Source organism: Camponotus floridanus, unplaced genomic scaffold, assembly GCF_003227725.1.
Source record: "Camponotus floridanus strain SB8 unplaced genomic scaffold, Cflo_v7.5 scaffold39, whole genome shotgun sequence".
In the NCBI taxonomy this organism is placed as follows: Eukaryota; Metazoa; Arthropoda; class Insecta; order Hymenoptera; family Formicidae; genus Camponotus; species Camponotus floridanus.
Genome location: NW_020229536.1, coordinates 1309908 through 1448285, shown reverse-complemented (window position 1 = coordinate 1448285; position 138378 = coordinate 1309908). Strand labels below are relative to the sequence as shown.

The 138378-nt window shown below is 27.6% G+C and overlaps 9 protein-coding genes and 2 long non-coding RNA genes across 32 annotated transcripts; 4 read left to right on the top strand and 7 right to left on the bottom strand.

Moving 5' to 3' along the window:
* Positions 1-17131: 17131 nt before the first annotated feature.
* Positions 17132-27145, bottom strand: LOC105254954 (DDB1- and CUL4-associated factor 6). Its single transcript, XM_011263951.3, has 16 exons — positions 26750-27145; positions 26326-26480; positions 23894-24011; positions 23624-23802; positions 23373-23508; positions 23126-23286; positions 22812-22983; positions 22008-22256; positions 21599-21941; positions 21346-21455; positions 21180-21266; positions 21047-21104; positions 20745-20882; positions 19609-19861; positions 19394-19499; positions 17132-17336 (listed from the first exon to the last, which is right to left on the bottom strand). The coding sequence occupies exons 1-16, from the start codon at positions 26838-26840 to the stop codon at positions 17290-17292; spliced, it is 2403 nt and encodes an 800-aa protein (XP_011262253.1). The 5' UTR covers positions 26841-27145; the 3' UTR covers positions 17132-17289.
* A 900-nt stretch (positions 27146-28045) lies between these two features.
* On the top strand, positions 28046-39011 carry LOC105254966 (kinetochore-associated protein 1). Its single transcript, XM_025411313.1, has 31 exons — positions 28046-28251; positions 29239-29477; positions 29603-29707; positions 29815-29938; positions 30006-30160; positions 30266-30459; positions 30567-31021; positions 31095-31286; positions 31366-31790; positions 31858-32026; positions 32134-32229; positions 32319-32510; positions 32589-32719; positions 32829-32940; positions 33032-33272; positions 33352-33490; positions 33606-33754; positions 33818-34059; positions 34145-34443; positions 34534-34688; positions 34781-34984; positions 35130-35245; positions 35324-35433; positions 35500-35618; positions 36122-36486; positions 36914-37275; positions 37359-37550; positions 37637-37868; positions 37945-38247; positions 38341-38424; positions 38850-39011. Exons 1-31 carry the CDS (start codon positions 28114-28116, stop codon positions 38886-38888), a joined length of 6078 nt encoding a protein of 2025 aa, XP_025267098.1. The 5' UTR covers positions 28046-28113; the 3' UTR covers positions 38889-39011.
* A 2559-nt stretch (positions 39012-41570) lies between these two features.
* Positions 41571-57830, bottom strand: LOC105254955 (tolloid-like protein 1). 3 transcript variants are annotated; one of them, XR_889481.3, is made up of 18 exons: positions 57401-57827; positions 54684-54744; positions 54267-54365; positions 53405-53497; positions 53092-53269; positions 52720-52746; positions 52352-52563; positions 52035-52242; positions 51445-51653; positions 51145-51370; positions 50877-51062; positions 49812-50057; positions 49516-49736; positions 49191-49373; positions 47988-48117; positions 47728-47915; positions 44682-44826; positions 42038-42205 (listed from the first exon to the last, which is right to left on the bottom strand). XR_889481.3 is itself a non-coding variant. In XM_011263955.3 (17 exons), the coding sequence occupies exons 3-17, from the start codon at positions 54355-54357 to the stop codon at positions 41871-41873; spliced, it is 2733 nt and encodes a 910-aa protein (XP_011262257.2). In that variant the 5' UTR covers positions 54358-54365; positions 54684-54744; positions 57401-57830; the 3' UTR covers positions 41571-41870. The 3 variants fall into 3 exon arrangements, 2 of the variants coding, with proteins under 2 accessions (XP_011262257.2, XP_011262258.2); XM_011263955.3 differs by lacking the exon at positions 44682-44826 and having other exon boundaries at positions 41571-42205; positions 57401-57830; XM_011263956.3 differs by lacking the exons at positions 44682-44826; positions 53405-53497 and having other exon boundaries at positions 41571-42205; positions 57401-57830.
* A 2718-nt stretch (positions 57831-60548) lies between these two features.
* Positions 60549-92408, bottom strand: LOC105254958 (heterogeneous nuclear ribonucleoprotein R). 18 transcript variants are annotated; one of them, XM_020028655.2, is made up of 13 exons: positions 91882-92408; positions 87474-87850; positions 87257-87364; positions 86822-86998; positions 82657-82792; positions 78685-78890; positions 78402-78551; positions 78147-78292; positions 77858-77988; positions 73302-73316; positions 71651-71799; positions 66748-66913; positions 60549-64628 (listed from the first exon to the last, which is right to left on the bottom strand). In XM_020028655.2, the coding sequence occupies exons 2-13, from the start codon at positions 87846-87848 to the stop codon at positions 64381-64383; spliced, it is 2007 nt and encodes a 668-aa protein (XP_019884214.1). In that variant the 5' UTR covers positions 87849-87850; positions 91882-92408; the 3' UTR covers positions 60549-64380. The 18 variants fall into 18 exon arrangements, 14 of the variants coding, with proteins under 14 accessions (XP_019884214.1, XP_011262261.1, XP_019884216.1 ...); XM_011263959.3 differs by lacking the exon at positions 91882-92408 and adding an exon at positions 89262-89431; XM_020028657.2 differs by lacking the exon at positions 91882-92408 and adding an exon at positions 89262-89431 and having other exon boundaries at positions 60549-64625.
* LOC112638857 lies at positions 89496-90522 on the top strand. Its single transcript, XR_003123191.1, has 3 exons — positions 89496-89708; positions 89812-89858; positions 90293-90522. It is a non-coding gene; the product is annotated as an uncharacterized LOC112638857 (long non-coding RNA).
* A 239-nt stretch (positions 92409-92647) lies between the features above and the next one.
* On the top strand, positions 92648-96727 carry LOC105254957. Its single transcript, XR_889482.3, has 5 exons — positions 92648-92834; positions 93735-94116; positions 95919-96184; positions 96261-96425; positions 96504-96727. It is a non-coding gene; the product is annotated as an uncharacterized LOC105254957 (long non-coding RNA).
* A 1179-nt stretch (positions 96728-97906) lies between these two features.
* LOC105254956 lies at positions 97907-103132 on the top strand. 2 transcript variants are annotated; one of them, XM_011263957.3, is made up of 13 exons: positions 97907-98068; positions 98150-98988; positions 99117-99238; positions 99320-99464; positions 99715-99844; positions 99964-100129; positions 100202-100382; positions 100466-100824; positions 100970-101126; positions 101341-101472; positions 101666-101783; positions 102288-102442; positions 102587-102692. In XM_011263957.3, exons 2-13 carry the CDS (start codon positions 98330-98332, stop codon positions 102690-102692), a joined length of 2430 nt encoding a protein of 809 aa, XP_011262259.1. In that variant the 5' UTR covers positions 97907-98068; positions 98150-98329. The 2 variants fall into 2 exon arrangements, with proteins under 2 accessions (XP_011262259.1, XP_025267075.1); XM_025411290.1 differs by lacking the exon at positions 97907-98068 and having other exon boundaries at positions 98330-98988; positions 102587-103132.
* A 1826-nt stretch (positions 103133-104958) lies between these two features.
* LOC105254960 (mitochondrial pyruvate carrier 1) lies at positions 104959-107853 on the bottom strand. The gene is made up of 3 exons (XM_011263971.3): positions 107513-107853; positions 107324-107424; positions 104959-105153 (listed from the first exon to the last, which is right to left on the bottom strand). The coding sequence occupies exons 1-3, from the start codon at positions 107566-107568 to the stop codon at positions 104999-105001; spliced, it is 312 nt and encodes a 103-aa protein (XP_011262273.1). The 5' UTR covers positions 107569-107853; the 3' UTR covers positions 104959-104998.
* Positions 107854-123609: 15756 nt separating this feature from the next.
* LOC105254961 (serine/threonine-protein kinase Warts) lies at positions 123610-130917 on the bottom strand. Its single transcript, XM_011263972.3, has 5 exons — positions 129468-130917; positions 128355-128696; positions 125822-128096; positions 124620-124897; positions 123610-124192 (listed from the first exon to the last, which is right to left on the bottom strand). Exons 2-5 carry the CDS (start codon positions 128631-128633, stop codon positions 123761-123763), a joined length of 3264 nt encoding a protein of 1087 aa, XP_011262274.1. The 5' UTR covers positions 128634-128696; positions 129468-130917; the 3' UTR covers positions 123610-123760.
* A 963-nt stretch (positions 130918-131880) lies between these two features.
* On the bottom strand, positions 131881-132972 carry LOC105254962 (protein cornichon). Its single transcript, XM_011263973.3, has 4 exons — positions 132792-132972; positions 132589-132657; positions 132242-132498; positions 131881-132096 (listed from the first exon to the last, which is right to left on the bottom strand). Exons 1-4 carry the CDS (start codon positions 132870-132872, stop codon positions 132072-132074), a joined length of 432 nt encoding a protein of 143 aa, XP_011262275.1. The 5' UTR covers positions 132873-132972; the 3' UTR covers positions 131881-132071.
* Positions 132973-133545: 573 nt separating this feature from the next.
* LOC105254964 (magnesium transporter NIPA2) lies at positions 133546-135224 on the bottom strand. Of its 2 annotated transcripts, XM_011263976.3 has the most exons (5): positions 135150-135224; positions 134962-135045; positions 134638-134760; positions 134401-134543; positions 133546-134328 (listed from the first exon to the last, which is right to left on the bottom strand). In XM_011263976.3, exons 2-5 carry the CDS (start codon positions 135026-135028, stop codon positions 133594-133596), a joined length of 1068 nt encoding a protein of 355 aa, XP_011262278.1. In that variant the 5' UTR covers positions 135029-135045; positions 135150-135224; the 3' UTR covers positions 133546-133593. The 2 variants fall into 2 exon arrangements, with proteins under 2 accessions (XP_011262278.1, XP_011262277.1); XM_011263975.2 differs by lacking the exon at positions 135150-135224 and having other exon boundaries at positions 134962-135139.
* Positions 135225-138378: the final 3154 nt, after the last annotated feature.

The window sequence follows — 138378 nt, the reverse complement described above, 5'->3', positions numbered from 1 at the left end:
AATATAATCAAGAATAAAAAAATATAATATTTTAAAGTGTCGTATTTCAGAAATTTAAAAAATCCGCAACATGTTTCGAAGTTTTTATCGAAGCTATAATATATGTGAAAGTAATTGATAAAATGTACTTTTTATTAATTACCTATTTCGCGGTTTGGATCGTTATTGCGTCGTGTATCATTGATATAATAAAGGGATAAAGATAGCGCGATTATTTCATATTTTACCAGTCAAATCTGTTCAAACAGATTTTATCTACTACAAATTTAATTTAATTAACTTTGATTATGTTGACAAACAGAACTATAACAAAATCTGCTGTAATAATCGGCTTTGCAGCTCGTTTTTGCTATCAATTTGTCATCAAATTATATAGATTTCTGTTTTTGGCGCCAATCTATAAAGTTTTGTGAGCAGACTCTTAAAATTAAATCGATATATCAAAGTTTTATTGCAAATACAATTGATACCAATTTGTTAGCAACTTCCGAGCAAATTTTATTACCAATCTGCTGACACATATTGCGCACATTTTGCTTATTTGGTGTCTAATATTATCCAATTGAAGCTATGTTTATGTTTATATGAATGTCACATAAATGTAATGCAAAAGAGACAAAGCAAAATATCTCTTTGTCACGCGATTAGAAAATTTCCTTCTAAACACTCAACTATACCTTACGTCAATAATGTCCGCATTCTGCATATTCTGCCACAAACAAGTTATAGTATTTATGTGAAATTTTTTTATATTTTTCTTACATTTTTAAATTAATAATAAATTAATAATATATTGCATACATACTGATTTTACATTTTAGTACTATCCCGCGATATTGCGAAAAAACTATTTATTAAATTATTTATCTATTTATATATTTCTTTATAAATTTTAATATATTATATTATATATTTAATTTTAATATATATTTTTAAACATAGAATTTGTGCTAAAATACCGGATTTTGGTTCTTAAAAATTTATAATATATAATAAACTTATGATTATTTATGTATATCTAATCAATTCATACTTTTTTAATTTTTATTGAAAAATATCACACTTCAAAGAATTGATATAGTTAACTACAAATATCATAATTAAAATATTATTCTATCTATATTTGGCCATAATATGCAAAAAAGGAATCTGTTTCATCAGTATTCCGCAAAAGATCTCAATTGTCGGCCCTTAAGCATCTAAAACACTTTATTCAGACAACACAAAAAACTAAAAGATGACGAAAAGATCTTTTTTCTAAGTCATCTTTTCATCATAAGAAAAATCGTTTGTTATTGCCTACTTATATATATAAAATATATATATAATATATATATAAAATAGAAGTTAATTTCCATTTTAAAAAATTGTTAGTTTTATAAGTTAAATTATTTAAATTTAATTAGTTAATTCTATTAAACCAAATATTTTTATTTATATATAGGATGTAATTACAACACATAAATATGATTTAATATAAGTGTTATATTTACGAATCAGAAATTACTTTACCGAGCTAATATTTATGCAATATTATTTGTGATACTCAATTTTGTTATACTTATATAACTGTTATATTATTAGACTTATATTATTATTAATGTACCTCTATTTATTAGATTCTTCAGGCCACAATACATATAATTAAAACGACTAAAAGATATTTACAATTAGTCATCTTTTAGTCATCAACTATAAGATGACTTTCAATGGAACGTATATTATCTATTAGTCATTATTTTTCGTTAAAGATATGTTCTTAAAAACATCTATAGTATAGAACTATATTGTCTTTTAGTCATCTTTTAGATGACTTGATGCTGACTGCGTATCTACATCTGCACATGCATAAACATATTACATACTACACACACACATACACAGAGTGTTTCACAATCTCCGTGATATTTGAATAACATATTTGGAAATAAGATAAAATTAAAAATCATATAACAGAAATCTTAATACAGAAATATCGGGATCACAATTATTTTTGATTTATAAACAACGAAAATTTACAAATGAATTCGCATGTTCAAGCCTATCACTATATTTACATATGTACCGATCTATCATACGTCATTGATTTGTACAAATCAGGTAATATTGATTTTTATATAGCTGATTTTATTTTGTCGTTTCTCGTAGATACTAAGTGTATGCGTGCATAATAGCAGTTAGCTAATATTAACACGTTATAACTTTTATATGCAAAATATTTAATTTTTTTTATTAAATAACAATTCAAAAATAATTTGCTTATTATATTTAAATAAAATTATATTAAATCTAATATTTTTATACATTTACAAAACAAAGTGTATTTTTATTTTCAGTTGTTTTCGTAACCAGAAAAATAATTATAATTAAATTAATTCATTATTGTTATGTTTTCTAATTTATATTCAAGTAGAATAAAAATTACGAGGTCTTAATCTATATAAAAGAAGTAAAGTTAAATGGAAGAGCTTTGTTTGCTTACAATCCCATTTACGAACAACTTCTTCTGCTTATACTATTTTATCGACATTTCCGATTGCCTGACAAGCATTATTAAGCGCATGCAAATATACATGCACGTATGCACGTATGAACGCACGCACATACGTACACACACATTTCGTAATTTAAAATAAAAGCATATATTTACATAGAACATTATTGCATACATGCATATTGTTCACATGACATTATTGTATATATACAGATTGCATACATAATATTATTGTATATTGTATGATATTGGATAAATTCCATTTAACTATTTTTGTCTCAAAGCACAAGATTCTCCGCCTAGACCAATCAAGGCGAAGAACCTTGCGCTTCGAAATGAAAATAGCATCAATCAGAGTGCATCTATTATTGCACACATGCATATTACATAACCATACTACATTCATAAAATAAAAATATTGTACTACACTTTGCACATGGAACACTATTGAGTATACATTTCATACACATGATTTCATTGCATGCTTAAATAAAATTAAGGAATAAATTTTGTTGATACATCACAAATAATTTTGATCTTGTTTGTTCAAGATCATAATTCTAAGTAATCTCTAAATCTCTTTAATTGATGCTTATTATTTATTTATATATAAAAATTTTATTGATATAAAAACAATAGTGCCAAGAGATACGTTAATTCATATGTGATTATATAATTGTAGAGCTTGTTTTACTTTGGAGGAGAGGAACTTCATACATTAAAAGCACCAAATAATTAGAGAGTGCAGAATGTAATAAAAAAGTCATATGTGCAACGTATACGTGTACAATAATGTCTTGTATACAAAGTATTAATATGATTTCTTATTTTATGCAATGACTGGTCATATATGTGCAATATATAGGTATGTGTAATAATATTATGCAATGTATAGGGAAAAAAAGGTAAGATGACGAAGTGGATAACATAACAAATTATTCTAAAACTTTTCTAAAATAAATTTTACGAATTGATACCCAATTCATAGAGACTTTCTAATAATAAATAATTTATAATTTGATTTCAATCTGTCAACGGAAATAGATAATATTATTTAAAAAAAATATGTTTTGAATGTACTTGTAATTTTTTGGTGTTTGTTAGGAATTATATAATTATAGTAAATACCTGCATGTGTTGTTTTATGTTTATTGTACAGTTGCTAACATCAAAATAGAATTACTGGACGCAGGAACATGAATACTTGTACAATAATCAGGTAAATTATTAGAAATTAAATAGAACTCACGAATTCAACAAAATAAGCATAATACTGTCGCATTTTGTCCCTAATTTTTCAAAATTATCTACTTCAACAATTATTGAAAACATGACAGTAATCTTAGTTAGACAGTTGACTATCTGTATACTTCATTATTTTTATAAAATCACATAATTGAAAACGCATATAATAACATATTAATATTTATCACATCATAATGTTTAATGAGATGGATAAATAAAATATAATCACTATAAGATAACATGATTTGTATACATACACAGATTATAAATAATATTCTTTAATTCATTGTTAATGTGATTGCTCATGTTTAATTAATGTGTGATATTAATCATCTGTATAAATAAATCCTATTATATGCAATTTACTGATCTTTTTTTCATTTTTGAAATGAAGTATAGTTGAATTATATTGTTAAATATATAAGAAAATATATGTCTTAGATATTAAATATATATTTTAGGTATTAAATTAATACATATAATATATTGTATTGATACGTATGATATAATAGGGCTCAGAATATATAAAATAAAGTTAACAATAAATATACTGTTCAATGCAATGTTTGATTCTGCATGCTATTTGATTTGATTATATTTAGTTTTAAATGTCCCTAAATAATTAATAATTATTTTTATTTTGTTTTTAATTTTACTTTATATTAGATTATATATTTAGAAATGATTGTTTTTATTTTAATGTTTTAATAATTCTATTTTTATTTTTATTTTATTTATCTATTTATAATATAATATTAAAATTACATAAAAAATTTATTACAATAAATTTGATCCATAAAAAAATACATTTAGAATCTAATGTAACTTTTTGTCATTTGTCCATTACTAAAAGTCATCTTACTTGTATACGGAAATAAGATAACAAAATTAATGCTTTTAAAGAACCTCAACTTTAAAAAATTCTAATTCATTTATGAATTTTTCAATTTTGACAGATGATTAGCAAGACTTTGTCAAATCTAAAAAAATAATGATAATAATAAATCATTATTCTTATAGAAGAAATTAGGAAAAATCGACGAAGGTGGTCATATTCCTCCGCGTTTCCTCTATATGCGTCATATGCAAAGTATGAATGTAATTTTTATATTTTATGTGTGCAATAATGTCATGTGACCAATAAAGTCATATGTACAATGTGTATATGTACATGTAATAATATCATGTACGCCAACTTATATTTATAATTGTTATTATTACATATGTGTAATAATGCTTGTAAATAATTAGGATTATTGATAAAATAATATAAACAAACAAAATTGCTACCAATCGGGAGCTGTAAGCAAAAGAAATTTTTTCTCACATTAAATTTATAATTTTGCCTAATTGTTTATATTTTTGCAATGATATAGTTTTATTTTTATTTCAATAATTGTTAAGAATTAAATAAATTAAAATAAATTAAAAAACTAACTTTTTTTATAAAAATTTGGAACTGCTCCACAATTACGTTCTTATAAATAATTATTAAGTTTAATATTAATTTGAAGAAAATCATGTTATGTAAATTCCATTGTAAAAAACATTTATGTGAAGAAATTAATTTATTATTATTATTTTTAACCAATTTTTTACATTTTAAAAGAAATAAAATTGTATAATGTCAATAAAAAACATAAGATACGATTTAAATAAAAATTAAAGAGATGAGATTAAAATGTTACAAAAAGTATAAGCAATTTAATTTTATCTCCTTGGTTTCTTAAAAGCCACTTAATCTTTTTCATGTCATATAAATTGGAGAAATAACAATGATAAATTTCTACAGATATTTCTTCCATTAAAATTAAATTTTTAAAAATAAATTTTGTTTCTCAAATGTGTGAAAATATTATGGTATAATATTATAATTAATTGATATTGATAAATTAAATTAATTTGTACATCATAGATCACTTTTCTTTTGTCATATATTGCAAAAAGTTTCCTTCTTTATACACTTTGAATTACACAACGCTCTTTTTTCGTTCTTGAGATATGCAACTTTAAAATATTATATAAAAATAAAATGTCCAAAAAAGAGAATTTAATAATCCCCCCATTTAATAATTCCTTAATATATATTTTAAAGATTATAATTTTCAACAGATTTTGAATATTAACCATTTATCTATAAATTATTCATAAATTAAGTTATTCACTCAGAAATTTAAATATACAAATATATATAATTCATTTATTTTAAACTTTCTTTTGAGTAAGACTTTTGGGTAATTTTCTCCTAGAAAAGTTCCAAGTAATGTTTCATAATTTATCCTAAGATAAAATGCATATGCAATAGAAAGAAAGAAACTCTTTCCTGCCAAAAAAATTATCTAAAATCTTCAAAAATCCTATATTTCTGACTTTAAATTAAAGTTTAAGTTAAATTAGAATTTCTTCGAGGACAACATACAAAGGGAGGACTTATAACTCTTCACTGTCCACATATATTTATAAATATATATATATATATATATATATATATATATATAAACATATTATAATTATCTAATTATATTAATTATATAATAAATCTAAATACAATCACAAACAAATGTAAACAAAAAATATAAATATAAGTAAAATATAACGAAAAGATGATAATTACAAGTAAATATAAAATTGATAGTTTAATAACTCATCTCTCAAGAACTAAAAAAGAGTGCTCATTCAAAGCGTGCATTATTTAGAAGTGTATCTTTTGTAATATGTCAAAACAAAAGTGTTCTACGAAGCATTCCACGTGTAAATTAATATTAACATTAATCATTCTATATCATCAGCATAATTTTTCGTTTATAACTCAAAAACTATTGTGGCTTTGACATTTTCATATTAAGAAGTTTTCATACAATTATATTTTATATCTAGAGTATATATATTATTAAAATATTATACAGATATTATAAGACATGCTGTATATACGTACATACATATTTTACATACATACATACATACATACATACATACATACATATATATATCTAGTTCTGTTATGTGTAAACATGCGCACACACACACACACACACACACACACACACACACACACACACACACACACACATATGTATGTGTATGATTATTGTATAAGAAATATTTATTGATTTATTTCATTTGTTATCATAATTATTATTATAAGAATTATTATTAAAATTAACAAATTATTACTGTTTATCATAAAAGTACTACTATTACCGCTATTGTCACTACTTTACCATTATATTACTACTACTATTACTACTACTATTACTATTACTACTATTAATACTACTACTGCTATTACTACTACTACTGCTATTACTACTACTACTACTATTACTTCTACTACTACTACTACTACTACTAGTACTACTACTACTACTATTACTACTGTTACTACTGTTACTATCACTACTATTACTATTACTACTACTATTCCTACTCCTATTCCTATTACTACTATTACTCCTACTATTACTACTACTGCTGCTGATACTGCTATTACTGCTGCTATTACTACTACTATTACTATTAATACTAATTCTACTATCAATAATTACTAATATTACTAATGCTATTATTATTATTTCCGCTGCTATTGCTACTAACATTATCATCACTATCATTATCATCAATATTACCATCTCTATTGCTATTGCTATGAGTACTGTTGTTGTTGTTGTTGTTATTATTACTATTTTATTATATTGCTGCAATTGTTACAGGAAGGAAATAGAAGTGAAATATATATTCTTGTTTATCAAGATCGATTAATTGTAAACTTCGACTATATCAGATACGATAGCATCTTTCTTTTCATGATGTCAATCAACATTAGACAACTCATTAGAATGCATTCAAAATATACGCACACGCATAAAAACGCACACGTACACATACATACATATATAAACACATACATATATACATGCAAATACACACACACACACACACACACACACGCATCTCACAACTCACGACCGAAATTTGAATAATATATTTTTGAACAAAAATTAAGACGAATCCTTATATGAAAATATGGAAATATGAAAATGTCGAGTCTATAATACTGTTCAAATGGAAAGTACAATAACATTATATTTATTACGAATGATATGGAATGCCGAAATCAATTTAATTTAACGGGCTCGTCTTTATGTAAAATTAGGAGGGCATTTTGTTATAATAAGTTTAAAATAAATGTTATACAAATATATTATAATATGTATAGTAAAAATATGTCATAACAGAAATGAAGCTGTTAATAGATTTACTAGAGGGATCGGCAAGAGTGCTTTCATTGCAATGCACCTGGACGCGCAAACTTTAAATTACTTGATTCATCTACTGCAAGTGTTTTCCATCTGAAAAATATTATTGTCTCGACATTTTTGTATTAGAATTTTTGTCTCAGTTTTTGCTTAGGTATATGTTATTAAAATTTCAATCAGAGTTTGTTTTCAATCATGAGTTGTGAAACATCCTGTATATACGTGTGTGTGTGTGTGTGTGTGTGTGTGTGTGTCCCCGTGTGTAAAAGATATAATAAAGATTATTATACTCGTATAAATTTTCTATAAATACGAGTTGGAATATTAACAAAGTAGATAAATCTCATATAGAATTAATTCATTTCCATCAATTATATTACATAACGGTATTCTTCAATAAAAAATGAATTTAAAAATCCTGAATTATTTCTTTTTGCAATACTTGATGAAGATAAAATTGTTAAATAAAATAAATGAATTTTATTTGACTATTTGATAATTATTTGGGGAAATTCTGCGATCAAATTTATTTTTAGTGTCAAAAAATCTATCAAACTCACGTACTCTATTTTTTATAACTAACAAAACCTAAAATTTTGCAGGCCTGTATTATTCGACAGTTTCGATTGACTATGTTACGATTATCTATGTTGGAATAATTAATGTTTTACATAGATTTGTAATTTTTTGCGTGAAGTGATCGATTCTCTGCCGTCTGATATTTATCATGTATAAAACAAAATTAATAATTATATGTATAATTTTATATTTCTAACACGTGAGCAATCGTAACGTGGGCAAACGCTATCATTCATGCATGACTACACACTATATAACGTATGATTCACGACATACCTGCTGAAAGATGATATGTATGTGTATGTGTAATTGTTATTGGATTTTAGTTAATAATTCCTTTTTGGTTGAGCAGAAAAAATGGTACTGGAAATTTTTCGACTTAATTTTATCAAAAAAGAATGTTACATGTTATGTTATTGATGAGTGCAAATTGCGGAATTCTCTATATATATCTTTATTTGTAGATATCTTTCCACATAGACTGAATATTAGGAGAAACACTCGTACATACATGAAGCATTATCATCATCATCATCGTCATCGTCGTCATCACCTCATCGTTATTATCTCATTATCGTCATCACCATCATCGTCATCACCATCATCATCATCATCATCGTTATTATTATTATCATTATTATTCTTAACGTTATTATTATTATCGTTATTATCAATACCGCGTCGATATTATTATTATTATTATTATTATTATTATTATATTATTATATTATATTATATTATATTATTATTATTGTTGTTGTTGTTATTGTTATTATTATATTTCATAATGAATTTTTTCTAAAGAACTTTTTCAAAAAAGGACGTGTTTTACGATGATTGGATTTTTGAAAAATTGCTTTCTCCTCGTGCTATATGATTTACAAAAATTTAAATAAAATCTAAATTATTCATCAATAAAATCTAAATTATTATATTATATTCTAATACAAAGTGCAAAATTGTGTCAGAAAAATTTAAGTAGATTTATTTATCGAAAAATTTAGTTATTTTGATAGATTTATTTATCGAAAAATTTAATTAAGAAAGTTCGTTTTTTTTGTATAATATTATATTTCTAATTTCATTCTTTTATGTTAATAGCGCTTGTTGGTTTTTTAAAGAATTCAATTAATACCATATTTTTCCGATACATTATGTCACAGAACACTGTGCAGTAACATAATTAATATTTAGAAAATCCTTACTAAATCTATACCTTGCTTTACTGATGTAGATCTTTCTACATTTAATATGTTCTTCTTATCTTTATCAAATCATGAAAATTCCGGAAGATTAATGATATCGGCTGAGTCTACGAAATCGTTGATTACTATTGAGAGGGGGGAGCATGTTACATAATAAAAAGTATTATTATATCAGTATGCATAATCTTCACAAATTTTTTTACATTCCAAAGCGATTAAATAATTTTTTCATTTTGGCTCCTATAAACTTCTTTTCCGGGTTTTTCTCGAATATAACGATCTTTCACAGTCGATCACATCCTAAACGCGTGCGATCGTATTTAAAAAGTTCAAACCAAGCGAACAAGCACAAAAGATTATAAATAACCAACACCAACGGACTAGCGAAAGAATGTTAATTAATATTTTAATTAACATTCTTTTAAATTTATTTCTCTATAAAAATCTTTTTTTATAAAATAATTTTTTGTAAAATTGTTAATTAAATAACTAATTTCATTAGTGACATTCGCTGATATTTATTCGTGATTGTTCGCACTTATTCGTCTGTATCCAGCTTAACACGCATCATGTAATGAGAAAATGCGACGAAAATTGCGAGCTATAATGTGTTCGACTATGTATCTCATTGTTGTGCTTTTTTGTCTAACTTGTATAAGCGTGATGAAATTATTATACTTGTACTTTATCCGCGAGTAGCATATCTACGATATTAATGATTATACAAATCCTTCATGATTGCATTAGCATTACATACTGTAGATTTAGTTATCACGTATCTATAGAAGCGATACACTTCCGAAAAAAGTAAAAAGGAATATACATTGCTACTCTTTCCCATTGATACACGTTTGTAAGTAAATGTATTAAGCATTAAAGCTTATTAATTAAGATATTCAACACAATTACATACAATATTCCTATTTTAATTAGAAATTGTCCCCATTGTTTCTACTAAATTTTATATTATAGACAAACGTATCTATCTTTGTACGGAAAATAAAATCGTGTTCCGAGATCTGTAGTTAATGATAAAAGCAAAGCAGATAAAAAATTTTGCTGCGTTGCCATCATCATTATTGTGTTTCGTTTTTGTGAACATTTTGACTTTTAGGTCTTGTGTAGATAATATTTGTTAAGTGTAATTTGAAAAAGAAAATATGTAACACTCGATAATATTCAAGAAATTAAATTCATTTTCTTCATAAATGGAATCTAGACATAATTTCTTCCTAAGAATTATTATATTAATATATAAATACTCGAGAGATATGTAATGATAACGAAAATATAAGATAATAACCTGCATTTTTTAGGCATTGTATCTCTTATATATCTGACTTATTTACTTTAAATTCACTTTAAAGATTTGCGATTTCTCATCATTTTAAAAGTTGTCTTTATGTTACACCCGATTTATTTATGATAATGCACGTATACATTTATGCACGTATATATTAATGCATGATTTTGCAGTATTTTGAAATAGATTAGTTTGCTTTCCAAAAAATAGTAACAAAATGATGATGAAGGAATGATCTAATCGATGATCAAATTAATCTTTTCATATAGCTTCAATAGAATAAAATTATTTACTTGAGAACAAATTGTATTTTTAACGAACTTTATTTAAAAAAAAAATATTTGGTAATTCTTAGCATCTCTTTTTACACATATGAAAATTACCTTATTATTATATCTCAAATTTTTTAATTATACTACAATTAATCTTTGTATTTTGTTATTTTGTCTTATAAAAATATTTTTAAATCAAAGAATTTGGACCTCTCTTTCTCTTTTGCAAATTTCTGTAATTTTATTTGATTTAAATATTATAAAAATTAATTGTTATAAAAATGTAAATATTATAAAATATTTTACTAGTTACTATTTTTTACTTATTTAAATATTTTTTAATTATAAAAAGATAGCAGACACATCAGAAAACTAAATATATATCTCGAAACAATTTTGCAATAATCACATACCAATCTATTGTGTATATCTTCGGTCTTGTAAAAACAAAACGTTAAAAACTTTTAATTACATCGATATATAAACAATTTTCTCATAACGGTATATACATAATGTTTTCATTATATTAATATTATGTACTTATTGTGTTATTAGGCATCAATATTATTCAATCAGTCAGATTTATTGTTTTTTTTTAGATGTCCTTTTTATTAAAAAATCCTAATTTTAAAAAATACACACACACACACACACACACATACAGATGCATACATACTACAAATCTGATTGATGTGATAATATCGATATCCAGTAATATAGTAATAATAATAATATACTCATTTTTTACACATGTTATTATACTATGGAATGTCGATATAAATATATCTGTCAATTTTTATATTAATCAATTTTAATAAATGTTAATTATTATACAAGATGTCAGAAGATATTACACAATCTCAAAAGATATTACAAACCATCATATAATATTTTAATAATATATTCTGAAAATAAAATAGAATAAAAAGTCAAATACAAAAATATTAAGATTACAATTTTTGAATTATAAGTGATTAAAGATTGTGATTAAAAATAATAATGTGTGGCACTCGTAATGTTCAGACTTTTAACAACACTTAAAAATGCATCATCTGTTATTGATTTTCATAAATCAGTTAATATCGATTTTTATTGCACAACTGATTTTATTTTCTTATTATTTATATAAGAGTATTATGTATACGCAGTATAATGACAACTAATATTGACAAATTTTATTTTCTTTTTGCGGCTTAAAAAAAGAAAAGTAGTTTCTTATAGTATTTTTGCGCGCTGAATTCGAATCCACAAACAAAAATGTCGTATCACGTCAGGTTCAGAGCAAAGTAAAATTAAAGTCCTTCGAAAATGCATTTCTAACCACTTTTGAAGATTGAGACATTATTCGAAAAATGTTTTATGCAAAAGTTTCATGGTTACCTCTATTTAATCATATTAATAAAATTTTCATTTATTTTTAAAAAAATAATATTTTTCACAGATTTTTCAAACAATTTCTTATTAATGTAGTTAAATGGAGGTTTTAATTATGATACCAAATATTTTATAGAACTTTCATATAAAATATTTTTTGATAATGTCTTGAATAATTTTCGAGATATAGCGAGAAAAAAGTCGCTTCACTTCAAAAATTGTTTTCACCCTTTAGAATTGTTTTCGACAATTGAAAATTTCTAAATTTATCCTTCTTACATGTGTATAAAGTATCATCAAAATCATTATTATAATACTTACTTATATTACAATACTTATGGCCAATTGAAAAGGAGAACTTTGATTGGTCAATCATGCTAGTTATTCTAGGCATCGATATGTGTGATGTGTCCGATCGAACATGTGCGCAATCGGAACGCTCCCGCATGCAATTCGATATATCGCTCTTTCCGATTATGCTGCAATCCATCTGTCAGACAGAACCGCAACAAAATAAATGCGGTCTCACACAACAAATGGATCGAAAAATTTTGAAGAAAATTTATTTTATCAATCTAGATGTACATTTTCAAATTTGAAATCGGAAAAGGAAAATAATATCTTTTTTTTTAAATAAATTTTAAAAAGAATATGTTAAGAAAATCTTGAGATCAATGTATGTTATTTATGGGAACTTATTTATGGAAAAATTCCTTTTGGATGCAATAATAATAACATTACACACAAAAAGTAATAAAAAAGAAAATACGAAAACAAAGAATAAACGATATAAAGACAGAAAAGAATAAAAAGAAAATAAACAAACGTAAAAATACATAAAAATCATTAATTTACAATTTAAATAAACCTAACTAAAATAGTGAATTAACGCATTCTTAAAGAAACTAACTGGTTGAATAAAAAATCAATTTAAGCATTTATTTGCTAGCAAACATCGATTAACAAATTTAAATTTACTATATGCAATTCGATGAGATCCCTCATGAAAAAGCAAATTTCTTCTGAAATGCCTTCCAGGTATACTCGAATTGAATAAATAAGATATCAGAACAGTCAACGTAGCTATTTATAACTTTATATAAAAATATGAGAGCAAAGAGAAAAGTTTCCTATTATACAGAGATAATAGATTCAATTCATTTATTATAAGAGTACATAATCATGACAAGTAAAGCTCACAGACCTATCTAGAAAAAAAAACAGATCTTATGCAAGAAACAATATTGAACTTATTCTATCAAAATGTTGTGACTCTGAGAGAGATCAAACAACAAAAACAAACTCTAAATAAAGAATCAATGCACAATATAATAATTGAATTATCACAAAGTATTCACATTTATGAGATATTTACATATTCGAAAAATAAAGCCTAATTACTAAGGAAGCTTAGTAATTTATTTGAATCTTCTTTCAATTCACTGACTTTTCACAAGGATTGCTTGTGCTTAGCTATAAGCAAAACAAAAAATTATTAATCTCCCTCTCTTCTTTCCTCTCTCTTCCCTTCCTCTGCTCCCTTTCTTTATCTTCCTCTCTGCCATCCTCTTTCCTTCCCTGCCTCTCTTTCTCTCTCTCTCTCTCATCTTGGTATACATCTAGAGTATAATAATAAACATTATTAGATATTATTGGATCTACGAATAAATAAATAAAAGATTGATCACAATTTTGTCCTAATGTTCATAGAGGAATAAAAATAAAAAAATATATACACATAAGCACATACAGCTGCCCATAGTCGAACTGTATACACGTTTTGCGCACCATGTCGATCAAAGATCTTCGATTATTGTTTATTTCTTCATCTACCTGTTTCGAACTATGGAGAAATTGAAATTATAATTACTATAATACTATTATTAGTAATTAATATTATTATTATTAAATTTATTTAAATTTTTAAATTAGTAATAAAAATTTCAATTTTTTCTCATAATTTGAATTTTTTTCCATTTTCTTGATTTAAATAATGTTGTTGAATAAATCATTAAAATATCTACCAGATTTGAATTCATCAAGATTTCGCTTTATTTTAGAATATTATATATATAGTATATTTATATTTATATATTTATATATTATTATCCTTGAACTATTCAATTTTCATGCATTAATTTTCCTCTATATATTTGAGATTTCCTTGGAGATCTTTAATTGTAGGAAAAAAATTTATGACGAGATCGCTTCCCAAATTATTTAGGATAAGATATGAGATATATCCCTGATCTCAACCGAATTCTTGATATATTATATATTAATTGTCAACCCTCTTCCGCTTAACGATTGATCCAGCGTGATTAATAATTACAATTTATTAAAACAAAATTGCGTATTCTATGGACGTTTATGCGTATTATAGTCGATTATGAACGACGATTTATATTCAAAGAGAAATTCTTATATATGCGTTTAATAGAATTTAAATTAAGAGATAATATTTATGTGCTGAAAATTTTTAGGCTAGAGAAGATCAAAGACGATCGATAATAAAATTTCATCGAACCTTGATAGATCATAATTAATCGCCTCAAGTGTCACTATAATTCAGATATGACTTGTAAATGCGCGATCCTTTTGTACATTTTTACGACAATCGCTATAATCCATACATATCTATAATTCTTATAATGATTATTTGTAATGTTATGTAAAATTATTTTTTTAATATTATTTTATTATTATGCTACATATCGTTTGTTATATTTCTAATTAAGTAATTTTATCATATATGTGTATGTTTCATATTAAATAAGATTCTGATGTTGAATGTAAATTTTTTTATTTTATTTTTTATATTTTTTTCTCCAGTTTACTCTTTTCGTTATTATAATTAGAGATATTAATTTGAAATCAAGAATTATAGTATGTATGATGTCTCATCATCACAATGAATTTGTTGATTTAACTACAATGCAAAGAAAATAATTTATTGCATTTTAGATATTCGGCAATTTAAATTTTTTTATAATTTAATTGCGTATTGTATGTATTTTATGTATATATATATGCCACTATTTATTAGAATTTATTGCGAAAAACTCTAACAAATTATTAGCATAAGGACAAAAAGGATCGACGCCGATGGGATTTAATAATAATTATTTATGCGTTTCGTTTACATTTTTATTATATAAACAAACTCTTCTTGATAATATATAATTGTAAAGATATGTCGTTAACTCTTACGTGTAAGAAGTTGCTCGTCTAATAACTGCTTTCTCAATATGACTATATTAAAATTACACAAGCGAGAGATAATATTACACAAGATATGCGGCGTAACGATTATCAATCGTGAATCTCTAATATTCTCGATATTTCTCATAAACCTGCCTCAAACCTCAAATGAATACATTTACTATTATTATTATTGCTTTAACTTAAAGACCTGTCTTAAAGGCACATGTTACACAGCGATAGAGATTTTTTAATGTCTTATTAATGTTATAATCGCATTGTCCTTTTCTATGGGATCAAATTGTATTATCGAGTTCTATTATTCTTATTATTCTTTGAATTTTATCAATGTAAATTGTAAATGATTCACAATGGACGTGAAAAGTTGACCATGCGATTTACAGAATATTTGTGCCTGCAGTGAACAGAAAAAAATGAAACGTCCCTCTTGAGCATTAAGCTACAATCCAATACTATGTATTCCTTTTCTTGAGCATGAAATATAATTCTGTAAAATTTTACGAAATATTTTATTTCCAATATATAGTGAATATTCATAAAATTGTAATAATTAAAATAAATGATAAAGTCTACATACGAGATATTATATAAAAACTTAATAGTTTCTAATTGCACGATTCCATTTTTTTCCTTCCATCGAGGATATCATCAATATGTAGCTAATTTTTTATTATTTTTCATAAATTATTATTTTTCTTATATCATAATAATATATAATAAAATAGATATAAGTAGAGACAAAACACCCTTTTTTGCAAATCTTCGATTAACATATTAGTTTTGCACTATTCCTTATTTTATTATTAACAATTATTGCATAAAACACATGATAATACGAATCGGCTAATAAGTATCATAGCATTAACATGTATCGCATCATAAATAATATTAAATATTAAAGTACAGAGAAATTCTGTACCAAAATTTTTTTTTCAACACTAACAAAACAATACAAACTCATTAGAAATTCTATGTAAAATTGCACATAAGATAGCAAAAAAAATAATACTATTTGGTATTTAAAGCTAGTAGCAGAGTAGCAAGTATACTAGCAAAAAAATACATCTTAGTTTGATACGTTATTATAAGTTTTATACAAATATATGACGATGTTTTCAACACGATATCAGATATTTTATCGATATATTAATATTAAAATTTAACATTCAAATTATATTTTATATCATGAGATCTATTCAAGCCAATCAAGACAAAACATTTAATAATTGATTCGATCGATAAGGAATTATCGTAATCACAATTTTGCAATTGTGTGTGATATATAAGTTTTATTTATATTTATAATTTAATAATTTGGGGTAATATTATCAAGAGAGTTCTAATTATTTCGTACTTCGCTGCTCCGTCTCCTGTTGCGACTTCGACCTACAAAATAGTTAACATCGTGCAATTTTATTATACGAATAAACAAATAGTAAGCCACTAAATATATTTAAATACATTTCTTTAAATATATTTAATATTTATGTATCTATCTAATTTGTTCGACATAAACAAACAAAAATGTATGATTTTAAATATTAGAGTTTTAAAATAAGAAATATATATATATATATATATATATATATATATATATATAAATCATTTCTATATTATTTATTTGTTTTATCCTCAGTTTTGATTTTGTAGTTTAAAATAAAATTTTGAAAATTAAAGCCAATTATATAAAATATACAGATATAATTATATATATAAAATAATATGTGTATAGTTGCAGGCGTATGCACGTATTCGTGATTGCGTACATATGCGTACATTTCGTATGCTATATAAATATGAGTAAATTAAACAATGTTATCTGTACAAATAATTACTAACATAATAAATTTAATAAATAACAGAGAAATTTTTATACTTTTCTTAAAATTAAATAGATGTTACTTTTTTTATACTTTTCTTAACAGTTAAAATTAAATGAATTTTTAATATGTACATCTCTCTGTGTGTGGAAAAATATATTATTTCATGAAAAATTATCATTTAAGATTATTATATATTATCTATAAGGTATATAATTAATAAGATTTAACAAAATATATATAATTATATTTTTGTAGATATAATTTTAGTGAAAAATCAAATATTTACCAAAATTTTACTTCTTTTACAATGCAGTTTTACAATGCATAGAGCGTGGTTTTAAAAGAATTATTGTTTAATATATATGATAGTATATACGCACGCGCATACGTATATTTAGTTTCATTAAAAAGTTACAATATTTTTATTACATCTTAGATTTGATTTTGATAATATACTAAATGTTATATTTTTATTATAGGAGCAACTAATATTTTGATGATAAATATTTACATTTACTTATCCCACAATGATTTTAACATATGTTGTCAAGATCATATCCTCGAATAACATGCCAAATTCATTGTTTATTAAAAAATTTAAATGAAATGTATTATTTCCAATATAAATCTAAATATTAATTTTTTATCTTTTATCAAAATCATCTTAATATTATGAAGGTTTTAGTTGACGCTCGTTGTTCATAATATAAAGTTATTAAGGAAAATATAATAAGTAGTATGTAATTTTCTAACCCAATAACTTGAACCGTGATATATATTTTAAGATTATTTAAAATTAATTCTATCCTATTTCTGGTTTTAAATTGAAATATACTAATAAAATAATTGAATAAAATAAGCAAAATCAACCTATAATTTTAAACAAGACATTTAAAAACATAGAAACATTTAATATAGTTAAATATTTAACTTAACAGTTAAATATTTGTTGTTACACTGAAATAAGAAAATAAACAGGATTATATAAATTTACCATTATTCGACTTCTAAGAAATGAACGTAGTCTTCAAATTTCATCAATGTCTTTTGTGTGTGGTATATCTAACAATAAAAAATAATCTAAAAAAAATCAAATAATCTAATAAAAAATAAAAAATAAACATCTGAACATTTCACTCGATTCACCTCGTAAATAATAAATTGAAATTTTAGATGGCTTGAGAGAGAAAAATATCTTTCATCTTATACCATATTTTTCAGACTTATACCATGTATTATCATATGTTACTAAACATTACTATTCGTTTATCAAGTGAAATTTTAAATAATTAAAAATTGTTTTAAAAAAGAACATAATTTGAAAGAAAAATTAAAACATAAATTTATTCTTGTATATTATATTGTTCTATGTAGTATGATTAAGGCATTTCCTGTACGCAAGTAGATCAAAATCAAGTCATTGCATAAATTGGATAAATATAATATTCAATGCATTCAAAACTGTGATAAAATCTTTCACTACCAGTACAAACCATTTTAATACTTGCACGGCAATAAAAAAGTTTTCAATGTAGTTATCTTACTTATGTATTCATGTAATAGCAAATTATCGCACACACAAAGAGATCTTCGGAATATTCTATTATAAATTTTCACTACCTCTGCGTATTTGGTTAAGGCATGCCAACATTCTAATCATAAAAACTGCAGGTACAGTTATTGTGTCTTTGGTCTCTTCCAACATAACTGCATTTCTCTTTTTCAACTGAAAATAAAATAAAACGTAAAATATTAAGTCTATTTCTTTCTTTTTACAAGAGAGTATTATTTGGAAGAAAGTAATATTCTTTTATTTAAAATGTATTATTACTTACATCTTCTGCAAATTTCTCGTCAAAATTCGACTCATCATTGATTGGCGCCCATAGTTTCACATCGTAATCAATACCAGAAGTGGCTAACATTGGGAGAAATGGATGCGGCTGAAGGCAATTTACCACATGTTGATCCGCTTCCAATAGCATACATAATTTCGCGGTTTCCTTCTCCCACACGAATACGTGACCGCAGTCGCTACCCGACATGACGAAATCGTTGCCCCAAAAGTTTGCTTCCTTAATCATAGTCCTAAAGAAACTAGAGTCAAAAGTGGAGGAAAGGCGAACGATCAGAGATAATTTGGCGGCATTAATATTGTACAGTCCGCCCAGTCCGCTCGGAGGCTTTTTCGGAACTACATGAGTCAATAATTTGGCGTCCGATCCGTCAGATATTATACATTGATATATTTCGATTAAATAAAGTCCAAGTTATCGTTATTTAAGACGCTTACCAAATAGATTTGGCGTGTATACTGTATAGATTAATAAAATATAATTTGAATCATAAAAACATTTCTTCATATTTTGTTTTTTTTCAGCTTCTTGATTTAATTATTTTAATATCTTGTTAATCTAATAATTATAACTAATAGTCTTCAACCTTAGAACTCCTATTTCTTTTGCTGCAGCTATATTAAATTATGATATTAGACACGAGAAACCATATAAATACTTTCTTTGTAAAATATATCCAAATAAATTAATCCATAGAAACTTGTAACAACATTGCTATAACTATTTTTACTTAAAATAATTTATTTAACAATCTAAATTCTTTATTAGGTTTCAGAATATTTATTAAACAGATTATTTGAAATTAAAGACGGATAAATATTGTTGCAATGTTGCTGTAATTTTGTCATGCTGTATAAAAATTATTTTACATGCCACTACTCGCACATTTAATATAACATAAATTAATAAAATTTAAAAAAAGCAAATATGAAAACTTCATTTTTTTTAAATTTATATGATTTCTCGGCTTTGACAATCTATAATGTCGATCAAAAGCCTTATAAAAATTCTGTACAAACCATCCACACGAATTTAGAAACATATATCTCATATATCGTTCTTCTTATAGATATAATTTGATGAATATTAGAAAAAAAATTAAAAATATATCATACCTCGCGTTCCTATGACCCATGTACTTTTGTTTCACACAAAGTTCTGTTAGATACAGATCATCGAACGCTTCGTGTCCTTGCGATGAACGAACATTAGCAATAGCTTCGTCCATCTCAGCCTCAATTGGATTTAATAACCTGTAAATTATTAAAGTTAAAGAAATGTCAATCCCAAGAACAATAAAAATGAATAGGTATCTCTATCAAAAATAAATCTTTCCAATTGCCTATTATAAATTGTTAGCAAAAAGGTTACAAATTTAGTATAGGAATAATTTTTATCATAACATTTTACAACAAACCTTTCATCTGATTGCACATCTTCATCATCACTATCAATACATGTAGTTTCTTCAAATTCTGTAAAAATATATAGAATATTATGTATTAAAATCTATAAAACAAAATTAATGAAACAAAATAAATGATATGTACTTTCTCTAATATCGTTATAGTGATGATAGTTGCAATTATTGCTCGGGCCTGCATCGACAGTTCCAGTATTATTACTTCTGGAAGGTCCTGAAAACAAACTGTGTGGTAAAGTCAGTGCATAAATAAAATATTAACTTGAAATAAAAATGATCTTTGAAATACTCACCTGGATGACAGCCATCACGAGTCATTTCATCGCCAACATCGAGCGATATTGTAGCATTGGTTGAACTTTTATCAGAATATATTAAACTCACAGCAGGTTCACTACCATGTCTATATATTAAATCATATGTATTAATTCGGTATGTTTATTTTCACATATTTAAGATTCTCATCAATTATAAAATGTATCTCTATATTTAAAAAAAAGGGGTTAAAATTCTTAACGAGGAAAAATTTAATTTTTATTTAATTACTTTTCAAGGAAATCATCTCTCATTGTTGTTAATCTATCCTGAAGATTCTCCATCATATTTTCCTGTTTGCTAGATATATTAGCACATGAACCTTCATCCTTATTTCTGTTTTGATTATATATATTATTATGTTCTGTTCTATTATGACTACTAATAGATTCTGTGGAAGCAATTTGCGATTGCCTGGTTTGACTAGATTCAGTTTCTATAGGAATATCGTTATTTACATTCGTCGATGTATTTAACAATAGTGACTGGTTATATTCTTGTGGTTCTTCTCTTGCCTGAGAATTATCAGTATTATTCGTATTTACATTTCTATTAACATCTACGCTTGTATTCCCTAAAAATGACATACTAATAGAATCAAGCATCGAAATAAAACATGTAAATAATCTAATTTTGTTACCAGTCGTTTCTAGATGACCACTCTGCTCAGTACTTGATTCAACTGATTCGTTGCTTCTCTCCGCGTTTGATTCAGGATTATTCTCAATATTTCGAAAATTTTCTCGTTGCTCAATAACATCTTCCAAACTGTCCTCGCCACCACCACTCAAAGCGGCACGAGTAGCCGGATCATTCAGCATTCTACTAAGCACATCCGTCATCCTTTGCATCAAGGACGTGTGCAAAATCGGCCTTGCCTGAGCGACTTCTAGTAAATAATATACACAAGCAATATTAAAATTTCTCAAATAAAATATCTACGTATATTAATGTCATATAAGTGTAACAAAACTAAATATTACAAATAACATTGTAAATATTATCGGTAAGCTATAATTTCCCACTTATAAATGTAATATAAATTCTTAAATGGTACAGAAAAATTGCAGAAACATAGATATAACATAGATATTTCAATATAACAATGGAATATTCTATATGTGAAATATTGCTGCAAAATTGCAATAACATTAAACTGCTCTCAGTAATATTATAATATTATAATGTGACATTATAGTATAATCTTATAATGTAGCTTATAATGTGACTAATAGTTATATAACTGTTACTTAATATTTGCTAGGTAAAAAATGCAAAAAATTTGCCACCGTTATAGGAAAATTTGTGTGTATTATATTACATTTTATTTACTTAATATTTGGATATTAATTTTTATTTATTATGAATCAAAATATCGATTGCCATAGTAACGACAAATATTTTTGCATTAATTTTTTTTATTAATCTTAATATATAAATTTACCTGTACCACTGCGACGTCCTCCTTCTCTTTCTGGACGTGCATCAGGACCAGTATCAGACCAATCGCCGCGTAGCCTTAAACGACGAACTGGTTGGGATGACTTTAAAGGATGTTTCTTGCCTTTTCCTTTTCCTATTGTCGCATCCTTTCGCAATTGCAGACTACCTTGATCCTTAATAATTTTAAAAATAAATAATATATTAATGTATGTCAGAAAGAACTAATGTATATTTAAATGAAATGGAAACAACATTGTAAAATAAATGTAATAAATAAAATAAATAAATGTTATCCCACAACTGTTGACACGTTACTTTGATACTGAATAAGTAGAGATGGTCGCTGCTATAGCTGACAAGAACATCCTGTCCGTCCGGACTATAACTGAGCGATGTAATTCTGTAAGAACTACCTTCAAATTCTGGGACAGTGAAGCTGCATAGTGGTCTCATTAATTTGTCCGCATCTTTCCAATCTGAAAAATATACATATATATGTACTCTGTATTATTGTTATATAACACTGTTATATGTCATTCATTATATATTTCGCAAAAATTACCGGTAGCTAATGTACTAAGAGTTCTTCTGTCAAATATTCTTACAGTGCTATCAGAACAACCAATTGCTATATGATTAGGTGTTACAGGATTCACTGACAAAGCAGTAACGGCTCTTTGACATGAGATTAATACATCCTAAAATAAGAATAATTTTAAAAATGTTCTTTTTCAATGCGTCATAATATATTCTAAATGTATGATAGAAAATTTTAAATAATATTATGAAAAAATTGTAGAGAATAGTGCTTACCTCTCTACATCTTACAGTGCTACATTTATCTTTCACTCTAAGATCAAACCATCTAACTGTTCCATCCTCTCCACAGCTTAGAAAACTATGTGGTTCATCAGATATTGTCGCTATCTCATAAGTAGTACCAGTATGACAAGTAAATTGATTGTGAAACGTCTCTTTTGTTCTCGTTAAATCTGCAAAAAAAACGTTGACAATTAATAAAAAAAATTAATATAACATTTGTTCTCATTATTTAATTTATAATTATACTCTATTAATTTTTACCTGTGTACAAAATAATGCCATCTCCACTACACGAAACAATACAATGATCTCCACTATTAGGCAAAAATTTGGCACTAAAAATATTGGCTCTGTGACTAGTTTTGTAAGCCGTTAATACCTTAAAAAAATTAATAAATATTGTATTTTATAATTTATATAATAAATTTATTATATGATTTATTATATAATAAATTATATTATAAATGTAATTAATACATTATTAAAATATTACAAAATGCGTATTATATTCAGTAGTGCAATATTTATTTTTTTATACAGAGTGTCCGATAATTAAATTGAGGAAATGTCTTGTACTAATTTTGCGATAATTAATGAAAAACTAATTTCGCAATAATTAATGAGAAATTAATTAGAAAAGATCGATCACACAATTCGCGCAAATATTAGCATGTGGCGAGGAAAGACAGCCGATTGTTACATGGCTATTAAACGCATAACAAAGTGTTGAAAGGAACTCTAACAAATAACAATTACATGCGAGTTGTGTGTAATTCTCTCATCTTAGCAGCCACAGCGTGACAGGCTCGGATTGTCTCTTTTCGCCATGCGCTATTATTTGCACGAATTGGTCGATCTTTTTTAATTAACTTCCTAGTAAGCAAAATGTCAGCAAAATGTCAGCAGATTGGCAACAGATTCGATCAGAATCGCACACCAGAACCATAGCCATCTGCATCCGCATTAAGCTTGTGTTCTGACGACAGAGTTTGTAAAACATAATCTGACAACAAACTGTTAGCAGAAACCGAGCAGGCTCTGCGTAAAGCAATTTAATGTCAGATTGTCAGCAGAAACCAAGCAGAATCTGCGCATGCAATCTGAAGACAAATTGACATCGGAAATCGAACAAGATTTGCGTTTACTTATATATTAATGTTATATAAATGTTATATAAATGCAAATAAAATAAATTATTACTAAATAAGCTCTCTAAAAGTGAATCAGTATATTATCAATGTAATCAGTGCTGTAATTATAACTGCTTGTAATCAGTAAGTATTTATTCCCTGATTCACTTTTAGAGAGAAAGTATTATCGGCGAATTATCGATTAATTATAATTTTCTTCTAATATGATATATAATGTAATATATGTTATATCGTTATATCTCATATAATACGAAGGATTAGTTCAATTTAAATTAATAATAAAGTAAATGATAGAAGTAATTAAATTTAACTTATAAAACTTGAAATATAATTTATTTAGAATTAAATTCTTGCTTTATGCCTCAAATAGGCAGTAAATGAATAATTGTCCATTTATCAGATTGATTCTAATCAGTTTAATATTCTGAATCTCATCTACTTATATCAGAAATTAAAGTGATAAAAATTAAAAATAGTTACTATATTTTTTATCTTTCATTGATAATCCCTACTTTATAAATAGACACAAAATTATCACATATATATTGTATTAATATGTTGCTGCAATGTTACATTGTAATATTTCTGCAGATGGATAATTTAATATCTTTTATTTTTATTATTATAGTTTAATATCTTATTTTATAATATAAAATTAAGAAATTGATTCAAGTCTGATATTTCGAAAAGTTACTTAATAAAATATACTTTATTATAGTGTTTTGGAAAGCTCTCGAAGTAAGGTACAAAAATATGCAATGAAAAATAGGGATTTTCATTTAAAAAAATAAAGATGATTTTGACCTGATGTTGACAATGCCATTTATGGGCAAATTAATACTGTCATTAAATGCATCTTTTCAAGCCTTACAACTTTTGTCTAAAACACTTTTTTCTAAAATGCATTCTTTCTGAAATATTTGATCATTTCCAGACTTTTAGAGCATCTTAGATATGATAATCTTAGATATAATAATATATCACGTGTATATAAAATAACAAGAACATATTTTTAAAGCAAGAATTAGAAAAATATATTTTAGGAAATAATAATTTTATAATTTTGTAATTTTATAATTAGCAATTTTATAATTAACAATTTTATAATTAAGTAACTCATAATTAATTTATAATTTTACTACTTCATATATAAATATATTTGTCAGAAATCAAAGATAAAAAGTTACTTTGAATATTATCAAGTATTACATTTCGGGACACATGATTTTCAAGGGCAAAATTAAAAATAATCTTGGCAACATCTCTGACAGTATTCATAAGTAACAAGTTAAGAGAAGTAATAAATTTACTTTACTAATATATATATGAATTACTAATTGCACAGTATTCTAAAATTAAATATGTGCATCATATGTAATATTTGCTTTTTTCAAGACAATTGATATACATTAATAAGGTCATTTTAAATATGAATAAATGTGCAAAATATTTTTTTAATTAGCAAATCTTGTCAACTGTATACTATAATATTTATATACCTTATATTTATATTTATAATATAATATTATATAATATTTATACCTCATATTTATGTGCATTAGTTAAAACAAGATGTTGATCATCACTTCCAGACAGTATCAATTCTCCAGTACTATTCCAGCAAATAGAATTCACACAACCATTGTGGACTTTCAGTCTCTTCAACAATGACATACGCTGTATCATCTGTAAACTAGCTGTAAAACTATAAATTAGCAATATTTTTTCAAACATAATAACTCTAATGATGCATAATTTAATATGTGCTACAGATACAAAATTTGATTAACATGACAAAATACATAGATATATAATTACTTGTTATTTGCCTCATCTATTATAATTGCAAATAAATAATTAATAGTTTAATTTATTATGTTTACAATATAAAAAGACATGTGTAATTTTTTCATAAAAATTATCGCACACTTGTACCGTTTGTATATATTAAATAAAAGATAATTACCTTTACTGCTAGAATAAAGCTTTAGCCGTGTGCAATCATCATAAGGTTGATAATAGATATCGCGAAAGATGTTAGTGCGCGTTTTCTTCATAGCTAAATCCTGATACAAATTCGCTGAAAAAATGACGTTATAAATCTTCTGGTCCGACTATATATAGACAATATTTCTCAACGACTGGATTAGACAACAGAATTATTGTCAAGCTGACGAAATTTGTCTAAGATTCCCATCAATTTTTCAGGAATTTTGTTGTGTATAATTACGCAGCGAGAGTTCCATCAATTCCACCGATGATGCGACATGGCTCACTCAAAACTAAAAATAAGCATGGTGATACACGACAGCAAATTTACACGATGTCATTCTGACCACTAACGTTCATCTAAAGTCTCTCGATTTTGCTCTCAAACATAGATATAGTATATCTAGACTAAATATTGAGAAGGGGAATCAAATATATAGGGGATCAAATATATAGAAAACAACATATTCTGTTCCGCATTTACGACATAGGGATCTTCAAGTGAGGGAAGAGACCAAGTTGCAAGATGCAGATTGGTTGTCCGCCATTAATGGGATACCTCCGCTTTGAGTATGTTTTAATAAAGCTAATATATAGTGTATGTCAATTTATGTACATGCTCTTTGAAAGGTTATAACTAACATTATTCAGAGTTTTTTTGTGTTGCATTTATTGAAAATTTAAGTTAAGAGAAAGTGAATTAGATAACAAAATAAAATAAAATTTAATCTTAACTTTAATTAAATTTTTTTATTTAATTTAATGAAACAGTTACTTTCATTTATTAAATTTCATTTATTAAATTCTTTAATTTATAAAAAATTATTTATCGCATTATTTACTGCATTTATTAACATATTGTAATTAATTATATTTGTTAGTATTTATAATTTGTTACTATTTACTCAATTTATGAAATTTATTTCAGTTTATTTATTTACTTCAATGATACTTAATAATTCCTCAATGATACTTAAATAATTTCTCAATTTTCGATGATGTCATTAAAACGTTATTAAGATATCATTTGACGTTATTCTGCTACCTGGAAACGTATTTTCGATTCAGGTATTTTGTTTTATTCAAAAATGGCGCGTAGTGCCATCGCTTCTTATCCCATTAATGGCGGTTTTGTCCAATTGTTCGCTCACATAGGGAAAGCGTTATAGAAAAACGGCCTGGACCCTCTCAGGCTTCTCTCTATTCAAAACTCAAAGCTATGCCACGTGTCCCCACTCCTTATGGCTTATTCCAATAGATTGTATAGTTTAGTATTTAGTATAGAATATAAAGTTCAGTAGAAGTTTACTCTGGCTAAGCTTACTCTGGTGACTCTTGAAAATGGCTTTGTGGAATAAAGTGCAAACAGGTTTCGACGCTGATGATGAAACTATTAATTTCGGCACACGGATAATTACAGAAAACAATGGTTCACTATACGAAGCGTGTACAATAGCAACGATTCAATCCCATGAAAAGGTAGTCACATTATTCTATTCATATTCAATTTCTATTCGACTAATTTGACGGTTATACGATTATTCTATTTTTCATAGAAAAGCAATAAAGTGCGATATAATTATTAATCAAAAATAAAATGAAAAGCCACGATACTTTGCAATTAAAAATTTAACAAGCATTTTTAGTTAACATAATGCAATTTATATACCACATAATGGACGTTTTTCAGCAAGCGACACAAAGGACACAGTGTAACACAGTGAATCACTTCATCCTTATTTACATTCGGCAACCAACAAGGACTTCATCCTTGTAAATAAGGATGAAGTGATTCACTGTGTTACACTGTATCCTCTGTGTCGCTTACTGAAAACGTTCAATGATTTGTACAATATTTAAATCTATATAAAGTGCGCATGCGTGAACTTGTATTACTACGCGTATTATGAACTATTCTAAAGGTGCCTCTACATGGACCGTGTTCCGAAATTGCTGGCAGTTTACTGCCAGCACTGAAAATATATAATATACGTAACGTGCACTATAGAATTTGCAGTAATTTCGGAACACGGCCGCAGCATCAAAGCGTCGAGCGTTTGAGCAGAAAACCATACCGGTACCATTGCGCATTTTGAATCTGCGCAATGGTACCGATATGGTTTTCTACGCAGACGCTCGACGTTTTGATGCTGCCATGTAGAGGCACCTTAATTTATTTATATTATTTATTTATATTAATTATATAATTATAATTATAATTGTATAATTTATTTATATTTATATTATTAGTCGTTATAAATATATATAAATTACAAAATCATGATTATAATAATTTTAAAAAATATATAAATATAAATATATATTTGTATATTTTTAAAATTATTATAATTATTATATTTAAATTATTATAATTATGACATATATATATATATATATATATATATATAAAGTTTTATTATTAATATATTATTAATCAACATGATCAATATATATTTTTTTTATAAGGTGGATGAAAAACCAACTGTTTTAGCATCTCTTCAATATTCTAAGTTTTGTGTAGCAATTGATAAATCCATTACAGTATTTGAAGATGAAATATGCAATAAAATATTATACAATGTTAATTTTCCCTCCATGATAGTTCGTTACTGCATCTCCAAAGATGGTTTTGTTTTATTTGTGGTACTTGCTACTAAAATTTTATATTGTTTACATTTATCAGATGGAAAACAAATTTTTACAAAGTAAGTATTTAATTAAGTATTTAAAAGTCATAATATTTTTTAAAATAAATAATTTATAATATTTTTAAAAATCTTTATTGTATATAAATATAATTTCAAAGTCTATATAAAATTTCTATTTACAGAACTATACCTGATAATAATCAAGACAATATAATACAGATATTTTTGAAAGAGCAAAGTGAAGAAGTTCTTATAATTCTTGTTATGAACACTGGAGTTATTTATAGGTATTATATATATATATATATTTTTTTTTTTTCTTTCTTTTATTACATTATATCTTTTTCATATTTTAATTTAATTTGTAATTTAAAATTTGTTAAAAAAATTTTAGTTTCTCCAAATTATATCCTAAAGCTTTAGAGATTGCATTAACTAATGATGATAAAGCTATGATTGCAGAACATATAACAAATGTTCAATGTTCTCAACTATTCAAGGGATTTACATCTGAGAAGGTAATATACATATATCAAATCATGTTTTTTCGGCTTTTTATATTACTTTATTAAGAATTTATTACAGTTCCTTAATGCTATGATAGATGAATTGTCAGATGAACTATCAATAACTATGATTGGAACAAATTCGGTTTTTATTTGGCCTAATGATGAATATAATAATTTTTATAATGTATTTTCTTTTGGATATAAAAAGATACAATTGTTACTTGGTAGCAAGTAAGTAATTTTTTAATTATAATAAAATGAAATAAAAGTTTGTATTTTTAAGTTTATATTTTCTTTATTAAGATTGCATATTATATAAAAATTATTTTGTTTTAGTAAAATGCTTTGTCTGCGTACAGATTATACATTAACTATTATGTGTCCAAATACACTACTAGGAATGAAAATATATGATGGTCCAGTATTTGATTTTGTAGTGATACAACACAATAATCATTGTGAAATTTTATTTTTAACACAGTCTAAACAGAATCCCGCTAGATATTTGTTACGTCTTATTTCTTATCCAGGTAAATTATATTAATTTATATAGAATATATATTTCTCCTCTCTTTTATATTAATATAATATAATATTATATATATATATATATATATATTTTTTTTTTTCCTTTTAGATCTTGAACAGAAGTTGGAAATTAATGTTTCTACTACTATTTATTTATTAGAAGTTTTGCATACTTCTAATAATATATTTTATGTAGAGGGTTTTTCTACTGATAATAAAATTATCAATGAATTTAGGATAAAAAGGATATCGGAAAGTATTCCTGAAATGCGTTTAGCGAGATTATTAAAGAAGAAGCAATTTGATGCAGCTGAAGCTTTTGCAAGAAGATCAGGTCTTTCCTTGGAATCTATTTATTGTGCTAAAGCAGCATCATTCATAGAACAATTTTGCACAAAATCTACTCCCGATTTAATTAGCGTAGATGCACTAATAAACGTTCTAGATAAAATACAAAATGTGCAATACGTGACTGACTGTTGTAGCAAAATCTTCATTTCTAATTATATACAAATGAGACAAATGTATTTATATGCTCAGCAAAGAATAATGCAAAATATAAAGGTACTTTATATTAGCATAAATCAATACATTATATAAACTCCTAATAAATTAATATTTACTTTATTATTTATAGAGAGAAAATATGAATGATTCATTGAATGCTAATTTGTCTTTGATAAATGATAATTTATATAAACTTGAAACTTTCCAAATGATTCAATGTACTGAAGAAAATACATTATTGAATTATGATACAAATATGAAGGAATGGATAAGATTTTTACAAGCAAATTTGTTAGAAGAATGCACTACTTATTTATCCATGGTACTATATAATTGTAATTTAAATGTGATTTAAATGAAATATATTTCTTTGTTACATATATTTAATTCTGGCTTTATAGGGTCATTTAAAATCTGCTACTCTAATTTGGAGGAGACATCTTCCTGATATAATAAAACATATATCTATGGAAACTGTACAAAATATTTTTGCAATCTTGCCTGAAGATATGACCCCATCATGTTTATGGCCATGGCTTATTGTTTTTATACCTACATTATTATCTTTACTGCCTGATACGATTGATGAAATTATATCTTGGAGTCTAAAGAAACTAAAACAACTTGAAATATCTTATTGTACGGTATGGCCAGAAATTGGTATAGACTTTGTTAAGAAATTTCTAAAATTGCTCAAATTTGAAGACGGGCAACAATCTATATGTTTCTATCAAGAATACAGGTATCAGAATTCTTTTGAATTGAAGCAAGTTATATTTTTGCTTGAAGTTTTATCTGATATTCAACAATTGAAGAACAATTACAGGTCAGTGATATTATAATTTTAAAACTCATAAAGATTAACGTTAAATATCTTTATAATTATGCTATAGATTGAGAGTACCTCTTGATACATATATTGACTTACCTATAGAAGCAATACATATGTTGTTGGATAAAGTAAATCTTGACAAAATCTCAGATTTTGTAAATACATTTTTAAAACAATATATACTTAATAATAACTTACAAAACGATGCTGTTCTTTGTACATATATACAGGTTGGTATAACTTTTTTTGTTCCGTGTATATTACGTACTTTTATATAAATATAATTAAATATATTTTTAAAACATTTTTTTATAATAAATATCTCTAATATTTTTAGAAAAGCATGGAAAGTTTAGATAGTTGGTGGTTTAATGAAGAAGCTATATGGGAGAAAAGAGTTACTATTATAATAGAATTGATATATAATATTGAAGTAAATATTAGATATATTCTTCACATTTGCCTTGTATTATAATTTAAAAAATATCTTTTATTTTATTTCATATTCTATATTGTATTTAGAATCGATTAAAGCAAACTTTGACAGTCTTAAGAAAGGCACCAGTACCTTGGAGCTCAACTATCATTACTTTGGCAGAAACAAATAGTAATTTTGACCATGAGTTATCTTTTGAAATTAAAGTTGAATGCGATTATGTTCCAATAAAAGTCATCTTAAAAAAATATGGATATGCAACAATTGGCGTAAATAACGTTAGTATGAATCGTGTGCACGAATATATATGTTTCTACATCTTTATATGTTGCATATTAATAATCATTTATTTGTAGAAATTAATATCACGTATAATAAAAGAAGATCGTGATTCTGTTATTAATGATATAGATACACTGACTAAAAGGAATCAGCAATTAAGACAAGATGCATTTTGTCGATACATAAACTTTCAATTAAATATAGGGTATGTATCATATTTATCTATAAAAACAAAATCTATATTAAAGAGAAAAAAATCTTGAAAATAAAATTATTTTCATTTATTTAATCTATTATTAAACATTGGGGTTTAGAAATTTGCAGAAAGCAATAGATACATTATATTATTTAGAAAATAATATCACTGACGTTTTATATTGCTATGAAGGAATTCTTAATTATATTGTTGCCGCTTCTTCTTTTCAGGTAATGAATTTTAATAGTACAATACTAAATCAATGAAGAAATAATAGATTTCTTTAATAATTAATTGTATTTAATATATTTGCTTTTTTAGAACGTGACAACATCTTTGATTTACCATATAAAAATACTGGATTATTTAGAATTCAGAATACATGATTTATTAGCACAATTAAATGATTGTTCTTTCCGTTACACCAATATCGTCAAAATGATAAAAGATTTAAAATCATTATACATATTGAAAAAAGATTATAAAATTGACATTTTACTAAAGGATTATCATATGCAGAAGTCAGTTATACTGCAGAACTATATCACAAAATTTCTTTCAAGTAAGGCTTGAAAATTTAATTCCTTTATAAACAAATTTTATATACGTATTAATAGAAAATTTTCAATTTATTTTAACAGATATGAAAGAAGATGATTTGTCCATAATATATAAAACGGTTGTTAAAGTTGCTGAAGTGCTAGGATTAGAAAAATCATGTGCAATTTTATCTTTGCTAAAACAAACGAAAAATGTAAACATATTGCCACAACTTGTTAGGTAAAAATGCATATTATACAATTTATATAATTTATATTTATATATATATATATATATATATATATATATATATAATATATTTATTTCTGTATAATCATAATTTTTTATCTTACAGTTATGATGATGAGGATTTAAATATATCAGATGATTTTAAATATATATACAAGATATGTTTATTAGCATTACAACATGCCGAAATAAACGTAGATACTATAAAAGTTGTCAAAAACTTAAGTGCTTCGATGTTAAATATTTGTCAAGACAGTATGTATTACATTGATGTTAATAATTGAAGTAGCATTAAATAATTGTAAATTAATATTTCAGGCGACTTAAAATCTGCAGTAATACTAAACACTTATACTAGTGTGTGTTCAAACTTTTTTACTCAACATTATTCCAATATAAAACAAGAAATGGTGCCACAGTTTGGTTGGAAATTGTACACAATATATAAAGATCAGGCAGTAATTTTGGATAAAAGATTATTGTTTCTGTTCAATGATGCAATATATCTTTATTTATATTGTTCAAATCAAATTGATGATAATGAAATTACTAATTGCAATGTATGTATCATGTACACATTTTATTTATAAAAATAGTTGTGTACGGGAATATTTATATGATATATTTTATTTTATTTGTTTATAGGAACAATTGCTGGAGGATCAATTAAATAACTTTCTGGAAAATGTAAAAAAGATGCAACGTCAACACAATGATTATTCTTTATTGCAAATTTTTAAGACGTTTTATTTTATGTACTGTACCATATCAGTAAGAAACAGAGTTATATCAAAGAAAATGGAGTCCATATTATTGCAACTATTGATGAGTTTACTGAAAAAGCTGTGTATTGAACGATCGTTCGATCTTCAATTAGGATTATCTTGTCTTTTTATGTTACCTGAATCGGAAGCATACACCTGGCTTTCTACAACTTGCACATTGTAAGAAAATTAAATAATTTTCCAATAATTCTAATACTAATCATTTATAAAATATGATAGCTAATAATATATAAAAATCTTTCAAAAAAGTTTTCAAGCTGATTATATCCGGCATTGTACGATTTCGACTCTGGGATATGAATATTCGCGGTTGGGACATAATCGATCTTTACAAATGTTCAAAGATTACAAGCTACTACACATCTGGGCACAACAATTGTCACATTATTCAATAGCTTATAAAGGTATGTTCATGCATTATTAACGAATCTAATTTTGTTTGTTCAAATGTGAAAATCTTGTTAACGTCTTTTTAATATGTATATATAATTTACAGAAATTTTAATAAATAATGCTTCGAGCAAAAGAGAAATTTTAATGCAGATTATAAATAGTAATAGGGAAAACATAATTCCCTTGCTAAAAGACTATTGTTATAATTTTGGTTTTAATTTCGATGATTGCCTATTACTTTACTTAGAAATATTATTAAAAACGTGGAATCCAACAATAATCATGCCAAATGGGAGCATGTATAAAGGTAAATAAAGATGTAAATAATATAATACATATAAAAATGTGTATTTTTTACGCTAATCGTCATTTATAGAATTATAATTATTTTATATACGTAAAAAATTTATAATATAATAATATTTGTATATGATCGAATATATATTTTATAGAATTACTTATTTGTAAGAGCGAAATAGATGAATTAAGAAAGAAATGCAACGAAATTGTTGCACAATTAAGTGATGAATTTATGATAAAGCAATGTATCTCGTCATTATGGAATCAGGTAAGTTGTAAAGGATAAAAAAAATACTTGATTGTAATTTTTTCTTTGTATAATATAAATATTTATATTTAAATTTAGGTCAATTTTTACTATTATGAAGTGTTTATCATATTAATGGATCTCACGGGAAATAATGATATGAAAAAAAGGAATTATCTTTATTTTTTACAAAATTACACTCGGAGTGGGTAAGTGCAAATTATAATTTTGCATGAATAAATTTTGATTTAGATGCTCATTAAATCTTTTGCTAGATCTCCTACTCAAATAGAACATGATAAATGGATACAGCTTAATCTAGGACATAGCACATTACCGCTAATAGCCCAATGGAGACTTCCATTCTTGTTTGAAGATATTTGGAAAATTATTAGTATGTTTATTTTGATACTTATAAATAAATAATTATTTTATTTTATATATATTTTATAATATACAGGGAAATGAATCTGATACATTTTTTTCGAAAACAATTAGATATAGGCGAAGATACTCATTATCAAAATTAAATAAATATGGACATATACTTTAATAATTTTGAATATTTTTAGTTTCCACACAATTAAAATTTTCTTTTTTTAAATAGAAAGAAATTGATTTGGAAGAAAATGCTCTGATATAAAAGTTATTAAACTACCCTAATGATATTCATTGAGTATCATTGATGGAGTGAATCAAGAATATCTCTTTCTATTTAAAAAAAGAAAATTTTAGTTAATAATGTAAAAATCAAAAATGCTCAAAGTTGTTCAATATCATTAACACGTGCTTTTAATTATTCTACAATTTTAATGGATGTGTTTCTCTATCTCTAACTGTTTTCGAAAAACACGTGGTGAACTTTTTATCAGACTTATCCTGTATTTATTTTACTAGCTCCAGAATTGAATTTAAGAACATATGATAAATGGCTTGACATCGCACCCATACTCAAACTAGAAACGCACCTCATATGTACATTAGCTATTAAGGGTGAAGTGACTCGTGTATGGGGAAATAATTCTAAATCGGAAAACGCTTGGTCACCTTGCTTAAGAAACACCACACTGCTCCAAGATATAAAGAAATGTATACAACAGATTACTAATTCAGACGGATTCTATTATGGCACTGTGGCATTGTATTATGTTGTAAATTATACACCTGCTGGTGCCGATCGCGTTGCTGCAGCGAAAGAATGTTACGAGTATGCTCAATTGGCGGCGCGAAATTCTACCAAATTCGAGGAAGGAATGTTGGAGGTATATATTATAATAATCTATAATAAAGTAGTAAACATTGTTGTAATAACATGTGGAAGTAACAAATAATACTAATATAACACTAGTTATATATGACTTAAATAAAACTGTAACATATTATTTGTAACAGTACAATTCTGTTACATTACAACAATGTAACAAATATTGCAAAATATTATTATAAGTATATATCAGAGATCCCAGTTTCTCTCTATACACCTATAGAATATAAATTATATAACATATTACATGTTATAATTATAAATGGAAAATCACAATTAATCAATAATTTATTGTAATAATTTATCTTACGTATATTACTTGTAACATTTCATATTGCTTTTACTTTATTAATATAACAATATTTACTAGACAATATTGTTAAAAAAAATCATATTAATTTCTGCATTTCTGCATATATTTTCAGAAAATTAAAGACAAATATTTGAGATGCACATCCGAGCATATTCTACGTACATACGGATTAGAGAAAGATAAATATCTTGCTTTAATCGAAAACCCATACAAATTGGTATATGAATTATATAACGACGAAAGCATATCATTACGATATCGAACTACATCCAATCACAGGCCCAATATTAATGCTGCCGTTAATGAACTTGGCAAATTATTTTCGTTAAATATAATAAAGTTGCGTTTAGATTTATTGCAAGAATGGTTACAATCCGATGTTAGATATACTGAGTTATGCCAAAGCTTTACACAGACGTTTCTAACGTTAAAAGACTCTGATCAGAATACAGATTATGAAGATAATTTATTTAGGTAAATATATATATATATATTTTTTTTTATTTTGTTATATTATTTATTTCTTATCTAATTTTATTCTTGCAATATGTTTATAGAACATGTTATATGCTTGAAAATGGAGATGTGGAATTGTTTGCACAATTTCTTATAAATATAGGCTTTGGTGATCAGTGCGGTCAGGCTGAATACAATTATAACGTACAATATCGAGCGTTACGAATTTTACAAAATATTGTTGATACTGCTACTTTAGAGAAGCTACTCCAGCAAGATATATGTACCTTTAGGTATATAAGCAGAGATTGTAATATATTATCGTTTTGGCGATATATATTATACTAAGAAAATTAATTTTGCTTTTTTCATATTTCAGAAAATATATGAAGTCGTTACACTATATTAGCAAGTTAGAATTGTTAGGATTATGTTATAGCGTTAATTCATTTGAAACTTGTTCTAAACATGATCTCGTTCAAATATTATTAAAAAGTCAACGTCATTCGTCTGATGCTGTCTCTCTTATAGCACAGATTTGCATCGAGTTTGAAATATATGACATTCTATTTTGGGATGATACTTTGAGTCAGATGACAAAGTTACGCATGGTATGAAAATTACATCTCATCAGATATATAAAGCTCACAGAAAACTTTATATTAAAACATATATATGTGTTTATAGATAAGTGAATTGAAAAAAGTTTTACTGCAATCACGAAATGAGAAGGTCATCGTAAGTTGCAATGGTTACAAAAAGGGATGGCAATTAATTATTTCCGAACCATTTAGAGAGATCAATGTAAATTCGAATCTGCAACAAATTGATAGTTGCATAGAGGCGATTTGTCTATTATATTCGTGTCCTGTGATACATGAATTAAACTTCACTACTATTGTGAAAAATTGTTTCCAATGTAAACAGGCATCTTTGGCCGCAGCACTCCTACCATTTTTAAATGAATCTGATAAAAAATTTGTTTTGGAGGTAAAATTGTTATTTATAGAATTTACAATTAAGTTATTTTAGATTTATATAATTTGCTCAGATATAGATATTACAAAATATTAATTCTTTTAGATGGTTAATCAAAAATGCCAAATGGCAGAACTCATGGAAGAATTAACTAATTTATCTTCCAAAGGAATACTTACAGTTGCACATGTAAGTTATAATATATTTATCACATCATACACACACATATATATATATATATATATATATATATATATATATTTTTTTTTTTTTTTGTATATTTTTTCTTCTCTCTTTCTCTATCTTTTTTCTCTTTCTCTCCCTTTCTCTTTTCTATTTAATCAAATTTCGATTACTAGAACCATTCGCAATAAGTGGTACTTTGAATTTTTCTATCGGATTAATTAATTAGAAGATTTTACGTTGGACAATAAGATCCTTCCTTTCTTTTTTCTCTCTTTTCCTTTTCTTTTTTCTTCTTTCTCTCTTTACATTTCCTTTTTCTTTCTCTCTATATATTTGTAGAATATATTATTATAAAATTTTATATGCATTTAGAGAATATTTTATGTTTTTATAAAGATATTAAGCTTTTTGTATTTTTATATTTATAGAGTCTTACTATTCTACAAGAGTCTACATTACAAGAATAAAAACAAGCAAATTTTATTAGTATAAGAAAAAAATCAACTTCAAAATGAACCTACTTAATTGTTAAATTAAAATGTGATATTATTGAATGCACTAATTGCAATGTGCATACATATATAATAAAGGGTGTGCAATTTTTTATTTTTGAATATTAAATATATTCCTCTTTATTATATCTTTATTTCCTCTTTATTATTCTATATTTTTCATTATATTATCCTTACAATAATACGTCACTATCACGTTTTATCAAAAGGCACGTTATATCGAATTTTGGAACATCCGATATAATATTCTGCCCAAATGGCTGTTCTTCACATTTTTATATAAGACTTATTGTAGCAGTATATTAACAGTTTAATATAATATATAAAAATCTATATGAAGGATAAATATAACAAAGAAACACAGCAATATATTATATCAACTTATAATTCTTTCATTTGTCGCCATCAACGACGATTTATCCATCTGCTATTTAAGTTTCTCTCATGGGCAAATATAAAGACTGCAAAACGCGATTAACAAGATTAAAAATGTATAGTATTTATTTTTATCAGCTTATATATATTTTCTGATACAATTCCAACAAAAGACTTAGAATATTAAACTAACTGTTAAAATTTAATTATTTTATTAATTTAATTATGCTAATTATTTATATATTATATAGAATATAATTATAATATAACATATGCTTCATTATATGCTACATTTATGATTAGAAAATTATAAATAACTGGCGACTTATCGATAACATTTATGCCATAATATCTGTAATATTTATAGTAGATCATGCTGCATTTTCGCTGCGTTTTTAGTGTTACAAGGTGATAGCATATTTGGCTTAATTTTTCCTATCTTTCTATCGTTGATTTAGAATATGATCCTGTTTGATGTTTACAATTTGTTGCCACATCATAACAGCAAATGCTCGATTTTTATTGCATTTCTTCTTTATATATGAGCAATTTATGCTAGTAGAAAGTGAGCAATTGCGAACACAGTGGATAGAAAATTGCTGCAAAAATGATTAAATTACCGACATACTGCTGAAATTTTGCTATCTGGATAACTAATTATTTATTATTAATAGCACTCACTTAATATACTCTGCTTCATTGTGCTTGTATAACATTAGAACAGATAACAGTGTTTTGAAATCAATTCAAATATTAAAAACATTTTCACAAATAACTCTACTATTACTATTTCATTTAAATGGCTAGAAACAACTCAGACAACACATATCTCTAAACAATGACTTAAAGACGTCTTATCATTCTTTAAATGTTTTTAAGATGTCTTTCGACCTTTTTGTGCTGGGAACAGATTCTGTTCAGTTTCTACCGCTAATCCATTGTCAGATTTTGTTAACAAGTTCTGCTGGTAAATCATAAGTTTAAGGCATTTACAATTGATGCCAATTTATTGTAAATTTCTGATTAAACCTATTATTGTTAGCATATTAGCTTTTTTGCTTATATTTTAAATCAATTAATTTACGCCTTTAATATAAGATTTGTCAAATTAACCAGTAAAGTTCATGTTTCTTAACAAATTAGTAACAATTAATTTGTCTACCATATACAAGATTTAACAAATAATCAATTTTATATTTACATTAATATGTCGATTATGATTAAAAGCAAAGCAATCTAAAAAAATTGATAATTTTGATTTTTTTTCAAAGTTGTGTAATTCATAATAACATTAAGGTTTTGGGATATTTATATAAACATATATTTATATAAACATTTTGTTTCTTTTTTATGGCTAATCATTTCCCTGCTCAGGTTTTAAATCGCTCTGTATACATATCGTATTACATCCTTTATATGTATAACTAATTTAATTTATATTATTATTATTATAATGCGGTTTACAACGTCATAATTAGAATTCGGGGATTATGTACTCAATGAAACTTTGAATACGATTAGTTAATTGTTCGTCGACCAATTAGAAATCATTATACGATTCGCTATTTTTCATGAAAAAAACTAACAATTAAGAATTAATCTAATTTTTATGTAAAAAAAAGGCGATATATAATTTATAATATATCAATAATATAATATATCAATTTATAATATATAAATCCAAATTATTTTGCATTTTTTATGTAAATTTGTATTTAACTTATAAATATTATAAACTATTCTATTACATGTATAATATAAATTATAGAAAGTAAAAATGATCTTATACCACGCTTTAATCTATGTATCAATCAGTTACCAAATAACTTGATTAATTTTTATTTGTATAAGAGAATTAAAAAACGCAGAATCCAGTAAAAATGCAAAATGGAAGCGTATTCCAATATGTTCTGGAATGAAGTTAATACTTTCAATTAGTTATTATATCACTTCTTAGATTTCGATCTATACCTTTGAGCGATTTATGACTTAAAATTCGATTTACATTTAGTAAACGAAGCATTGATGGCTATAAATGTTCAGATGTTGTCGGTTCATTCATCGAAGTAAAACATAATATTATCTTAAAGGCGTTAAACGTCGCAATAACAATCATACTCACAGTCCTTTTACGATGTTTTTTTTGAATAAAATATTTTAAAAATATGGTTTGATGACAAAACATGGAGATGTCGCATTAATAAATAAAGATTTTAGACTTTTCTAAAAATAAATAAAGGATTTTTAGACTTTTGTTATTTATGACATGCGTTTGATATTTCGATGTAAGAAGTTTAAAAAAAAAATCATTCCCAATAATTTAATTTAAAAATCGCATATTCACTGTGTCTGCGTCATCGCTTATGAATATTTGTATACGTATACACAAATATCGCATACGTAAAAAATTTACAATGCAATATTATTATAATGACGTTGTGTATATAACGATAAACATCACATTGATTTGTTTTCACCACAGTTTCTTTAACAATTCTTATAACGTGTAATAACAATAAAGATTACACGTGATAGACAGTGCGAAGGATGCAGTAATCGATGTTACATACTATCTGGGCTGCTGGTTTCTTGGTGGCAATCTTGTTCAGGCTCCTCCATCTCATCACTTTCGTTCAACGGACTTGATTCTTCCAACTGATACTGATTAAAGTCGTGTGTTAACGCATGATCTGCGTGTAACAGATCATGGTGATGATAGCAATGGCGATCAATGGCATCGATTACACATTGCGGCGGCAGTTCATCGATTGGCACACCACGCGATCGTCGTCGTAGCTTCCGGTGGCAGACTAAACAGAACATCAGGATGACTAGGATGCTGCCAACAGCATAGGCTATCGGTTTCGTGTAATTGTCTGCTGGTATTGCCGCAATGCCTGCAATTCGCGTATATATATATATTTCGCGTATAAAATATATAGAAATAATTATATAATAATATTTAACTACATGTCTTTATGTATATATGTGTCTATATGTGCGCCAAAGATATGTATGTATGTGTTATTATTCAAATAACTGTCTGTAAGTTTGCTGCCACATGTCTTGCTGCATACATGTCTTTTTGATAAATGTTTATTTAATAACATTATAAAATAATAAAAAAATTATTAAAATTTAATAACGCTTAATCATGCTTGATTTTTTGAGAAAGTTTAACTTTTAAATATGCAAATTAATGTATCATTAAATCAACCGATTTGTATAGCTTCATACAGTCTTCTAATTTTAGAGAAATTTTGAATTTGATACAAATAACTTGGAAACAAGCCACTCTTGATTTTAAAAGAATGGATCAAAATTGGCTAATTTTTTATCAATTGCGATTGGATAAGTTTTAGATGGCATCAACATCGAGTGTCGATTCAATATCAGATTTTTCACTGGAATCACATGTAGACATATCGGAATCGTGATTAACATTCATAATATTGTATTCTAAATTCTTTCTCTCCCTTTCCCTCTCTCTCTCTCTCTCGCTCAGTTTTTCTGTGTTTTATTAAATTGTTTTAAAGTATTCCCTTAGAAATGTCTCCTTAATAATAAATAAAACATAGGCTGTCAATCATAAAAAATTAATATTAACGAAACGGACCAAGAGTTAGATAAGAGTTAGAGATACAGTAATAGGCACAAATAAAAAATTTTCGATTAAAAACCTAAGTAATATTTATTATATACATTTTAGTCCTCTTTGGACCATCTTCAATAAACAGTTAATTATATAAAATGAAATAAATATAAAAACAATTTAATAAGGGTAAAAAAAGTGAAACAAAATCATAAAATTTTTCATTTACGCCTGTTACTTCGCCTGTCACTTGACTATTAATTTTACTTGATTATTAAGCGTTTGTTTCATTAATATTAATTTTTCTGTTATTACAAAATTTGCAAATTGATTTGCAAATTTTTAAAATTATGGTCATTACTTAATTTATTCCATATAAATTGATAAATATAATAACTATGAGGGAAAAGGTAAATAGTTTAAAAAGAGGAAGTATAAGTTGTATAAAATTTAAAGAGAATAGAAATATAGAAATACAGAATCACATGCAATTAAATAATCAGTAAAGACATACATTGAATTGCATTTCTTCCGGGCATATTTTTCGATCTCGGATAATATTACTACCTATTTTCGGAAAAATTATATATATATCCTTAATTTAATAACTGAAATTCAAATCTCACACATAAAATTAACTTCAAATATTTGATTTTTCAGCCATACTCTCTTAATTATAATATGAATTTTAATTTTAGAAATAGAATTTAAAACAAGAATGTAATAAAATATCCTATCTTATCTTGCAAAGAAAAAAATCGAAATCTTTTATCGATTTTGATGGATTTTAAATATGCATATGAATATGAATGTTGTATAATAAGTTAAATAAGAGATACGCATTTTTACGGGCATATTTTTACATATTTATACGTTGAAATAATCCTTTGAAAAAGAGAGAAGTTAATTCAACACATAATTTCAATTTGAACATCATGAAAATTGCAATATATAAAAAAATATCAAAAGTATATTATAGCATTTATATTTATTTTATTCCACACTACATATTTAAATTTTTTTTAAATATATTTTTCGATATATCTTCATTTCCGTTATTATTTTTACAAGTATTAAAAGTTACATTAGGACTAAAAACCAAGAGCGGTCAATCCCTAATTCATTCAAATATTGTTTTCTGAAATTGTATTTTCGAAAATAAATTTTAAACATAATGTACAGGGTATTTCACTTTAATAAAAATTTGTCTAGTTTCTAAATTTAACGTCACACAAAAAAATATTTCAGACAAAATCTTGAGGAGGAAAAAATTGATATTGATGAGGATTGCTCGCTGCCTGCCATTGCCTACAGGATGGTCAATGGCAAGAGATCATGGAAAACTGTGATCTCTTTTTATAAGCGAGTAATGCTTCAGAAGTAAGCTAGAAACGGACTGTGTAGCAATCGATTTCGACCACAAAAGTAAGAAAATTTTATCACTTAAGCAACGACTCATCTAGAAGATTAGCGGTAGCAATTAAAAGAGAACTGTACTCTCCTTTGGTCGTCACCACATCAGTTGAAAAGATGGGGGATAACTTTCGTTTTAATAACATCCGCATTTTTTACAGTTACAGTTAAAATACAAAAAATAAGTGTCTTTTTAATTACTCTACAATATATCCTAAACCCATCAAAATCGATAAGAAACCCCGTTTCTTTTCTATTAGTAGCATCGATACGGTGAAGATAATAATGATATTAGAGTAACACATGTAATATGCTCATTCAACTAGCTATAATGTGATATGATTGTGCAATATTGTGAGTGAACTCACGTGATAAGGGAGAGATCATAACATGCCGGATCATCTGGAAGCTTCATGAAGGGGGCTCAGACGGCCACGAATACAAAGCACAGAGAGAGAAGCATGGCAGAAGAGATCCCAGCCAGTGCTGGTGACAATGGGGCTGATGCTGCACCTGCGACACCATACAATCATTCACACACGCAATCCCATCATTCTCTCACCTTGTGTACATACGTCTACATTTACTACTACTTACCTAAGGAAAATTACAACGCTCTCTTATTAGCTCCGAAACACTATATGTTAATATTAAATTGTTTATCATCCCAATGTATCTTATATTTAGTTGACACGGAAGTCGAATTGTAATTGATTAATAAATTAAAAAGTATTTTGTTGATTATAGATGTACCAATAGATAAATGTCGTTAAATAGATCAAAAAATTGTAGATCGCATATGATGTTTCTTTTCTTTGTAATAAAGCATTTGATATATCTTTTGGTCAAATAAGTATAAAAATACATGCTCCGTGCAGTATTAATTAGTATAATTGTTGATGTTTATATGTATGTATATAAGTCTGTGCATACATACATACACATGGCATCACATAAATTCATGTGTTAAAATATTAATGATATTAGAATTACACATAATAGTAAAATCTCTGCATTTCCTTTTAAAAGGGAATTTTTTGGAATATTCAAAGATAAAAATCATAATACAAAAGTGTTGAAATTATAATAATTTTTAAATTATTAATGATTAAAGTTACGAATTACAGAGTTCATATTTCACGCGCTCAGATATAATCAAATGATAAATGGCAAAAATGTTACTATCAATCAAGAATCAGATCTTTTTAACAACATCGAGATTACCATAGTCTGCTCATATTTTCATTAATTGCTGACATTTCTATTCCTATACGGAATCTATTTGTACATATTATATATGCATTTTAAGATTTCCGAACATATCACTTAAATATCATTTAAAAGCTTAAACTTAAATATCATTTAAATATCATTTAAAAGCCGAAATATTACAATAGTTGTCATAATACATTTGTTTTCATATTTATTTGCCTCGTACAATAAAAATTTTTATAATAAAATCTATAAACTATTTTTTGCCTCAACGTGAAAAAGATTAAATATATTATATTAATAAAATAAGACAGAAACATATCAAATTAATACTTATTTAACTGTAAGCTTATATTAAATCTTTCTCTCTTTCTCAGTTTTATTAATAATTATTTAAAAAAATTAAAAATATAAAAATTAATATAGATTTAACATTAACATAGAACATGTATATATGCTTTCAAAATCCATATAGATAATAAATCATAGACAAATATCAATATCAATATAAGATTTTTTAAATTTATGGTTTAAATATAAATTTATAATTATTTAAATACTTTTATATGTGTTAGTTTTTTAAGTTTTTAAATATTTAGTATATTTTCGCCTTATTTTTTAATGTAAAGATAAAAAATAATTTATCTATCAATATTACCACAAAAATTATCACTATGTAAAGCAAATAATAAACATAAAAATAAATTTATTTTAACAACTAATACGTATCGTAATACTTCACTACTGAATTAATGTGATAACGTTAATTATGTGTATGTAATAAATGAATAAGTTTTGTATAAAAGCAAAAACATGTTTTTAATAAAAATATAACTGCATATTTATATGTTAATTTGACGTTGTTAAAAAGATTCCATTCGTCATGTATAACTTATGATTTAACTATGCTTGAGCAAGCAAATTGTCAGCTCTGAAATCATAAACTAATAATAATTACTAGTAATTTAAAAACTATTACAGTCTTGGCATTTTCGTATTAAAAATTTATGTCTAAATATTTTAAAAAATCCGCTTTCAAAAAAATACAGAGAACACTCTGTTTACAAATTTTTTATTAATTTATATAAAATTTAGTTTTTAAATTCCTTAATATTTAAAAGTATCGCGCATATTATATAATGTTAGATGTCCTGATTTTATTATTAATAAAGGAAGAAAATGTTAAATAGTTTGTTTTACATTATGCAATCTCACACACACATACCAGCGCGCGCGCATATGTATGTATGTATATAATTGCATAATGTAAAACAAACTATTTAATATTTTCTTTTTTTATTCACACACACATACACACACGTGTGTATTTTCATTTTTAATATATAATAGAAAAAAATAGGGAGACAGGAAAGAAAGAAAAAGAGTAAAAAAAAGAGTCGAAAAGAAAAAAGCGCAGGACAAAGGAAGAGGATAAGAGAGAGGAAAAGAAAGGATTAGGGAAAGAAAGAGGTAGAATAGGAAAGATAGAGAGAGATGGAGAGAAAAGATATAGATGGGAAACAGACAAAGTGATAAAGATTGAAGGTAAAAGGAGCAATTGAAAAATGTATAAGAAGTAAATGAAGAGTATAGGATGATAAAAGAAAAGAGAGAGAAGGAAGGATTAAGGATAAGAAAGAGAGATGTTAAAGAATAAGGAAAAGAGCAAAAAGAAAAGAACGAAGAAAAAAATTAATGAGAGAAAGATCAAAGACGAAGAGAGAAAATATGATAGAAACATGTTAAGAGAGAAGAAGAGAAAAAAGAAGAAGGATAAAAGAAAAGTGAAAGGAAAAGGAAGAGAGAGTTTGGAGATGCATGTTATTTTAATTCAAATTATATGATTAATCCGAATTATATGTTTCGTTATTTATGCCGACTTTCAATAAATCTTAGTGTCCTTACTTTTGCTTTGTGATATAAACGAATGACAAACTAACAATACTGATAAAGGATCAACCTGAAAAGGTGTTACAATACACAAAGACAATACACTTGGAAATCTTTGTAGAATATGTCTATTGAACAGTCCAGAGGAGATTACACTGAATATTAGTAGAGTATAGTTGACGTATAGAAAGAAAATGAAAAAAAGATAATATAAGTCATAATGGAAGCAAAGTAAAACATTGAATCACATCGCTTTTCGAAATGCTTGCTTTTGTTAACACACGTTGTGTTCTAACTGTTAGCGAAACTTACAATTCTCTTCATCCGACGCATCATCCGGCCCGCAATTATCAAAGTTATTGCATCGTAACGATTCAGCGATGCAATATTTATTTTTGCTGCATTGAAATTCTTGATTTTGACAGTCTATATTCGTGCTCACTTCAGTCCATACTGCCCGAAAGCCTTGTTGTCCTACCGCTTTATCAGCTGATATAAAACTAGAACATAGTGTAAAAATGTACTAAAAACATTTTTCCACAATTATGCACGTTTATTTAAAAATAACCAACCTAAGCCGCATATTATTATCTTCCGAAAGAAAATGCCATTTTGTGTCACTAGTTCTAACGCCACATAGCTCGTGTGGAGTGGACATTAATGAATACCACATACGTAATACGGCTGCGGGACAACCTCGTGCTATGAAAATAATTATCAACAATAATTATCATTAACAGTTTCTAACGCAATATAAATAAATTAATATATAGAATAGTTTAAAGTTCTGGAAATGGCCAATTATCTCCGAAATAATTGATTCTATAAGAAAATATTTCAGACAAAATATACAATATTCGAAAAATTCTAGATGATAATGTTTGTGAAAACCTTGAAACGATTTTGGAATGATCTATCAATATGATGTTAAAATATTTAAATGAGTATCTCGATTATGTCAGTCGTTTTATTTACTGTCACTCAAGATGAAACTGATAAAACTAATAAATAAATCTTTTTAAACCCTATAACTTTTGTGTTAAACATTTTTTTATAAAACATTTTTTCAAAATTTTCCGAGATTCCGATTCTTTTTAAAACACTCTGCACACAAACACACACACACATAGGGTGTTCGGTAATAACTGTATCACTTCTTGTGTAGAAGTAGAGCAGGTTAAATTAAATAGAACAGTCTTGTATACCATTTTATGATTTTTGTAATAATTAATGAGAAATTAATTTCTTATTAATTATTACGAAAATCGCAAAATGGCAAAGGACTTCCAATAGAGGACTATTTAGTTTAACTCAAAAACTTCAAAAACACAATAATATGGTTTCGATATTTTTCTTTAAAATATACGCGGTGAAATTGGAAAACACATATGAGGAGCACACCGTAAGATATAAGACAACAATCTAAATTGGAAAATTATGAGCCATTTTTTTATCTAAACTTTCTTTTTATTTTTATATAATGCTAAAATTAGCTAATCAGTAACTATCTGCTGGAAAACAAAAGAAATAGGATGGAAAATCGGTAAATAGTGAAACAGTCAATCTATAGACAGGCGCCGATTAGCTAACTTTGACACTGTATAAAACAAAAAAACAAGTTCAGGTAAAAAAATAGTTCAGGATTTTTCGATTTACATTGTTATCTTGTATCTGATAATATGCTCCATGTGTATTCTTCTTCAATTACACCTTATATAAAGAAAAAATAAATATCAATTAATTTTATTAATTATAATAATAAATTTATGTATTACCTATCTGATCACCTTCCACAGAGAAGATCTCGAAGTTCAGAAGTATCTGGTGATTCGGTTGAACTTTTATGAACCAATTGCAAGTTTTGCTTGCTAAGTTTCTTGCTGGCCCATCGTATTTATTAGGGAAATTCGGACTGGTTATTATACCATAATGTAAGCTACTAATATTTGATCCACAATCTACGACATAATAATATAATAAAATTAATATTACGAATGATGAATAAACTTTCCAAAATTAGATTGACGATATAAAAGATTTCAACAATTATATTTTCTTTTCAGTTATCTTCAATTAGAAAACAACAAAATGCATCTGTACCTCCGAAAATAGGTTTAGCGACTTCGAAAGTATAACGCGCTTTGAAGCCGCTGTAAACAAGCTCGGAGTCAGAATGCAAAATCACTTTCAAGCCAAGAGCACCGAGATTCGAGTCTACCGGACCCGGCGCAGTTGCACCGCAATATCTTCCTATCAATTTCTCCGTTTCGTCCCGATACATATTATAAATTTCAAGCCAATCTTCCTGACATAATTCATGTCTATAAAAAATATTAGAGACAATATATTGATCAATTAAATTGATCTGATATGATACATGCTAATAATTCACTCACCCGTAATGTCCGACTGTTACGTTGACGTTTTTCGTACGAACCTTAAAGGCGTCAAAAATCAAAGTAATCTGCTCGTTTGGCGTTGCCATGAAAAAGTATGTACAATTCGTATTGCTTGGATAATTACTAGGATATCGTGGAGAATTAAATTCTCCACGTTTGCGAGACGAACTGTAATAAGTGAAAGTACAACTGCCATCGGGCGCCGCAGTGCCCGGTATCTTATATTCCGTTTCGAAGGTGTACCTGTCGGTGATATAACAATTATTATGTCAATGAAAATCATATTTACTGCTTTTGTTTTCTATTTTAGTATTTTGTTTAAATATTAAAATATATCAAAAAGTAAAGGTTTCTGTTTTTATTACAACTTTTATTTATCATTTATGTACAAATTGAGCTTATCTTAAAATATAAGTAATAAATAACGATTACTTTTTAATAGTCTTCAAGAAGATTAATGTTTTTGTTCTTTGCACGAATTTAAAGATTCTTTCTCCCTAAAAATCCGGATTTTGATGTTTAAATCTTAAACAATATTAAACATTCTTAAACAATATTCTGCATATTTCTGCATCTGGAAATCGTCTTCGTTTAAGGAGTTTTTTAATAGCTTAAGCAAAAGAAAATTGCAAGGAGGCAGATCTAGAGAAGAATATTTCATAATATTCCAATCAAATGTTTATAAAAATTCCTGAATTCAATGTGTAGAGTGAGATCCGATATTATATCGTCAAAAAAGTTTACAAGAAAAAGTTCTCTAGAGAGAAACTCGGGGGGGTTTCTTTCTTCGAATTGTCTCCTTAATGATGCAGCAGTACAGAATATTATATAAAAATGATTTAAGCATCAAGAGCCTTATTTTTATCGAGAGGGAATCTTCAAACTCGTATACCATACATCAATCTTCTCAAACATTAGATTGAAAAATTATTAGCTTCTATTTTAATAAGACAATTTGTACATAAGTTGTAAAAAAAATAAAATAATAATCGTAATATAATCTTTTTATCCATCCTAGTATACTTCTTTTTATTATATTAATCATATTATATCTACACTCACTTGGCTTTGAAACCTGTCGCTTGCAATTCTCCGCTACTAAACACCATCACAAGTCTCGGGCCATCACTAACCACGTGATTCGGATTGCTCTTGTTACCGCACATCTCGTAATCGAATTTGTCGTAAGAATCTGTCGCTTCTTGGCCTTTCAGGTATAATTTCAGGTAACCATCGGTGCATGCCGCTCTAAATAAATTTGAAGAATACAATACAGTTCATAACAAACACAGTTCATTTTCTTCTGACATGTTAACATGCATGTACTTACTCTCCTTTGGCCATCTGTATCATAAATTTTAAAAATTCCAATCGTACGCGCTCCAAGTGCTGCGAATCCTGCATCCCATAGATAAAATAACGGCAAACAACCTTAGGTATATAAGGATATGGAAAATTTGGACTAACTACAAATCCCGATGTCTCCTTCTTGCTGAGGATTTTCTGATCGCACTCCGATCCACGGATATGCTCGCCGTGATATTCCGTTATGAAATCTGTATAAAAAAAGAATAGTAAATATCATTTAAAACAAGATATGATTCAATAAACGATATGTAAATGATCTTACCCAGGCTAACAAAACTCTCCGAGAACTCAAAAATACCCTTAAAACCTCGGTTCTGAGTATTAGCTGTGCGCTTCAACGTGACAAACAGCACGAACAAACTATTCTCTGAGGAGTACAATACTAAATTTCGCTGCTGACCGCAATACGTGCCAATAACGGCAGTAGAATTGTCAAGACCATCATATACCTTTACGTAATCCAATGGGCAACTAAAATAATTTCATTTTTTTGTTAAATTAAATTAAGTTATTATCACAAGTAGCAATAATAATAAAAATTATTTATTATTTAATAATAATAAAAATTATTTATTATTTAATAATAATAAAAATTATTAATCATTAAAAATATTTCTATAATCTTTATAAAATTTATTAATCATTAAATATATCTCTACAAAAAATTAATCTAAAATAAATTAAAAGAAAATAACAGAGAATTTATTCTACGACAATATATCTTTTTAATTTCCACATTATCGAAATATTAATTTTTTTCTTTTAGAAAATTAATTCTTTAATTAATCTATGTTATTACAGGCTATAAGAATTTTAAAAATCTAAAAAAAATTTAATCTTGCATGTACGTACTGTAGCCCGCCAAAAAATAAATCGAAGTCGCGAAATTCCAACCGCACACGTTGTCCTTTCTTCCCGATAAATTGATAATTACAAGTAAGATTTTTCGGATAAGTGCCAGGATAAGTAGGAGATAATATATTTCCGCTACGTTTAGCTTCTGCGTGTATCGTGAAAGAGCATGGTGTATTTGGTGCTGGCGTGCCCACTTTATACTCAGCTGTGAATGTTACATTAACTGTCAAACTTACAGTTTATTCTTAAAATGCATGATAATAAGTGCATGTTATCAATAAAACGCTTTAAAATCAATACCAAATAATACTTACAAGCATTAATAAATCTGTAAATACCGCTGAAAACGTTCGGTAGAGTGATATTCTTATCAGAAAAGAAACTAAGAGCAATTCCCTGATAAAGAGAGACCCGTCTGCGAGGTGGAATTGGTCCGCAAAACCGTCCACCAAATGGCGTTTCTATCAGCTTAGTCGTGTTTTCCGATCGTATCTCGGAGTATATGTCCATATACTCATGAATACAGCTGAAAAAAATATTATTTTACTTAATTTTCATTTTTATAGCTCATTTCTTTCTTTCTTTTTGTTTCTTCTGTTATTTATCAAGAGACACAATAGTGTCTCGCGCCAAATTTACAGTGCGACTACACTTCGTGTATCTGTACGTATCGTATACTTACGCGGGTAATTCTCCCACAGCAGATCCACTAGATTGAGAAAAGTATGCATGTAAAGATTACATAAATAATATTTAAATATAATTTATGACAAAGTATTTATTATTATTGAAATGTTGATGATTAAATTTTCCGCAAAATAAGAAATATAAATACATTTTTTAATATTTTTCATAACGTATTTATTTTATACACGATTATTAAAATTTCTATCGAAGAATAATCAGGAAAAAATTTGTAAGAATCGACTCGATATCTTTACTTGTTATAAAAAAAATGACAAGAAAAATGTTATTAATCCGTGAATGACAGTAAAAAGCAAATCGTGAATTCCAAGATGCAATCGCAAAATGTTGTTAAATAATAGAAACTCACTCTGGTGGTTTTCCTCGGAGGCCGAACGAGGTGAAAATCAATTCAACACGTTGATGCGGTCCTGCGAGGAACGTATAAACACACTGTCGTGGATCTCCTTCAGGATTGATGAGCGTTGGTGCGTAAAAGGTTCCATTTAGCGGTCCATCAGGAGTGCTTACAAACTTCTGATCGCACTCTATACAAAATGGAGGTAAAATGACGACTTTTGATGACGGCGTTTGATTGAATTGTTGAATTCGAGGAAAAGCATATAATTTTCTACGATTATTGAGCACAATAAAAAAGATAAAGACTAAAAGAACGAACATACTTGGTACTCTGGCAGTGGTAGCACCTCCCGGTGGAGGTGGTAGTGATGCAACATAGTCTTGTTGTGGCAGTGGTGCGTCAATTACCTCGCGGGCTGAATTGTGGGATGGTGTGACGATACAAAGTATCCCGCGACAAAATCCACCACCACCGGGAACACACCACACCATATTATAATGTAAGCTCGATAACAATATAACATGTATGTTATACACAGAGTATTAGAACATTTTTAATATTTTCTAATTTTATATTTTTTCTAATTATTTATAAAATAATTATTTTTAAATTTCATACTAAAAAAATTTAATTCAATCGAATTACATCGATAAAGACAAAGTTAAATTGGCAAATTTGGAAAATAATTAACAGTTACACTCAGTGTAAATATTAGTAATATATTAATATAAATATTAATATAATTACTAAATATTAATATAATTACTAATACTAATGTGTAATACATTTATATTATTATTTAATTATATTACATTATACTTTGCAAAATTAAAAAGTGAAATATAAGTTAGATTTATTTGTGAAATTAATATATTCGTCGTTATACAAATTATTTTTAAATATAAAATCTCATAATTTCCAGTTATAATTTTCAATTCTGATATAAAAGGAATTATCACGTAAAGGAAATTATTTGAAGTGAAACATGTGTTGAAAACATCCATTAATTCATAATACTTAAAATGACATAATACGATTGCATATGATTATCGTATTTAAATTTCTTTATGCTGGAAAAATGTCGACACTGCCAATTGCTTTATATATTGTGTCAACTTTTATAAAGTAATATTGCTAAAGTAATATTTTAAAATATTCTTATAATTATATGTTTTTATACTGACCTTTGGAGTTGTGTGGATAAAACAGTAAGAGTGACACGAAGACTGACGAAAGAAAGTTATTCCCAGAGACATGCCAAAGTGCTGAAGCCATATTGTACCCTGAAAATAATTGTTTATACATCTCTTGATTATTATATTTTTATTTGGATTTATATTATATATATTTGATAGTTTATTATTTATTAATAAAAATACAAACTAAGTTTGCGACTGCGATACAGTAAGCACTGAGAGAGTTGAGATTATATTATACAACAAATTAGGTAATCAAAACGCAATAAAAAATTACGTCAATTCACAACGCCAACACGCAGTAATATTGTGAATGAAAAGTTTAAAAAGCGCGAAATCTTAACAATATTGTATACTTTAATTTATTATTAATATAAATAACAACATTGTATCAGATATGTTTACCATATCGTTAGTATCTGTCTCGGGCATAGGAAAAGCGAAGAAGTCTGATCCAGAAGATCATCTGCAATACAGATTCCATTGTTTTAGTTATTACAATTACATATTTAACAAATATATATTAACAAATATTTTTTTAAATAATAACTACATATATATATAATTAATTGGACATATACATATTATATGTATGTAGCTAGTAAGCACTGTTACATTAATGTTATGCAAGCAATAATGTTGTTGTTACATCGTAGTTATATAATAGTGGTTCATATAGAATATTGATCATATATAGAATTATTAATTGAATAAATAAAATAAGTTATATGTATTTAATTTATAAAATCTTGAGATTAAATTTATTTAGAAATTTCGATTTTTTGCTTCAAATATAAATAAAACTGAACTATTTCCGATTTGCCCATTCAATTTCAAATAATTTGTTTAATACTTCGAATATTTCTCTTGTTGGGATTATATTAGAAAATATTTTACAGACAAAAAAGAGATAGAAATTTTAGCTCTTATGTTAGTATTCGTCTCTTTTAGGCTTTATATCTAATTCAAAATGAGAAATTAAATACGAATTAGTTAAATCTAGTTTCGCCGCGTAGTAACAAATTTACAAACACGTAATAATATATTATATTGCAATAATATTCTATTACATTATTGTTGTCACTTAAACATAGATTTTTGGTAAAAATTATTTGTTAATCTGTGTTTGAGTCGTAGTAATCCTTACATAATAATTTCTTTTAAATTTAAAAGATCTCTTAAAGATCTTCTTAAAGATATTAATTCAAATTGTTTTTTATTTCGCTAATTTCAGATTGGCAAATCAGAAATTCATACACATTAATACTTATTTGAAATAAACTTTATTAAGTTGTAGAAATTAAGTAAAATTTATCTCTCTAGGTTTTTATGATTTATCAATAAACGAGAATGATTGACAAAAATGAAATACATATAGAATGGCAAAATCTAAAAAGTAGAACAGTTTATAGCATCAGAACCGCACCCATGCGCTTGGAGAAGGATAGCAAGATGGTCAATAGCGGCGCCTCTATATTAAAGCAAGCTTTCTTTAATAGATTATGCAACTTGTATAAATATCCAATAATCTAGTTTCCAATATTTTTAAATATGCAAAATTAAATGCATGTTGTAATATATAATATCTTAAATTTTGGCAAAATTGTTACGCCATATTTATTGTTATGTAAAAATAATCTATTAATAATAAAAATAATGTTACTTTTTTGACGCAACAAATAATCAATAAATTTGTTTCTATAATTATCCGCTTTCATTGGATAATGATACTGCTATGTAATTTATTTATAATTTCGCATAAAAAGGTTTTGTATAAATAATGAATTTAATAGATTAACAAACATCTAAATATTAATTAGTACCCACAAGATATGCTAAGTCAAAAATGAATAAATACAATAATTCGTTTTAACTATAAAAATATAATCTGAATATAAAAGTGCATAAAAATCAAAAACCAATGAAAAAATACTCTCAATATAATCTCAAATTAGTTGTGAAACAATTATTCAGTGCAATATATAAAAGAAAATAAATAAGAAATGTAATATTCTAAAAATCAAGAGAAAAATATAGAAAATAAAAGAAATTTAGTAATTAAAAAAATATGTGTAAAGCAAAATAATAAAATATTCACAATGAACTCGAAAATTGAGATTTAGAAAATCAATTCCAAAAATCATTTAATGTTAAACTTATTATATCATTAAAACAATTGATTATCTATTGTGTCAATATTATAATAAACTGTCTTTCTGTGAGATTTTGCCACAAGTGATCACAAATCATGCATCGTATTTTCACTATCACGAATCTAATTCGTTAACATCATAAGTTCATTGATCATTTGCGTGAACATGTATCTCATAATTCACATATGTAATAAACCTATTATCGCATTGCATTTATTTTGAACAATTAAATAATAATTTTTCTTAAGTTAAAAGATTAGTAGGCTGTAATATAGCATTCACATATTTCATTTCAGGTTTAATCTTAATTATCCCTCACAGAAATTTCTAACACACATCCCTAACATTCCTAACGCTATAAACATGAATTAATGGACCATATGATCATAATAACTATGACATTTGTTACTGTAGCACAGTAATGATTGAAAATAACAAGAAAGAAATTAAAGATTTCAATATAAATTTTAATCAGAAAAATATTCTCATCGCATTTGCAATACCTAATTATGTCAGATTATCAAATATTTCAAGAGAATATAAACTGAAAGATGCGTTCTCTTCCTCTCCCTCTTTTGTTAGTAGAGCAAAAACAAAATTATAAAAATTATACATCATGCTTAAATAATAAAATGATAAGAGAGAAATAACGCTCCATTTTTATATGCTCGTTTTATATATTATATGTGTATAAAATACATATATATAATGACATTTATACGTGCATATAATGATATTTTAAATTCGCGAACATAACTTATTAGAAGAATTTGCAGAGAAATTTGGAAAAATCAAATCTGGAATTGGATGAAATCGTATGTTACCCCTGTACTTTCTTTCCCTCCCTCTTCTCTCTCTCTCTCTCTCCATATCTCTAATGATCGACGCCATTGCAAACGCAACCCCTTATTCTAGAAAACCTGCTCGTTCACATAAAGCTTTTTCCTCCTTTTTTAGAAAGAAACTCACCTTGTCGCAAGACGTCTCTTCCAAGGCTTCCACCCTTACGAGCACTATTTACACCCTACACGCGAGTCGCGCGACTGTTACAATCCTCGACACGCCTACTGGTTACAAGAGAGCGAGGAATGACGGAACGTGCGCAGGACGTAGTAATTCAGTGGCTATCACACGGTGGTGAATGCGGCTCTGCATATCGAATAAGACGATATTGCGACGACGCGTCGGGTGGCGACCGCGACAACGATGCGCCGGGATTATTTTCGAGAAAGATTATTGCGCACGTCATTAATTGCTGCGCGTATACTAATTATGACGTATAAAGCATTAATTTAGCGTTCTGGGGAATTAGGGTGCAAAGAATTGAGCTCTATAAATTCAAAAAATCACACGCAGGTCCTGTTACTATAGACGTGTACACATACGCAAGAATTAGTTTGCTTAGCAAGAGTCTTCCCAATTTTTGCTCCTTTATATATAATATTATTTATCCTCATCGATAACGATTTTTTCATTTATTATTTATAAAAATTAGTCTTTAATAATGTCACGCGCACTTATCGAACGTCATTATCTGTGTAACTAAAATCTGTAGGTACACTCTTTGTCACTACTCTCATTTGAAAGCCAATTTGCACTCTTATTGTTTCTCGTTTTCACTGGGGAGCTTCCTATAGCCTTGACACGATATTATTACTAGAATCATGAGAGAAAGCAAAATAGTTGATTACTGGTTCTAAGTTCCAGTACTTTAACAACGTGCAACTTACAATTGACAAAAGGAAATACAGATTTCTTATATTAGACCGCTAACACCGCCAACAGCGATGTTAAAGGGCTGATGCAAGGGCAGCCATTTTCTGAGTGGGTATGTAAGCTGCGCAAAATATTCATTATAGATTCTATCATATTTTTTGGGAATTTAATTTTATCTCTCTATAATCAATTTTAATTGACTCTTTTCAATCATTTTTAAAGTTACAATATTTCATATAAAAATTAATTTCTAAATATTTGGTATTTATCCAGATAGCAAAAATAATCATTTTAATGATATTTTGACGACAAATCGTAATAACTACTTTTGCTGGGTAATAACATAGTTACAAATACAGCAAATAAAAAAATACATTCTATTGTTCGAAAAGTTCTATTACCAGAAAAGTCCAGTTCAAGTTTATAAAAAAAAAATAAGAGAAAAAGATTGTGTATTTATTGAAAAAATTTGATATTTTTTCTTTTAGAATATTTACTTGGACAGTCGAATATGCATATCATTGGCATATTTCTTATTTTTATATATACATTTTTTATTTTTAAATGTTACATTATGAAGTGGCATATCCAACTTTGCGACATCTGATACATTTTACCCACCTAGAAAATGGTTAGTCCTTGCATCACATTTGAGCATATGAGACTTAGCTGTACTCTACCAATGAAGTACTGTTAAAGACTTAGGCCGATATTCATAGTCCGTTTTTATTTCAAAGCTCTCTTAAATAAGGTCTTAGATGTTAATACATTGCAGATATTACAAAAACATTATTTTATGATTAGCAATATTACAGAAATATGTGCTGCATACTATTATATATTTCCGATATTTAAAATATATAATATATATACATAATATATAATAATATAAGTATATATAAATATAATATAAATATATATATTTATATTATATTAAATATATAAATGTGTGGCATGTGTTTCTCCGTTTGCTGTTACTTGGCGACATCAAACTTAATTAAATATTCGTACTCAATTTTTTATTATGAATATATATATATATATATATATATATATATATATATGTATGAAATAGATATAAAAACACTAACATAAAATATAAAAAATGTATTTCTTTTCTTTTATCAGTTTAATTTCTGCCTTAATTTAAAATAATTTGTTTAATAACTTGGATTTCTTAGATCTCAGAATATTAAACAGATTACTTAAAATTAAACGAATAAATTGGAAATAGTCTATTTGTTGCATCTATTAAAGTATCTCTATTAGAGTGCATGTAAGATAGTTATATATAGATTATTATATAATAGAGATAAACATTTTAATAAAAACATTAATAGACATTTTTTAAACATTTTATAAACGGTTAACAGACCTTTAATTATAAAGAAGATAGATCAAATTTAAAAGACACAAAAATGTCTAATTTTGACTAAATTTTATATTTCTATAAATTTCCAATTTATTCATCCATAAGAGATAAAATTATTTTATTTAATATTACTTGACAGTTGCATTCTTTCAAATATATTATATTGGAATGTTGCAATGATGTTTCGTTGCAAAAAAACATCTTAATGTTACTATAATTTTACAGCAAAGCTGGAATAAAGTTTCACAATTTATTTGCAACATTTGATTTGCAATGTCTACAGCCATTTCTGTACTATGGGCTAATACAAGAAATGTTAATAAAAAATAAAATCTATAAAGTCATGTAAGACTTTAATCAAAGTTCTTAAAGTAAAAATACAATCTTCAGAATTTAAAAATTAAAGTTGTTTACGATAATATAAGTATTTAACATAAAAATTAACGAAATTATCAATTTTGTAAAAAATTCTCCAAGAACTAATAAAATTCCATAATTACCTGATTTTTTTTATTGAAGACAGAACGAATATGTTTGAAAATAACAGGTTTTCAAAATTCTTCCTAAAAATAATACCTTGTTTTTATAATGGAACAAAAAAGAATGAAATTTCCCACTTTTCTTTATACAAAATATTAATTTGTATTTGTTTTCATTTATATTTCTATTTATCTTTATAGATTAACAGCATTAATTGTAAAATTCGAAAATTCTTTCCAGAAATTTTAAACCCTGATAAATTCGAAAATTTTAAAAATAACAAGTTTTATTTTTATCCTTTCTCGAATCTAAATTCAAGACACCTTTTTAATAAGAAAGCTTGTGAGTATTTTGTATGAGTAACACATTAGAAAATACCTTAAAAAAATCTTATGTTGCACTTTTATGTTGAAAGCTACATCAAGAAAATTTTTTAAATATTTACCTGGGATCTTGAATAATACCTGGAAGATCGAGAATTTTTTTATAAGATATGAAAAGATACTCTGTAAAAGTAAAGGTAGTGAAATATATAAAATGCAGCACAGATTTAAGAAAGGTAATTCACATACAACTGTTTATTGAGACATGTAGAATACATCTGGTCATACACAAAAATCTTTGATACTTCAAATCAAGCTCTTAGCCCGAAAAAAGGAATCATGTTATAACATTCTTTTTTAAATTCATCATTAATCATTATGTTTAACTACGTTTCACACTAAAGTTAGGGGCAACTTGGAGAAATAAAAATTGCGGGAATTATAAAGCAAAGCAATTAGTAGATAGGAGATGAATAATAAAGAATCCGAAAAAACACAATTTATAATTATAAAAAATTTGGCGATAAAATAATTTTGCACGTTTGTTTTATAGCTACGGAGCTGATACGTAGCACAAAAAAATATAACATGTACATGTATCTTTTTTTTTCCTTTTCGGGGGTTTGGGGGCGGGTATTTTTCTTATTAAATCCTTCGTTACTATCGTACGATTTCCTTCTTTCTCGTTAATTAGTGCTAAATAACATCACGTCACAAAAATGCATATATTCGCAGAAATATAATATATATTTATATATAATTAAAAAAAACATGTGCTTCGGGCCGCTTTGAATTAATGTTCGCAACGTTTCGACCCAAGGATCACACAACATCCGACATATGAGAGATGGCCAACTGCGACATGATAAGCCCCAAATAATGTAATGATGTTTCGAAGAAAACAGAAATATGTCGCGAATCATCATTCATCATCATCGTCATTATCATCATCATTATTATTATTATCATCATCATTATCATCATTATTATTAATCGGGGCGTTGGCCGGATAAAAAAAGAAGGGCGCGCGCACGCGGCTACGGCATCGTCAGCCACAGTGTGTGTGGTGCAATATCCTAAAATGCGACCGATAACCCCCCCCCGCCTCTCTCCCAGGCACCCCAGCTGCCACACCAATTATCAAAATATAAAAGAAAATTGGAAGATGATACAAGATGGGACAAGGAAAAACGTAAAAGGGAGATGGAGATAAAAAAAAATAGGATAAAGATACGACAGTAATATATTTTTGGGACGCCTTTTTTGCCGGAGCAGGGCCGGGTGGTATTATCGATAAACACTAGTACCTAGATCAGTCTAAGAATCTCGTCACCGTGAACTGTCTCCGCTTTAGCCAAGTTATAATTCCTTGCCCCCGCAAGCCGAACTCTCTTTATAATCGTATCTCTGCATCTATGTACTTGTATGTGTATACATATGTAATATATATAACATATCTTTTTGCTTTCCTTATTTTTTTTTCCTTTATTTTTTTTCTATCATGTTCTTATTTCTTTTTATTAATTACAATTTTTTGCACAGAAGAAACCAGACTTTTTTTTATTATGTTGGAATATTATCATGTGTGTCACAAAAACCCACTCAATTATGATTAGCAATATCATCCTTATCATATTGTTAATATTAATATTATTATACCCTCGATATTATGCTTTTCATAAATAGGGTGTGTAGGTAAGTAGAGTAGGTAGATAAAGATATATAAAATATGGTAAGCGAATAATCAGTAAAAAGGGGCGGTGAAAAAGGGAGTACGAGAGGAATGAAAAGTAGATCATCAATACGAACCACGATTTCACAAATTGCTCGGATTTTTTTCCCTTTTACTTTTTTCTCGAAACAATGATCGCAACGATTGGAAACAAGACATATAAACAATGATCGCAATAAGAACAGGGAATTTTTCTTTCGTCTAATCATTACTTTCAAATGAATCAAATTCATCGCGCTACTAAAACAGTATTGATGACAAAGAATTAGACTGAAGTAAAATATGAATAAAAATCAACAAAATGCTCATAATACGAGATTGGGAAAACAATCGTCATCTAAACATTTTGTCTGTAATGTATCTATGATTTCGTAATTTTTTCACATATTGTGTATCAGCCTGTAAATTATATCTGATTTCATATTACAATGTGATGTATATGCGATCTTTTATATTTGTGATTGGTCGGTCTCTATGGCATAATTCGATGTAGAATCAGACTCCATATTGTATTACATATATATATCCGCCAATTCTACTGTTATATCAAATCCGATTTAGAGCCAATATATTGTTATATATGCGGTAATCGTCTCGTTTGGTAGTATTACAATAAACAGGAGACTGATATGCAGTTATTCCGTTATTACAATATCTTTTTTTTCTTTTTTTTTTTTCATCTTTATGTCGTATTTGTTTTCATATTTCAGGGGTGCGTGTAAAATACAAATTATTTGCATATATTTTTTTTTCTTTCCTTTTTCAAATAATCATCCAGAACAGGGGGTGTCTGGGCTCCAGGGACAGGGACCAACTACAGCCCGCACTTACAACTCTTACTAATTAACTAACAGGCTAACAATAACAACAAGTCAACACTCAAAATGTGTGCTGTATGTGTTCATGCATTTGTAAACATTAGATTTTACATCCTATTTCAATCCGTGACTATCATTATCAAATTCATAGTCAGTCATCTTTAAAAACGTTTCCTCTCTTATTTTTATAAAAGAGAATACAAAAAACAAATTTACTTTCTACATAAAATTTAGAAAAAACAATACACTCTCTTTCTTTACTTCTCCTTTAAAGATAATAGAGTTACCTTTGATATTTGCTTTCAACGAACAATTTTTAATTTTTCACTTATTAAAAAAAGAAACACATCAACAAATAAATATATATTATGATTTGAATCTGAATTTGTCTTGGCTATTCGGAGAGATATCATTGAAAAATTTACTGTACAAACAGATTTCTTTACGATAGTGAGCAATACTCCTTTTTTTTGTCTTATTTAATAAAATTCTTGCCTGACTGTAATCAAACTTAATCTGGGAGACATTCGCAGCAGAACTGTTGTCTTGCAACATTTTACCACTCGCTACTTTCGCGAAACCTTGCCTGACTCTTAATAATAATAGTTTCACTGACTGTACACGTTTATAGACCAACAATAGAAGGTCTTGTAGCGCACTTGGCACGCTCCACACGCACACATACACATACAAAGACACATTCCGCTTAAAGAAAACTCCCTTTCTCCATTTCTTGCAAATACACGTCTTAGACGGTCATTCATCATCGCATGCTCGCTAAATATCACATTCTCGCCCTGTGCCTTCTGTTTGCCTAACGTACCTACTACATTTCTCACTTCTTCAATCTTGGGAATTTTGTCTGCTCTATTTCTCTTTTGTTCCCTAACATTTTTGCTTTTTTTCCATGCTATCTACTTTCACAGCTTATCTAACACACACGCTTCGTCACGTAGATTCATAACATCATATCATGTATTAAACCGCAGGCTTCCATGAGTTCTTTTAACTAATACAAGCCATCACAATCCTTAAGTCAACATCACTGATCTTCATCACTTGGCAGTAAACAATGTGACAATGCAGTAGTGGTACTTAGATTAGTATTATCATTATAATAATAATAGTACGGGGTGAGTGGGCGGTCACACTCCGATGTAATATTTAGTCTCAGTGGCACATCACTGTACATAATCACAACAACAGTGGGCGATGGTGGTGGCGCAGAGTACAGTTGCTGCGTATTATTAATATGAAAAAACATTTACAATTATTCGAATTGATTAAGAGCGATAATAATATAAATGGATGATTTTCTCTTTCTCCTCGTCTATAGAATTTCTTCCCCCTTCTCTCTTTTTCGCGCGCGCGCACACACTCATCATGTACACATGCACTCTCCTTTTTGATGTTAACTTCCTTTCTTTTCCTCTAGTTTTTCTTTCTCGCTTCGACCTACCATGCATTTGTTCGTGCGTGTGTATTTTTTCATCACAAGCTTGCAGAAGTTAGCTCCATGACTGATAAGAGTCTTGATACCATTCGTGATCATCACCAGAAACACCGCCGAGTGCGCCGGCTCTATTTCCGAAACTTATGTCACCGCCACCACCACCACTGCCACCATTCACACTCGCCAATCCGTATGCATTGCCCAGTGGTTGTTGGGCGAGGGGCTGGTTTCCCCAGTTGCTCTGGAAGCGACGCTTAGATTCCCCCTGGTTCTGGTGACCCCCGTCAAATTTTCGTTTACCTGCTGTAAAAGATATCACCATCGTGATAAAATATTTACGTGGAAAAAATGTAAAAAAAAAATATTAACAGATTACATCCTTTTTAATCATTGTGCGTGACGTTGGAAAATATTATACATAGGAAGATGAAAGAGAGAGAGAGCTTCAGAGTTTTTTGTATGAGTATATGGTGAGGTGTGTTCAAAAGATGTACGGTCGAATAGTGATAACCAAGCTCCAATTCGTGAAACATTAAATAACGTAAAACGTAAGTTAATATATTCCATTGACTTTATAAAATTGCAAAATCTTCTTGAACAAATACTATAAAAAGGGGATAACTAACCTACTGCTCTGTTACAATCAAGTAGATGGGACTCGGATACCTTGGTTGGAAGGTGGATTGGATCGTTTACTGTAAGGTGAACAACACGTGAAAAATCCATAATAATCTAGAGGAATGTGCAGTCATATGATAAACTAATTATCATTATGTATTATCTAAATAATAAACATTTTTAAAGAACCTCACTGAAAATATCTATCAATAGCAAATCTGTAAAAAGAGAGAGAATCAAAATATAATTAAATATCCCAAATAATATAAAAAGTACTGCATGTGGTGATCATATAACAGATTTAATGTATCACTCCTTTTCATAATGGTTAATTGGAACTTATCTTTATATTTTAGTTAATAGAAGAATAAAGGATAAATAAATTTTATCGATATTACGCACATATAATGTCCGGGATTTTTTTTTTTTTTTTTTTTTTGTAAAAATTGATAACAGAAAAAATTGATATGCATTGTCAACTATGGAAAAAATTATTTAGAGAATAATTTTTTATCAATTTTTTTTCTGCTATCCCTTTTTACAAAAAAGAAAAAGAAAAATGGTGCTTAGAAACACTGTTCGGATGTTGTGTCCAATATATGTGATTTTTTTTTACAGAACAGAGACAGGAAAAGAGCAGAGAAACTTTTCGTAGAAGAAAAATAGATATCTAATAGAAAGCCTTTTAGCGAAAAGAGTGATATTTAACGTTAAAGAAACTTATATAGAACTTAAATAATGCGATGATGCTATCTGTAACAGCTAGTACTATAATAGCAATATAATATAGCAACAAAAAAATTTTATGTATATTTGCCAAAAAAAAGAACAAATTCTTTTATAATAATGATCATTACTCTAAAAGCCAAGCAATACTACCAAAAAAATTTATATCTTTTTTTTATTAATAAAAGTTACATTAGTAACAAAGTAACATTATTAGAGAGTGTTTATTATTATATGATAATCACAATTGTAAATATTGCAATAAATTAAAAATATATATAAAATTATCTAAAATTTATGTTTCTTTTTTAAGTTTTTAAAATAGCCCTATATGATGTTATTCCTTATATAAATGATTCTTTTAATCATTCCTTATATAAAAGTTTCAGAATTAATCAAAAAATTAATAGAGAAATATTCTCTGTACATCTCTTGTTATATCTAAATAAATTGGAATATCGCGTAAATTATTAATTTTTTGATAAATCTATTTAATATTTTTTTCTATAATATTTTTATAACTAAAACATATACAACTATGAAGAGATTTATACAAAAAATTATATTAAAAAATATATGCTAGTTCGAAGTAAATAATAAGATAATTATATATATATATAATTTTCTATTAATCTATTGATGCTAAAAAATTCATAGATACCATTATAATAAACACTCTTTATATAACATCGTAATTTAACATTTTAATATTTGTATTAATTCCCTAAAACTATGAAAATTGAATTAACAAAATAATATCTATATAAGATCTAATATTTGAACAACCGACTGTTTCTATATATCTGAACAATGATCATTTTTTTACATTTTCTGGAGAGCTTCATCATTGATGTTTAAAGAATTCCATCATTAATACAACAAATTTTTATATAACGATAGTTACAGACACAATGATGTCAATGCAAACTTTCACACGTAAAATGTATTTCAATGAATTCAGAATAGTAAGTGTATATGTATATGTATATGTATATGTATATGTATATGTATATGTAGTGGGAAAAATGTAAGTGAAGTGTAAATAGTGTAAAAGATGATTTATTGTGGAGATACAGACCATCCTCACCTGGTAAACTTCCCTTGGCGCGGACCCCCCCACGAGCGGCCAGCCGCTGGACCCCACGGACCCCTGAAGCTGCGGGGTTGCGTCCCCCCCTGACTGGCCCACGGGCTTGCGGGCCACCGATTCGGCCACGTGGCACTACTCCACGGCCACGACCAGCCTGACCAATAAACACACACCCAAACTGTTACCCTATCTAATTACATAATTGTTTGCATATATCTGCATTTTAATTATCTTTCATTCTTTTGTTATTATTTCCTCTGTCTTATATGTAATTAGGCATATTTCGCAGTAGTGGCCCTTAAAGATGTTGCTAATAATTGTATTAACATATGAGATAAATAAAAAAATTAGTCGATATATCGCTGATCGAAATATTTTCTACACATATTAACCTATTTCATATATTTAAAGATGTACACATATGTACATACATACAAGGTTTTTATATACACATTATGAACATAGCATGAGAGAAGAGCTTAAGTGAAGTAACAGAGAAAAAAAGATACTGGACAATGTGGAAGACAAAGAGGGAAAAAAAAGAGACAAAAAAGAAAGCGAAAAGACAAAGCGGAAATAACAAAGCGGAAAAGAGAAAGCGGGAAGAAACGCGGCAAAAGAGATAGATCCTATAACCAAATCTTTACTAACCACGTTTTTACATACAGCAGTAGGAGTTAGCAGAGTTATCCAATGTAGTAAAGCGAAAAGCGAACTGATTGGTTGGCGTAGGAACTTTTAAGCGACACAAGCTATTGCACTGGTAGCTAAAACAAAATTCAACCAAAAGGCATATTATATAAATAAGTAGCGTAACACATTATTAAGCGATTAAAAAAATCTGATTTAAGCATGGAAGCTATGATATTATTTTATATACATGGGTATGGGAAACGGCGAGAGCCAAAGCAAGAGTTGTGAGATGTGTTTACTGGTGGTGCTATATACGAGGGAAAAAATCCTTCTATTCCTCGTCATCTATCTTCGTGGTCTTTACCTATATACAATTCACAATAATTTACAAATGATAATAAAGCATAATTAGGCACAATATACATGTACAATAAACCATTTGTGAATAAATTGTATTCACATGGCATCATTCCTTAATCATTCAGACAGTGTTGTTTATAATTTGCGACAAACTTCTCCTCCTGTTTTAGGTAAATCAGAGTACATTAAGTTGAATTTTATATATATTGTATGTGTATGTGTATGTGTAAATGTATATAGCGTACGCCACGCGATTGTTTATCTAAATATAAAATATGTTAATATAATATATAAGAACGTATGAGTACATCTATACTCCTTTGGATGCACTTTTATGGTCTTGTAAAAAATTGAATTGAAAAAGATGATGCATATGATTGTTGTTTGTACATTTAATGATCATCTAAAATATCTGTCGTTTTTAATGATCAGAATGTTACAAAGCATGTTACACATGCGTCATTTTTTTTTAAATAAGATATTTTTGAATAAACCTCAAAATTTAAAAAAAAAGATATTTTTGTATATTGGTCCATTAAAACATATCATTTAATCTACGGAATTACCACTTTAAAATAATTAATTTAAAATAATTAATTTAAAAGCTTATTAAATTTTTTCATCTTTTGAAAACAAATTTAATCTAAAATTTATATCTAACACAAAATCAACTAGAATTATTTATTGTCAAACTCCTAAAAATTTAAGCCATCACAATACACGATCTCTAAAATAATCGCTGTTCAACATATTGCTGTAAAGTCCAGAAAAATATATCATTTTTCTTATTCTTCAAATACAATATACTAAACTAAAATATAATCACATTGCTATTAGCTTATTTCGAAATCAAAATACGATTTTGGTAAATAATAAATTAAAATTGCTTGTCAAAAACTGCTTTAAATTTCGTATTCAAGATTATTTGAAAAGCATATTATTATCTTATAAGGAGAACACTAGATATGGCCTCCTTCGATTTGATTGATTTTAATATATGCTATAATTCTTTCTCCTACTAATCCATAGTAAAATGATAGGACTCAACTTTCAAGTATTCATGAAAAAAATGCGTTTAAAATTTTATGAGGTATTTATATAGCGAATTGTAAAGAGAAATTTGCAGATAAGAAAAAGATTGTAAAAAGAGACTTGTAGTCTAGTGACTAACAACTCGTGAAATTCTCACTTTGATGAAATTTTATACATATGTAAGAAGGAGGGGATAAATAAAAGAATTTAAAAATCTTCAATTACTGCAAAAACAATTTTATAAAGGGATGGTTTCGCCATTCCTCATATGTAGTGACTTTTTACTTTTCTTGATATATTTCGAAAATTATGCGAGATATCGAAAAACATTTTTTATATGAATAATTTCAACAAATAAAAAGCAATATGTAGCAATTGAATATTTTAATTACTACACCGTTTACCTGCAAATCTCTTCATACAACTTGATATATAAACATTTCGTGAATTTTTAAACGCGTTTTTCTCGCGAATATTTGAAAGTTGAGTTCTATTATTTTACTATAGATTAGTGAAAGAATAAGATTAACATATATTAAAATCAGTCCAATAGAAAGAGATTACCATGGGACTGTTTAATGTTTCCCTTATTAATGAATTTTTTTCGATGTTTGCTACAATGATATTAATAATAATATACGAGTAATGAATATATGAGATAATAAGTGTATGATTTCATTAAAAAATTGATGTCCCTTCAAATCAAAGTATATTTCTTTCAAACTGTATTTCTTTCTAAAAAAATGTTCTTATTAAAAACAACAGATATTTTAGATAGTCATGCTAAGTAAGATATATTCTAGTTCCATTTTTTCAAACTTGTAGAACATATTTGGCATATTTGATAAAATTTGTTTAAATAAGAAGAGAATTGTCTCTATCTTTGATTAGAAGAAAAATTGATAATGCTATAGGGATATAGCGAAAAAATGTAAACGATTTAAAAAATCGTGAGAGAAAACGAATCGAAGAGTACATATAGAAAAAATGTATGACATGAATAAAATCATATTGTATGAGTTTAAACAACGTAAAAATATAGATTGTTAAGAACATATTTGAAAAAATTAATTGTCTCTATCTTTGATTAGAAGAAAAATTAATAATGCTATACAGATATAGCGAAAAAATGTGAACGATTTAAAAAATCGTGAGAGAAAAAGAATCAAAGAGTACATATAGAAAAAATGTATGACATGAATAAAATCATATTGTATGAGTTTAAGCAACGTAAAAATATAGATCGTTAAGAACATATTTGGAAAAATTAATCTACTTTTTGAAAAAACGAACACAATTTGTTGGATATAATCGGCAGTACGTCAGAAAGTAAAAAAGTAATAAAAAGCGAAATAATTATCGAAACATACAAAATAATGTCAAAGCATTTTGACAATTTGAAAAAGATTCTTCTTGTTTGTTTGTCCTCTAAAGCGATGATCAACTACGACGTATATATCATATCATGATACAGGAAGCATAAGTACTAGATATGATATATAATAAAACTGAGTTATTGTAGTATTATAATGTAATGAAACATTAACAAGAGAGAAAGAGAGAGTTGATCGCAATATAAATATTGTGGTAAAAATAATGATAAAAAAATTTTGCGCCTTGCACCTATATACTCTTCTACGTCATATTTGGATAACCCTGTAACTTGACATAGAAAAAAATATCATATCCGAGCCACGAGACGCAACGTCGCTCTACAGGAAGAAAAAATAGTGAATTGCTCGTATATAGATTATATATATATATATATATATATATATATATATATATATATGTATATATGTATATATTTGTGTGTTTGTGTGAATGAATGAGTGAAAGAGAGAAAGTCCTGTACGCTGCTTTCTGCCTACATCTGGAGTTTTCCTGAAACTGTGCTAGAGTAGCAGTGAGAGAAAAGTAAGATTAGGAAATCCTGCAACAATATAAAAATGTGCTATCTTCTTCCTTCAGAGAATTTTCGGGTAATTTAAAACTTTCGTTTATATTCTGTATTTTCTCTTTTCTTTTCCTTCTTTTTTTAAATTTATTTATTAATAAATTGCTTTTCCCGGCTGTATCTTGCTTGAAAATTTAGAATGGGTCTACCATGGCTCAGATATGATTTGCAAGCAATTTGAAAGTGGCAACGTGTTCGGATTTAAGGGATCTCTTAGTATTAAAGCACTGGCGTTAATCAGTATAGTATAGTATACATGTAGGATTTGTGCGTGCATGCGTGTATACATGCGTGCGTGCGTGACTCTGTGTGTGTGTGTGTGTGTGTGTGTATGTGTGTTGTGTGCCAATCTCCATATAAATACAATACATCACAGTATACTTTAAACAGCATTCATTCACATTCATTCATTCACTCTTTCGCTCATTTATTCATTCACTCGCTCATTTGCTTGCTTACTCATTTTATTCATTCATTCGTTCGATAACTCGCTCACTTAGTCATCCATACACTTACTTATTTTCTCTGTCTCTCTCTCTCTCTTTCTCTCAGACATACATACAATTGTAAAACTCTCAAATTTGGATGAATGCTATTTGTATACTGTGAATGCGATGTATTTAACAATATTATGACATTAATACACATTAAAAATGCGCAATTTTTTGCACATTAATAATAATCATAATGAGTTAGCACATAGTCAGTTAATTTGCACGCTTAAGTAAAGAAAATATATAGGCAGAAAGTGATCTAGGCAAAAGTATATTGGAAATATGTATAACATATTAGGAGAATCCGCGAACACTGTGCCACAATCAAACTACCGCTAATATGTATAAAAAAATAATTATATATAATTTCAGAAACAAAAATGACATTTTAGAACCATGAAAAAAGGCGACCCACCGGTTGAGGCTGCCTGCCTCTCCCTCTGGCAGGCGGCGGAGGCGGTGCATAATCGAAATAGTAATCTTCGTATCGATAATAGTCATCGTAATAGGGATCACTGTAGCCACCTCGATAATCCCCATAACCGTAATAGTCGTAATCATAATCTATAAAAACACACATTACAAATAGACCCAAATTTAGCCACGATATATCCAATTAGCAACTTACTAAAATAATACTATTTCAATATTATAAAAAAGGCATGCCGGGAAAAGATAATTTTGAAAATACCAATAATTAACAAAACAAAAGAGAAAGGAAAATAAAAACAAATTTAATCATATTTAAGTAAAATAATTCGTGTGAAAAAAATATAATTTCAGCAAATAAAAGACATAATTATATGATAATAATATTCATTATCCCTTACAATTACATAATACCACACGGATAACTATATATTTTGATTATCCTACCACCATCATATTTCTTGAGATAGAAGTTATAAGATTACTTGAAAATTTCACTCCAAATACATATAATATTTAATTTATTTTATAAAATCTGATTATAAAATATTTAAATATAATTACATTAAAACAAATACAAAAAAACTTTCAAATGTTTATTATTAAATTTAGAAAAATAATATAATTCGATAATACTATTTAATTTGTGGTAAATCCTAAAATTCTCATTTTTTAATTCGCACACGTGTTATACTATAAACAAAATATATCAATCACATAATGCCAAAATAAAGATATAAATACGAATCGTCAAGCACAGATATCCATACTACAAGGTACTCAAAATCCACCTTCCATAGGATCTTCCAGATATTCTATGGATGGGATTAATTTCGATTTTTAAGTTTTTCTGAATGAAATTGACAATTGAACACTAATTATTATTTAATTAAAAGATAATTTATTGTTACCGAGCAATAACTAATTTTAATCTTATTAGCGCGACAAAAGTTTAATTGCCAGTTTCTAGAGATAATGCTAAAGTACATCATCGGACGACTTTCTCACCCACCGATTATCTTAGTTTCTTGTTAGTTTCTTGGCTGAATATGACGATTGTTGATGTAATCAATTAACTGTAATAGTTAGAAATAATTTACAGTTTGCTTTATTACATTTTTTAAAATTAATATTTACGGGTTTGAATCCGTGATTATAATTCTAACGAAATTAGATAAGTTCTTTGAATCATCTATTTATTTATGTATCTATCCCTTAATTTTTAACATGTTGCTATTATAACAACTGATAACAATCTTCTTAAAACAAATAACTGATAACAATCTTCTTATTTTCTAAAACTAAAATTGCATATTTTCTAACATGTGCATCTGTGCCTAACGGCTCATATTACTCTTAATCTTTTTTAGAGAAAAACAAGAAAAAATTTATATTTTTATTAATAGTACAATTTCTCAAAGATATTTAATATATAATAAGTCGTAAAAAAATCGTCAAAAAACTTATAAATTTCATAGAGAGAGAGTTTACATTTTTACATTGGAGGAAATTCAATTTCAACATCGCTCAATATGTATTTAAATTTGATAATAAAAAAGGCATTAATGATCAAACGGAAAAAAATATACAGGACTACATATGATACTCTACATTCACTATTCATTATCGCGGCTTACCTATTTCCTTGAGAGCTGTAAACAGATTTTTGAATTGATGATGCATTGCACAAAATATGCGAAACAACGATACAAAAACACGCTCACAAAAACAGAAACAAGATAAAAATTATACAAAAATTTTCCTACTAATGCATGTTATTGCAACTCCGTGCAAAACAATTGTCACTATAATTCTCAGAGCACCAAAATAAAAAAAAACAAAACAAATGAATATACATGCAATTAACTTTTGTTAAAAACAAAAAAAACACATGTCACACAGAAGGCAATAGTGGTAAGGCAACAAGATGTTTGTGTTACAATGCTACGCATACATCTAGCACGTTCACACACATGCACACACAATTACACAACTATTAATTCTAAAATTAATTCTTACTATTAATTCTAAAATTAGCAATTAGAATCAATGTTACATTAAATGGCAAAAAAATGCTATTATACATCAATTTACATCGATTTGATCTAAATTGAGTACTCTCTTATTTTATAATCTTGTGAAATGAGAAATTCTTGATATATATACTTTAACAAAGCAAAAATAATTTATATATTCTTGTAACATAATTTTTTTATATCAATTTATTTAAATATAATTTTATTAGTTTACTGATTTAAGAAAAATGGAATATTTTCTGAGAACACATATCAAATGTATTATATTACAAATTAAAAAATTAACAATTATTACTAAATTAATTTATCTTTTTTATATCAAATGTTACTACAATAAAAATATAAGAAAAACGTAACAAAAGAAATTTTCAAAATCAAGAAAATAAAGATTATAAGAGAAAACTATCACATAAAATGTAAAAATATTCAATAACTATATATATCTTTTGCTCACACATTCAAAGTAGCCTATCATGCGCGTAAGATAAATATATAATGAGATAGTTTTGAAAAATTTCCAAAAACATGCGAGAGATATCAATATTATATGAAAATTATATTAAAGATACTATAAAATTATTCAATAGCATATTTTTTTATTTGAAATATAAAACTCAATATATTAAAAAAAATTATTTAAAAATTTTAAAATTTATTAATTTAAAAGACTAATTGAAAAGATTATAACATTTGCATTTTTTATTCTTTCTCTGCAAATAAGAGCTATGTATTAATAAAAATTAAACATGTTACACGTTAAAAATTTTAACAGCAAAATATATATCTTAATAAAAATAATAAATCATCAATTTTTTAATATCGTACGAAATCTTTTACGATGTAACATGCATTTAAAAAATATAATCTGTGCGTGTGTAGGTGTATACACACATACATACAGGATGTTCGATCGATTTAATTTGATAGTATATGAAATATAATACCTTAAAAATAAAAATGAGAAAATGAAATAGCTCATGGACAATTTCGAACGAATTTCTCAAATGGAAACATACTACAAAAATTACATGACTCGTTTGGCTCAACTCTTATGAATGAAGAGAAGAGGAATTTTAAGATGGCAGAAGACACTCGAAGTCTAGACATATTCGTAGCAATTCATTTGTAGTAAAGGCATTGATGTATCTGTATAAGACATTTGCATATTTTTCAACTTAATAAATAAAAAAATAATATTTACTGGCTAGAAAATTATGTAAGGCGCAAGTGAATTGAGAATCAAACTCTATTCCTTCCATCTCCCATAGCAATTTTCGTAAATGATTCGACTCAAACTTACTCACAAGCTATTCCATTAACTTTCTTTATTTTCATTTCTTTTATTTAAGGCATGATATTGTACATATGTTATTAGACAGATTAAATCGAGCATCCTGCATATATTAATTAACTTGCGCTCATTAAATACATAGCTATTTTTTGGTGAAAAATAAATCGAAAAATTTTAAAATATTTTTTCCTGTAATGTTCAAGACATTCTCTGCATGTGTATATACAGGATATTTTACTAACACTTTCTTTTGTCTTTTAAATTAAGGAAAATAGACATAACATATATATACAAGATGTTTCATAAAGATTGTGCCAATGCTCTAGACATACTAGTGGCGAATGTTACACGCTTAAAACATGTACCATCCTATGATCTAGCCACATATTTAATCGTGCGTATATCGACTCTTGTTTTTTCGTTGCCGTATGTCACTCACATACTGACACTTAAAAAAAGTGTGAAACGCGCGCTTATTAGCCAATGTTTTAAAATTAATATTTCAATAATTATTGTAACAATTACAAAATGATAAAGAATTTTTTTATTTAATTTACTACTCTCCACCTTGCTCCCTCACGAGCATTGGCATAATTTTTATGAAACAATCTGTGTGTGTACGTGTATGTGCGTGTCTGTTTGTATTATGGTCTATTACTTTTAGTTTAAAAAATAGAAAGGGGTAATCATTTATAACGACATCCTGCACATCCATACATATACGTATACAAGATGTCCCAAAATAACCGAATGTTTTTTTAGTAATAAATTCTCTAGCTAATTTAGAAATTATTTTTCTTCATCGAAAATGTTAAATGAGATTATCATATTTTGCAAATTTCTAATTTGTCATATATTTTTGTAAACAACCTTGAATTAAAATTCTTTTAAAGTAAATTTCAAAATTAATCGAATAATAGTTGTGTTAATATTTTAACTCTCCACAAAATTTAATTTGAGAATAATCCTTCTTTATCCATCATTTATAATTTAAAAATGATTAATATCTCAATATTTTCACTAAAAAAAATATCTTTGAATTAATCAGAGAATTTTATTAAAAAAACATTCGGTAGTTTTGGCACATCTTGTATGTGCACACGCACGCGCATGAATGTGTATAAATATATACACGGTTAAGAGAAAAAGTAACGGAATGTTTTAATCTGCTGAAATAACAGATTCCTACATTAAACTTATAATTTTTTTGCTGACAACATTTTGTAACATTTTGCTATTTGGCAAAATTTGTTTAAACAGACTAGATAGAAATCAGACTTGATTACTTTTAAATTGATGATCGCATTGTCTTAGAAAAAAAAAGGAGAATACTCAAAGATTTTATTTTTTCGGTTTTAAGACTTATCGCTAATACCGGCAATATACTAAAAACGGTTTGATCTAAAAAAGTTTAATTATATCATTTTAATTATATTATTTTGTCATTTTAAAAAAACATCTCTTTCAAGAAAACATAAGCTACATAAAAATTTCTAATGAAAAATAAAAGTTTCTATTTAAAATTCTAGATATCTTTTGCCTTGACAACGCAAGATCATATTAACATTATCATATAATAATGATTTCAAATCCATTCCGGCCTATAATTTTTGTATTTGTTTCCAATCCATAGTTTTTAAAATATCAGAACGTTCCATTACCTTTTCTCCGCGCTAAATACATACAGTAAAGTCTCATCAATTTTTGGACTTCTGGGAAGATAAGAACGGAATATTTTCGGAAAGCAAACATCGAATTGTCATTTGCGCATACCATCGATATGATTTGTTCATATTATGATACGCAAACGCAATGTTCGTGAAAGTACATATATAAAAAGGAGTATCATAATTAATAGCATGAAAGTTAAGGAGACTCTATTGTGTGTATACATTAAATGTTTTTCCCCTTCCTATTTAATGACACAAATTGATATAATTCGTTTCTTAGTCACTTTGACAAAAACTTGATTTAATTATTGTTACTAACCTGCAGAATGATCAACATTTTATACAAAATTTTCATTGATATAATTATTGTATATAATATAATAGAAAATTTGTTGTTAATCATACTAAAAGTTAATTAACAATTACATTAATCGAAGTTTGACAAAACGTAACTATAAGAATGAAATTGTATCAATTTGTATTATTAAATAAAGAACATGCATTAAAGCTCGAAAAGAGAGAAATCAGATAACATGAGGAATAAACAATCACCTGTTATCCGTTTTGCACGAGTAAAAACTAATATATTCTGTGAATATTTTATATAATAAAAATACTTCATATTTATAAATTTTTTAATTTAATTAATGACTATGTGAATAAATCAGTCCTAAATAATATTCAGCAAACTAATTTTTTTGTACATTGTTATAACGATATAAAGATATATGTTTATAGTTGTAACATTTTTTTTTAAATTAATAATCTACTAAAAATAATGTCATAACAGGTGAGAGTACTCGCAAAATCGATACTTATCCATGTAATACATGGGTAATTAACGAGCGAATAAATGCCTTGATATTTCGAGCTCTAGACATACATACGTACATACATATATATATACATACATACATACATACATACATACTACATACATACATACATATTTCAAATCTGTATGAAATATTTGATATTTAAACATAGAAATTTTGTTATCAATCGAGCGGAACAAAAACACATATATATTCATTATATTCATACATATAAATGTGTGTGTGTATGTGTGTGACATTTATAAAGAATTACTAAAATTTTCATTTTGCCATGAAAATCAAAATCGCAAGAATATATTTTTGAGAAATATGCGAAACAATGAACAACAAAAAAAAGAAGAAAAGAAAATGAATACTAACCATAATCGCCTCGTCCCATTTGTCCACGCATACCTGCACCGGTTCCCCGAGGTCCCTGTGCAGGTCCACGAACTGGCATTGGTCCACCCATCATACTCGGATGAGATGGAGATCCACTATCAAAAGGAAAACTACATAACATCATGATTTAGATTTCCATAAACAAAAACATGAAATAGAGCAATAAAAATAATATAATGAAAAATAATATGATGAAAAAGATGCTGTGAATAATAAAAAATAAATATCAAAGTTATATAAATAATAAATATCAAAATCGATAGCTTACCCGCCTCTACCTTGTAACATTTGCATCATTCGTCTCTCTCTAGCGCGCAACATTTCTTCTTTCTTCTTTTTATCAGATGGTGGTTTCGCCAACGAGACTTCTATGTGAGATCCACCCATTTCTTTGCCGTTTAATTCGTTCATTGCCTTGAAAAGGAAGCATATAAGTATATTAACAATTTATATTAAAAATGAATTTTTAATATAGTAGAATTATTATAAATCAGAAATAATATTACATTAAAATATATCTTACTTTAACAGCATTATCTCTATCTTCAAAATGTATAAAGGCGTAATCCTTGATTTTCTTCACTCGCTCAATTTTACCATATTGTTCGAAGCTTTCTTTCAACTTCTCCTCAGAACAATCTTGCGTTAAATTTCGTACATAGAGCACACGTACCTAAAACAGAATAATTTGAATTAGAATTTGTATTTTAACTTGTAGCGTAACCAATAAAATTAGACTATAGAATAACAAATAAAATAATCATAATAAAATATAATAAAAATAATCAAACTTAATATCACTCTACTTTGGACATAGTCTGTTCATCTGGTTCCTCTTGAGGATCGGCCCAATCAACAATAATATCACATCCCCAAACCTTGATACGTCCAGTACTCAACCTTCGCTTGGCTAAGGAAGCTGCTTTGTGAGATTCATATTCCAAAAAGCAAAAACCTCTATTCTTCTTTTTGTCATCTGGTGAGCTGTAGATAATCACCTCCGTCAGGCCAGCTATATATCGGAAAAAGAATCATACGAGAAGCGGATGAGATTCACTCGAAATTTGATCGGCAATCACGAGATTTTAAGGATTGCTACTATGTAATAAAGAATGGAAACTCTCTTTGTAAAAACAAAATATAGATATCTAAACAAACTATTATGTTTTCACATACGATGGTTAACGTAAGCCAGAAATTTGCATCTCGTTGTAGATACATTAATCATTTTATCTTGAATATTCTTAAATATTTATTAATATATTCTTAAGTATTTATAAATATATATCATTATATTGTCTTGAATATTCTTAAATATTTATTAATATATATCAGAATTAAATTTATTATTCAATATTCATTTTAAATGAAGTTATTATATTTTGACTGATAATAATAATTTATTCATATTATAAAAATTCTATTATAAAAATAGAAATATTATAATCAATAATTTTTCTAACTATTTCCAACAATTATACTTTTATGTTTCCTTCTGTATAATAGAAAAAGTGTTGCCCATCGGTAAATTAAAGATAAAAATGAAAGATTGCATCAACCAAATATTACATTATTCAAGATATGTAAGATATTTTATAGTAAAATTTTAAGATATATACTATTTATATATTATTTAATTATATGTATCTTCAAAATACGAGATTGTGTCAGTTTATTTTCTTAAGTTTTTTTTTAAGTTATTAATATTTTAATTTTGTTTGGAAATATTAAATTATATACATATATATATATATACATATATATATATATATATATATATATATATATATATATATGTATATTCTTGCACATGTTTTAAAAACTAATATACTTAATATAATTAACACAAAGTCTTAAAAAAAAGATAAACAAATTAAAAGAGAAATTAATCAAAGAAAGTTTTACTGATAAAATAACTATCCAAAGATTGAACATAAAATGAATAAAAATAAAGAGATATTACTTCACCAACTGCTTGCAATAAAATTGTGTCACAATAAAATTTCGAATAAAAAGCTATAGATAACCAAGATTAAAAGAACAGAAAAAATGCAAAGATGTTATTAATAACTACAAAGAGAAAGATTGAAAGCTCTAAATTCTGTAAAACACTCTTTTGATATACATATGTTTAAAACCTTCTTTTACTTTTACTGAATCTGGATGTTTGAAAAAATTGAAGATTAATCATTTCAAGACATATAAATACTATTATTAAGTAGAATTCTCATGCTATTAGAATTCTCATGCAATAACTCGATCATATATAGAGCAAAGATTGACAATCTAATATTATATATTATTCTCTGTCTTCTAATCCTGAGATGTAGCAATATATCGTTCGTATTTTCTGCTCTCTCTGATCTCATTTTAATGTATTGATATATCCTCTCCAATAATATTATGAAATTGTCAAATATAAGCAATTTGACAATTTCCAAGAGAAAACTTTTATTTCTCTTAATTTATTTCTCAGCAACAGTCCTTCTCTCCTTCCTCTCAGTTTAGAAGCTATTTGGATAACAAGGCATCTGATTCATATTACTAATAATAAATATATATACTACTAATAATAAATCCAAACAACAAATCACTAGTTTCATATATATTAAACTTACTAAATATATATAATATACTTTAAAATTCCTTATAATTATTTAATCGTATTGATACATTGGCAAAAATTGTAATAATAATGCATTAACTTTCTTCCACTTATTATATTACATATGATATATAATAACAAAATATTTAGATGCCTTGTGCCATTGTATGAATTGTTCTCTTAAAATTAACTCCTAAATATTATTCCTGTGCCTCATCAATTTAATAATGACGTTTGTCTTTATCATTGTTATTCTCTTCCACTAATCTCCTCTCTGTGTCCATATTCTGATGTTACATGCAAGAATCTTATGCCCCCCAACACATACAAAATGTAATGATTATCAGACACATTCGTTCAATCACACTGACCATTCTCTTTTTTTCAAATTTACACACAGTGTTTCTTTTATATTAAATTAATTATCTGAAGATGTCATAATAAATTTACATTTATTCATTCATGAAATGCGATTATATTTCTATGATATTTATATGTTTAATATATTGTAGTTTAATATATATATATATCTCTCTCTCTCAAAATATTAATATAAAAAATAAACATTAATATAATATATAAAAAATAAATTTAAAAAAATTTTTTTCCATAAATATGTACAAATGAAAGAATTACATAAAATGATAATGCTTACTATCAAATTATATTTGCTCTCCAACTTTGAAATTTGTGACTTAAAGTCAGATATACCTATAATTTCTTACAAGTATAAAATATAAAAATTTGTATTACATATTGTATATACTACAAAATTTAAAAAAAAATATCCCAGATAAATGATTCAAATAGAATTATAGTGTGTAAATTCATTTAGTTGTAGAATACAATTATACACAATTACAATTATCTACTTATTGCAACGGTACAAATTTTACAAATGAAAATAATTAGAAATAAAAATAAAAAAATCACGATGAAGAGTTCACATTTAGCTTATATAGAAACAAATTCGTCAGTGTTACCAAATATTTGATAATCTCCGAAAATGTATAATAAAAGTTTTCGTTTTTCCGAATATTTATTACAAGATTTTTTCACATTTATGCAAGAGGGTTGGATTTAACCCACCTGGCAAGTCTCTGCTAAAAAACACGTGATTCGTTATAAGAAATTTTTGTTTCATCATCTTCCCATAGAACTTCCATTGGTTACTGCTCGCTGATTTAAGGACAATTGTCAACTTACGTGCGTGCTTTGTAAACTCTTCGAACAAGTCATCTCGGTCTCGATTCTTTGGAATATTTCCCACAAACAAGCGATGATTGTTATATGATACGGTAACACCAATCTTTTTCCCTTTCCGAATCTCATAATCATTCAGCTGTAAGAATAATGTGGAAGGAGAGTGCCAATTAAGCTTGCCATTTATGATTTCACCTGCTTATTGGCTGCCTGAACATGGGATTTCATGAAGCGTCTTTTAAAGGGGGGAGGGAGTACATAAGAGTATCAAAAGTTGATTCTCAAAGGATCATGTGGATCATATGATAGTTTTAGGATCGATATCGTAGAAGAGTGGGTGGGAGTGCCTGTCCGTTTGTTAGCGAGCCAAACGCCCCAGCGGTCCACGCAAATCTCCCATACCCCCAAAGCTTAAGACTTAGTCATGAATCACATTTGCATATTGCAAAGTTGCAATGATGCAAGACAGCATATATTTTTCTGTCAATTATATGTGTGTATGTAAAACAATCTAAAAGTATATAACTTCCACATTCTCTTTCCATTTCCTCGTTTTTCTTTTTCACCTTTAAAATAAAAAAAAAGAAGACGAAGAAGAGTATCAGTAATAAAGATTGAGTGATCAGTTACATAAAATCAAGGAATAAGGAAGCACGGGGATAATAAGATAATCGCATGTAAAGAGTAGGAAGCAGATAAATTCATAACTCAACCTAAATATATGTGAGGAAAAGAAGACTTGGACCAGAGAGGTGTTACTGTTCACTAATAAACCGAGAGGCAAGGAGACCAGAACTAAAGGTGCCATAAGGTGTATTCGCAGATTATGGAGTCAATATGATCCTTGGATGCTCCATAGTTCCATACCATCTACAACCACTACTTAAACACTACCACTCTTAAGTTATACAATACAGGTAGACAGGTAGGTAATAGGTAGGTAGGTACACACGCCTCGAATTCACTTTACCTGTTAATTTACCAAATTCCTCCAAGATCTCCTCTTTGCCTTTTGACTTTGGTATGTTTCCCACGAAAAGTCGTAGATTAGGAACACTAATGTTTACTTTCAGACTCTTGCCGGGTTTTATTTCGTGATTATCGAGCTGTGGGATGAAGAAAACATACACATGCCTAATTTTGTTCCAATGAGGCAGTTTCGTAATTTTTAAGATAATTACGGCAAAATTTGAAAAAAAAATTTTTTTTTAAATTTTCAATTTAGAATATACAATCATTATTAATAATATAGTGTGGATCCACGAAAGCGAGAAAGTGGCATGGCTTTGTCGCTCGAATCTTCACAATATAGGAAACCGGCCTTTCACGTATCATGTATTCCTGTAAATAAATTTTAAGCCTAACATTTTCCAAAATTTTGTTACGAAAATTGTCACTGTCTAATAAGAATTAACCAATTAGACAAATATACCCCTAACCAATTAAACCACACAATCATTGTCTTTTTCGGAAAGGTTCTCCACTCCCAATTTTGCCCACTGAGCAAAGAGGAGAGCTGGAAAAAGAAACTCATCCATAGGACATCATTAATATATATTTTTCAATGTTATTAAATATTCGGGATCAGTTGGATATATATAACTGCGTAAACACGAATAAATAGACAGGGACATATGCATATAAAACATACATTATGTGGATTGTTCTTACAATTAGCTAAATGCATACACTCGCGCGCGCGCGCACACGTCCATATGTGCAACATATATACATATGTGTACATATAATTATACATTTGTATGTATATGCACATGCATGTATACATACTTAACACATATGCGCGCGCACACAACTCACACATACGTAGCACACATTCAGATACAATGTATGTCTTGCATTTTATTTTCGACACTCAAATATCTTAATAAATTGGATTTTTTTTTTTAACAAATGTTTCAAACAAAAGTTATTTAGTTTTAAGGGCAATGTTAATCTTAGGAAAGATGTCCCTCTCCGAATTTGAATATATTATAGTCTAGATCAAAATAAGAAAAACATTTTGCTTTACAATGTTTTATAATATCTTTATTGAAATATTTGTCTTTAAAGTTAAAATTTGTGAAATATTTTTCTTAAATAACTTTTATATCATTTTGTAAATTTTAATAATTTATAATTATTTTTATGTGAGATAAAGGTCTTTAAAAAAACAATACATTTTTGGATATCACATTGGACAATCAAATTGTCTATAAGCCTTTTTACAAAATTTCAAAGTCAATAAATAGATCTTTTATTTTTAAATATTTTCAATTTAAAATATTTTAGATTTTTTTCACATCTTTTTCTAAAAAAAACTAGTACTCTTATTTCATTTTGTCAAAATTGTTTTCAAGGACTTAAATAAAAAGAAATTTTATTTTTAAGAATATCTTGACGTTGAATATACAATAAAAAGTAATTTATTTAAAAAAATCTAAACTCTGACATAATTGATATTGAAAAAGATTATGCAAGATCAAATTAACAAAATTGCAACATTATACATATATCCTCTTGAAATCAAATAACTTTAGAATTTAAAACATTTATTTTCAAAAACTCAATCTTTTTAAGACATTTGAGCATTAAAAATTAAATGAGACACCCTGTGTAGTGTGTGTGTAGGGTGTCCCATTTTAAATGATGCATGCAAATATCTTCAAAACTATTGGTGATAAAGAAAAGTATCGCAAGTACAAATTTAATTTTGATGGGGATGTAATTTGATAATCAATAGTTTTTATAAGTAGAATTTATAAATGGTTTTTTTATACGAAGGATATATATGAAGACCAATTCTTTTGAAATCGTTTATTTTATATATATATATATATATATATATATATATATATATATATATGTGTATATATATATATATTTTTTTTTTTGAATGCATTAATTGATACAACTCTTCATTTGCCATAAAAAAATATTAATATATGTCTATCAAATAACCATTAGTTTAGAAGATATTTTAATTTTATATTACGAAATATGATACTCGCGCGCGCGTTGATTTCAATATATTTATGCGTACCCTATAACATCTACGCTTATATGAATGTTTATAAACAAATGATATTGTGTAGGATACTTTCAAATGATTGTTCAAGATTTTCTTATCTTAGTAACTCCAAAATTCGCTTCTGAGATTATTAAAGATAGCAGATTATATTTAAAGTAAAATTCTAGACATAATTTTAATATTGAAAGAAATGATTGTAGATATCGCAGAGGAACGGCACAACGGTATCATGAAAAATACTCAAATCGACAAGATTTAAATATATTATACTGTTATTGTAAAATGCACGATGGACAAAAATTTATGAGAAATGTTCATCGATTGTCATCAAATTTATAAAATATTGTAATTACAGCAACAATAATTAGAAATCTCCATAGTTGTAAAATTGAAAATAAACTTAATTTTACTCCACAACTTTTTGAATCAATGAGTTATATGAAATTAATACATATTATGTATGTGTGCATCAAGTTCTAAGTAATAAAAATTTTGTTCATAAACTTCAATTGTCAATAAATTTAACAAAATATAAAATATTCTAAAATCTATATTTTTTCATGTCTTGGTTTCTGGCAAAACAAGTTTTACTATAGTAATAGAAAACAAATGCGAATCAACATGATCATCATATTAGACTGAACATAATTAGCAATAGCATTCCTATTCTATATCAGTATCTTTACTATGTAGTGTCATATAGTCATTATTGAGTTATATAGTATTGTAAATGTATTAGTTAATATTTTTTCTTTTTAAAGTAAATTTACCGATGATAAAAAAATTTATATAACTTTCATTGTGTTTCTAAAACAATTTAACAACTAGGCAGATATAATTATAATACGAAACAATGCCGCAGCCCAAACATTAAATGAAAAGTTTTCGTTAGATTGGATAAGTTAATCAACTTTCTATCAAAATGGCCGAATTTGATATTATTTTTATTAAGTTAATTGAAAAATAAAGTTTACAAAAGAAAAAAAGAACTAAAAACTCTTCAACAAACAAGAACTCTTTTACTTCAAACAATTTAAAGTAAAGGAGTCTTCAAATATGTTAACAAATTTCCAATGAAATGCTTAAAAGAATTGAGATATCATTTAGAAGATTACAAGTAAATTTAGGCTCATTAATATTTAAAAAAAAATATTTTTTTAATATTAATGAACCTAGATTTACTTGCAATCTTCTAAAAAGGCCTCAATTTTAAACAGATGAATAGCATACTGTTGTTTATAGTATGATTTTGTAATAATAAAATCAGAATTAAGATATATCTCAATTAATAGTTTTTTGATAAATACCCTAATACTTTTTTATAGTGAAGAGCTGCATCAATTAATGTATTTCAAAGTATATGATTCCATTAAAAAAACTAAAGTTAATCTTCATATTTTTTCTATGTCTCCATATATATATATATATATATAATTTTCCTAGAAATTTTTTTGGTATTACCAATAATTTCAAAAATATTCACATACGTTATTTAAAGCAGGATACCCTGTATATATTAAAGAAATGTAAGATTAATATATAAAAAAGGCTATACAGAGATTGAATAAAATAATAAGATGTCCATATAAATCTATTATAAAAAAAAAGAAATATGGACAATACAGAACAAGCCACATAGGAATACATAAGTCATTCGAAATGTCTAGAAAAAAAAATATTCTTAGAGAAACATAAAATAAATGTATTTATATATTATTTTATTATATTATTAATTAATCAATTATTATTATTATAGCTTATAATATTATATATTAATACATTATATATATATATATATATATATATATATATGTCACAACAAAATATTCACTAATTATTTAATACTATCAGAAATTATTGCAAATCTCATAAAACATTTAAAGTTGAATATTTAAAAACTGATATCTATTAATTTCTAATCATTTCGAAGGAGCGTTATTTCGGTAGCAATAATATTGTAACATTTCTAAAAATTTAAAAAATAAAAAAATAAAAATTTTTAAATTATTTATGGCGGTATAACTAGGAAAAAAGTAAAAAATAAATATATATACATCATAAGTAAGCTACACAATAATAAAAATTTGAAGAAATATATATGACATACCTCTCGAACAGCTTGCTGTGCAGCTTCCCTATTAGTAAATGTGATAAATGCGTATCCTCTGTTGGAACCTGACATGGGGTCCATCATCAGTCTCAAATCCCATATTTTTCCGCATTTTTCGAATAGCGGAATTAATTCGTCTTCATACATGTCTTTTGGAATTTTGCCACAAAATACCTTTTCGTAAAAATATTTGATGTAATAATTTCAAAAAATAACAATTATATATATACACACACACACACACGTGTTGTATATATAATATACATAAGTTTTATTATTTAAAAAAAACACAAAATATATACATATCTAAATAATTTTATGACATATTTTATGAGACATTTATACATATAAAAAATTATTTAAAAATAAAACTACATTTTATAAACATTAATATAATTATAGAAAATTTACATATAAATTATTTAAATTTACCTCACAACCAGTGCCAGGAGTTGGGCCTTCCCAATTTGGTGGAGGACCACCATATTTCCTTTGTCCAGTAGTTACATCCAAAGGATATCCTGTTCTCTCCAGAATCATCTAAAATTATTTTTTACTATTATAAAATACCATTTATATAAGCATTTAAACAATAACAAAAACAATTGTAAAAAATTTAAATTATCGTAATCAACTTGTATAACTTTACTTTAATTTTGTCCTCATCCGGGGCTTTAGGTGTTGTGCTGGTGCCTGTTCCTTGACCTGCACGACTCTTCTGTCTGTATGTCTTCATTACTCCACAAAGGTATGCCGATTTGTTAGATACATGTTCTAGATTAGATTCCAGAAATTGTGTAAGCACATTTAGTGCACCATCAACTGGAAATTCTTTTAAAGCGTCAAGAGCTCTTTCATCTAGATCAACATGAGCCAATTTTCCCGTTTTATAAATCTCGTCCAGTTTGGCAGCCACTTTCTCATCTAGTCCATATTGCATAAGTTTGTTAAAATCTTCTGTCCTTTCCAAATTTTCCATTTCTTGCTTTTCTTCCATTTTTATTTCCCCATTTCCTTCTGCCATTGCTGAAACAATAATAATTAATATATTAATTAAAGGTTTTCTTTATTTTATATATATATATATATATATATATATATATATATATATACACATACATTAGATATAAATTATTTTCATTATAAAATATACTTTATTATTTTATACAATATATATTGCATACAAATATATACTTGTATAAATTATTTTTTTAAAGTTACACATTATATTGGATTTTTTAAAATTTATATATTATATTTCAATATCCTATATTTACTATAAAATATTTATAATGTACTTAAATGCAAATATCTATGTGTGTATGTTAAAATTATTTTATAATATATTTTTTACAATTTTAAATTACATCATTAACTATATAATATTTACTTTTCTGCCATTTTCCTTGATAATAAAATAAAAAGAACAAAAACATATATATGTAATTTTAAAATGCGATGTTAAAAATGAGTAAAGTATAGAATTAAATTAAATTAAATTAAAACAAAAATAAATACAAAAAATAATTATTAGTTATATATATTATCTGCATTGTTAAAATTATTTTTTATAACACTTATTATTATTTTCACTATTAATTCACTTTCTTGAGTAAATTAAATTGTTGATTATAATTGTAACTATTTTCGTCTCAAAAATGGATATATCTTTATACTGAACATATATCTCTCGAAAAAGTACGACTTTCCGAGATAGCGGTGACAAAGAGCCAACAGAAAATTACAAGTTCATCCGTTCTCGCTCCAATCGCGATTTATGCGATGCACTTGGTGATGCACGTACGAAGCGCCGTACAAAAGCTACGAGAAAGAAAGAGAGAGAGAAAGAGAAAGAAAGAGAGGGAAAGAGACGGAGAGGAATTGGAGCGAAAATCGTCGGCGAGGTGAAGGAAGGAAATCCAAGAAGAAAAATAAACAACCGACTGAAAATCCGTAAACGCGCGATATTTCGTTACGTTTGACGTAAACCGGGGAGGGAAAACGAGAGAGAGAGCGGGTCGCGATGCGCGGCACGTTCATCGATGACACTCTGCGTGTTGATTACAGACGGCGAACGCTGGCTCGGATGCGATGTAACCGCATCGGCCGGAAGACGCGCGAGAGAAGAAAAGCCGGCTCCCGCCGAGAAAAACAATTTCCACGAAACGTTTCCCTCACGGATTCCGCGCTCGCGCTTCTCACGCACCGACAGCTCGCCGGCCGGCAAGACGCGATCGCGCGTCCGCCACGACGGCCAGATACGGTATGCACCTCTATATGCACTCGCGACAGATGCACTTCGCGACGCGACGCGCGTTTAATCCCGCCGCGTTATTTTCCGAGTCTCGCTCGCGAAAAAGCGCGCTCGCGGCCGGCGCGAGAAAAATCGCGGTAGGTGCCGGGCGAGGCGCGGAAAAGACGGCAGCGGGCAAATTACCTTGCAAAATAAACGGACGGTCTCTCCTCCGTGCGAGGAAATGGCGACAGACGTCAACGTGATATTGCGGGACTACGGGGTTCACAAAACGACGCGCAAAGATACGCTCGAACCCAGCGACACGACGTTGGCCATTTCTCGCTCGCGCGAATTCTGATTGGTCCGGGGTCCGGCAAGCGCGAAGAGCGGCCCAACGAGGAAAAAAAGTCAGCCGCTCGCCGAGAGGTTCGAGTATACGCGCCCGGAGCGCGCTCTCGGGTGGAAGCTGTCGTTCTTTACAAGGTGACGAGCGAATTCGCGGGCAAACGGACGTCTCGCACGAAATAAAATTACGAGGGATCGAGCGGCTTCTCCAACTTGAGGAACTCCGCTCCGGAACGAATTTGACGAAAAATTGAGATTTCAACGATAACTACGAACTTGAAAGTTTGGAGAGATTCGTAAATAGTAAATTATGAGAAATATTTCAAAATTTTGTATAACAAGATTTTTAACAAATCACAATATTTCTAAAAATTTATGAAAATTATAAAAATTATATCTTTTTCAGCAACAGGTCACATTTATATAAATTTATGGAAATTATAAAAATTTATGGTAATTGTAATGCATTGTAAAAAATAGAAATTTTTATATTCTCACTGCAATTTTTTCAACAATGAATCGCAAGATTCTCTTATAAATTTTTGAAATTGTAGAAATTCATGATAAGTTATAGTGAATACAAAATATTTACTAATTTTTACAACTTTTACAAACATTTTAATGAACATATATGTATAATAAAATGATATTGATTGTAAATTATAACTAAACTACAATTGTAGAAAACTATAATTGCAAAAATCACAACGTAAATTTACGAAAATCTACAAACATGGCCCAAATCACATAGTTTGACAAAAAATTACGTTAGAAATAATATAATAATGCAATTGCTTCATAAAAAAAATTATAGTTATTGCATCATTTTCATATGAAAAATTATAAAATTGTTTCCACGAACAATGACTAACATATTCATCTTTCAGAAAAACCGCGATGACGAATTAGAAGCGAATACTTTTTTCTTATGTGAAATCGAATATTAGATGCATGGATTGATCTCTCAAAATCTCCGAAAATTGGAAAAATCACGCTGTATTATTTATTATCGGCACGATTTTCATGCAAGTGCGCTTTTGAATATCTTGTTCACGCCATGAATCACGCCATTACATATCCACGAACGAATTTGTACGAAATACAAATGAAAAAAAAACGCCACGTATGTTCACAAATATCCGTTTTATAATTTTTTTCATAACAAATTTAGTTTTTATTGCAACTATTATTGACTGGTTATAAGTTAAAAGAAATTATAGATCATTTTTTAATCGCAGAAAGCTACATCAATGTGCGAAAAATATTAATATTAATATGAATTCATTATTAAAATCTCAAATAAACTTGAATAATGTATGTACGCATTGTTTCAGAAGCATTCAGACTACGCTTACGTTTTTTGTTTCGAAGCAAATCAAAATTTGTCGATCGAAGAAAAAAAATAATACATAATTAAAGACAAAGGATTTCTTCAAATGATTTAATTTTTTTCTCATGTCTGCACATCATGATACTATAATGTTCATATTAAGCATATCACATTAAAAGGAAAAGAAAAAAGAAAAGCAGATGCACCTATTCAATTTTGCACACAAAGCAACGATTCTATAAATCGAAAAAAGAAAAAAAAACAAAAGAAAAAGAGAATAAGAATGGAGTAAGTAGTTCATGATAAAAACCTAGTTTTCGATCATTTAATACTCGTTATTTATTATTTGATACGCGTATCAAAAGATTTGATATAAACCAGAAAACCTCTGCCGAATTTGTAATAATAAGCAAATTTTAATAACAAATCTATCCATCGTATGTTCACTTAACAGCCAATATTTATAAGCATATTAGAAATGATTTTTCCTTGATAAAAAATGTTAGATAATATTGAAATAAAATTATTTATTTTATCATTGATTAACAGTAGTTTAGTTTACAATCGTGATATTCATTAAGTAGTGCATTTAAGCTAATCAGCCAATGATTAAACAGATTTACTAGTTATTTACTATTTGATACGCGTATCAAACGATCGGTAAACTAGACTACAGATATGATACGCGCATATTTAGATATAAAGAATATTTTATGCTTAGCATTATTTTTTTAGAAAAAAATGAAATTTAAAGAAAGAAAAAAATTAGCTATGTATAATCATATTATATCTATAATTATATCTATAATTATATCTATAATTATATCTATAATTATATATTGTGCGTGTTTTCTGTGTATATAATCTAATTAATAACATCAAAAGAACTGATAAATAATTATATTATGTAATGTTTTTAAGTTCCATACATAATTATATATATTTATATATATTTGTATATATAATTATAATTATGTATAATTATATATATTTGTATATATAATTATACATAAATTTGTATATATATTTATACATAAATTTGTATATATAAGTTTTTTTATATATAGTAGAAGAAACTCTAAATGGCGCCCGCGAAGCGCGCGCTTTGCAATGTTCTAGTTTATGGTAAAAAAAATGTACGTGTACCTGTATCGAATTTGTACTCCTCACACACTGGTATTAATTTAGCAAATTCGTAGCTTCAATGACAAAGGAACACCAATTGCAACACAAGAAAATAATCAGGATCTCCGCAGGCCAGGTGTCATAAAATTCATAATTAATTAGCACGCCACAGTTTTTTCGCGAAGAAACTATTATTTCTCCGTATTTCTGGTTGACGTATGATGATAGTGACAACTGCATCGAACCATATGTGGACGCGGCACACACAAAGAGTTAAAAAAGAATCGGCCACAAGAAAAATGTCCGTTTTATTATGTATGACCGGTGCGTGATGTTTCAAACCATTTGAATTAAATTTAGTTTGCGTAGGCACTTGCACGTGATGAGAACCAAAGAGTGAGACAGGTAAATAGACACATAGATTCTTCTTCTTCTTTCTTCTTCTTCTTTCTTCTTTTTCTTCTTCCGTTAGATAAAATAACACGTTGTAAAAAAACACAAATTTTATAAATTATTTTACTAACGATAGCAATAGTGATTGCAGTGACAACGATAACGATATAATGGCACTGATGATGATGATAATGATAATAATTATGATGATAATGTGTGCGTGAGACGAGACAACGATGAGTGGAGGATTTAAGGCTCGGGCGCAGCGTTTTGATATCGTGTAGTGCCTACATAGCCGTGATGCATAAATTGGACTGTCTCACTGAAAGAACGGTGCAATGATGCAAACTCCACAAAACCGAAACCAGTTTCTTTGCGCCCGCCGTCGAAATTGCGCCCTAGTCCAATCCGATTCAACCACTCACCTCTCTTCGCAGGATGTACGGGCTCCGCCTTACTCAGGATCGTCGACAAGCATCGAGTTACCCTGTTCTATTTCACATCAATTCAATCAAGATAATTGTCGAATTGAAACATCTCCAAATACCACTTCGCCAGTTATACTTTATGGAGATGCATAGGTACAAATTTCATTCAAATCCATACATTTTAATACGTGGGAATAGATAAATAGCATATAATATTATGTATAATTAAAATTTTTTTAAACTATATATTACATACTTTTTTGAAAAAATTTTTCACTATATATATTCGTATATTTTTAAAAAAATTTTTAACTATATATATATACATACATATATTTTTAAAGAAATTTCATTTTTTAATTTCATTATTTTAAAAATTTACCAAGAGCCTCTTCCATCTACGATTTAATGAGATTTAAAAATTTTGAAAAGTCTGTAATATATAGAATCATTTCTCTATCGCTGTATTATTAATTTAATATCATTTTTATATGTTATATATAATTCGAGCTTGTCAGTAAATTATTATATTCGAGTAAAATCTATAATATTTTCTATATTACGTTTTATATGAAAATTTTACACTAAAAAGCAAATAGATTACTATAAATATTTTTAAAAAACTTTAAATTCTGAAAATAATTTTGTGCAATTTATTCTTTCATGCAAATTATAATGTATTCAAATGTTTTACTTTTTCACGAATTACGAAGATAATTATCAAATACATTAAAAATAAGTTAATATACTTAAATAATATGTTGCCTTATGCAAGTAATAAATCAGTTAAATTTTTATAGCACTTTTATCATATCATCCAGTTATATAAAACTTTACTAAATATGAATCATTTAATAAATATCTTTTCCCCTATCTAAATTATCGTATTATCAAAATATTATCGTTGAGCAAAGTCTTAAGATTTCGATATAATTCAAATCTTTCTTATGAAACGAGACAATGCCACAAAGTTTCTACTTGCCTCGAAAGATAAAACAAGAGCTTTAAATCGAAATGATGAAGTTACAAAAATAGCCTTTCTCTATTTTACAGGCGTGAATTATAGAGACACATACGTATCTACGAGTATCATATATCTGCGCTTTTGGCACGTCTCTATGCACATTCGCTTCATCGAAATGGCAATCGGCGAGCAGAATCAGCCAACAATGTTATACGGCCCTGCTCGCTAACCGTAAGCGGTGTGGTGTGGCCTGCAGAAACCTGTTCAGCTTTGAACTTTTCTATTTTCTTGGCGATTATTTTTATCTGCTGAGAATCGCATGCAGACAAGCAGATAAGCAAGCAGACAGGCAACCAGGCAAGTAAGCAGACAGACGAGCCAGCCAGCCAGGTGTCGCACTACGTCGTGTTGCGCCACATTGGCTCTGCCGGAAGCGGGCCATTCTGAAAACTACCAACCAACAGCCAGCCGGTAGACCACGTTCTTGCTACAAAAATTCTTCTCGAACATCGTCACACGCCGTTTGCCCTGCACCTTCCTCCTTTCTTGTTTCCTTTATTTTAGTTTCCTTTTTTTTTCTTCCTTCTTTCCTCGCTCTCTCTCGTCCCCTTCCTTTAATTTTCTCTTTGTGCTTACTACTTCCTCTGTTTCTTCCCTGTCTGATGCACACACACATTCACGCATGACGCACGCACACGCAGACGCTATAATTTCTTTTTCTTCTTTTTCGTATGTTTGGATCCTTTGCGCCATTCTTGTCACATTGATCGATTGTCTGCGCACACAATACATATTTTTGCAGTCCTCATACGTCATCATTATCATGAAAAATTGAAATTGAAATAACAAATTTTTATCCATTATTTAAAAATTGTTATTGCTATTGTTTGGGCTGTCTAAATATTTACGCATATTCATGTATTCGCACACATATTTTGCAATGCAAAGTCTGCAGCATCGATAAAATCGCCACGTAGAATAAAATGTTTTAAAACCATGATTTAAAATCATAAATTTATAAAATTGAAAATAACGATAATTAAGATAAATATATTTATACTCACATTCAAATCCGCATTCAAAATTCAGAAATTAACGAATACTAAATTATATTATTATTTTTATTGACATTTTAATAGAATAAGGTTTTTTTAATATGCGATCATATAAAATACTTTGATTAAAATAATATAAAATATCATATTCTGTTGGTGTTATCATGAATTTAATTTACGTTCTATCTAAAACTAAAAATAGAATTTGGAATATTCCTTTCATTTTCATTTTTTATATTTAATAATTTTGTACTTCAGATGTGTTTTATATTCTTTTAATATATAAAGTCTCATATTCTTTATATATACAAAGTGTCTCATAAAGATTGTACCAACGAACAGATAGAACATAATAAACTGAAAGATAATAAACGAACAGAAAAGTCCTTTAGCACTTTGCAATAATTATTAAAATATTAATTGAAAAAGATTGGCAAAGATCGCGTGTTTCGCATAGCTAGTCTGTGAGATGTTCTCGGTTAGGTCACGAAAAGGGTTTGGCCACGTACTTCGACCATTGTCTTTTCGTTGCCATGTGAGACTCATCGCTGACACACACCTAAAATATACATTTTAGCCATTTAAAACGTGGGATCACTTGCCAATATTTTTAAATTAACATTTTAATAATTATTGCGAAAGTTGCAAAATAGCACAGGACTTTTTACTCAGTTTATTGCGTTCTACCCGCTCACGAACATTGATTTAATCTTTATCAAACACCCTATATACATGTATATACAAGGTGTAACTAAACAAACATAAAAGACCGAAAGTCGAAAAGTCTTGATCATTTCTGAATTTTCTTTTTGTTTTTATACGATATTAAAGTTAGCTAATTAGCGCCTATCTATTTGTTGTTTTATATCTGATTGTACGCTCCATGTTTGTTTATTTAGTTACATCTTATATACATATATACAGGGTGTAATTTAAAAAGCGCCCATTAAGTAAATGTTATTTCTGATCAAAAATCGAATTAGATAAGATGCATACATTATTTACTGTAATAATCGTGAACAATAATGCTCGATGTCTTCAAATATCGAATGTATTAAGATAATGAGTGCATACAGAAGCACGATTGCTTATTGAACAGTTAAGTAGTCAAATATGATTAAGATAGAATTCAAAGATAAAAAATCAATCACCTTTGATTGCTATTTAACCGGTAAGTTAAGAGCGGTTCTGGATGCACTCATGCACTTATTAACATAGGATATAAGGCTATCAGTATGAGTGAGCCCAGGAGCATGTGCACAGAATCAAGCGATGCTCGATCGCACAGCAGCTGAAAGGAGGAGACGAGAATTTTTCCCGACAACAATACTTAATGATCGCGCTGTGCAAGTTTGTTTCCCACGTTAATATCGGCAATCCACACCACGAATGCAGACAGTGAGGAAGATTTTTCTCAGGAGAAATCCCCCTCACAAGCTAGCATAAACAGTGTGACATTAACATTGGCCCCCAGCAGACCTACAGTGAGTCATGCTACCTTCTTCTCACTCGCTTTCGCGCAAACTCGTTTGGCTTTGAGAGAAATTCTCCCTTTTTCAGGGATAAATAGGGGTGAACCTGTATTACAGGACAATAACCATCGCTTGGCAGAATAGCCGTGCGTAATTCGAACGAAAAAAAGGAGGAGCAGAGGAGGTAAAGGCGGAGCCCGGTTTTCTCGAGGGGTCGTTGGACCAGGGCGCTATGTGGATTATCATAATAAAGGTCGCCTAAATGTTATCTCATATTAAGTCATACTTTTGTTTTCTTCTTACGCTTTGAAAACTATTTTTATGCACGTAGGATACGTAAGGGAAGTGTACTTCTTTATTTCTGCGCACGCGGTATAATTCGAGAACATGCAGACATTGTCCTGTGATGAAATGACAAAATGTAACGCACAAGATCTTTGGATGGAATCGTAATGACAATTGGGAAGAATTCTTTCAAAGCAGCTAATTTAATCGACAGTTTCAAACACGTATGAAAATCTATTTTAAAAATTAATAAGCGTGAAATTTTCGAAGATACCCTATAAGACACAATATTCCTAAAATATTGTATAAATATTATTAACAGTTAATAATATTTATACAATATCCTAGGAATATTGTGTGCTTATAGGGTATATGTTAAACTTGTTAACAAAAAGTTGTTATATATACTCAAAATTAATAATAAATATCATTTAAATATCATTCTAAATAAGAGGTTTAAATAATCAGTATTAATGAACCTCTTGCATTTTATTTTAATCATAATTTTATATTGCTGCTTTGGAAAAAAAAAGAAATATTTAATTAGAAATTCGCAAAGTTTAAAAACCGACATTTTTTAGAAATGTTTTTTTTTTTTTTTTTTACATCATGTGACATCAAATACATACACATATCTTATATATATGTATACATACACACATAGTTGATTGCAAAATGGAATAAAATATACGACTTTTTAGCTTAGTTTAACAAGATTAAATATATATTTAATATAGATTTAAATATATATTTTTATATTAAATATAGATTTAAATATATATTTTTGCAAAAATATCCCAAGGGATACCTTGGTTGCATTTCGATACTGATATTGAAATTTATAGTATACGTGACATAAACCATAGATTTGTCAGTAACTGAAAATCTATAATTTAGTCGTGATATACTGACTGGCAATGAATATCAAAACGCATTTCTTTATATCAGACATCTTGATATACAGAGTGTCCCACAACTTGCGACCAAAATTTTAATGACATTCCTAAGCAAAATTAAAACAAAAATCCTAATACGGAAATGTCGAGACTATATAATACACATTTCAAATGGGAGACATCTTATGTCAGACACCTATGCAGTGTGATTCGACAGCCTACATTTTGTTAGATGATTAGTTGAATTAAAATCTTTTGATTGATCAATCGTGCTAGTCTTCTTAGACATAAGTCGATAATTATATATATGTTTTTTATAAAAGTATAATTTCGTTTTTTTTAGTTTTGTTTTTTTGAATTTTCTGCACCAACATACACTAAAAATGGGATAGACCTAAATTTAGAAATTAGAAAGAAAGAGAGGAGAAATAAAAAGTGCAGCTAGTTCAGGAATAAAGATACATCCAGACAAACTTGCATGGTGCATAAGAAAATTGATTAATCCGTAAGCATGGAAAATAAACACTAAACAATGATATATTATTTGGAAATTGAAAAGAAAGAGAGAAAAAAACAAAAAGTGTAAAAAGTTCAACTACAAAGGACATACCTATTAATGCGGCATAATTATCAATGATGACGTCACTCGTGGAAACTTGTGAAACACGCTTAACTGGGCGTGTTTACTTCAGTCCTAGTTGATGATCCGCACGTTGTAAGAGTATTTTATAAAAAATTCGTTCTCCCTGCAACATATCAAAGACTTGGTGTTATAACAAACGAAATTTATTTATAGGAAAATATAAAATAGGATTACTACGAATAATATTCAAGAGAAACGAAAGAAATTGAAAATGTAAAGTGTTGACTGAAGCTACAAAGTTGACCAAAGCTACGAAGTGTTTTTATGAAATAGCTTTTAGATGCGATATTACGGGTTAATTCGATCAAAAAAGCACTCGAACATTTCTCAAAAATGATTACCCTTCCTCGCGCGATGACGCCGATCATCGTCATCTACTGGTTGTACTACCTCCTGGGCGTTGTCGTGATCGGCCAGTACGAGTGGCAGACTCGCGATGCCTTCGACGAGATTCGCATGCGACTGGACAAGGTGAACGACGACAACTGTCAGATTCAGCATCTCGGCGACCTGTATCTACCGGAGGATGCGGTGTCGCACCTCCCCGATATCAAGGACATCAACATTAACCCCGTGTTTCCAAATCGCACGGCTCTGCTGCATCTCCATAACATGGCGCTCAGCAGGAGCTTCTTCTGGAGTTACATCCTGCAGTCGCGATTTATTCGTCCGGCGATTAACGACACTTATGATCCTGGCATGATGTACTATTTCCTATCTACAGTTGCAGATGTCTCCTCCAATCCATACATCAATGCTTCAGCCATTTACTTCTCGCCCAACATGTCTTATTCGCCGTCTTATAGAGGTTTCTTTAATAAAACCTATCCCAGATTTGCGCCTCGTACCTTCAGAGCGGATGATTTCAATGATCCCATACATCTGGAAAGAATATCCACTAGGAATACATTTACCGTGCAAGATTTAGGAGCATTTCCTAATACTAGGCTTAGCGATGACTACACTACTGACTTTTATCGTATAAATGAATGGTATGTCGAATGGTATATCTTGAAGCAATTTTTTTGTTAATAAGAATTATAAAATTTAAAAAAAGAATGAAATTTGATCAATATTAATTCATATATTTTATAAGGTATTTATTCTATATTTTATTTAGGTACAAAAAATGGTTACCAGACCAGAATGTGGAAAAAAGGCATGATACTAAAACAACTTATCAAGTTGAGATACGATATGCCAATAATACAAATGAAACATTTACTTTCCACGGTCCACCCGGTAATAAAGAATTTAAAAAAAATTCCATAATCTGAATATCTTATACTGAATATTTTACTTACATTATAATTTACATTGCAGGTGCCGATGAATATCCTGGACCTGTGAAATGGACAAGGCCTTATTTTGATTGTAGTCGATCAAATAGATGGCTTGTGGCTGCAGTATCACCAGTAGTAGATATCTATCCACGGCATACTGGTTTCAGACATATTGAATACCCAACGTATGTTAACAATATAATGATAATAATTAATATTCAATGCATTAATATATGAATCTAACATGGAGACTTAGCATATGGCTCTTTAATCTATTATGATAGTTTTTTTTTTCTATTTTGATAATAGAAAATTTTATTATAAATAATTTACATTTTTAATTTTTATATATAAATATAAATTTAATTTTTAAATTTATATTTTTAATTTTTAAATATAATAATATAAGTTTATAAATTATAATAAAATTTATAGATATACTGCTATCTCGGTGATGGAAATGGACTTTGACAGAATAGACATAAATCAATGTCCCAAGGGCAAAGGAAACAGTGGTCCAAATAGATTTGCTAATACTGCGAGATGTAAAACTGATACTACAGAGGTATATATTTAAATATTATGATATAAATCTCAAATTATATTCATTAAAAATGCATAGTGTGTGTGTGTGTGTGTGTGTGTGTGTGTAAATACAAATATATTGTTACACACATCTTGTAGTGCGAGCCGATACATGGTTGGGGCTTTAGAAGAGGCGGATATCAATGTAGATGTAGACCCGGTTACAGGCTACCGACTGTCATACGACGACCTTACCTGGGAGAAATAATCGAGAGAGCGACACAAGAGCAATACTATAATGGTTTTGACTGCCTGCGGATTGGCTGTATGCATTTTTCTGTTTTTTTTTTTTGCGGTATTAATCGAAAAAAGCTTTAATAAAAATTTCATCCTGCAGGGATTCATAAAATGCCAGTACAATGGGAAAATGCAATACCATATGTCAGAGAAAAATATCTCGAGGAATATCATAATTATAGAAATTATTCGACTGGTCCAGCTTCGCTTTATGAAACAAAGATGAATATTGATCAGGTTCTCAAATTTATTTTGGGCATGAATTCGAGAACTTGTAAAAAGTATGTGCTGCTATTCTGTCGCATTTTTCATGATTGAAATACTTATTTTAACTTGCACATAATTTCTAAATTATTTCCCACAGTTATGCACCGCAAGATTTAGTATTACGCGGCGATATTAGTTTCGGCGCGGAAGAATTTTTCGAGAATGAAGCAAAAATGGCGACTAGATTGGCGAACTTCATCAGTGCATTTCTTCAAATATCCGATCCTTTGGAAGTATATTCGGGTAAAAGAGTAGCCGACAGACCGCTAACGGAAGATCAAATGATAGGAGAGACATTAGCTCTAATACTTGGAGATACAAAAATATGGTCAGCTAGCGTATTTTGGGATCGTAATAAATTTACTAATAGGACATTCTTCGCTCCATATGCTTACAAAACTCAATTAAATACACGTAAATTTAAACTCGAAGACTTAGCCAGACTGAATGACACAGGTAAATAATATAATAAAAGAAAAAATAATTTGACAAATTGGAATGTAATATACTAAATTTTTAATTAGTTCCATTTGTAAATCAAATTCAATACTTTTTAAATTTATATTCGATTAATTACAGCTTTATATTTTTGTGATTATAGATGAAGTATACACAAAGAAAAGTTACTTCCAAGTATTAAAACAACGTTGGGCGACAAACTTTGATCAGTTGGAGAAATATTATATGAAAATAAAAATTCGATACAATGAAACTGGAGAGCACTTAAAAAAATTTGAACACTACCCGAACCATTATAGGTAAGGAAATGCGCATATTGTTAATGTAAAAAAATATATACTTCAGAACATATCGATAATATATGAAAACCATATATTATCGATATGTTCTGAAGTGATGAGTAAACCATTAAAGTATAAAAAGATTATGTTCTCGGAGAATAAGAGAAATCTGATCTCTAAAGCATGATTTATTCTAATGTGTGGGAATATGGTGGATGGGTCATCTGTGTAGGGCAGCAAACTTGGACCATGGGCACTGGACAACTCCATACTTCGATTGTAACGGCAAGGTGAAGAAGTGGGTAATTACTTATGCATCCCCGTTTTTCGGCTGGGACAGCTTGAAGGCGAAACTGGAATTCAAGTAAGTGTTCTCGTCGGTGTACGATCATATGTATCTTCATATGTGTATGTATGTGTTATATATGTGCGCGCGCGAGAACATGTGTATCAGAAAAATTCAATGTGAGAAATACACTATGGAGATACGAAACCAGTTCCATAATAAAAATGAGACGAAACGAGAAAGATCATACTTAACATTAAGATACTTACAGAGGCATTGTAGCTGTTACCATGGACTTACTTCAGGTAGATGTAAATCAATGCGATGATAAATTTTACCGACCAAACGCATTCAAAGATACGCACAAGTGTGATAAGAAGACATCATATGTAAGTTATTCTATTATATTAAATAATAATATTTATTATACATGGTGTTCTAATATCATACTACCTGCTAATAGCAGATTATTAAGATTATTTAGAGACCACTTTTCTTTAGTAAAAATATCGAAACATAAATAGTTCCCGAATTATAAACAATTCAATCTAAAAAAAGGCTTTTTGCAAATTAAATTTTATAAGCAGTTAAAAGATTACTAAAGCTATATTCTTCAGATAAAGTTTATACTGTAAAATAATTTTAATTTAAGGCTCAATTATAAAAATGGCAAAAATTGAAAACTTGTAAAATATGATGATCTTCTATTTTCATTAAGGAAAAATAGTTTTCAAATAATCTCAAGAACCTGCTATTAATGCATTAACTCTAGAACACCCTGTTTAAATTCAAAAATATTATAGAGAGATACATTTTTGTTATAATTCCATATTTTTGCATATGATAATTTCATTTATATTCATCAATATATTTTAATTAATATATTTATGCAGTGTGTACCCATTCTTGGAAGAGGATTCGAGACAGGTGGATATAAATGTGAATGTAAGCAGGGTTTTGAATATCCATTTGAGGATTTAATTACATATTATGATGGGCAATTAGTTGAAGCTGAATTTAATAATATTGTAAATGATAAAAAAACCAGGTAATTATAATATTTTTCCCTGCTTGAAAGATTTGAAAATTATTATTATTATAGCTGTTATGCACGTTTATTTTAAAATTACCTATTAATGATTGCATTATATGATGAATAATAATTTATTGATTTTGTACATTGTTATTTTAGATATGACATGTTTAAATGTCGATTGGCTGGTGCTGCATCAATTCAAGCCAGTTGGGTATTTCTACTACCAATACTAATAATATTTTTTCAAAATCGAAGAAGGTAAATATAAAATAAACACACACATGCACATATTATACATGTACAGTGTGTTTGATTTAAGTGTTACACAGTTTTTTAATTGATAAAATTATAAAATAAATTTCATCATATTAATAAGAACTAAACACAGAAGGTAGCGTTTCAAGAAACATTAATTTTTCATTGAAACTAATTATAGTTGTGCACCAATTTTTCTTGATATAATACTAAATAATTAAATAATCTCAATTAAAAGTTTTTATTTTAATAAGGTATCTATTCAAATGTTGCAAAATCCCCTGCTCTTCCAGATATTTAACAAATTCTTTTTACTAGTGGAAAATATCCATCAAATTTCACTTTTTAACTTATCCAAAACTTGAGAAAAAAAAAATAAAACTCTAATTTTTATCTCCCACTTTGGAGGAATATAACTCTTCAAGGAGAAATATAGGAATATATATATATATTTATATTTATATATATTTATATAAAAATCCTTCATTTTCATCAAAGAATCATCCATCATTTTTCACACTTATTTAGAAACACCATATGTATGTTAAGATTCTATTAAGAAAAAAATAATAATATACTTTGTATAATAAAATACTCTGAAGAAGAAATTAAAAATTTTAGTTAAAAGTTTAAGTCTCTTATCTAGATTTTTAAACAAAAATTCTTATTTAAAAAGTTTTTTTTATAATTCTAGTTAAAAAAAATAACCGTGTTAACACTTCAAATCAAAACACACTATAGATATAATAACATATACATATAGGGTATTTCAGACCATCTGCTCATCCCTTTTATCTTGAAAAGAGTAGTGCTAGGGAAGAGAGGAAAAATGTTTGCCATATAAACCTATCTAAAGTTTCTGATGAGTACTAATATTTTCATTTTTAAGAAACTTTGGGAAATAACTTTTGCTTTAAAAAAATTTAATTCACTTATCGTTATCAGGAAATGACAAAAAATACTTGCAATTATGACTCTCAAACTTTTCAACTTCTAAAATTTTTTTTCAAAGTTTTTTAAAAAGCTCTATCCAACGATATCCATGTTGCCATAAAATTTTTAAGTTGTCTCTGACTTCTGGTATTTCCGCGCGGAAGTTTCTTAGAAATGAAAATTATCAATATCCATCAGAAACTTCAAGTAGGCTTTTATACATAATTATAGTAAACATGTTTTTCTTCCTAAAACTCTTTTATTCAAAATAAAAGAGGTGAATGAATAATTTGGAACATCCTTCTATATATGTCATAAGACTTAATATTTTATAAAATAAAGTCTTGTTGCATTTTTATATCAACAAATACAACGGCTATAAATTCGCCATAAATGCCGTCCACAAATGCCGTCCATAAATTATAAATTATAAATTATAAAATTAAGTTAATATTACTAAAACTAGATAAATGAAAAGATTATGAATTAAGTCATTGAATTTTTGTAATGGCAATATGAAATAATATTTGTTATACTTTTATGTGTAAAGTAGTAGTACTTTTATAAGTAATATTATAGTAAATTTTTCACATGTAATTGAACTTTTTATGTAAAGATTTTTAATATTTTTATATATATGTATATTCACAATACATTTATATTTATTTTTTATATTAGAAACCCTGCTCTTTTCCCTCATAATTCTAAAGACAGTTTTTTCTAAACAAAGTATGATATAATTCAAAAAACTTTTATTATAAATGTTTTTTGTTTTCAACTTTCATATATTTATTTATTATATTAGTGTCTTATGTAATTTTTAAATTATTCATAAATGCAATTTTGAAGAAATGTACTATGAATTTCTATATAGTTAAAACTATATTTGTAAAATAATTTAATTTGTATATATATTAATATATATTTTGTACCTTTCGTGAAATAGTTTACATAAATTTATATATCAATATATATAATTTTATAAAAGTTTACTTCAAATTTTAATTTGTGCCTTAATTGTGTTAAAATATATTTCGAAAAGATAATAAAAAAATATATAATAATGTTTAATCAAAGCTATTGAAAATTTTTCTGAAGCAATTAATAATTATCCCTATTATTAATAAATGTAATAAACGAACAAAAAAAGAGCTGATCGCAATATATTTACTATTAATCAAACATTTTTATAATAATATTTTATACATTTTTATATTTAACAAGTATCCAGTCTCTCTCTCTCTCTCTCTCTCTCTCTCTCTCTCTCTCTCTCTCTCTCTTCATACACATACACAACCATATATATATATACATATATAAAACAATTTTGTACTAATTTAATATTTTGTTTTTTGACGAAGTAATCATCTATTTCTTAATTTATTCTTTTTTATTGAGATAATGATGTTTTATAAATCTACAACCTTGTGTAATTTGTGCACCTTCATTAACAAAATGGCAGGCAAATAGAAGCATATTGCGTGGTTCCACTCTGATTGCAAATCTCATAAACATTACTGAATATAAACATAAAGCTGAAAAAGATTAACATAGAATCTTAAAAAATTTATATTAAACAGTATACAATATGACAGGTATAATTATTTTCTAAGAGAATTATGATTTTGGTTAGATTTGGTTAAATTCTATGATAACATACACTACATAAATGTTTATGGTATTTATTTTCTATTTTATAAATGAATAAAGCTAAAATGTTAAAAAATAATTTTTTGTGAGTAAAAATCATGATTGTCAAGTTATTGATTTTACACTGAATTTTTTTAAATATAATATTATATATAATAAAAATCTTATATTACATATAATCTTATATATGTAATCTTTATATAAATAAGAAAAATGTCGACTAAAAAATTTTGGAAACTAATAAATAATAACATTTTATACAGGACGATTTTATAAAATTGTAATAAACTTAAGGAGAAACTGGATAGATCAACTATATCAAAAGTTAATACATTCAATACATTTCAAAATTTACAAATTTGACATTGCATAAAAAAATTTTGGCATTTAAGATATAAAATTAATAATTAATTTCTATGAGTTAAAGTAAAGATTTGTTCTGTAGAATTAAAAGTTTTATTTTCATGAATTTTTATATACAGCCATTATATGAAAGTTAACTCGATTTATAATAATATTTATATATTGAGATTAAATTTTACAAAACAAATTTTTATTTGAACTTATAAACTAATTAATTTTATATTTTAAAAAACTAAAAATGTTTTGCAAAATATCAAATTCATAAATTTTGAAATGCACTAATCCAATATTCTTTGCGTAATAATATAACATGGAAATAACAAATGTAACACAAGTTACCTACATGAAGTAAAGCTATTACAAAACTATACATATATATCATATGTATTTTTTTATTATAAGAATAATGTAACAGAATATTATTAGAATAGAATATTGTTATATATATTCCTATAACACTGTTATATATGTTCCTATACTTGCAAAACTACACTTAATCGACTCATATTCAATTTGTCATGGATATAAAGCTACAAAGAATCAGTACTAATACGTAATATCCAAAATATATCTTCTTAAACACAGATTTAAAAGATTGGACCGATAAATGAAAACTAGTTTACTGCTTATTTGAAATAAAAAATTAAAATTTCTATATAAATTAAATCTCAAGTTTTATAAATTAATACATATAATTTTATTTATTTGACTACCAACTCGACGATCAATATTTTATCAACTCTATATGATCAATATTTTATGTTAACGAATTCTATATGGAGTAATAATTACAATGATATAACATGTAATATTGCATGTTACATTAATAAAAAATTACAATTAATCAGTAACCTACCAATAATATTTATATATATTATGTAATATTCCATTTTATTGTTTTTATTTAAGATTAATATAACAATATTTATAGGTAGATTTATTAACCTTTGACATAGCTGATTCAATTCTCCTTAAAAATATCTTGGATAGATTTCATTAAGACTGCTGTGTCCTTATTGCAGCCATACATTGCAATGAGTTATTTAATAAAAGTTTAATTTAAAGCTCAAAGTCTCTTATTAGCGTGTATCTATAATTGTATTGAATTATGATGTGAAAACAAGAAATCATGAAAATTTTTGGGAAAACACATTAAAATAAATTTTTTTTGGATGCAATTGATTGTGTTCAATAATATAGATAATAAATTTCGAAAGTTTCCTTTTTTATTATTCTATAACAAATATATAAATCATCTACTTACATTTGTTTACACCTATGAAACTGAATCTTACAATGATTGATTGAGATTTATAGCCATTTATTAATTCACGAATCAAAACGAGAATCTTCAGTGCATTTTACTCATCAATATTATCAAATACGATTAGTTGCATTCAAAAAACTTAATTATTTCGATATATTTAACAAGAAAAAAAATTGACTTCTCCCTTCTGACATCATAATTCAGACGTCAATTATGACGCCAGGAATCAAAAATTTTGAGAGAATTTTATAGAAAAGGGAAAAGACAAAAAATAATGCAATATATAAAAATAAATAAAAAATTATCAATAATCATAGATTGGATAAATAAAAAATACTATAAACATCCAACTAAAAAATTCCTTCGAATATCTATCTTCTATAAATGGACCGTTATAAAACGTATGGGATAAGCATTGAACTAACCAAAAGTCATTTTTCCACTTATGTATTTAGGATCTCTTCGAATATCGGCAAGGGCAGCAATCGGTATAGCCCAATTAGCGATTGGACCCCAAAAATGCGTGCTGAAAGAAAAACATTGTAGTTCTCATATATCGCGTGAGCATTATATAAATAGCGATAATAGGCATATTCATAACCAGCAGTACTTGCCTCATAAAATAGTCACGAGTTTCCTTACTCTTAAGGATCTTTGTGACACGATTCATTTTCGGATGTTATATTCCTCGTACCTCGAAGAGAAAAGAAGACTACTATTTGACGAAATAAAATTCAATGATTAGAAATCAGACGATTAGAAGCGCGATCAATAGAGTGAGAAGGAAGCGAATCTGAAAGACTCGTAGCCAATCGATGTTCGCGATTAAAGAAAAGTTAAATAACTGATATAATGTTGCATAATCCCAAATAAAAAGATCACATAAATGAAGTTCTATTTGTCCACGTTACTTCTCCTATGAATTTAATTGATCTATGCTGATCAGCTGACCTGAAAAAGAGGTTGGGTCTAATCATATGCGCGATACTATTATGCTAGTAAAAGCTTTGTTGGCGAAAATATCAAAAATATATTTAAAAAAAATTTTTTTTTAAATATATTTATTAATTAAAAATGACTATATTCGCCAAAAATGTACAAAACTCAATAGAGATATTTATTTTATTTATGCAAAACTTTTTTTAAACTTAGGCCCTTAGGGCGCATTCACATCTTGGCAGAAAAGCAGAAAGCCAATCAGAACTCGCGCTGGTAAGCAGTGTGTAAGCAGTACATTAGAAAGACAAAAAGTAGAAATTATGACTACCAGCGCGAGTTATGATTGGTTTCTGCTTTGTTGCCAAGATGTGAATGCGCCTTTAGGACCAATCAGAACTTTTGCCTCACACTGTATATATATAAACTGTGTTCAATATTTTTCATTGACTATATTCACGCTATTTTATATGGACTTTTATTTGTTAATATTTTTGTAGTAAATAAAGAATGACAATTAAAACCTTCCATATGTTCTCAGAGCCATGATATTGACAATACATATATGTAACTCAAAATTAAAATAGTTATTAGTGCTTGTATGTGTGGCTTTTCTAATCGATATATTTATCTCAAACAATAGATATTTATAATGATTAAAATCGTTACCACGATATATAAAGTTTCCTTGTTATTGTAAAATTCTTATTCTAAGGACACTTGTTACAAATGATGGCAACTTCGCTGCAATATTTGAATTATAACACTTGATGATGTAACAGTTTAAATGTTCATTACATTTCGTTATGTTAATTTTGCTTTAACAACCTTATTGTGCCTTATACAACAAAATTTTTGCTCCAATGTTTTAGATTAAGTATACTGTTAATAAAATTTCCACAATGATATATATATAATAAAAAAAGTTATAAAAGTCGTTTTAATAATGTATACAGTAAATAAATTTGTAATATTTCCAAGAATTTTACATACACACGCAACACATTTTATACATACACACACAATATTAAAAACCATTGAAATGATCAAAAGCTGCATTAAAATATGCGATGAACACACTCATTCAAAAATCTATACATAAAATAATCATTATTTTTTAATAATTATTTATAATTCTTGATAAAATTTGATATAAAAGAAGTTAAATAATGTTAAATAAGATTGATATATTTATATAAAAGTCACACATATTTTTAATTATCTTCAATATCACAGTACTTGTTGAAACATACTAAATCGGGTACTTTCGAATATGACAGCCAATACAAATGGATGAAAATGGCAAGCAAAATGTTTTTTTTTTTTCATAAACATGTTTTATGACAAATCTTTGCATATAACTCGCAAAATACGGAGCAAAGTTGTCTGCGCGATGTCAATGGCATAAGCTTACTTTTTTCTCTCTTTATATTAATGTTTTTATTACGCAAAAATATAGAAATTACTGCCAGCGGCTTGATCCGCCAGAAATTTCTATAATTTTGTCGTCCTGTGCATTTGTGTTCTACAATATATAAATAATACTATTTCATATATATTTTGATATACATAATTCTTAACTATATGTTAGTATTTCAAGAATTAAATGTAAAAACAAGATAAGAAATATCAAAAGGAAACAGATCGATCAAACTTTATTTTTTGAATTATAATAAATTTTAAAAAATGTTTAAAGTTCGTCTTTCACATTCTAAGTATGATCTGATAATAAACTTTATTAATATTAATTATATTATAGTATTCCTTTGATTATGAATAATAAAAACATTGAGATACTATGATTGTCCTCGATCTGTCAATACTTTTATTTGAAATAATAAGCTACTAAAATGCTTAGATACTTGCTTTTACTTTTGCTGAAATGACGAATATAATATGTACATGGATAATAATAAAATTTATATAAATAATAAGTATAAACAAAGATAGACTTAATAATTAATAAAATGAATTTGAAATTCAAACGACATCTTGATCTTTTGGAAAGTTAAGATACATCTTAAAAATTATTCTTGTCACTTCCAAAGTAACAAGAATAATTTTCAAGACATATCTCAATATAATATTACAGTAGAAAGCAATTATTTCGAGTGTTTTGTTTTACTTGTTATAATTGAAAAAATAAAATTTGAACAATTTATGTTGATATAATATTATATTTATATAACATTTTTTTCTTATTTTGTGCTTTACATTTAATTCTCTCCCTTCAACAATATTGACATATAATTAAAAATTACTTTATCTCAATATCAATGTCTAACAATTAAGCATTTTATTCTCTCTCTCTCTCTCTTTCTCTCTCTCTCTTTCTCTCTCTTCCTCTCTCTCCCTCTCTTTCTCTTCCCTATTTCTCTTTTATATTTGTATTAATATATTATTATACTCACCGCAATATATCCAAAATAAATACAAATCACTAAAAAAAAGAAAAAAATAAACTCATTTCACTGTTTATGTAATCATGTACTCTGACCATATATTGTAGTATATAAAACGATCACGTATGAAAATATGTCATGCGATATGTACAATAATTAATGTTATTGAGATGTATCTATATTGTACACATTATTTACTAAAATCGCAAGAGTTAAAAAAATACTAAATTATAGTGAATTTTGCATAAATGTTAGGACATCATTGCAAATGCCCATTTTTCTCGATTTTGCATTTACACATATATATGTAATTCCTTTTCGCAGAATCCTTAAATATAAAGATCTTGTCATAAAAATATAGTACTGTGAATACGCAATATTAATACACAGTATAAGAGCATCCATAACAAATATACATACTATAACAGATTCCTTCATAATTTTTTTCAAGTACTACATAGATTTTATCGATCAGACTGATAAGCGAGCTTAATAATGCATAAATTTAAAAAGTCACACAATACGTTTAAAAAAAGATTTTTTTTTTAAATATTTGCGTGAACATTTCCGGAAATAAGTTATAAATCCGGATCACAGTATGTGTTTTCCGATTGTAAAATCATCATGCAAGAATCTTATATAACTAGGCCTAGTATTCATAGTCCGTTTTTATATTTAAGACTATTATTAGATACAATCTTCAGATATTAAAAACCAATCACAGAGGTATGTTAGCAATTTAAGACATTATTTGAGACAGTCTTGAAATAAGAAAGGATTATGAATACCGATCTAGGATGTGGATTTATTTATCTTCTAGGAAAACATTTTTTTTCGACAGCCAAGTAGATGAGAACAAGTTAACTACAATAACATTTTATAAAGTCGGTTAGTTTCGACCTCAAATAAAGTTTTAAGACATATCAACTTTAAAAATTAAAAGAGGTGGACTAACTCATGATTCTAATATAATTAAGACGAAAAATGATCTTTTAACCGGAGAACACTATATGTTTTTGATATGAACAAGATTCATGAATCTTGATAAGCTTGATAGCAAATTATTTCATTATCTGCTATTTCCCCGTTAAATACTTGTTGTTAAAATTTCTCTGATATTTTATCGTACCAAAATATTTCACTCTTTACAACTTTCCGTTCGACATTTTATTATCCAAGATAATAATAATTTTGCTCTTCATCATATAATAATTTTGCTCTTCATCATATTCATCTAACACAGAGTTTTTTATTAAATTTTCTAATTTTGTTTAATCTTTTATCTTTATAAGTTTTTCAATGAATTTCTTTATATGATAGATTGATTATGTTCCTAGTAAACATTGTTAGGCGAAACTTCCGAAAACGAATCATGCTTCAATATAGATTAAACAAGTTTCTTTTAGATAGGGGAAAAAAGTATATGTGACAAAGATTTTGACGACTCAAAAATTAAAACTTTTTTTTCACAGAAGTGAATATTATTTTCACTAAAAAAATGGATAATCTTGATCTTAATATGTTATTAAAGTCATCGTTTTGAATTTACATTAAATTAGTTTCTTTTGTAACTTGTCAACAAAGCATGAACACTTAAAGAGGTCAATGACTTTGACTTGTCTTAATTTTTGAGTCACCAAAGTCATACTCTTTTTTTTTTTATTTAAAGGAACCTGTTTATTTAAAATTTGATTTAAATGGGAGCATGATTGTTTTCGAAAGAATAACCCATTGTTATATTAATGTTATATAAAAACGAAACTCAAAGTGTTATAAATAATACTTATAAATATTGGCGGCAAATTACTGGTTAATTGTATTTGTAAATGTAATATAAGATAATGTAATATTAACACTTCTTATGTCGTTGTTACATTATAGTTACGTTCCATACAAAATTGATTCATATAAAATATTAGACATAAATAAATTGTCAATTAAATAAATAAATAAAATTATATATATTTAATTTATATAGAAATTTCAATTTTTTGCTTCAAATAAGCAAGTATATAAGCAGTATATGGATTATTTTCCATTTATCCATTCAATTTCAAATAATTTGTTTAATATTTTGAATTTCTTGTTAAGATTGTATTAGGAATTAAACTGATAAAAAATAATATATTTTGAGTCTTATATTAGTACCTATCCTTTGTTGGCCTTATATTCATTTATATTTATATATATAATCTTTTTATGATGTAATATATACAAATAATATTGCGTTATAATATTTGTTACTTTGTTACGTTATATTATTACAGAAAAATGATTTTTTGTTTGATTGCATAATTAATAATAAAAATATTTCATACGTATCCTTCAACAATCTATAACGTTCGACAAATAAATTCAATAACGAATTGCGTCAAAATTCTTTTTACCATGTTACATTATAAGAGGTTTTTAAAGTAGTTAAAATACATGAAATATATTAATATAGATATTATTAAGATACCCATCAGGAATAATGGATTATATATAATTTTTGAAGTTAATTGAAAAAAATGAAGGCAACAAGGAAAGGCAACAAAAAATAATATATGATATATTAAGAAAATTGAAATTAATTTTTCTGATAGTTCATTCTATAAATGTTTACGGATGAAATATATACAGAATGTTATGAATTTTACACACACACACATATCATTTATAATAAAATATATATACATGTGAGAAATATAATACATTATGTACATTATATACATAATATTCTTACTATTTTTCTTTTATTTTCATTATTCATCAAAGCATGTATCTCCAATGGCAATTAAGAAAGTTTTGCAAACAAAGTAGATATTAATTTTTGTCATAGTTATATTTATAATTATATTGTTTTTTAGGCATTTTTTATATTCTTTTATTGATAGCTCAATGTGGAATCTCTTTTTGGAATTCAATGGTATTTTTTCTTCTTTAAGTTTTTTTAATATTGTAATTCAATTTTTCAAATTCTGCATGCAAAATTGTCGATATCGTTAATTTTAAAATGCGGAAATATATTTCTTTCCAATATATCAATTGTCTCACTATTAGAGATGCAAATTTAAAAAAAAGCAAATTTTTTTTCATAATATACAATTTTTTTTGTATAAACTTTATTTTCCTTTAATTTTTTTTAAATATTTTACATCTTTATATTTTAATTTTTGTAAGTTAATTATTCATTATTTTTTAGATAATGAATTTGAAACAAATTACCATTATTTTAAATATAAATCGCATTCCAATTAGCTATAATAGTAATGTATTTGCTACTTCCGATGAAGTAAATTTTCCTAAAACAACTCAAAATTTAAACTTAAATGAATTGTTTGTAGACAATATTATAGAAATATTATAAAAATATAAAAATAACAGTTTTTGAAAGTGAACTTCAATCATTTTAATATAATAAAAAATAATATGATAAAAAAACTAAAATTCTTATATTTTTTTGAAATTAATTTTAATAGATTAATGAGATTTAGGCGATGAAATGATATCAAACATATAATTTGAATATTCAATTAAATGTATAATAAATATATAATAAATAAATGTATAAAATGTATAATAAATATAAATGTATAAAATGTATAATAAATGTATAATAAAAATTTTTGTTATGCATCTAATTCAAAATTATCCGAATCGAGAGCTTTGTGTTTGATGTAATTTCTGCAAAAATCTCATTTTTTTCATTTAAATTATTTTCAAATAAAGATAAATTAAAAATATAGAAATTTTAATTTTTTAATTATATTAACAAAATATATGAAGAAAAATATTTTAAAAAATAATGAAAAGAATCAAATTTATTTTTAATTAAAAACATTTCCTTTTCAATGTTTGTATTAAAAGAAAAATAATCTTTTTACATCTCTGGTCATTATCTAATATTTTAAAGTTAATGATATCAACAACTCTACTTGAAGAATTTGAAAAATTGAAGTACAATATTAAAATAAAAAAGAAGAAGAAAAGGATGACATTATGTTCCACAAAACATAAACATCGACAATATTGAGAAATTTTGTCTCGTTTTAAAATTTCAATATTTTAAAGTTAATAATATATAGGATGGCTGGTATAATCATTTCACCTGCAGTATACAGGTAGAATCGATTAAATCGAATAGGATTATGTAGCATTATATCTTTCAAACAATTTTATCTTTTTACTACATATAAGAAAACTGTCCTGTAATTGTGAAAATGAAAGTACATAGCATTAAAGCTTGTGAAATTTAAAATCCAGTTTTGTTAATAAAAGTTTCATCTTCTTATTTAAGCTTTGGAAATATAAAATAAATGGCGGAATTTTTTACATTGTTTTATTTTAAACATTATTCGCGTTGTTCAATGTAAATTTTATATATACATATTACTTTTTTTGTACAAAATTGTAATTTAGGACATTATAAGAATTGTAAATGTTATTATTATATATAAGAATTATAAATATTGAAACTTAATAAGTATTGTAAAAAAGTAATAATTTACCTCGCGACGTCTTTCGCTGAAGAACGATTGTCTCAAAATTTCACAAGCGTTATATGTCCGTTTTTTTCGATTTCAGATATTTACAATTACTTCGTAACCCACGAGCACTATAGGAATTTTATCACTTTAATTTGCTTCACCTAAATGTTCAAGTTTAGATGAGATCAGATTATATGTTGTTACGTTATTCATCCAGGATGATTATCGAAATATTTCGATTTCTTTCTTTTTTTTTTAGAGCTGTTCTTAAATGATGTATAATTTCTTGCCAATATGCACGATATGAACGATACGAAATAGCTTTTTGAATGATGTGCAAATATGAGAAGTCGTAAAATAATAGAATATACTAAAAAATATATATACAGATAATACATTTTGATTACGCCCTTAATTATACTATTTTGATTCGACAATGTCTAAAATGTCATGTAATACCTAGAGCATCTATAAGATAATGATCATGTCTCGAGTATAGCTGCTAGAAATTTTCTAAGTTTTCTTATGTTGTGCTTTTGTAATAGATATGTACAAATGTGTGATATACGCGAATAGACGAACTACTTAGAAAATTTCTGATTGATCAAGTGAAATATATCTTTCGAAAATAATAAGAAATATATAAGGAAACACACACATGATATATTGACAAATAAAAAAGTTCTCTATTTTGTAATCTTCATAATATTATAATTAATGAGAAATTAATTTAAAAAGTTGGCCAATCTACATGAATACATAGAAATGAAAAGACACATGTAACGTGATACTAAGTGCTGGCAGAAACTTTACAGATAATAACTACATAAGAATTAATGCTGGACCCTTACTTAGCACATAACAAAGGTCGACCTCTTCTCGACCTGCACTGGCCAATCTTTTTTAATTATTTTCTCATTAATTATTGTAAAGATTTCAAAATAGTGCAGGTTTCTTGCTCGATTTAAGTCGCTTTATCTATTTACGAATTCCATGTTCTATATATAATCTCTATTTAAAATATCATAAGTGATATTTCTGTGAACATAGAGATATCATATTATCATTTTGTCTGTATGTAATTACGTATATTTATCCATATATCTTATAGATATAGATATAGATATAGATTGGCAATTGCTATAATTTTTTGGTAGAAAATGAAATATTGTTTCTTCTAGACACGATTTCGCTTATATTATTAATTCATAATAAAAGATCTATGTTCATCACGAAAATGTAAGAATCGAAAAGTCAATGAAAATATACAATAGATTTTTTTAATTAATCGTTACGTTGCAAAATGGAAATATCTTCTTAGGATGATTTTGTATTTTTATTTTTGCCATTTAACTTATTATTATTTATATTTTTGATAGGATTTGTAGATTTCAGAGTAATGTTACTTTATTTGTTTTTTTTTCTCATCTATGATCATTAATTTTAAGGTTTTTAAAATAGACATTTCCATAGTAAAAATCGGACATTTCTTTATTTTTTTCTTTTATCTATCTTCTTATTTTTCTCATTATTTATTTTCTTATTATTATAGTATATAATAAAATTTACCAAAATATTTATATTTTTTCAATTTTCATTTATAATTAGAACTATATGAGTGTTAGGAAGATTATAATGTAGTATTTACTATTTGATATTTTTTAAATTATTTTTTGTATATATATATATATATATATATATATATATATATATAATTCATTTATCTAATTTCTTCTTCCTTTTTTTATATTTGTTCCCATATTTAAATCAATTTTTGCAAAATTTAATATAATCTATATTATGTTTAAAAATTTTTTCCTTTATCTATAATATTTCTGGTAAATCTCTTCATCTTTCTTCATTTTCTCTTACTCTTTTAATATTATGTGTTTCTTTTCATTTGTCTATATATCTATTTATCTTCTACACACACACACACACACACTTTCTACAAAATTTATTTATTAACTTCTCTCTCATTAAAAACCTTTCATTTTATACATCATCACTATCATCTAGATCAGAAAATTTCGCGTTAGCAGATATTCTATTTTATCTCCAAGTAGCATTGACTTCAATTCAATATGTATATTCACTGATGTACTTCCCTAAATAAACAAGCGTGTCATTTTAATGTTAAATCCTAATTCAGTTCCTTTAAATTGAATTCTTTAAATTCTCTTTTCATCTTTTTTTTCTAGGATATTATAATAAAGTTTTCAAAATGCACAACACATTTCAATAAATTTGTATGTAACATTAAGGCAGTATTTGTTTCCATTTCTTATAGTGTTCTATTTACTATAAAATACTATACGCTTTATTTGCCTTATTTCTAACATATATTGCACTTGTCTTTGAAAATTTAATTAAATACCTAATTAAATTCCTAATAATTTAATTTATTCTTTCATATTTCATCTCTATTTGATTAATTTTAATTTTTATGTTATCATCTATTTTTAGAATTAATATCTTCTATCAGATTTTTTTCTAATTTAAAATCACCTTCTTTCTAAGATTATTATTTATATAAGATATTTTAAAATTAAATGATCAATTTCACCAGTTTTATGAGAAAAAATGTTATATAAGCAATAAGTTCAAAAATGGCTTTACTAAAATATTAGAGCAAAAATATTAAAAATGAGTGAAGATTTACTGTTAATAAATTATGCTGTAAGAGTTGATGAATATTTATTTAAAGAGGATTAACTATTTGGCTCGTATAATCAGATTTTAAATGTATCACACGTCGATTCGCGATCGAAATTAATAAACAGGATTCAATGAAAAATTAAATTAACTCCTTTTTTTCAATATAACGTGATAATATGAAACATATTTTTGAATCTATATATTTGTATAACATTTTTTTTCTTATTTCTGCTTATAGAATATACTGGCAAAGTTTGATCGTTTATCTTTGAACCTGTATATCCATAGCTATTATTTATATTATATTATATTATATTATCATTTACATTCATAATATTCATGTCTCAGGTCATATTTTTATCATTTAATAAATATTTATAAAAAAATGCCAAATATCGACAATCTTCATAATACGGTATATATTTTTGAATACACATCAGAATAAAAACAGAAAGTCTGTTTTTCTGAATCAATCTCAAGAGAGATGTTACACGGTGAAGTTTTTTATAATTTCTAAAAAAGACTTAGTTTCTGCTTAATTAAATGATAAAAATCCGATGTATATATGTAAATAAAAGTGCTAAATATCCTCTGTTAGAAGATATTTTACTTTTCCTACGCTTTATACGTTTTAAAATGACAGCTAATTTAGTTTCAATAACTTCCCATTGAACACTCTATATATTGAGAGATCGTTTACAAATTAGATATGTTCAATTAATTCTGCTACATTTTTTCAGAAATTTGTAAATTGCACATATAACCAGATTTAACACCATTTTTTTAGATTTAACATTATTACTCATTAAATCTCTAAACATGTCCATTCTTCATTTTCTTCTCGTCCTTAATAAACTTCACATTCTTCTATAAGAACATCCAAAATTTTCTTATTATTTTGTTATTCTAATTGGGAAGCACAATTTTCCTGTATTAATTTTTCAATGAATTCGTAATTGTGAAACGAATTAAAATTAAAGCAATAGCAGCTTCATAGAAATCCAAAAATAACTATTTATTATTTTTCATTTGTCGGTTGAATACTATGGACTTTTTAATTTAATGATATTAATCGACTATTAGTATCATTTTTTTCTACTTATTATATCAATCATAAACTTTTACATATATTGTAGCCAAATTTATACTGGCCGACCGTTTGATACTCATATCAAATAGTGCATTTGAACTACCAGCCAATAACTAAGTTAATTTATTATTTATTTACCATTTGATACGCTTATAAAACGATTGGTGTAAATTAGGCTTAGAAGACACTAACAGCGATGCAAGGACATATCTAAATTAGGCAGAATATATAGATTGGATTAACATCACAGACTTCTATTGAAATGGATAAAAATTCCCTATTTATTTCTTCTTTTTATTATATTTATAATTTATGCATAAATTGGATTTATTATGTTAAAAAATAGATATTAGAACAACCGACTTCAAAATAGTCTTCAAAAAGATTGATGCACTAATCTTTTGGCAGGAATTTAAAGATTTCCCTTCTTTCTAGAGAACCCAAGCTTTTTTCTTATGAATTTTCATCGCGATAATGCTAGATCTCATTCTACATATCGAATTCAAAAACTTTTGTAATGATTATTTGATTATAAAGCAAATTTTGCCTATAATCTAGATCTGGTTCTTTCTGATTTTCTGATAAGAATAATTTAAATGTTAAATACAGTTTAAATAAATTATATCAAGAGCCAGATTTTTAGAGAGAATCTGTTTAAACCTGTTTTAAACCTTTTTTTAAACCGTTTTTCAAGAGATAAATGCATCAATCTTTTTGAAGATTATAAAAAAATAGTCATTAGCTTATATTAAATACTATTTACACTTTAAATCCAATTTGTGGATAAGTGATAAATAAAAATCATAATAAGATAAGAAATTTTACTTTTTGATCCAATCTAATATATCTTATATTAAACCACTAACATGGCTACATCTTATAGGGTAAAACATTGATATTAATAGTATTAGCGGTTTAATAAAATATATAGAAGTCCGTAATATCGATGACATAAAAATCCAATAAATTCTATTTTCCCAGTAAGTTATGCATTTCAATTACCGATTTAACGTCATATGGAAACCCTGTTAAAAAGAGCTTTGGCACTATTAATAGAAGAAGATAACAACTGTCGGATATTGTTGGATGCATTCAGCAAGCGTAACTGTTTTGTATTCATTTATGATTTTCTGCTGAACGATACTAAGTACTCCATTAAATTGCAATATGTTTATTTAGCGATTCCCAAGGTTCCGTTACATTAAAAGTACACTGCATTTAATTGCATTAATGTTAAATAACATTATTGTCGCTAATTCGATTATATACTTTTACTACAATAAAATCTCCTTAAATTTGGCCTCATTATATATATAACATATATACAAGGTGTCACTTAATTGGCGCCCACTATTTATATAGCGATATTCCTCGTGGAAAACTGAGTCGAAAAGTCCTGAATCATTTTTTTCTATAATGAAAAAAATTTGAAACCATTTCTTTTAAACCATTTTTTTCTTCTATAATGCGAAAAACTTTATTTTGCATTAAAAATCATATTTCTTCCGTTAAAAGCGTTTTCTTCAAGAAAATTTCGTCAAGGAGGCTGAAAGTCGGTGCTTATTGACGCAACTTTACTCAATAATTACCGCTTTATTATAGAAAAAACATGGTTCAGGACTTTTCGACTCAGTTTTCCACGAGGAATATCGCTATCTAAATAGAGGACGCCAATTAAGTGACACCCTGTATATAATTTTGGCTCTACATATATAAATATACTTTCACAAATATAAATATTGCATATATTTTCTTTATAGATTTTTACATACACAGCACGCTTGTGACTCAACTTGTTAAACTCAGTTTGTTAAACCCATGATATATAAAAGAAACATAAATAGTAAAAACTTATTTAAATAAATTTGCATATATATATCGATAACATATATAAAATAAAATATATAATAAAGAAATCAACTAATCTAATACGTAGAAGAGAGCAATATGGCATCTTATACATTAAATACTTATTAGTTAATTTCTTTATGTATGTCCATGTCTATGCAAATTTATGTGAATAATCTTCCTAAAAAAAACATAAAAATTATCAACATAATTTGATGTCAAATTGATCAAAATATAACGTAAATTTGGTATATCAATATAACGTCAAATTGATATTACTTTAACTTCTATGTTCTTCTTAGGCCTAAACAGATTCAAGCCGATCACAGTCAAGTATTCAAGTATTCTCATGAATCGATTGTAAGATGTAAGCAATAAACAAATAAAAAATATTGTATTGCTTATGTATTTATATGCCATGGGCTTTAAGTGCAGAAAAATATAAATAGTAAAAATCATTTTAATGTTAAAATGATTATTTTTACTATCTGGGAAGCGACATTTTAGTCAATCAATGGCGTGTTAGCTAATTAACTTTTATGGGAAAAAATATCTTTCATATAAGCTTCTATCTGATACTATGCATTGAAAATTGAAGATTGAAAAGTAAAGATTAATCAAAATAAAAGGAAAAAACTTCTTTACTTTGATTAGCCAAATTTCAATTTTAATTCTTCAATATTTAGTCTAAGTACGAACTTGACGACGCTCACTTTTAATGTCAAGAGATGTTATAAACCAAAAATAATAAATTGGTATGTTTATTTTTAATTACGTGAGTTTTTTGATGCAGAAAGTGAGCGTTGAACGTCACTGTACTTTCAATCATACATCGATTGGCTATCGTATCACTTCTTGTCACACGTGTTCTGTATGCAAAAAGCTTGTTATAATCAAGTTCCTATATAGATTTCCATCCAAAATTTCATTTTCACCGATAAATGGAAGAAGACAGTTTTAAGGCACATCCTTTATTTGGAAAAAAAATTTTATGTTAATCAATATCAAAATTGAATTTTACATACATTATTATCTGTTTCTAGCCAAACCGACAAGAATTAAACTTCTTTACAATTTCCATTCAAATTAAAAAAAAAAGATAAAAAGAAGAAAAATATTTCCCGCGGATTGGACAGTTCGCACTATAAAGAGATATCAGTTAACTTTTGTATTCCAAGAATTTTCCATATTCCATAAAGTGAAAATTAATAAGATTATTGTACTCCTAAAGATAAGATTCTGCTATTATCATTATTAATATATCACAAAACAACAAATTCTTCCAATTGTTGCAATACATTATGTAACATTTTTCGTTTCTTTACTAGATTGCGATCTTTCTTATGACGTAATATTATAATTATAATACTTAAGCATTTCGTTCTACTGAATGCAGCCATTGTCTCTTTTAGTACAATCAGGAAAATAAATCATTAAAAAATAAATATAGATGTTATAAGTTTACCATAGACTTATGTAAATAAATTGAGCGCTTTCATTTGAAGATAACATTGATAAGAAAAAGCAATAAAAATACTTTAACTAAAGATACTTATCTGATTACTTCTGTGCTAATGAGAAAAAAGAAAGAAAAATATTCTTTTACACTCTTATCCCTTTCCAGAATATTGTGTAATAAAGAAAACATCTTATATATTTCTGTCCAAAGTATCTTGTCGGAACTTTCTTTCTTCAGCTATCACATAAAAATGTTGATCTAAAAATGTTGATTATATAACTTTATATAAGTCTACGATATTATTACTTATAACATTTGCTAAATTTTTAATGAGGCTTGTATAAAGTTTTAATTTTGCAAGTGCTTAAAAAATAATAACTCGAAAGATTCTATCTTTCTTTCAGATCACTTCTTTTCACAAATTCAGCACAATTTAAAAGGAACTCTTCCTTATAACTCTTCCTTATATAGAGAAAAAGATCTGAAAAAATCTCAGAAAATATCTTTTCTTTTAAACACATGTATATTGAAAGATTTTGTATTGTGATTTTGTACATAAGTTTCATTAAAAATTTTTGATCAGGATTTACTATATTTAAGCAATTCAAGCTTATTTGTTTTTGTAGAACAAAATAAACTTTTTTACTAATCTATACTGAGAGAGACAAAGAGATATTCCATGTCGCTATCTCCTTCGGATATTATTTGATGTATCATAACACTTCTTCTAATTTGAAAAATGTTAAATTCAATAAATTTATCATATAATAGATTTGAGACTTGCTAATTGACTGTTAGCCAATTACGCAACATGTATTAATGTCAGTACTTCTGTACTCTAATTAAATTATTTTTTGATTAGTCCAAATATTCGTGCACCATAATTAATTATTCCGTAATTATTACGCAATTAATAATAAATACATAATTAATAATAAATAATTTACTGCTACATTCTTATTAATGTAATATTACATGAATTATTTTATCTTTTAACTCTATGTTTAATTTTTTTAGAACTATGAATGTCAAATGTAAATATAAACGTAATATGTTTAATGTTTTAGACTTATAAATGGCAAATTATCAGATTGAACTTTATGTCATGATGCACGAATATTTAGATACTGCACCCAAAAATGTAATCTCTCGCTCGTTCTCGCTCATTCTCTCTTAGATGCAAAAATACTAAAGCATTAATGAAAAATGTATGTACATATATACAAAATATAATATATGTATTTATATATGTACAGAGAGAAAGCATTAATAAATGTTTCTTATTTTCGACATTTTCAAGTCAGACGAATAGTGCGTAGATACTCATGTATCATAATTATTACCTCTAAGAAGAATCGAATGTTATATCGCTAATTTGAAAATGATACAAATTATATTACATTTCATTAATCTTACATTTAATCCTGATGCGGCAGACGCATAAAATTATTTATTACCAATTTACTGATTCTTCTGAGATAGTTTCCAACATGATATGTGAACAAGTATGATGTGTTTAACTTAAAAATGTCGAAATTAAAAATAAAGAAATTATTGATGTTCCTTGCATATACAAAGAAATATCAGAAAGTAAGGGTCCTTATTTAATTACAGACAATTAATTTAATTAAGACACAATTCTACTCTGACAACAGATATAGTCATGCTTTTATAACAAATATCGATTGGAATATATTATAAATAGAAATGATAGAAAATACTTTACCTTCTAATTTTTCCTCCTAATATATTCTAATCGACATTTGTTATAAAAGCATGATTATATCTGTTGCCAAAATAATATTGTGTTTTAAATATCAAATAGAAAATCATCATATATATGGCGAAATATAATAAAAATATGTCTAAAAGAAAAAATAAAACGAAAAATTATCTTGAATCATAAAATGTCGAACGGAAAAAAAATGACGGTAGAGAAATATTAAACGAAGAAAATAATAGGCAGCAGAGTGCTCATAAATCATAAGCTTAGCCTAATGTCATACGTAAACAGGACCTTGATTATCGTTGTCGTCCAAACTGATTCGACTAGGATACGCAGGACCACCACCATCATCGAAAAAACGTCTGAATGTGAACTCGAAGAAACCGTGAAATGGCCTCCCATTGTCCAATAACTCATCTGATTTGTTTGAATCCGATGACTCTGAGTTGCGCAACTTTTCGGGGTCAACGGGATCAAAATTACTCGTGTCAGTTGGATATTCTATACGAGGTATATGTGGTGCCATTTGGCGTCGTAATCCCTTCTCGAAGTCAATATTTGCGAAGAACGGATGATTTTTAACTTCATTCGCGTTTTTACCTAACCGACGATCGGCACCAACACAGAGTTTTAATATTAAATCCATACTTTCTGGCGATAGATTGGCCTGTTTCGGTATATGAAGCGTCGTTTCCCAATTAATGACCTGCAGAAATAAAACAAAAAAGCATTTATTATTAAAAAGATATTGAAAAAAACGTTAAAAAACAATCTATCTCTAAAGACTTGATTTTTTTATTTTTCTTATATTTATAATGAAAATAAGAATGTTAAATATGTGTTATTAAGAAGATAGATTTTGATTGATCAGTAAAGATTCTCATTTTCCAGAAGAAAATTTCACAGTTCTTACAATATAAATTTAATTCTTTGAGGAATACATTCAACAGTAGAAAAAACTTTTTATTAACATTTGTATTTATATATTTTTGCTGAATATGAATTTTAAGTCAAAAAAGAAGAGAGAAAAAGGGAAGAAGGAAGAAAAAGAAGACGAAGGAAGAAAGTAAAAGAGAAAATCAAAGGAGAAAGAAGGAAAAGGGGAGACAGAGAAAGAGAAATATTCTGCATACCTTATATTGAGTTTCAGCGGGCGTATTGGCAAGAAATGGTGGAGAACCGACCAACATTTCATACAAAATTACTCCTACACTCCACCAATCGCATAACTGGGTATATCCTGTACGTTGTAAAACCTCCGGTGCGATATAATTTGGTGTTCCAACCAGAGAATGCGCCAAACACCTTTGATGTTCTCTATGTCGTCTACGTTCTAATGGCTTCAATTGTATGCACTGACATTCGTTATTCCAATCGTCAGCTGGATCCATCGAATCTTGCTTACCATGACCTAAAATTATAGAAAAAGATACATCAGCATACTATTTTATATATTTTACGATATCGAAGCAGTTATTATTATCGTCATTTTTATCACAGCCATCAAATAATTAATCATATAATAAAAATCATCAAGTTTTATATTATTTTTAATTATTAAAATTTTATCATATCTTCTAGATACATGTTATATTTTGAGAATCCTTAAAAGAAAAAGTTTAACCAGTTAAAGATATATATAAATTATCTTACACAACTAAGCAAAAATGTATCTTCAAAATGTATGATTAAAAATGTAAAGCAAAATTAAATGATTTTAAATTGTTAAATGATTTTAAATGATAGAAATACAGAGTGGAATTGACAATTCACAAAAATGCATAAAATAACATAAAAATATAGAGCGTTTAAAGCCATTTAATTTTGCCTTACATTATTTCTTTGTATCTTTAATGACGTTTTAAAAATAAAATCTCATCTAGTTACAGAGAATACTTTATATTTTAAAGTATAATACTATTTTATAACATTTTTTGAACGTAAATTTATCTTTTTTATTATTTTGGACAAAATTCTCAGAAAATTTGAAATTATATCTCGCCAAAAATTAGTTAAATTGAAATGCCTATCTTATATCTCCATATTAATACTTTCCAATTATCATTTATCCTTGCAAATTCTTTTAACAGAAGAAAAATCGGTATTTTGATGGCTTACAAAATTTATGTCAATTTTTCATTCTGACTGATACGAATATATTTTTCGAACAAAAAAATACGATGCATACATTACCTAATAAAAAGAAATATCTAAATAAATATAAATGAATATAAACACATTGCTTTTAATTTTGTTATGCAAATTATTGCAATTTTTTGTAAGCAATCCAATATTTGAATATCTATGCAAAAAGAAATGACTGAAGTATGTTTACCGTTTTGTTGATAATATTTAGAATTGTGAGTCCAACGGAATCCCGTGCAGAGGCCGAAATCGGTCAGTTTGATATGTCCGTCACGATCAATTAAGATGTTGTCTGGCTTAATGTCTCTGTGAATAAATCCCATTTTGTGAACGCTTTCAACCGCACATGTGAGTTCGGCGATGTAGAATCTTGCTAATGGTTCCTTGAAGATGCCGAGTTTAATCAATAGCGACATCAAGTCTCCACCGGGTATGTAATCCATCACAAAGTACAGATTATCTTTATCCTGAAACGAGTAATAGAGTTTGACGACCCATTCATTGTCAGCTTCTGCCAATATATCACGCTCGGCTTTCACGTGAGCAACTTGATTGCGATTCAACACGTCGGCTTTACGCAAGGTTTTCATTGCGTAGAACTGATTGGTATCGAGCTTCCTAACGAGCGTGACTTCACCGAATGCGCCGACACCGATTGGTTTGATCTTGGTGAACATTGACTTATCCATTTTCGCCCGTTTTAATCTGATATAATTAGATTCTTTCTGCGACAACATCTTCCTCATCATGCACTGTGCTTCCGCACTCAGGCCGATTTTCGCCATCTCCGTTTCTAACTGCATACGTCGATAGAGACGTTGTTTATGCGATTTGAGAATATTTTCTATATGCTGTTCCATGAAAAACTTGAAAGCCTGAGGAGAATAATTTCTTACTTTGCAATCCCTGCGTTCTTCTTCCTTCTCTATGCTCATGGTTTTGCGCTCGGGTATAGGAGATTGATGCTTGATTTTACCGCTGTGATCGCTTTTGGTGTTGCCACTACCTTTGATACCAACGGTGGCGGTACCTTCGGGCAAGGATGAATGATTATTGTTATTCCTTACAGACATTGAGGTCGAGGCAATTGGCGGTAGAGATGGTGCATCCATCGTGTGTTGACAGTTGTCGACTGGCGAGTATTTCCTTTGAAGTGGTGGATGATGAGCAATTGGGGATGATCGCGGCCCACTGTTGCTCTCTATCGTAGAAGACATAATCGATGTATCTTCAGTGGGAGTGCTGTAAGGTGGCGGCGGCAATGGATGATGTATACCGCGTTGTGCCGCTAATGCCTGCATCGTCGTTGCATAACTTGGAGGTTCTGTTGTCGGTATATTAGTGGACGGTGTGGCCACATTGTTCATGGGTGGATATGCAGGCAGTGGTTGTTGCTGTTGTTTCTGTTGAATGGACGAAGCGTAAGAAGGAGGCGGTGGTGGTGTATTGTTGGTAGTAGAAATCGGCTGCGGCGCTGTGGGAGCAATAGCAGTCTGCAACACAGGTTTCTGCACTTGCGTACTTTTCACTGATTGCATGATGATCGGCGGTTGTGTTTTAGCTTGCCGCGCGCCCCACGCTTGCAACGGCGTCGGTCGTGCCATTGACGTCTGCGTGCTACTAGGCGATATCGTGGACACGGTGATAGGACTGGGCGTACCAGCCGACGTCGGACCTGAATAGATGCCTGACGACGGGCTCTTACGGTAATCTTGCTGCGACTGTGTGGGACTTTGCCGATTCTGCATAGAGACACTATAAGAGGGCGGCTGCACTGCTTGACCAGCGGATGAGGATGGAACTATGGGATAAGGTGGCGGAGGTTCAATCTGAATACTCGTGTTGCTATTGCTCGTCTGATAAATGCTGAGGGCCTGCATCTGCTGCGTTAATTGCTGTTGTACTTGAGGACCATTTTGCACAATCATTGGCTGACGACTGCCAGAATTATTAACGCTCGCCACCGGACTAGTACCGCGCTGCGGCGGATTTACTGAGGTTGATGTAGCACCAACCGAGTTGGACGTCGTCACTGTCGGTCTTGTCGGCACGACTGGCGCTGGGGACATTCGCTTGAGCATTTGTTGCATGTTGGTAGGCACATTAGGCTGATTATATGGCGCGTGAGGCGGCGGTGGTGGTGGTGGCGTGGAACTGCATCGAGGCGGCGGAGGAGGCGGTGGTTCCCGTTCCACAAAGTTATTAGGCGAGTATTGGCGGCTTAACTGTTGATGCGTGCTAAGTTCTGTGAGGCGTGGACTATCGGATCGCGAGCTACCCGCTCCACTGTCCAATGCGGGACTGCCGCGTTGCAAGCCCAAATCTCTCTCGAGACTCGGTTTCCTAATGAGTTTGCTATTGAGTTTACCGAGCCCGTTCAGAGATTCCCCCTGAGTTTGTTTCAAGTATTCTATCGCTGCGTCTAATCGCCATCCTGCGAACTTCATGGCGCGTAAACCTATATCCTGTAAAATGATTTTATCGAATAAGTGCTATATATATCGTATATCGTTAGATTTATTGAGATTATAATTAATAATACACTGAAATCTCTCAAGAGAAAACTGCGAAAGAATATATTGCAACCTTTCTATGCGTTAAATAATTCCCAAGACTCATAACATGAGTAGAGGTAGCAGTTCAACGCAGCAATGTATAAACCCGTGACTGCAATATTTTCTCCCGATGACATAGAAAGAATATGCTGTATTCTTCTGTCTCACCTCTGAATATCCCATGGCTAATAATTGTCCCAATGCCTGTCGCTGATCCGGTTTATCGACAGTGGAACCAGAAGCACCGGATAGCCCACTAAGACCCGAGGCGGAGCTAATACCACTGGTCGTAGATACAGTAGAGATAGTGCTAGCAGCACTGGAACCCACCTCTCCAACCCCGCCAATATTCGCAAATGGTAGTAGCGAATTGCGAATCTCAGCTAATGCCTTTTGGTGGTATCCAGAGCCGCGAGTGCTCGATTTGTTGACCGCAGGTGGATTCATAGTGGCCCATGCTAGGCCCTTTAGGACCTAGCTTTAATCTGGTTGTGGCATATATAAATGTATCTACAACAAAAATAATGTTTTTATTAAACTTGATTAAAAATAATATGTAATAATCTGAGAATTAAATAAATCTTATCAAAGTAAAAGGAAAACAGAAATGTTGTGCATTACAATTTTTTTTTTTTTAATTTTAATTTTGTTTTTTTGTGTATATTATTATTATACATTTGTATATTTTGTATATCATATTTCATTGTATATTTTTTGTATATTACTACAGATGTACAGAATTTACATAAACAGGATAAATTGATACGTTGAACAGAGACAAAACATACAAAAATTTAATTAAATTTATCTAAACTTTAATAGAACGAAATTTATACTGATTACTGATGTTAAAATAAAAGATATATTTTTCTTTTCTTTAATATATAAACAATATAATGCACAACTGTATAGACTACATAAGACAATTAAATTTAATTTCTTGAAAGTATTATTTTAAGCTTATTAATTTCATTTTTTGAGAAATATCAATATCAACATGTATAATTAATGTATAATAATAATTATATCAACATTTATAATTATAATATCCAATTAATATATATTGTTATAATTATTAAGCTCTCTTTGTTTCTTTTTACACATACGCATGCTATATTTTTTACAAACTTTACATTATGTTTATTGAGATATAATAAAGACTTTGTTTTATACAATCCTATTGAAATATGAATCAAGATTAAGATTGTCTTTATATTATATCTAAATGTAGAAATTGACATACAAACATATACTTAATTCACATAACAAGATAATACTTACAGAATACCAGATCCACTGCTAATTTGTCCTGTTGCGGATACTTTCTAGCGTCATGATTGGTGACAGCTCTCTAGTCAGGACAGCTAGTCGAATTCAAAACACGCTCAAAAGAGCTCGGGGGTGACTCCTGTCGCTCAAATGACGTACACAATAACAAGAAGATATATTAGTTAGAAAAACGTAGATAAAAAAACGCAAGGAGCTATTCCTCACGCCGTCTTGAAAAACAACCTCGCTCGATGAGATTGGCAGAGACTCGGCAGGCACACTAGGCATATTTCGCATAGTCGCTTCTCGGCATCCTCGTAGCACGCGATTGATAAGTGGCTAACCTATCTCCAGGCATATTGCTAAACCCTTCGGGAGAATTCTAAGGACGACGGTAAACAGGTGACAAGCTTAAATGTCAACGCACCTGAGACGTTACAACGTGACAACAAACGTACGAGCCGAGATCCCGCGGGACAGGCTTCTTCCGATGGGGTGACAGACGACAGCAGCCGTCCCGAGCATATTATTCCCCTGGCTCGCTTCCCAGCGTTCCTCGCCGCTGCCTCTGGCGAGCCGAGCGCGCGAGGCGAGGTGACAGGACGGCCCAAACGTCAGCGATGCGCGCGAGATTCACCCTAAATCACTCGGTGCACACCTCTCGCGAGACAGCGGATCGTCGAGCTAGAGCAGAGACAGATGAACGGATGCACGTACACATACACACACATACACACACAACACACACGCGTGTACGTATCGTGTCCGCATGCGTACGTATCGCATCGGTCACTCCGACTTCGGAGTTCCTCGCGCCGGGGCCGCCTCTTGGCGAGAATTCGCACGGTTCACACACGCGACAACAAAGGCGGATTACCGAGACTGTAAATTACTAGAATAGCCGTGGCAGCCATTTTGAAATGCCACATTCCTATACGCAGCCAGTATGGTATCGCGAGGGCCACACGGGCCCTTGACAGCCTCTCCTCCCGGAGCGATCTGTCATGTCCGAGGTGACTTATGAGACAGCTGACGCGCGCACAAATTTCTCCCTTATCGTCGCATTTCCCCGATATTTTCATTTATCGCGAATCATAGCCTGCGCGATTACCGCATTTCGCTCACACGCACACACACGCACACACGCGCACGTGGGGAGCGGTGGCCATGTGTGCGCGTCATGTATGTGCGAGGACAGAAATGCTTTGGGAAACGTATCGATTGTGTCAAGGTAGACACGGGAAATGGATATATCTGTGTCGGGGGGTAATTTTTGTCCCCCTCCTTCCATCTCCTGATAAATTTTCATGAGAATAGGTTTTTTCAGGTTTTTTTCTCGATTAATAAACGCAGCGATCTGACGCCGAGCAACCGCTCTCTCTAGTTTTCCCTTACCGATTAGAGACAAATCGTTCTCCGCTTGCACCATGAACATATATCATAGAGTTTATATCGAAGTCTCTCTCTAAAGAGAATCCGAAAACGGAACATTTTTTTCGTGATTAATCGAGAGATTTTCGGAACAAAAATGGCGAAACTAATCGAAAAATTGTTACATTTGGCGCCATTATTTAAAATGTACATTAGTCAATTTTCTTAGAAATGTTAGATATTTAAGAAACTTTTTTTGTATTTTTTCAAAGCTTTGTAAAGATGATATTTTTTGTAGTAAAAATATTAAAAGAAAGAAAAATTAGGGCTTTTACAGGTCAAAACAAAGCAATTTGTCAGCCGATTATTCTGATTGGTCAATTTCAATCGTAATGTGATTACAGCTTTACGAACTAGCCATAAATTGATTGGCTATCGCATCGCCTTTTACCACGCATAAGGCTGGATCCACATGTATGAAATTTAGAGATCTCAATATTTAAAAAAATCAATTTATATAATTTATGAAAACTCAACAAAACGTAAAGTATGTATTTTGTTACGAAAAAATGCGTTTTATTAAATATTCGCTCTTGTAAACATCTCGCTGACTGCAGAATTAATATATTAATATAAATATCAATGTGTGTTTACACATGTAAAATAAACATAAATTTAGTGCATATGCTATTTGTAAAGATATAAAGCTATTATATTTAACATATTGAAATTTCATCTTTAATCAAAATTTTTTTTAAACAACATTTTATTATAATATAGAATATTGTATCAATGATTTTGTTAACATACTAAATCAATATATATATATATATATATATATATATATATATATATATATAATATTTAGCTCAAAATATTTTTTTCTCTGTGTCATGTTTAAAAGAATAAACAGAATAACAATATTCTAATAGACTCAAAATGCATACATATTTACTTTGTAAATAATTTTTCAAATGTTTTTTTAAATGAACTTTTTTAAAATAATGATATTTTGCTTAAAACACATTATGACATATTATAAAGAAATATTTAGGTATGTTATGTTGACAGATTATTTAGATATATAATCAACAAACTTTCTCCTCTCATGTTATGTTATTATAAAATGTTCAGTACAATAAATTAATTGTAATTACCACTTGTACTTCCAATATATGCGTTATTACATAAGAAAAATGAAAAATTCTTTCATCAACAAGATTAATTTTGTGATGGTTACTGGTTTTAATTAATCAACGAGTTGATCATTCTGAAATATAAATTACAGCAAAACAAAAATTAATACTATTTAAATATAATTATAATAAAATACTAAAAGCATGATTAGAGATATTTGATAAAAGGAGAAAATAGGATGGAGAAAGAAAGAGGAGGAGTAAAAGAGAATAACTCACCCGTACAAATAGTAGAAAAATGAAAGTAGATAAAATGCTAGCTTAACCCATCCTTCTCTTTGATAAATAGACAGATCATAAGCATTCATTATGCTTGTAGGATCATATAATCCAGATTCTGTCATCAAAGGCCTGTTCATGTATCGCCATACATGATAGGCTATCAGTGGAATATTGATGAACAGTGAAAAATATTGTTCACTGATTAAAAAGAAAACGTTAATGACAATGTGCAATATATACTCCGGAAGAACTAGCTGAAAAAGTATAAATAACTATTAATATATACACATATATATAAATATTTGTATCTTTACACACACATATATATAATACACATCTCTTACCGGATTTAAATTATTACACTGATCGATTGGATTTTTATATCCAGTCTTTAATTCATCGAATGTGATTACCTAAAAGATTAAACACATTATTCGCACAGTAATGTAATATATGCGGGAATATATTCATGTAAGGTTATATGTGCAATTGATGCAAATAGAAATGATCTTTTAATTTTTATCACTGTAAAATTACGGAAACGTACATGAAATATCGCAAAAAATATTAAAAATGCGTCACCAATTAATGCTATGATATATGAAAAGGCAGCTAAATTGAATGTCATTCTGACAAATGCGGAGAACGTATCTAATATGTCTAGTCTCCATCGAAGATATGTTTCACTTGACGCTCGCGATCATCTTGTCCTTGTTGTTTGTTGCAAGTTGAATAAAGATAGATGATGTTCTCAAATGTTACAAACAGCAAATAGAACGCAGTTTAAAATACAAATATAACAATTTTTACTGTATTTTTCTGATTAATTATTCAGATTAAAAATTTGTACATATGTAAATATTACATATTAAGATTGCAAATATTGTTCATTTTTTATACACACATGTTAAATATATCTACCTATAAATAATATTTTATAAATAAGCTTTTCCATAGATTAATTTTCTCGAAAAAAATAAGTTTTTAAAGTTTAAACCAATAATTGTTTTTTTATTTTTTATTTTAACCCGGGAGAGAATAAAACTATTTGCAATTAAAACAATAACATACTTAATGTTTTAAATACTTTATTTGAAAGTAACATAAAGAATATATATATTAAATTAGATACACATGCACTATATATAATACATGTGTATGTGTGTGAAAGACAACAAAATATATTATATAATTTTTTTTTACAATTTCTATATACAATAAAATATATATATATATATACATATATATATATATATATATATATATATATAATACTAATATATATTATAATGTTTACAAAATATCAATTTAACACAATTTGTTGTGCTATTTATACTTTAAAAATAATTTCAGACAGTTCTAGTGAGATCTGAATTGGCGTAATTATGACTCAACAAATGTTGAGATTCTAATCTACTCGTTACTCTTTCTTGATCCTCCCATTTTGAATGATAATTCATAAGTATTTCCCTTTTGGGTTTCAATATGTGCTTAATATTACCATAAGATATATCTATTTCTTTAAACGCGTTCAATAAGAATATAGCAATTATAACTATGAGAAAACCACAGCAGGCACCCAAAATATTCTCCACACTCATTTTCTCCCATTCTCTGAATAGAATCGCGGATGCAATTATCACCAATGTTGTAAAGAGAACATAATAAATTGGTGTCACAATAGATGTGTCAAACAAATCAAGCGATTTGTTTAGATAATTCATCTGTACTATGATGCAAAGAATAATGCTAAATATGAAGACCCATGTCAGCCAAATGACAAATGCGTTCTCTTTACCAGATATGGTCTCTCTTAAAGCTAAGCCTAGGCCTTTACAACTCATAACAGTTAAAGAACCCACAGAGGAGCATAAACAAATATACACTGAAACATTTTGTTTGCCATACGCTGGACCAAAATAAAATATAATTAACAAGGTACAGATTATGACAATTAGAATGTAAGATATAAAACCTGGTTGTTTTATCTTGATAATTAAATCACTTAAGCTACTAACTTCTTCCTCTTTAGGAGAATGTAATACTATTATAGTGGAACCTAAGACACATAATAAACAACCCATCTAAAAGATAAATTGCAACATTAAAATATTATAAATTGTCGCTAAGCAATCATTAATATTTCTCTTCCTCACCTTTCCCAATAGATTTAATTTTTCATTAAGATATTTGGAAGCTAATACTGCCGATACTAAAACACTCAATGCACCCAATGGTGTTACAAGCGATGCAGGCGCAAAGGCATATGCGATAAAATTTGCCACTTCTCCTATTCCCACTATAACATTCATTTTAATTATTTTTATTATTATTTTTCTTTACATGACACAGAAAAATAATAGCATCTGAAATCTTTTGAGATTTATACATACTAGATAATAGACCAGCCCACCATATCCATTCTTTTAAATAACCAAACCCTCCAGAAGACGCACGAGTTCCACCATATCTCTGAAGTCGAATTAAAGCTATTTTCTTAATGATAAAACTGGCACCTAAATAAAATAGAATAAAGATATAAGATATAAGATTATATTAAAACAAAACAATTAATTTCCAGTTACTCTTGTATGTCACCTAAATCTACTTCAAATTCTTATCCATAATATAAATTCTATTTTTTAAATAAAACTAATATTGACAAATAAAATACTGACATTTCTTTTCTTTTTTAATAAATTCATTTAATCACTAACCTATAAATCCGCTAGAACTAATCGCTAGTCCTAGACCGATGTAAAAACTCATTGTGTCATAATGCATATCGTCATTTGATACTTCTGTCGTAACAATCATGTTTTATTACTAAATTAAACCTAAATCTTTGTACAATTACATGTTTTTATTCATATAAAATCATAGACAAAATGAAATTAAAAATTACAAGAGCCAGGGCCAGGTAGAAGCCTGAGAGAGATCATGTCATCGTTTTTCATGTGACAGTGGGCCTGTTCTTTTCAGCTGCACTGCTGCACTAGTGCAATTAGTTAGAGTGAAAGAAAGTATGTTTGTCTCTTTCTAACTTATTGCACTAGTGCAGCAGTACAGCTGAAAAGAACAGACCCAGTTTTACTAAGTTGTATAGTGGCGTCCCCTAGATCCATTTCGGAGGATGGAACTATAGACGATGGAACTATATGGCTAACTCACTTTTTGATCCCATGGTAAAACGACCGATTGGTTCATATCCGTACTAGATCCATAATTACCCAGGTAGAATATGAAACTCATAATGACATCATTATGACGTCACCTAAAAGTCATTTTAGAAAAATCATAATGATCTCATTTGATATACTTTTGGCAATGTTTTGGTGACTTATTAATATTATATTTTATATATATTACGCAATTACTTGTTTATTTAATTATTCATGTATATTTTATATTTAAGCAACATAATCTTTTTAAAATTATATAATGCGATTACTGAACTTAAAAATTTATGATTCTTTTTGTCATCTTTAACTCATTTTTTAATCATTTTTGTTTAGGTGACTTTTAAGTGATAAATAAAATCATGATGACGTCATAATGATGTCATTATGAGTTTCATGTTCTACCTGGGTATAGATCAAAAGTACGGAAATATATTATAAATTTACTAACATGTTTTATTGCATATCACTAACTGCGCGTAATCTTTTTTTGTTTTAATACATATTACGAACCCGTTTAAAAAAATAAAATACAAGCAAAATATGTATAGAAATAATTTACTTAATTACGTTAATGTAAATAAAATTATTATGTCAATGTAAATAAAAAGTGAACAAAATTTCTTCCGTAAGATATTTTTGAAAAAATCAATTGTAAAATATAATTACAAAACATTATTATTATGAACGATTTTTATACTACTGCAAGCTATCTTTTTATTCGTAATTATTATGCATTCCTATCGCATCCCTTCTTCTAGTCCTGTAATGAACTGTCGTATTATCGTCGCAAGATCGTAAGAACTCTTGTCGCACTTCTTTCTTCTTATGATGTCCATCGGAATTTCTTCTGTGGCCATTTGTCCTCAAGCAGTCTTGAGAGATGTTTCACTCAGTTCTCCTTTTCTTCCTTTTCTTGATTATTCTATCATTTTTTCAAAAGAATATTTATATAATGTATATTTATATATATATATGTGTGTGTGTGTGTGTGTGTGTGTGTGTGTGTGTGTGTGTGTGTGTAGATACACACACACATATATAATTATTGTATCTCTCTTAGTCTGATTCTTTCCCTTTGACCTGTTCGGCATGGGTGACCCTACTAATAATTATGTTACCGCCGGCATAGCTCTTAGGATCATAAGAGTACTCAAACCTCCTCACCTGGCAAGAGCCTTCGTTAAGGTGGAGATACAATGAGGAGGAAAAAAATTTTTATTTTATTTTTATTTTCTTTTAGAAGGGTGTAGGTGGTGTAGGTAGTTTTTCAAATTTTCCAAATAGAAAATATAATACAAAGAAATTTTATAAAATATATATTATATAATTACACAAAATATTGTAGTGTATAATTACATATAACTTGCAATCAAATAAAAATATATTATAAGATATATATTATAATTATAGTATAATTATATATTTATTAATTGGTGATGTTATCAACATCATAAATATATTCGAATTTATCCAAATATTTTCAATAATATAGATAATTTGATGTTGAGAGCATTAACGCACTTATGTGTGAACTTACATATTATTATAATAAAATATTATGCATCAAATTATACTATTAAAATTATACTATGAAAATTATAACAAAACTATGTGTAAAAGTTATTTATAACATTACAATAGAATTAATCTTGAATAAAAATTGATTTATTGCATAATATTTCATTCTGAAGATATTTTATAAAATGCAATATTTTATACACGCGGAGTACAATATAAATAATTTAAAAATATAAATTACAATTTCATTTAATATATATAATCAATTATAATTAAATTGAAAATACATAGTCCATATAATACATAATTATAACAATAACAAAATATATATGTGTGTGTGTATTATAATATATAATATATAAAATTTTTAATACAAAGCTTTTCATTACTGTTAACACAAAAAATTATTAATACATAAAATTTCTTGTTGGAAATATATAGTATATAATATACATAATTATAACAATAATAAAAAATACATTATACATAATACGATACATAAAAATATTATATAGAATACATACATAAATTATTTTATCATATTACACGAATATCCGAAATACGTACAATGTAAAACTGATTAGAAATTTTGAGAATAGCGTAGAGCTGATGTTTATCGCAACTAAAAAAAATCATTAATAAATTTATCGATTATGTTTTTTAATAAGAAAGAGTATCCGGAATTTTAATACATTTTATAAGGTTTTCTAAAACAAATATTTAAAAGAAATATTATCGTGAAAAGATAAACTAAGCTTCGATGTTATCCAACAATTAAATGAGAAAAAAATCGCGATTTGAATTTTACAAATATATATGACAAATAAATAAATTGACAGTAATAGTAATATTTAATTACAATCCATATAATTTTTATAATAATCTCGACGGAATGTGCGCACACGCAATATAATTATTATCATTTTATGTAATAATAAAAATACTGCAACATTAGAGGCGCATTTCATATGATCTGCAATTATATATACGTAAAAAATCAAACGCAGAATTTAATGCTTGATTTATTATCATATACTTATAATTTTATGTAAAGAAATTTTGCGACCAAAAGTAAAATATACAATTTTGTTTCACGGACAATTGCAAACAAGCTAAACTCTAATAATTTTTAAACTAATCGCGTTATCACCACGTTCAATGAAGGATAATTGGCCCAACGATTAAATCAAATCAAAATCCCTCTGCCGAGTGACACGCTGGTTAATATCTGACAGAGAGAAGAACGATCCTAAAAGTGGAAAACGACTTCAATTTGTCTTATTTCTTCTATTTTGGATCTTGCGAAATCGATCTACAATGAATAGTTAAGTGATTCATTAAACATCAGAAATCCCTTTACAGGAAGGAATGAATCCCTGATCTTCCTAATTGCTCCTGATAACAGTGATTTCGGCAACGAATTAACTGTTACCC

Bases quoted from the DNA above. Each gene is read 5' to 3' on its own strand.
- LOC105254954 (XM_011263951.3), bottom strand. From the start codon at position 26,840: ATGAAGAAAACGCGCACTAACATCTTTCGCGATATCTATTATCAACCT. The intron at 23,287-23,372 runs GTAATTTTTGCG...TATATTTTTCAG, and splicing joins TCTTAGTACATTAGCTACCG to ATTGGAAAGATGCGGACAAA. The intron at 21,456-21,598 runs GTAATTAAATAA...TTTAATATATAG, and splicing joins AGAGATGATTTCCTTGAAAA to ACATGGTAGTGAACCTGCTG.
- LOC105254956 (XM_025411290.1), top strand. From the start codon at position 98,330: ATGATTACCCTTCCTCGCGCGATGACGCCGATCATCGTCATCTACTGG. The intron at 99,845-99,963 runs GTATATATTTAA...CACATCTTGTAG, and splicing joins GTAAAACTGATACTACAGAG to TGCGAGCCGATACATGGTTG. The intron at 100,383-100,465 runs GTATGTGCTGCT...TATTTCCCACAG, and splicing joins AATTCGAGAACTTGTAAAAA to TTATGCACCGCAAGATTTAG.
- LOC105254966 (XM_025411313.1), top strand. From the start codon at position 28,114: ATGGCTTTGTGGAATAAAGTGCAAACAGGTTTCGACGCTGATGATGAA. The intron at 29,708-29,814 runs GTATTATATATA...AAAAAATTTTAG, and splicing joins AACACTGGAGTTATTTATAG to TTTCTCCAAATTATATCCTA. The intron at 33,273-33,351 runs GTAAGGCTTGAA...TTATTTTAACAG, and splicing joins TATCACAAAATTTCTTTCAA to ATATGAAAGAAGATGATTTG.
- LOC105254961 (XM_011263972.3), bottom strand. From the start codon at position 128,633: ATGAATCCACCTGCGGTCAACAAATCGAGCACTCGCGGCTCTGGATAC. The intron at 128,097-128,354 runs GTGAGACAGAAG...ATCATTTTACAG, and splicing joins TAGCCATGGGATATTCAGAG to GATATAGGTTTACGCGCCAT. The intron at 124,193-124,619 runs GTATGCAGAATA...TTATTTCTGCAG, and splicing joins CCGCTGAAACTCAATATAAG to GTCATTAATTGGGAAACGAC.
- LOC105254955 (XM_011263955.3), bottom strand. From the start codon at position 54,357: ATGGCTTCAGCACTTTGGCATGTCTCTGGGAATAACTTTCTTTCGTCA. The intron at 53,270-53,404 runs GTATGTTCGTTC...CATTTTGTATAG, and splicing joins TACCACTGCCAGAGTACCAA to AGTGCGATCAGAAGTTTGTA. The intron at 51,063-51,144 runs GTAAGTACATGC...AAATTTATTTAG, and splicing joins ATACAGATGGCCAAAGGAGA to AGCGGCATGCACCGATGGTT.
- LOC105254958 (XM_020028655.2), bottom strand. From the start codon at position 87,848: ATGGCAGAAGGAAATGGGGAAATAAAAATGGAAGAAAAGCAAGAAATG. The intron at 66,914-71,650 runs GTGGGTCGCCTT...TTTATTGGTCAG, and splicing joins GAGGCAGGCAGCCTCAACCG to GCTGGTCGTGGCCGTGGAGT. The intron at 64,629-66,747 runs GTCTGTATCTCC...TATCTTTTACAG, and splicing joins AAGTTTACCAGGTGAGGATG to CAGGTAAACGAAAATTTGAC.
- LOC105254964 (XM_011263975.2), bottom strand. From the start codon at position 135,061: ATGATTGTTACGACAGAAGTATCAAATGACGATATGCATTATGACACA. The intron at 134,544-134,637 runs GTATGTATAAAT...TGAATGTTATAG, and splicing joins GTGGGCTGGTCTATTATCTA to TGGGAATAGGAGAAGTGGCA. The intron at 134,329-134,400 runs GTGAGGAAGAGA...TTTATCTTTTAG, and splicing joins AATTAAATCTATTGGGAAAG to ATGGGTTGTTTATTATGTGT.
- LOC105254960 (XM_011263971.3), bottom strand. From the start codon at position 107,568: ATGAATCGTGTCACAAAGATCCTTAAGAGTAAGGAAACTCGTGACTAT. The intron at 107,425-107,512 runs GCAAGTACTGCT...TTTTTCTTTCAG, and splicing joins ACTCGTGACTATTTTATGAG to CACGCATTTTTGGGGTCCAA. The intron at 105,154-107,323 runs GTTAGTTCAATG...AATCTTTTTCAG, and splicing joins AAGTGGAAAAATGACTTTTG to CTTTATGTTTATATTCAGTA.
- LOC105254962 (XM_011263973.3), bottom strand. From the start codon at position 132,872: ATGACATTCAATTTAGCTGCCTTTTCATATATCATAGCATTAATTGGT. The intron at 132,499-132,588 runs GTAAGAGATGTG...ATACTTTTTCAG, and splicing joins AGTGTAATAATTTAAATCCG to CTAGTTCTTCCGGAGTATAT. The intron at 132,097-132,241 runs GTGAGTTATTCT...TTTATATTTCAG, and splicing joins TTTTTCTACTATTTGTACGG to AATGATCAACTCGTTGATTA.